Below are 118,366 nucleotides of genomic sequence, written 5' to 3'. Positions count from 1 at the left end.
AAACATTAAGCAGTACAAAAGTCCACCCTGGGCCCTCCCATCCTCTCACAGGTCCACAGGTGGTGGGATGATCCAGAAATCCTGGAGCCCTGGAAAGGCCCCTGGTCAGTCCTTGGGGACAATGGGCAGCTATAGAAGAAGACCCTGCTTGAGTGCAGTATTTGATGTCTGGGGGATTCTCAGGGGAAGGCCACTTCAAACTCAAAAATGAGGTCCCCACATTTCTTGGGCATTTGGGGGAGGGGGAGCCCTTCTCCAGGCACTTTTTGCTGCATGCCAGGCCTGATGATAGCTTTGACCATGACGGGGATGGTCCTGCTGGCTAGAGTTGGGGTAGATGCAGAGGCTGGTTTTGGAAAAGGCAAGGAAGTAGGTAGGGCTTAGAGCCTGGGGTGAAGCTTAAGGACCTGACTTGCCCACAATTCATCCAGGGCCTTGACTTGGGAGGACCAGGAACAGATGGAAAGTGGGAGGAAAAGCAGGGGATGGGTGACCTGAAAAAGAACTTCTACCTCTCAAAAGCATAAGCTTTATAGTTGATATGAATTTGTCCATTTAATGTGGTGTAAGAAACTTGGGAGCAGGGCTGACAGCTGTGGGGACGTCTGTCAATGGAGTCTAAAGACCACACTTGGAGCAGTGAGGAGCTAGATCATCCCCAACGACCCCTGTGGTCTGATAGTCCCTATGAGGTTGAGAGCCCAAAGCCTGAGATGTAGGACAGGACCTGATTCTGACTAGATGCCCTAAAATATTTTGGAGTTCAGTGTTTGGCCAGGTTATTTCCTGTGGACCACAGAGCCTTAAGGAAAAGGAAGTTGATGCCCAGATCTCTTTCAGGCTTTCAGCTTCAGGATCCGCTCACCTTGATCCTTCTCCATAGCCCGTCTCTCATCCTCACCTGCACCTCACTTCCTGAAGAGATGAATCTTTCTGAGTGGCACCCCTCCCTGCCTAAGGATGGTGGGGAGGGGCAGGGCTTGTCTCTAAATAAAGGCAAAGTACAAGGATTTAGGGACTCTCCCAAATCTATGTCTCCCCCTCTTGTTTTTATCTCATTCATTCATTCATTTACTCGTTCATTCGTTTGTTCTTAAACAACGATTTATTAAATACCCTCTGTGTGTGCCTGGTACTCTGGTAGGGCTGGAGTTACAGCAGAGAATAAGACATGGTCTCTGATGTTATGCTGTTTACATTCTAGGTGGGAGGAGAATGGGAGTGACCACTGTAGGTAGATAAATGAATGAGAGCATTTAAAATTGTGAAAAGTAATAAAAGAATAACAAAACGATTCTATATAGAATGTTGGGTGAATGTTGGCTATTACTCTTATCATCCAAAAGTTTGGCCTTTGAGATGAACTTATCCAACTCCTCACTCCACAGATGAGGAAACTGAGGCCCAGAGTTGGCAAGGCATTGGTTTCGAAGGCAAAGTTTCTAGCCCTCTCTCCTCCTGATGGACCCCCTGTCTGCTGGCTGGCTCTGAGGCTGGATCTGCCAATTATTTAGGAAACCAGTAGCTTCAGGGCTCCATCTGGGTTCTGCAATCTCTTCTTGATTGTGAAACAGGAGCATGGTTTGAGGTTGGCACTGAAGTGATGGGGGCTGGGCCTCCATTCCGCTGTCCTCACCGGGACCCATCAGTTGGACTGGCTGGCCCCCAGCACTGAGTCCAGCGCTTACTCAGCAATGACAGGGCTAGCGTCCATTGTTTGGGCTTTTTACAGATCTTATTTATTAACTCATGTTCCCTCTTCCTTGAAGACACCGAGCATCAGCACTTTAAGAAAAAAATCTCCTTCTAAGTCATCTGTACTCCCCATTCACCCACCAAGCAGGCAAGTAGCGAGCTCCTTGTGTGTCTAGAAAAGAGTGAAGAGGTCCTGGGTGCCCACTCATCTGGGAGGCAGTAGGGCACATTCTCAGGCTGGAAACAAAACTGGCTTCTGATTCCTTTACAGCATCTGTCTCCACCCTTCCTTTCCTGAAACCCAGTGCAAATCATCCTCTGACCCTGACAAACCACTCAGCATAGCTGATGTGTCGCAAATCTTGTCAGCAGCTGGAATCAGACCAGTTTCATGGGCTCAAGCCTGTTAGCACTTGCTGACCTGAAGCCCTGCTTATTCTGTTTGCCAAATAGTGTTTTATTTGATCTTTGCTTATTTAATAGTTAGAGCATCTACTGTGTATTAAACCCCATGCAAAGTGGTGAGAATGAAGCCTTTTTGGCCCTTATGTTTTAGTGTAGAAAAGGGACAAACAAGAAATGATGGTAGAGGGGGAGGGTAGAGCTCAAGTGGTAGAGCGCATGTTTAGCATGCATGAAGTCCTGGGTTCAAGCCCCAATACTTCCCCCAAGGATAAATAAATAAACCTAATTACCTCCCCCACCAAAAAAGAAAAAAGAAATGATGGTAAAGTACAGCAAAGTGTTGATGTAGAAAATGTCGAATACTCTAGGAACTAGAATAAAGCAAAAGGACCTGAGCAAAACTCTTCCCTTAAAAAGTGACATTTACATGGAGACCTAAGAAAGGTAGGAGAGAACCAGTAAAAGAGAGGGAACGTGGGGAGCTCCAGGCAGAGGCAACAACACAGAAAAGACCTGGAGGTAAGAGGCAACCGCATGTTGGAAGAACTGAGGAAAAGTCCAGTACAGCTGGGGTAGAGAGAAGAAAAGTGTGGCAAAAGATGAAGAAGCAGCTGGATTTGGAGGATACTGTCTGAAGTGCTAAGGAATTTGGACTTCAACCCGAGGGCAAGAGGAATCAGCCTGGTGAAGAACAACATCTTTCAAAACATAGGCTTCCTGGGAACACATCAACCAAGGGCGCTAAAAAGGCTGATGGTGAAAAGACGGGCAAGCACTGTTTTTATCCTTGTCTTCATGATCTTTGTACTGAGGCTCAGACCTCCTCTGAAAGCAGCCGGTATCATGAAGGCCCAGCCCCATGCTGCACCGTGCTCCCCCAGCCTCCCACCCCGCTGTCCACGGAGCCAGTACTCCTGATTCTGGTGTGGCACTGGCCTCCTAAGACCCTTGGCTCTGTGGAGCCACAGAGACCACCACGGAGAGACTGTCAAAGACCCTTGTTTAACAGGTGGACCAACTGAGGCCCAGAGAAGGAAAGTAATTTGTCTGTGCCCCACAGCAAGCCTCGGGTTCTGGCTCCTTCTTGTCACCCCCCAGAGAAAATGAACACCAGGGCTGGGACTAGGGTGGGGCAAGTCAGGCACATGGGGTGCAAAATTTGAGGAGGCGCTCACCCTCAGGTGCCAGCTCTGCCCTCGCCTCACCCTAGCCCTGGCTCTGCTGGACATCCTTCAAGGGCAGGGATTGTTACTGCCGGAAAACGCTTTGACATCTCTCACGGTGTTGACATGATGTTCGGTCACTATTTTGAGGGTCACTAGATGCCTACTGATGCTAATGAATAATGGATTCCTGACAAACTGATATGCATACAGGTGTTTGTATCTTTTGGTAAATATGACCTTCAAATGACAACAAAATAAAGTCAAGAGGGCCCAAGAATGGAGACCAGAGACCTGGATTCTAGTCTCCTCTCTGCCACTGATTTGCTTTGGGAACTTGGGTGAATTGTTCCCCATCGCTAGGCTTCAGTGAAATGAAGTGGTTGAATGAATAATATTTATTGAGCACATATTCTGTGTCAGCCACTATTCAAATATTTCCAAGTTTTAACTCATTTAAAGAATTCCTGGCCTTCAAGACTCCCTTTACTTCAACGGGCTGTGGTTTGAGGTAAGGGAGGCATCACAGAGAATGTGGGACTTGAGAGAGAACTTCCAAATTCCCACGGAGACAATACTCCCTTAAATCATAGTAAAAGCATGTTATCTCAAGGTACTTCTTCATCAGAAGACAGAGAATCACCTTTGGAACATGTCTGAAGACAGACAAGAGATTCTAATGCAGTGATTCTGAACGGGGCCTGGGAATCTGTATGAAAAGCTTCTCAGGTGACTCTGATGGTCAGATTTGGGAAGCAATGATCCCAGCGCATTCCCCTGTCTGTGGACAGAAACTTACATAGACAGCCCAGACCTAGAGCTGCCTTACTTGATCATCAGCATCTCCAGGCAGAGAAATGAATTCATTGGTTGACTAATGCTGCAAATATTAAGCACCTGTTGTGTTCTAGGCCCTGTGCCAGCTGGTGATTATGGTCCCTACTCCCAGAGGTTTCCTGGTCTAGGTCTGACACTTATTTTAGAAGGAAGTCATCAAGCCAGAACAAGAAGGGCCTTAGAGATCAACCAACGCCATCATTACACAGTGAGGGAAAGTGAGGCCCAGAGAGGGGGAGCAACATGTTCAAGACTACACAGGGAGCAAATGTATTTTCTGCTCCCAAACCAGGTGAGGAGTCCCAGTGTTCTTCCCCGGGCGAGGCTGCACCCAAAGTCCCAGGGCACTTACTCTTCGCTTCTTAAGCACTAAACCTACCTAGAGTAAATTTTCCTGGAAGTCTCACTTCAAATCTTGCTGACACTTTAAGTCCTCAGCATCCCTTCAACCAGAATGGAGGCGGGAGGGAGCAGGGAACCCCATGGGGTGGGTGTTCCATCAGTTTTCTTGGTTTAAAGCTCTTTCCCTGGCTGTGCTGGAGGACATTGTGCCAGCCTCTCCCTGCACTTTATAGAGTCGAAGGAAGAGGGGGCCGCCTCACGGGTTCATTGGGACCTGGCTCCCATCTCTCTTCCCAGACTTGCTTATGTCACTGCAGCTCGGGGGCTGGGGAGGGGCAGAAGCGGAGGGTAAGTAGTGCCCGCCCCTGAAATGCCAGCCGCTCTGCGATTGGCTACAAGGACTCGGGCCCGGCCGCGGATTGGTCATCGCTGAGGGCTTGAAAGGTGGCTGAGAACGGCCGACACCTCAGACGGACGGTGACCTGGGATCAGACAGCGTCTCCGGCGAGCCCGAGACGCGCCCCCAGCCCGCCATGGCCCGGCTCTTCCGGGCATCCTGCCTTCTCTCCCTGCTCCTGGCCGGCTTCGTCCCGCCGAGCCGGGGACAGGAGAAGTTGAAGGTGAGTGAGCCTTGGGGTGGGGGACTGGTGAACTAACCTAGCCCGCAGGTGTCCATCTCTCAGTGAGTGGCCAGGCACCCCTCTTCCCGGGCTCCCCTCCAGAAGGGTGACACCTAGGTGCGTGAGACGCCTTTAACTCCCGTTGCCTCCCTCTGTGGCGCACCCGGACCTTCCTCAGACTCTTCGTATTTCCATCTGTCGGAGACCTGGGTGTGCCGGGGGGGCAGAATGAATTGGGGAGGAAGGTCCTTCTCCACCGAGTTCACGCTTTCTTCCCCACAGCTACCTCAGGGTCGCCTTTCTGCATCCACGCCACCGTCTGTTTCTGGATACTCCCGTCCAGTGGGGCCTGAAGGGGGTGGGGGCACAGAAAAAGGCCTGCAGACTCCAGGTCTGGGTTGGCTGCGGAGGTTTCCATGGGGACTGGCAGGCAAGATGCAAGGGAAGGACAACGCAGCTGAGTGGTCCTCGTCTAACCGAAGCAGAAATACGGGTGGAAATGCCCACTTGGATTCTGGGACACTGGCAGGAGAGGCAGAGGTCTGTGACAGAAAGAGCTCTGAGCTGGCAGCGCAGAACACCCACGATGCTCACTAGTTCCCTAAGCCTGTCTGAGTGTCAGTTCCCCCATCTGCAGGGGGTGGGAGGACAGGACACAATGCAGCTGATGATGGCAGAGGGGATGCACAGAGAAGCAGCAAAACCCAGATGCCGTTCTCAGAAGGCTTTCCTGTTTGGGGCAGCCTCCCGACCCACCACCCACTGCCCATATTGGCCTGAGCACACCTGGTAGTTATGGAAAGTGGGGGCTGACAGCTCAATAGGAGGGGCAGAGTTCTCCTGAGCCCTAGTCTCCCTCCAGCAGAGTGTGTGCCCCTGAGCTAGAGCGGGTATACTGAGCCAGGAGCAGGGGTGACCCAGCATGCTGATCTCCTGGACAAATATGCCAAGGTGGGCCATGCAGGCTTCTCCTCTTCCCCAGGTGGGGAGGCAGAAGCCAGGCACAGAATACACCCAAAGAGAGAGATTTTTGTCTCCAGCTTCCCAACACACACATGCACATGCACCACGCTTATATTAGCTCAAGAAGCAGCTTTGAGTTTTGTGTTTCTCAAATCTTCCAGGTTCTCATTCTAAGATCTTAGACTCCATGATTTTGTTTCCAAATCCTATCTACTGCACAGGAAACCCATTCCAAATGCAAGGTTCCTTCTGTCTGTTTCTATCCTCCATCCTGTCCTCAGCCTAAATTCCATTCAGTCTGCCCCTCCTTGAAGTCAGCCTAGAGACTGGATGGTTATGAGGCCACTTCCTTCAAGCCTCTGGCTTTGTATCCAGTCCTGTTCATTATTTCCAACTCAGAAGGCATCTTCCAGCTCAGGGATGGCAGTGAGTTTCAAGAAGTAGGGGTAGACCATAGGCAGGCCAGTTATCGTGGAGTCAGTCCTGTAACCTCAGTTTTGGGAGATGTGGAGAAGGGAAGATTGGGCCCTGCTTCAAAAAGGCTGGCGGTAAGAACATGGATCCCATGAATAACTCATCATCATTGTGTGTTCTCTGTAGAACTCTGGGGAGGAACAGATGGATTCAGAGAAAACAGAATGGGTATAGTCTAGAAAAGCCTTAAAGTGAGGTATGATCCTATCAGTTGCAACCAGTAGGACCTGCTAGCTAATGTCAGCCTGGGCATGCCCATGTCTCCTCTCAGGTCCTCAGAGAGTCGAAATGTCATAGCCCTGGGTTCTAGGACTCAACCCCTTATCCCCAACTCCAGCAACGTGGGGTGGGGCAAGGGGCAGGTGGAGAATGGGATGGACAAAGGGTAACAGCCCCAGAGGGATGTTTGTCTCCTCTCAATTCAAAGGGAGGGGCTGGGAGACAAAAGGAATCCTTTCCTTGCTGCGTCTGCTCTCCAGTCCAGCTTAAGGCTGCCCGGCCTCCCTGTCCTTCCTCTACAAAAGGACTTTGCGGAGGCTAGAGAGAGTAACAACTGCTGACGTGCATGGGATCCTAGTAACTGCTGGTTTCTAGGTGACTAAACCAGGCAGAGAGAATCATGGAACCACAGGCTGACAGTCAGCTGAGGAGCCCTTAAGACAGCACTGAATCTGACGCCATCTCACAGTGGAGGAAACAGAGCCCCAAAGAGGGCACAGGAGTGGTCACACAGGATCAGAGACCCAGAACTCAGGGCTCCTGCCCCTAGTCTAGCTCTCCTTTCACACCTTCACGTTGATGGGAGTGGTAGGGTGGGTGAGGAGAAAGAGAGGGCCAGCAACTCAAGCCGGGGTCCTGGCTGGGTCCCCACTCCCACTTTTAAGCCATCAGAACTCACCTATCTTGTCCAATTGTGGGAGGACTGAGGCACCCTCGCTGCCTGTCCCTTCCTCCCCCTCTGGCCTCCTGGTTAAGGTGCAACGGCTCTGGGACTCCATGGGCCCAGGAGAGGGAAGCGGACTCCCATAAGGACTGGGCTGTAAGCTCTGTGGTGAACGCAGGCCATGGCTTCCCCCACCTTGGGTACCCTCTGACCCACCCCGGTCTGAACTCACAGCACTGGCCCCAGTAGAAAGTGTGGAGGCTTTGTCACACATCTCCTCCTGGAGACACCCTGCCCAGAGCATCATCGTCTTCATACTGGCTGAGGAACATCAAAGAGGATCACCTCTCCTCTTCACAACAAGGTAGGGACGTCAGGACCCTTTACCCTGGCCTCAGGCAGAATCCTCACTATCCCTTAATGGGGGGATTTGTTTCCAGGAGGCTTTCAAGACAGTTTTGATCTGTTAGCAAATTCTCACAGCCATTTTGGGAGGCAGGTGATATTATCCTCACCTGTCAGCAGATGGAGGCGCAGAGAATGACTGCCCAGGGCCACACAGCCAGCAGAGGCTCAAATCTAATGAGAGGAGATTCCCCTGACCCTCCACCCCCGCCACTCCCCCCGAAACTGCTCAGAAGCTGATCGTCCTGCTGTTTACAAGCTTCCGAGCTCCCATTACTTGAGCAACCTCTTGGCTTTTTTCTCCCCATTTCACAGTTTTCGGGTAAGGCAGAGTGGAGGGGGTGGAGAGGCACGCAAAAGGCCTTGCTTTCTGGCTGCTAGACGTCTGTGGCCAGCTGGGGTGTGTTGGTTGTGTCCCGGCTGTTTGTATGTGGAGGTGGAACTGATCCCTGCCGCCAGGGCCAAGGAGGCTCAGGGGCTGGAGGAATGTTGAGCTTAGGGCTCAGGCCTGCTTCCAGCATCCACCACAAGTCACGGGGCATGGAGTATTACTCACGTAAAGCAGGGACTACGTACCTGAGCCAAGAGGAGAGCTTGCGGCTGTCAGCGAATGGCCTTGTTGAGGGAGCCCAGCCTCTTCTAGCTCAACAGGGCTGCAGCATCTTTAAGACAGAGGCTGCTTTTCTACACCCTCCTGGGGCCCCGCCCTGCCAGCCTGCTTCATGCTTCACGCTTCACGTAGTTGGGCCCAGGTGTCCTGCCTTGATGACAGGATTTCCAGACTTGATGGGAAGAAAGGGCGTGAATTTGCTTCTCTAATTCCAACCACCTGTCTCTGCCTCTCCTGGGCTATGCTGCTAGTTTGCACTCGATTTGTTCACTGTTTTTATACCAGTCATCGGATGGCAGGGCCAGAAAGGACCTTAGAGATCCTCTGATACAGGGCTGGCAAGCTTTTTCCTTCCTCATCACAACCGACCCACCTGCTGATTGTGGTACTGATGCCATGAGACCCTTTCAAGAGTAGACCCAGATTTTTGGAGTCTGTACCAAAAATGGTAGAGACAAGGCAGAGGTTGAGTAGGGGCAAAGGCAGTATCCCGCCTGCTAGCAGTAATCCATCCCCTCCTCTTCCACTGAGAGGGAAGCTGTCCAGCCATCGTGGAGAATAGCTGGTCCCGTTCAAGGTTCTCACTTTATAAATGAGAAAACTTAGACCCAGAGAAGAGCAAGGGTTAGCCAAGACCACACAGGAACTTAGTGGCAGAGCTGGACGTGGAATCCAGGTCCCCTAACACGCAGTCCATTGTACACCATCCGGACAAGTTCTGGAGCAGCAGTTAGGCAAAGAAGAGGCATCATGGTCATCGTCACAATTACTCACCTACCAGGAACACCTGCTGGGCACTGGGGCTTCACCGTGACCAACAGCAAATCCTCACGGCAGGCCTCGCCCGGGTCCTGGCCCCAGTCCTGGCCCTGGTCCTACTTCCCTATTTTACACCAACAGCCTCAGCTTTCCAGTCCTCCAGATTTGGAACCTCTGAATCACCACTCTCCATACTGCTGCTTCCTCCTTTCGGTTCGGTTCTTCCTCACAATGCTCTAGTTCAGGCTCCCATCATCACCTGCCTGCGTCATTGCAACAGCCCCCCAGGCAGTCTCCACCAGCCCATCCAAGAACACAACCACCAGCATCACGGTCGTCTCCCTCAGAACCTGCCTGCTGAACGTTGATTAATTGATGTGTAGCCCAGAAGTATAATGGCCGTAGTGAGTAATTCTCCAAGTTTCCATAGCACTCACCAGCTTATTAAGTGCTTTCAAAATTATTATCTTATACGAGCAATTAGGAGACCTCAGTGCTAGTCCAGCTCTAATTCTTGGAGTGGTCTTGCGCGAGTCAAGACCGTTTGGGCAAGTCAGTTTCACCTCTCCCTGTTATCCTGAAAACTGGCGTCCAAGTTCCCTTCCCGCTCTGACCGCTCCCTGGCTTCTGCTCCAGACGGACTGCCACACTGGAGCGAGCGGCACCATCTACGAGTACGGAGCCCTCACCATCGATGGGGAGGAGTACATCCCCTTTAAGAAGTACGCTGGCAAATACATCCTCTTTGTCAACGTGGCCAGCTACTGAGGCCTGACAAGCCAGTACATTGGTAAGAGCCCATCCCTCCTCCCCTGCTTTATTTGGGGCTGCTTCTGCCAGTTGGGTACATTCCAATCACAGGAGCTTTTCTGGTGCAAGGCGGAAGGGGTAAGGTGATCATGAGATTCCAAACCCTGTATCCCAGTTCCGCTGTGTTCCACGGTTCTGTGAAAATGATTATATAAGCCTGAAGTCTGATCGCCTTCAAACGTGTACTAGAAGATTCTCAGTTACCCTTCATCCCTGGGCACCTCAACAGCCCTAAAAGCAGAGGGATGGGGGAGACTGGGTTTGTGCCTTAAGCGTCCTTTCACTGGAGTAAGAAATAATAGCGTTAGCTTGCTGAGAATTTCTCACCTGCCCTCGGCCCCATCTGCCTTAGTGCTTCTCTTGGACCCTGGAAAGCAGGCCTAGATAGAAACCAAAAACCAAGGGTCCAAAGCACTCCCTTCATTTTGTTTTCTCTTCTCCCCCTGCCTCCCGCCCCAGCAGGGGCCTGAGAGTATGTGTGTTCGTGGCAGAACCGGGCATTTCCCCCAGGTTTCACGATCCCTAGTATCCTCACTCCTTTCTCCCTAGCTGGGGCAGAGTTAAAAGCCTGAGGGAATAGCCAAGCCAAAGGCACCTGACAGCACCCACAAGAAAGTGCTTTGGGGCTGAGCACAGTCTGCTAGTGGGGGTGGGGGGCAGGCAAAGGCAGTCTGACCCAGAATGTTGAGAATCGCAGGCAAAGTGATCTGGGGAGCTGGGCACGACCTCCCTGGGATTCCTGAATTCTGAGTAGAGGAGGGTTGTGAGGGCCCACTCCACCCCACCCTGGGGAAGTTGTCTGGTTCCTGCTCCAGGAAACTCAATCCTGAGAGGCCTGAAGGAGCCCTCAGCCTGCGGGCCCACGGGGTGGACCTTGGCCGTGGGTGGGCGACTGACTACTGACGAGGAAGCGTATTGCTGTTTACCCCCAACCTCCAGCCCAGCCACGTTGGAACCGGGAGGTTGGGACTTGAGTCCCAGCATTGCCACACTCACTGGGGGATCTTGGGCAAGTCTCTTCCCGTCAGGCCTCAGTGATGTCATCTGTACAGTGGGTGAACAGGTGGAGTGGTACACGGCAGGCAGGGCTCCGTGCCAGGCTACCCCCTCATCTCTGCTCTCTCCCTCCCTGGCCCAGAACTGAATGCACTACAGGAAGAGCTGGGGCCATTTGGTCTGGTCATTCTGGGCTTCCCCTGCAACCAATTCGGAAAACAGGAACCAGGAGAGAACTCGGAGATCCTACCCAGTCTCAAGTGAGTGCTCGCTCGGTGTCTGGAGAAGGCTCCGCTAGCACATCCCACCCTGCCCCCCAGCCCAGGCTCTGGGCATCTCTTGCACTGACCCCTACTCATGATGGACACCACCAAGAACTACTGTCCCCTTCCAGGAACCCCGATTAGTGGAATGAGTGGAAGAGGGACAGGAGAGGGACAGGGACAGGGATGACTGGTTGTGACTGCATGACCAGGGTCAGGGAGGACAGTGCGGGCCAGGGGTGACTGAGACAGTACCAAACTGGAAAAAGACTGCAGACCCACATTATGCCTCTGCCCACTCAATATTCATCAGCTCCCACTGCCCACTATAGAGCAAAATTCACAGATTCCCAACACCCCCCACCCTGTTCTAGCCCTTCCTCTCGTTTCTGAGCCCTGTGCCCATCTTCCTGGGACCCACATAAGAACATTCCTTGTAGGTATGTCCGACCAGGTGGGGGTTTCGTTCCGAACTTCCAACTCTTTGAGAAAGGGGATGTGAACGGGGAGAAAGAGCAGAAGTTCTACACATTCCTGAAGGTGAGTTCACAGCCAGCTCTGTAGGAGCCTCTCTGCCCGGCGGATGCTGGCTCTGGACGGGGCTGCAGCTGCTCCTGGCTCCAGCCCATGTAGGCAAGGGCCGTGCCAACCTCCTCTGCTCCTGGGCTCCTGGGGAATTTCTTGGCATCTGATTGTTATTCCAGCTAGAAAGCTTTGCAGATCTTAGGGTCTCACCAGCCCGTTTTACAGGTGGGCCCCAAAAGGGACAAGCTTAGGGTCTCACAATCTGCTAGAGCCAGGGCTGGGATTCAGTTTTCTAACTCTGAAACTGGTGTTCTTTCCCAGTGCCAGGCTGTTCCCCTACCCACAAAAAGGCCTAGGGAGGCAGTGGGAGGGGCCCCAAGCAGGGCTAAGGTTACTCTCATGCCCGCTCCAGAACTCCTGTCCTCCTACCTCGGAGCTCCTGGGCTCACCTGGCCGCCTCTTCTGGGAACCCATGAAGGTCCACGACATCCGCTGGAACTTTGAGAAGTTCCTGGTGGGGCCAGACGGTATACCCATCATGCGCTGGTACCACCGGACCACGGTCAACACTGTCAAGATGGACATCCTGGCCTACATGCGGCGGCGGGCGTTCCTGGAGGCCAAGGGGAAGTAACTGAGGCCCACCCCAACCTATGTCCACCGTGCAGGGGCTGGGGAGGACCCTGTGCAGGAAGGAATCCACTTCTCCAACCACACCACACTCCCACTCTAGACCCTGTTACACAAAGCCCCAGCCTGACACGAACGTGCGCATACGATTGTGTCTGTACTGCTGTGCACGTGGGTGTCTGCATTCTATGCCTATGGGTGTGTGTGACCGTGTGTGCACACATGTGAGTGTACAGCCATATGTGTTGACCTGCACGAATATCCAGGAATGTGTACTGTCTGTGTGCCCACAGCTGTATGCCGTGGAGAGTACCAGAGAATAACTCCCTTTTCTCTCCGGCTCTCTGTTCCAATGATACCAATTCACTTTCAGCTGAGCCCAAAGGAAAAAACCAGCTCTAGATTCAATTGTTCTGCTCCTACCTAAACGTCAACCCTTGGCGCCAGCATCCCCCACTGCCTCTAAACACCAACACTGAAGTGCCTGGAAGCTTCTGGGTCTGCCACACTGCCCAACCTCCCTCCTCTCCTTCCTGAGGGCCCTCCCAAGCCCCCTACCCACCCCACAGTGTTCCCTGAGAGTGGCCAAGGCAGCTGTGAGAGCGAGGACCACGTTCGCCAGGTCAGAGGCGGCATCTGAATGAAGGAGGGGCCCGAAGCCCTAGTGGGCGGGCCTCCCTTGAGCCTGTCTGAAGGGCCAGCCCTTAGTGCATTCAGGCTGAAGCCCCCGGGCAGGGATGCCACCCCCGCTCCTTCGGAGGACGTGCCCTCTCCCCTCACCCTGACCCACTGGCGTTAGACTCATCCCTGTGTGCCTAGTAAAGGCCTTTCTGCAGCAGCTCAGCCTCCTGTGGTGCTTCCTCAAGCGGCTGCGCCAGTGAGGGCGGGAGGCAGGGAGGAGAAGAGAAAACAAAATGAAGGCAGTGCTTTGGACCCTTGCTTTTTGGTTTCTACCTAGGCCTGCTCTGCTTCCTCGGTCAGCATTTGGAGTTTATAAGACCAGTCCACGTCTCCTCTCATCCCACCATTCTCTAAGGCAGCTAGGGCTGAGATGTGGTGGTTTCGTTTGACAGATGAGGAAACTGAGGCTCAGAGAAGGGCCAGGCCTTGTCCAAGGTCTCCTGACAAGTGAGGGGAAGGACCGAATATAAATCCAGGTTGCCTGACTCCCAGGCCCTGGACGCCCAGCGCTCATGGCGGCTCTGAGCAGGGCCCCAGGAGACATCTGCCAAGAGTAATGGTGATGCTCTCAGGGGGTCTGGGAGGAACAGAGCACTGAGGGAGGCAACAGGAAAGCCACACTGGTTGACTGGGAGGGGAACATTAGCCAGGGCATCAAAGAACACCAGTCACAAAATGTTGATCTTCAACTTGGATTTATGTCCAAGATTCGTGCAAACAGTTGCCCAGGGATCAAGAGCCACCCCAATCCAGGCCTCCGGGACCACAGGCCTCCAGCTACAGGCCGAGGGCCTGGCAGCTTCAGGCTGGGGTTGTTGGCAGATGTGGCTGGGATGACCTTCATCCCGGGCTGCAGTGGCACTGGTGAGGCTGCCATGGGCGGGGGCCCAGCAGCAGGATGACTCGTGGTTTTCTTCTGCTCCTGGAGGCAAACCTGCTCTTCCCGCAGCCCCTCGGAGTAGAGAGGGTATGCATGGGGCAGGTCCTGCTACAGCAGAGCTTGAAGCAAAAATAAAACACATGAATTGAATGTGGTCCCCAGAGGGGCTGCTGAAACACTTCTGGGGAAGTTTTGAAACGAAGGGGTCTTGATTGCACCCCACTAAAGACTGACATCCCCCGGCAGCTCCTGCAGAGGATGGCAGGCCAAGGCCACATGACGCTTCTCTCCACTCAGTGGCAGAGTAGTGAGTTTTTCCCGATCACTCCAAAGGAGAGGCCCGGACGGATGCCTTCTGGATGGAGCCTCCCCAGTCTGGAAACAGTTCGGGTTGGGGCCAGAGCACAAGTTGGCCATCCATCTCAGCCTCCTGGAGGCTCTGGCCACACAGAGCACGTGGCCTCTAGTTTTTCGGTAGTCTGAAGTCAGCTGGCTCTGTAAGACGAAGGTGGAGCCAAGTGACGTAATCTGGTCTCACTGAGGCCCCTCGCGGTCATTTTTGGTAGACTCTAAATAAACAAAAATTTTGAGGACTTAAAGATGATGTGGTGCAGTAGGTTTCAAAGTCCTGTGGAAACCAACAGAGTAAGAGTGGAGAAAAACAGGGTTGTTGGGTGTGTGCCAGGCCCTGGGCGAAGTGCCATAGGTACGTTTGCCATTCAATCCTTGCCCTGGCCCCAGGAAGCAGGCAGACCGTCATCTCTTTATGGGGGAGGGAACAGGGACACAGAGAGTTTTAAAGAACTTGCCTGAAGCCCCAGGTCTAGGAAGTGCTGGAGCCTAGTCAGTCGGTTCTGGACCCCGAAGCGGAGTAGTTCTAGGGAGGGGACAGCCCTGCCCATCTGGCCACCCTGTGTCCTCATCAAAGCAGCCTCCGAGGGGCGCCACAGAACCTCCAGGACTTTGCGAGGAACCATTAGAAAAATGACTGATCAACCCAACACAGCCTTCCAACCACTGGCTCCTCCAAACCACGCTCCCTCCAAGTCGCCCTGCAGCCTCTGCTCACACCCCTCCTGCGGCAGGCGCTCCACCTCCTGGCAGAGCTGGCTCCATTTCTGCACAGCTTTCAAAACTCCTCTTTCTGCTGAGATGGACTTGGCCTCCCTATCGCCTAGCCGCTAGACGCAATCCTGTTCCCAGAAGCCCCACAGGCCAGGCAGTGCCTTCTGCCCCACAAGAGCCTCGCAGAAAGTGAACAGAGCGACTAAGGGCCCGGGGTCCTTTCATGACTAGCGAACAGACCTCCAGTCCCCAACTGTTTATGGCGGATACCATGACCAAAGGGAGCTTTTTAAAATGCAAATTTAACCTGTCATGCCACTCTGATTTTAAAATACCCAAGGCCTGCACATCCTCTTTAGGATAACGACCAGCCTTCTGTCGTGGCCTGCAAGGCCCTCACGGCCGGGACCCGCCGACCTCCCTGACCTCCTCGCCTTGCCCCTATCTCCTCCCCGACCTTGTTCCCGGCTCCAGCCACACCAACCTTCTCTCCAGCCTCAAGTCGGCCACACTTCCTCACTCCCTCCCACTGAAGCCTTTGCATTTGTCCTTTCTCTGCAAGAACATCCTCTGCTTCTCCTTCACTCATTAATGCTGCTCATTCCGAGGGTCTCAACACAAACGCCAGTGCCTCCAGGCTGGGCCGGGTTCCCCTGCTGTCTGCTCTCACAGAAATCTGCTCTTCCTCCCCCAGGGTGCTTGAGTGCAATTGTACGCCCACTGGTGTGACCTTTACTGTTCATCTCTGTGCTCCTCAGTAGACAGTAAGGTCATAAGGGTGGGGACCGTATCTGCTTCTGCTCTGTCCTGGCCAGCACAGTGCCTGGCAGGTGGACGGTAAACTATAATGAATGAAGGAATGGTTTCAATCCCCTCGCCCTGCAGTCACCATCCCCTTCTGAGAAGACTGCTTCAGAAAGCTGGGCCTATCTTCCAACCAGATCAGGAGGTAGCAACAGCGTCCCCAAACCGGGGCGACCCTGGCAGCTAAGAATGATCTTCCCCGGTGGAAGACAAGACCCAGGGCCAGGGGATCCGGCTCACCTGGCTCTGCAGGCCTGGCTGCGGGCGAGTCCATCACTTGGGAACTCTGATTCCGTATCCCTCCACAGGGCAGCCGCCAGGTGTATTCTGGCTGCAACAAAACCGGCGCTTAGTAATCAAAAACCATACTGGAAAAGTATGGTAGCAGCCACTGTGCAGGAAGAGTGCTAAGCCCACATTAATCAAGTATCACTGAGTCCTTACAACAACCCAGGTTGCCATCCCCACTTTACAGGAAAGGAAGCTGAGGCTCAGAGGGGTTGAGTAACTTGAAGAAGTTTGTCCAGCTAGGCAAGTAGACAAGCTCTGATTTGAGTCCAGGTCTTCATAACCCCGGAGCAGATCGCTTAAGTTCCACACGATACTCCAGTGTTTAAAGAAGATGCGTGGAAGGAATGGCTGTGGGTGAGAAGCTGGGGGAGAGGCCGGACTGGAGGCAGTGGTTGTTGTCCGGGTAAGAGTGGGAAAGCCTGAAGGGGCTGTGGCAGAGGCACCAGAGAGGATGGGATGTGTGACAGCAGCTCGCTGGGGACAGAAATGATAAGCAAGGGGGAAAAAAGCAAAAAAAAAAAAAAAAGAAGAAAAGAGGAAAGGAAAGGAAACTGAGAAGGGAAAAGAGAAGGAGAAGCAAAGGGAGAGAATGGCTGGTGGGGGCCTGGCACCTGGTCACAGGTGGAGGTCACGTGCTCTGGTGCCCTGGGCCTGGCTGGCTGGAGGGAGCCCTCCTTCCTGCCCCGCTCCCTTCCTCGGCCTCTTCTGTCCCACACCAGTGACCCAGAGCAGCCCGGGGCTGGAAGTCCTGCCCCTGCACAGCAGGCCGCACCCCACAGTGCTGTTCAGATGGGCCGGGCCAAGGATGCGCTTTCTGACCCGGCACTTGCCCTTGCCCTTGCCCTCTGGAGTGTGTCCGGGTGGTCTGTGCGTGTCCTGCAGGGAGGGAGGGGCACAGACTCACCAGATGGAAGAGGCGTGAGTTGGGATGTGGGGGCGGGTGCTCCATAGCCGTGGGGGGAGGAGGGTAGCGGATCTGGGACCAGTCCTCAAAGCCGTGGTGCGGCATCATGGGGGGCATGGGCGGGTAGGCATAGGGGTAGGCCCCGCAGAGGTGCTCTGGGTGGGGCTCCACGTGGTAGCGGTCTGCTGAGGTCTGCAAGAAAGACTGACATCTGGTTCTGGGCTGTGACAGGCTGCACAAGCCATCCCCAGTGACACCCATCCGACCTCCCCACCTCTACTTAGAATCTCAGTTCTCTGAAGACTGGCACGTGGGCATAGAAGGCTGGCACATGGCACAGAGCATCAACCATGATGACAGTTAATGCGTCCCGAGCACTTACTCTATACCAAGCACTGTTCTAAAAGCTCTGCCTGCATTACCTCGTTAGTGAGCTGGACACCTGTGCAAACAACACCTCTCCCATCAGACTGTAGCTTCCAGGAGAAGGTAAGACAAGCTAAATGCTGCTTCCTCCCTCAAGCCTCCTCACCTTTGCTTTCCTCTTCTGCTGTCTGAGGGCTTCTTTCGCCTTTTCTTCATCTTTGAAGGCTTTTAGCTGAGAGAAGGCGGGAAGGGGAGAAGACTGTTGGCACAGGCACTTCCTAGCCAGGCCTGGATCCAGGCCTAACCAGCCCCAGGGTTGACCGGCCAATGCACGAGGCCTCCAATCTGGGCTGTCCTGCCTGGCCCAGCCCCGGGAAAGGGCCCGGTGGGGGGGCGGAGTGCAGCCCGCAGGTAAGGCCTGCTCCTTGTACGTGTAGTCTGAACACAGGTCAGGAGGGCTTCCATATTAATACCTTTTGGTTCCAATCTGGGGGAGAGTGGGTGGCTCGGAGTTAATTTCTAAATTTGCCCTTTTAAGGCATCAAAACTGATGATGGAAAATCAGAGCTAGAGGTCAGAGAAAGGAAGAGCCTCTCTGAGGGACAGAGAAATGTGGCAGCAGAGCTGGAAGGAGAATGAGTGAGTGTCCTGACATCCAGTCTCACCAGGGACCTTCCAACCCAGGGCCCCCGCCCCACGAGGACAGCCAGCTGCCCCTTCTGTGATCCAGCTGCTCTCACCTGGGCGTTCGACAGGGTGACCTGGGCCTGCAACTTCTCCACCTGCTTCTTCAGCTCTTCCTTCTCCTCGTTCATGCGCTCCCGGTCGCTGCGCTCCCTCTGGAAGTCCTCCTCAAAGATCTTCACCTGAAGGGGCGGGGAGGAGGGGTGGGGAGGAGGAGCAGCTCTGGGTGAAGGCCCGGAGCCCCAAGCCTCCTGATGGGAGTCAGACATGAGAGCTGGCTTCACCCCATCTCAAAAATCCCTGTGGGGAGGGGAACAGGCGCACCTCCAGCCCCCCACTCTCAACTTAAGACAGTAGTTCTGGGTGCCTCTGTTTTATGTTCTGGGCTTCAACACGGGGCTCTATTGGAAAAAAGGATCCATGGCTTAAAAAAAAAAAAAAGGTTGATAGCCATCAACCAGTCCAATCCTCTCACTCTGCTGAGGCCCACAGTGAGGTGGAGGCCACAGAAACAGGTATGAGCGGAGGACTGGTATCCTGGCTCCGAGAGCAGGGGACCCACACACCTGTCACAAGGCTTGAGGGGTGCCCTGGCACGGGGCCCCGTCTCCGCTTCTGCAGTTTCACTTCTTACTGCAGATCAGGGAGATGCTAACCAGGTTCGAGATGATTTAAAAGGACCCAAAGCATGGCACCAAATAGCACAGAAACACATGAGGGAGCCAAGACCTCTTCCATTTCCTTTCAATCCTCAGTGTCCCTCCAAGGACAAAGCTGCTATGTCTTTGACAGCTTTCTAGTACTTGTTAATTTCCCTTAAATAAAGGGAAAGAAGACTCAAGTTCAGAGTTTTCATCAGGCAAGAGTATCCAGTTAGAGTTTAATAGCACTATTCTGTCTTTACTGCATTTACTGCTTGTAGTTACTTTTTTTTTAATGGAGGTACCGGGGATTGAACCCAGGACCTTGAGCTTGCCAAGCATGAGCTCTACTCTACCACTGTGCTATTACCCTCCCCCGAGTTACTATTTATGACAGATAATAAACAGGTTTTTCCATTTATAGAAGAAATCTGAAGTTCCCTTTCAAATGTATTTATTAAATTTATTTTAAAAATTGTTTTTAAAATACTAGGTAAATAACAGCACAGCTGGAACACAGAGATGGTTAAATCATGAAGGTGGTAGGGAAATGATCTAAATGATGAGAAGGGTAAACCTATAACCAGACAGGGGTCCTGGCCGATGGCCAGAAAGTGGACTACAGATTACAGCTTCCACGTGATTCAAGGCCCATCCTGGGCCCTCAGGAATGCTCCAGCTCCACTGAGCAACACCTCCTGTCTGCCCTCTTCCCCAAGCCTCACCTGCTGTTTCAGCAATTCGTTCTGTGTGACCAGCTCCTGCTTCCTCAGCAGGCCTCCAGCTCCTTCCGGGCTCCCAAATGCTGTTGGTGGAGATGTTGGGGAAGCCTGGATGCTCAGTGCTTCCTCCAGGGCCTGGGATCAGGAAGAGAGGAGATGGACTCATCACCAGAAGCCCCCAGAAGTCAGGCCCCATTGGCAGGGTCATCCTCTGGGCCCCCTTCCTCATAACAACAATAACCACCACTATTTAATAAGTGCTACCTTGTTTGTACACACACCTCATTACATTGAATTCTCTCCATCCATAGTCCTCTAAAGAAAAGATTGTGACCATCGTCCCCATTTTATGGATGTGATAAGTGAGGTTCAGAGACTTCAAGTGATTTGTTCAAAGTCATATAGCAGTAAGTGGCAAAGCATGGATTCAAAGCCAGCATGTGCTCTCAACCAGCAGCCTGAACTGGGGTCTTCATGTGGAAAGGAGAGTGTCCCCCTCTCTGAAAAGGTGTGCCTCAATTCTCAGCATCCAGACCTAGAAAGAACACTAAGTCCTTTGGGGGCAGAAGCTTCAGTCTCCTTGACAACTGCCTGCCCTGAGATTCTTCAGCTTCTGCAACCCATTCCCATCAAGCCAACCCCTCCATCTCCACCTCTTCTGTGGTTAGATTAGAATGGATTTTAATTTTGACTTAATATTTTACCTTTCCAACCCTGAAAATGGCCTGAAACATCACTAAATAACATTTTGAAAATTTAAAAAGCACCCCTATGTTACCATGTTCACAAAATACTTTTCCTTACGTAAACAGTGTGCTCACGTCCTCTTAAAAGTTTTCCATTAACTGGGTTTCTCCTTCAACCCTGTTAACATGGTGCTTGAGAACTCTGGAACACCTCCACAGACCAGCCACCCTCATCATCACCTGGACTTTACTCCCTGGACAGGGGGCTCTGCTGGCCACACGTCAGTGTTGCTCACAGTGCCTCCCTGGACCGTGGGGGAGATAAAGGAAATCCTCCCCAACTTGGACATGGGCCCCACTTGGTCCCTCAACGTCCCCAGAAACACGAGGAAACTGCTGAGCCAAGAGTAAATTCAGGATGCTGTGAGGGGAGGCGATGACTCCATGTTATCCTCCTCCTCCTCCATCTGCCCTGTTTTTTAGATGAGAAGACTGAGGTCCAAGGACAGGGGGAGCCTTGCATTAATCATCCCCACCGGCGTCTGCCCCAGATAAGCCACAGAAACCTGGAGGGCAGCAAACCTGCCTGGGGCATCTCTACAACCAGCACCACGTACAATACTCTGCCTGGATTTACACCCCTAAATCCCCCAGCCTGGGTCAGGTCACTCTTTTCTCTTGAAAACAGGTCCCAAGGCCCCAGACTTAGCATCACCAATGCTTATCAAACACCAAGACCAAACAGAGAGGGTTACACCAGCAGGGCTAGGGACCAGTGAATGCAAATGAGGAGGCAGAGGGGAAAGGTAAGACACACAGGAAGGGAGGAAAAGCTGAACATTGACTCAAAGGAGGAAAAGCTGAGCCTTTGGAGAATGTTTCCTTTTAAAGCCCCTCCTGTCAGCTCGCTTCTTTAACCCCTGCAATGGAAGGTGGGCAGGACTAGCCTGATCCCAACTAGGGTTCAGATGGCAAAACTGAGGCCCAGAGAGGTTTGAGGGGCTATAAGCTGGGACCAGAACCAGCCCCAGCCTGGCCCGGCCTTTCCGCCCTTTGCCTTGGCTCAGAGAAGAGGGTTTCTGCTTTACCGGGGCCCCCCCACACCCACCCAGGCCCTGTCTTCCTGGGTCCCCCTTCTCAAGGGCAGGAACCCCAGCCTGTGCTCATCCATCCCCTTCAGCAAGCTTTTCCTGAGCACATGCCGGGGCGGTGCCCTGGTGAAGACGCACACCTCCCAGTGCTGGACGGGCAGACAGACCATCAAGATACCATCACAAGGAAGTGCTGGAAGGGGTGTGAAAGGAGCTGCTGGTGCTTTAGGCACATGGAACAGGGAGGCAGGGGGACCCAAAGGAGACTCAGTGGGGAGGGAGGCCTCACAGGGGAAGCAGCACTAAAGTGAAACCTGAACAATGAGCAGGCGGCACGTTGGGGGTGAATAGCACATCCAAGGCCTGCAGGGGAGCGAGCACCGGCTCAGCATGCGGGAGTGGGAAGACAGATGGTGAGGACCACGGGGCTGCAACGAGGCTCTCAGCGCCCGCGCCCTGACCCAGGAATCAGCCCTCCTGAGCTGAGGGTCCGGGGACACTGCCATAGGGCGGGCATTGCAGCAGGGCTTGGGGAAGCCTGGCCTCCTCACGGAGCAGGGCCGAGATGCCCACCCTGTTGAGCCGCTGGATCTCCTTCTCCTGGTACTCCCGCTGCCGGGTGAGCGGGCTCAGCTGATCCTGCAGGTACTTGACCTTCTGGCGCAGCTCCTTGGCCTCTGCTGTCAGCTGCTCCTTGTCGGTCTGCAGGGAACACAGGGCTGGTAAGCAGCGGGCCTGGGCTCCTGACTGCCTGCCCCACCCCACACGCAGCCATGCCTCTCCTCGCTCTCATCCCGCAGTCCCCAAGATTTCATGCACAAGGCTCTGGTGAGAGCGGTAATGTCCGCATAGTTCTGTCTTCAAGGAAGAGGCTGCTCAGCTGAGTGAAAGGCCCTGGGTTCCGCCACTGGCTCCTCTCACAGCGAGTTGAGCCCTCAGGCACTGTTACAGCCCTTTCTCGCCTAAGCTCACCTATCTGCCATGGACAAGGGGCTCATAACATGAGTCATGGATGGGCTTCGGGAGGTCCGTGAGCTACCAAACTAAGAGCAAAATTTTGTGCAACTTTCTAGAGAAAAAGCCATACTTTCCACCAGATTAACACAGGGGTCTTCTATGATGCACAGAAAGTGATAAACTGAAGGTCTCCAAAGGTCCTTTCAGCTCTTATGGTCTCTGAGCCCAGAGGAGAAAAGGCCCTCAAAGAAATAAACACAGCATAAGGCAAAAAGGGTTCCTCCACAGAGAAGCAAAGTACCGTGAGGTTACAGAGAGAACACTAAGCTGAAAAGAAACCAGGGCAGGCTTCAAGGTGGAAGCGTTGGCTCCATACCTACTATGGAACAATCAAAGTGCTTCACTGCAAAGAGCCACAGCTGGAATGGCCCTTAGAGGGCATCAAGTCCTAGCCCTTTTCTACAACAGGAAATGAGAGGGGCAGTGACTTACTCAAGCTACACAGTAGCTGGGGCTAGGCAAGAACCCAGGTCTCCTAATTCCGGGGCTCTCTCCCCCCTTGCAAGCCAAAGGAATTGTTTAAAATAGAAGAGGGCAGCACGCTGCACCCCCACATTAAACCGTCTACTTTTGTGTGTACAAGAGATAAGAGGCCGAGAAAGACACACCGAAATGGTACAGTGGTTACCACTGGGGAGGGCCTGGAACTGGGGGATGGAGGTGATGAGGGGAGATGGTCCAGGGAACCTCTCACTGTATCTGTGTCATGTGGACATTTCACACCTATGTATTCACAGCATGTGGACTAGGAGGTGGCCACAGGGGTTTGTTTTCATCCCAGCCCTGCGTGATATTCTGCAAGCTAGCTGGTGAGGTGCTTCCAGCCAGAGATCACTCGGGGCAGACTTGGTCCCATCTTGTGGGAGTCGTTGCTGACTCCCCAGTTAAGAGGCTCTCGGGTCAATGTGGCCTCTGTCACCACGTATCCTTATCCACAGGGCCACACTTTGTCGTGAAACATCCCACCTTTCCCCCAGCTGACAGGGAAGCACTGGTGCCAGGGACTTGTCTCACATCCGGTGTGAGCCCGGGCCCGGCTGACAGGCCAAGGTGTGACTGTGTACTCGTGAGAAAAGACAGGCAGTGTCCTCCCTAACATGCTTCTCCAAGGCACGGGGCGGTCATCAAGGCAGGCTGGGCGATAAGGCCCCTGGGTGTCACATGCTGACGGGAGGGAACTCTGAAATGCGGCCTATGTTGGAAACGGCCATTTCTAAGTCAGGGAAAAGCCCGGCCGATGCCCAGTTCTCATGAAGGAGAAGACATCGTGGCATAAATAAAATCTCCAGAGTCTGGAGGCCAAATGGCTTTTCCTGAAGGGCCTTGGTTGGTGTCAGTTACTCATAAGACAGATCAGATGCTACTTCTTCAGGGGACCTGCCCCTGGGCACCCCCCCAGAATGAATCCAGTCCCCCTTTATGCCCTCTCCCTGATCCCTGTAATTTCTCCTGTGCCATAGTTAACACACTTCTATTCATCCGCTTCTGTAATTAAACATTCCACATCTCTTCCCCCAAGAGAAGGACTGAACTGTCACCGCTGAGTCTCTGTGCCCAGCACAGCGCCGGTGCATGATCTGCTGAACAGTGACTAGGAGAATGACGAAAGGGAGCTTGTCTAGTGCTGGAGCCCAGCACAGCGCCGGTGCATGATCTGCTGAACAGTGACTAGGAGAATGACGAAAGGGAGCTTGTCTAGTGCTGGAGCCCCTCCCCCACAAACAGCAGACCCCACGGGAAACACCCAGAGCACCCACCCCATCAAGTGTAACAGAGTCTGCTGAATCCCTTTTACATTCGTGCTTCCCTCTAGAGTTCCCTAAAGATTGTAATCGAACAAAAAGCTCTTCTGTATGAAAACAAGAAAAAAAGAAAAAAAGAAAAGAATAGCTAATTGAAGCCCCTCAGTTTTCAGATGGGAAACTGAGGCACCGGGAAGGGATGTGCTTTTGCCTTGGGCCACACAGCCCTTGAGCATGAGAGCCAGAGCCGGAAGCCCGGTCCCTGCCTCCCATCCCTGCATGTCGACTCCACTGAGCTCCAGGATGACAGGAGGGGAGAGCAGGCCCCCGGAGCTGAACCTGCAGAGCCAGCAGTCACACTTGCCTCCTCCATTTCAATCTTGGACTTAGCCAGGAGGAGCTTGCGGTCAAAGTCACGCTGCTTCTGCTCCCGCTCAGCCTCCAGGTCAGTCACCTGCTTCTGCAGGTCCGCCAGCTTCTGGCGCAGCTCGATGATCTGGGTTCAGAGGCAGAGAGACAGAGCGTGTGAGGGCCGGGGTGAATGTCCAAGGTTCAATGGCTGCTGTGAGGGAAGCAGCGTGCAGAACGCTGGGGAGGCCCCGAGAGCCCAGCTGAGAAGCAGGGGTCCAGCCTTGAGTTCCCGTCACCCCCACGCTACCTTCTGCTCGTACTGCTGCTTCATGGACCGGAAATGCTGGTCCCACTGCTTGTTCACTTCCAGCAGCTGCGGGGAAGACATTGGGGTGGGCAGGAGGTGAGCAGAGAAGGACCAAAGAGAGCCAACTCCACCCACACCAGCTTCCCAGGTGCATGGAGCGTGTGTGGACGGCGGCTACGCACACTGCCTCCATCCTGCGCTTCTCAAACACCTTCCTCAAAGGGAGTCACTTTTATCAACCACCACATTTTACCACTGCCAGGAAAGGAAGACTAGCACCAAGGCACAGAAGCAGTACACAGTTTTGGTTTAGAATTATGGAACACACACCCATGTACAGGGCAATATGGGACCATGTATTAAAACATCAAGTTCTGCTTCTCTTTAGCCAAATAATTCCACTCTGAAAAACGTAACCAAGAGAAGCACTTGAACAGGTGTGTAAAAAATACGGGCACTGCTGATCATCTCAGCAATGCTTATATTGCAAAAAACAAGAAAACCTAGGGGCCAACGTGAGCATTGGAAATAAGTTAAGGAAATTATAGAATAAACAGAGAAGGGAGGACTGGGGAGCTCTTCAGAAAGTCAAGTGTCTAATACATTGACTCTGCTCTAGGATGACACTAATTATTTGCCATAATCTTGATATAACAGCAATCCTTCAGGGAAGAAGAAAGAACCTAACACATTAAATAGATAAAACAATGGGAAAGGGTATTCCAATTTCAGAAACGTTAATATATGATAAAAAGTATTCAGAATTAAAGGAACAGAGAGTATGTTTGATACATAAATATCCTCAAAGACAGAGTTAATTCTAAGAAAAGAAAGGAAAAGCAATCTGTAATGCAGTAGGTGTGATGTCATTTTTACAAACATTACACACTAGTAAGTACATAGCCAAAATTGAGGCATATGCAATTAACTTTTTCAGCTGTGGTCATCCCCAACCAGTGAGACTCTCGATCTTTATATAATGAGCATTGTATTACTTAAGTAATCGAAAAAAATATCTTAACAGCAATACAAAAATAAAATAAAAATAAAGATGCACATAAACAAAAGATCAATAGAAACTGACTCTCAAATGTGCTGGAGGACCAGGGAGGGCAGAAAGGCCCAGGGACTGGACAAGCACCTGAGCCGTGTGGAGAGGAGGGGCTCAGAGAACAGAGACGACCAGGCCTCCACCCTGGTCCAGAAATACCAGCGCTGGGAGACAGAGGAGGAACAGGCAGGAGATACAAGGGAAGAGCCCCAACTTCTGCAGACTCCCAGCTGATTAGAAGCAGTGCTACAAGTAGGCATGGGCTCTCTCTGTCTGTGACAGTCTCTCCCTGAACCAGCTGTGTGGTGACAGATGAACTCCAGACTCCCCTTTCCTGATGCAGAAACTTGCCTCTTATCACAACCTCTTTCCACCACCCAGGGTTTACCACAGGAGCCTTCCTAAATTACCCCCTCAACAAATTTAGACCATGTCCCAAATGCCTCCTCCTCAGAGTGACTCCTGTAGGCAGGGGGACTGATCAAGAGACAAGAGCCCAGGGCAAGGCAGCATGTCTCAGCTGTGGGCAGATGGCTCAGCGGTCACCATGGCAACCGGTCACAGTGACCTGGAACTAGCTGGAGCCAGGAGGCCAAGGAAGGCCTTTGCCCTGCTGGTCCCAGGAGGCAGGAAGGGTGTTTCCTGACCACCACCACCCCGTCCAGCCACCTACCTCAGTGCGCTGCTGCTCCAGCATCCTCACCTTCTTCTCAGCTGCACCCAAGGCCCCCACCTCTGAGATTTTACCTGCTGTCACACTAGCCTGAGGAGAAGCACAGAGGCGCCTTCAGCAAAGCCTCAAGTAACAATTCTCTCACCCATTCAGTGCTTCTTTAAGGCTGCCCAGCCCTGAGACCCAGCCCTCTGTCTCCTGCCTCTGTACCCTCCCACCCATCAGGACACTGCTACACATCCCAGCCATGACTGAGTGCCTCCAGAAGACATGGAGATCACTATTCCCCACCCCTGATGGCAGGGCCTCCTAGGCTCTTCCCTCCCCCTCCCCCCTCCTCCCGATGGCCACTTCTTTCCCTGCCCAGGCTCTAGCTCTAAGCACTGCCAGCTGCCCTCCCTTTCCACTCCCATCAGCCAAAAATCCTCTGGCCAAGGAGGCCAGTGTTACATGTTTTTTTTTTTTTTTTAACATTTTACAAAATGTTTGCTCTTTAATGTTTTTTTTAAAAAGATACACAAATAAAGATGTGTGTGCACGGGTGATGAGTACATGGATTTCCTGGCTCTGACCTCTCAGAGGACCCAAAGCAACGTCACTGCAATGGCAGTGAGCACAGATCGTGGTTTCTAAATGCCATTCTCCAACTAAAAGAAACAGGGCTCCTTGGAGAAGTGGTCAATTTCAGGGCTGGGGTAGGGAAAATACAGTGAGTAGGAAACACCTTACAGGGCCAGAAAGTAAGGAAGTGCTTGGTCATCAGAATAATATTAAGAAGGAGATGGGCGTGTCACATGGGCAAAGGGGACAACTTGAAAAAGCTTCTTATCACCAAAGCTGGAAAAACGTGAACGAGAAAATAAATTGCGATTATGTTGGATTATAAGCCAAAGAACAAAATAAATATCCTTGAGTCCGTATTAATAGAAAGAAATAGATGAATAAATAAATAAATGGGGGAGAAGTAACAACTCCTCTTTACAGGAGAGTTCCAATGAATAAACAGAGAAGGAATGAGGAAAATACAAAATCGCCATTAGAATAGTTCGTGATAAAAGTCACTGCCGGTGAGATCCCCCAGGGGATGCCAAAATTAGTGTATGGAAACAGAGGACACCTGCAGCCTCCAAGTTTCTCCTCAAAGATAAGTATTTGTTTTAAAAAAGTAAGTATTTGTTCATTACAAAGGGGAGATCGATCCCTTTACTACAGAGAAAACTGACAAGACACTCCTTTAGTCAAACAACCAAGATTAACAGTAAATAGACACAGTGACATCATGTACCCTTGACATGATGCAAGATGTCACTCCCACGGTCTGCTCGTCCAAGTCCATAACATCAGCCTCAGCATGAGGAAACATCAGGTGGTCCCCAGACTGAGGGACATCCCACAAAGTAACTGACCAGTGTAACTCAAAAGCCTCAAGCACGTGAGAGATAAGAACCACTGGGGACTGTCACAGACAGAGGAGGCCAAAGATACACATGACAACTAAATGCAATGGGGGGTCCTGGATTCAATCCTGGTACAGAAAAAGGACATGAGTAAAAACTGGTGAACTCGAACAAAGTCTGTAGCTCCGTTCATAGTCCTGCATCCGTGTTCCTCTCCTGGTTTTGATTAACTGAACCACGGTCATGTAAGATGTTAAGGGGATGGGGATATGGGCACCCTCTGGACTATTTTTGCCTCTCTTCTGTCTAAGTTTAAAGTTATTTCAAAATACAAAGTTTAAAAAATTATTTTTTAAAATAAGAACTGTTGAGGTGAAATGGCAGAACGAAGCTAGCAATCCAGACGTTGAGCACCAGCTCTACCTCCAAGGCCCTGCATGATGGAGGCCAAGACTCACACCTTCTCTGGGCCTCGGCACAAGGAGAAGACCAGTCAGGATGGTCTCTGAAGGCCCCAGCCTCTGACAGTCTGAGGGCCTGACAGCAACTGTCCTAGAGTCACTGCCCACATTCTATGTCCTGCCTTCCCAAACTCCTCCACACTCCTCCGTGGCTTTGGTGGGGCCTGAGTGCAGAACTTGTGGGGCTCAAGTGCCCCCTACAGGCTAGGGTCTGTAAGCACATCACAGAACCAGGGAGTAGGGGGAGAGGGAGGGCTGGGGGGACACCCTCCAGGGACCATTACCTCTTTTAAGGAAAGTGAGAGATGGGCCTGCCCCTAGAAGCCAGCTGCCTCCTGGAGGGGAGCTGTGCTTAGCCTTACTGGAGGAGGAGGAAGAAGGTGTGTCATGCTCCTAGGGACGCATCCCTAACCTCCACGAAAAAGAGGAGTCCGCCGACCTGGCTGCCGGCACCAACTCTGCCATTAAAAGCAATGGCCAATGCTCCCTGTCCACCACATGCCAAGTGTTAGATCTACTTTACAAATGTCACATCGCTGAATCCGCTAATCACCCTCTGGGGTAGGTGTTATTATCTCATTTTACAGAGGAGGAAACTGAGGCCAGAGGGTTTATGCAACTTGTCCAAGACAGATGCACCAACAAGAAGGAGAGCCAGCATTCAACTCATGACACTCCAGGGTATGGGCTTCACCACCGCCCACAATGCACGCCCCCTGTGGGGCCTTCCTCCCTGGCAGGGCGATAAGAGCATCTGGCCTTTCCAAGGAGTCCAGTGAGATGAGCTGATGTTGAGGGCTTTGGGTGAGAGAAGGGGCCTGCCCACAGACTTCCGAGAAGCCAGGGGTGATTAGGAGAGTCGGCAAGTCACTTCCACAAGAGGGCAGGCAAAGCAGGCTCTGAGTTGAGGGGTAAATGGAAGAGGAGAGGGGCTTCACGGGCTGGGATTCAGGAGGCCACTCATCAGCATGTTGCCTACCCACACCCCGTCTGCCTGAGAGCAGGTGGATACAGGAATCTTGATGTGATGTCACAGGCCCTTTCCAAAACTCCTGCCATGGAGCAAGAGTCCCAGTCCTGCCTTCCTGACATGCAGAAGGAGGTCCAAATCAGATAATGGATTTGCAAATTCTAAGTAAACTCTTCATTGCCACATAGTCATGGATAATTAAGTTATTAGGATAATTGTTAGTATTACATAGGTGTGGGGTTTGTTAAAGACGCTGAATCCTGCTGTGCAGCCGTTAAACCTCATTAAAGGGGGAAAGCGTATCAGTGAAAAGGCTGAGATTCAGCTCTGCAAGGGGAAAGGCACAGACTTGGCCAAGGGGACAGCCAGCTCCCTCCTGCTCAGGAACTGGATGTGAGCCAGTGCTGGGAGCAGCCACACAGAGGGGGCAAGTCCGCCAGCCCAAGGCATTAACAGGCCCTGCAAGTTGGCCCACACCCTCCTCCCTGCATGTCAGAGGCCCCAGGGTGCAATCACAGGAGCTTAACAGAGTCCCCTCAGGGGCTTTCTCAACCTAACACCCTAATTCCACTAGGAGAATCAAAGTTAAACTGTTATTTACAGCCACCCTGTACCAGATCTTGACAATCTGGAATGCCCAGATTGCACAAATGACGTGTCTTTATGAGCAATGACCAAAGGAACTGCAGCTACTCAGCCTGGAGAAGAAAAGGCTTGTGGGGGCCACGGAGCCACAGTCCCCAGCGGCCTGGGCGCCTGCCCCAGGGGACAGGATGCTCTGTGTGGCTGATGGCAGAATAAGGGCTGAGGAGTGTAAGACCTAGGGAGGCGGACTGTCAGGCTGACCAGTGAACTGTCAGGCTGACTGACGACCAGAACCTTTTAACAGTGGAAGTGGCTGCAGCAGGAGGAGGTGAGCTCACTGTGGTTAGAGGCTGGGCAGTCGGGGTGCTGAGGAAGGAGCTGCTGACCACATACCTGTGGCTGTGGGGCCACCTCCTTCTTGCCCGCACCTTCCAGCTTTGGTGAGCCTGGCTGCCCGGAGGCACCATCTTTGCCGCTGCTCGTCAACAACTTCTTGAGCTCCAGGTTTTCCTCCCTGGGTTGGAGGCAGACAGAGAGGTCACACTGCTGGCCCTGCGTTGAGGGGGCTGGGGGCCTCGGACCTACTACTCATCTCAGTTGCAGGTGAGTCCTGGGGAGGAAGGCAAGTGCCTGAAACCTGCCCCTTAGGTGCAACCACAAAGGGCATCCTTAAGCCGCTTTGCAGGGCTTCCCTAGAAGCCTCTGATTCTCACCACAGGGTTTCCCCAACTGTGGGATGTCTGAACATGTGAGATCTTCAGGATGCACCCACGCTGCATTAAATAACCCTGGACCACACTCCTTGAAGAAGTGACACCCTTTCCAATGATCCTCAGACTCCCTGTGTAGAGAACGCGAGGCCAAGTCTCAGTTTGGCGCTGCAGGTTTGGAGCACCTCTCTGGTACCTGCTAGTCTCCTGCGTTAACAGAGAAAGCACAGGCTTCAGGCTCGGAGACTTCAGTGGGCAATCAGCCAGAACTAACCACCATCCCTCCATCTTCACTGCATTTGTTGTTGGAGTTATCTTCTATTTACTGCAGGTCATGCTGGTTTTCATTTACTCTAGTGCAAGCTTTCTTTATAATAATTTTAAGTAAAAGCATGATACAAATTAACGTGAATTCTTGAGTAAATAATAGGGTGGGTGATACAAGGCATAAGAAAAACGGTGATGTGGATTCAGGTACGATTGAAATATAGAAACTATTTCTTCGTATTCTATTTGTCAGCTGGGTTCCCACACAATAATAGGAAAACAGAGAAGTAAAGTGGCTTTCCCAAGGTCAAACAGTGGGGACTGGCCCTCTTGCCTCCTAATCATGAGTCTTTTCTCCAGCCCTGGTTTTTGGTGGAGTCATTATGGCTATAAAACTCCAACTGCTTGGCCATCCAGGAGTCAATCAACACATATGGCCTGGAAACCGCACAGTGGTAGTCTCACACAACTCCCTCTGGGCCTCCCTTGGCCTCGGTCTCCCTCTGCACGATGAAGGGTTTGGCCCACACAATCTCAAAGGGCCCTCTGAGCTCTGACAGTCAAGATCAGTGCTTCTCAAGTGCCATCCTGGGCCCACCCACATCATAATCTCGGAGGCCCACTGGAAAATGCAGGTGCCCAGGCTTCTCCGCAGGCTCACTGAACGAGAATCTCAGCACAGAAGGGGCGGGGAGGGCAAACTTGTAATGCCTTCCCAGACCCTCGGTGGTCTTGATGCACAATTAAGACCCGGTAGCCTGGATGAGCAACCCCTGACTGTTCTCAGAAAAACAGCAAGACAGGATGGTGACCGGCAGGGGGCAGCAAAGTCCTGGGCCCTCACTCCAACAGCCAGCCCGCCCGATTAACAGGCTGAGGGCGCAAGTTCCCAAGGATGGAGTGTACCTTGTATAGACCTTCTAAAACTCTCAAGGCACTTTATAAACAGGTACTCTCAAAGGTATTAAAAGAGCCAGAGACAAAACACCAAGGTACCCAAGGAGAAGGAACAAGAGACCTGACATCCAAAGCAGGGCCCTGGGCACAGGCCTCAGAGCTCTCAGCCCAGAAACCAGAGCCGCCCTCTTCCTGCCCATCTGCTCCTCACCCCTTCCTTGAGGAGCCTGGACTCACCGCAGCCTCTCAGCAGCCTGATCCCGCTGTTCCAGGCCCTTGTCCAGCTTGGCCTTCAGGGCCTCATTTTCCTTCCGAAGCTGTTCACACAGGGTCTGCGGGGCAGAGAGGGAGACGGGGGCAAGGTAAGGGAAGGGGTACATCCCAAATCCAGGTTGATACTGGAGGGCAGGGGAGGCATCATAGCTACACCAGGTCCCAACACAGCATCCCCTTTGCATGGCCTCAGCCAATCCCTCTTGGGACAGTGGGAGCCATACCATGAGGCCCATTCAGGCTCCTCTATGCACCGTCTCCGTCAGTAGCTAGCCGTGAGGATGCCTGATCAAGAATCAGCCTAAGGGCCTTCTGGACTCCCAAGGCAAAAAGTATCAACCCTCCTCCTCCTCCTTCACTGCTGTTCCCATAGCCTAAAATGCCCTTCTCCACCAGCCTTCCCCTGGCTGACTTCTACTCCTACTTCAAGTCTCTGCCTAAATGTCACCTCCTCAGAGAAGTCCTCCCTGACTCCTACATCTCAAGTGAGTCAGGTTACCTCCACTATCCTCCACTGTTCTCACCCTTCTCTATACCTGTGATAATTAGAGCTAAAGAACCAGTGGTGGTGCTACTTTCTTAATGCCCACTCCCCACCCACTGCTAGTCCATGAACTCCCAGAGGGCTGGGACCCCCTCACCACTCTCTTATCCTAGGGATTTCTGCCGGATCCCCAGCCCAGGGCCCAGCACAGTTTGTCATTTAACTCCATTGCAGGAAGACTGAATGGCTAAATGGCTAAATGAATAAATGAAACAGGAAAACCTGAGTCCTAGGAGGCCTAAAGCCTAGTGAATTTGGAGAGTGTGCGAGGTTGTCAGATGGCAAGTCGGAAGACAGGGCACTTGGTCAAAACCTCACCAGTTCCTTGGTGTGGCTCAGGGTTCCCTTGCTTCTGAGTCACAGTTCCCTCCCCTACAAAATGGAACACCTGCTCCTTCCCTCCCCCCTTTTAGGAGCTGTGAGGACAAAGAAGACAGGGCGAGTGCAAGTGACTTGTGAGCTGCCAGGCACTTGATAACACCTAAGGACTTGCGTCTGAGTGCAATGAGGTGGGGGGCATGGAAGACAGGGACCAAAGCTACATATTTGACTCTGTTTTAAAGGTAGGCTAAATGCAGGTGAAATAATTTGCAGGAGGTTGTACCACTATTAAGAATCACCACCGGGCTTAAACTCCATCTGGCAGACCCTAAACTGTGCCTCCTTCCCCTGTGATGAAGGAGCAGAGAAGGGAGATGGCAGCCTGTGAGCTGGGCTGGGGGCACAGACAGTCTCCTGCATCTATTTCCCAGGTTCGCCGTGATCGTGTGACTAGTTCTGGCCAATGAAAGGTGAGTGGAAGGGACGAGTGTCACTTCTGGGCTCGGCCATGCACCATCCTCTGGTCTCTTTTTCCCAGAGGCTGCCTCATATTCCAAAGGGCACAGGACAGTGGGCCTCTACGTGAGTGCAGAGCAGAAACAAGCCCCAGCCACACAGACGTGAGGGAAAACTTTTACGTTACGAGTTGTTTGTTTCCACAGCAAAACCGAGCCCCTCCTGCCCAACACAGGGGAGACCTGGGAAGGCTGGATGGAGGAGACAGCCTGGAACTGGTGGGGACTCAGACACGAAGGAAGAGAAAACCACTGTGACTGGCTGCAGTGCCCAGCAGAGGCCTTGTGCCAAACCTGGCCTTGGAAGTGCTGAGTGAACCAAGAAACCAATCAGTGTATGAATGAGGAGGAACCGGATTATTCTGCCTCCACCCACAGGTTGGGCAAATACCCAGGATGCCATGGCCCTGGGCAGGGCCTCCAGGGAACAGAACGCCCTGCTGTGGTCACTACAGGAGGCCAGGACAAGGCCTCACATGCTCTCTGCCCTTCCAGGCTAGAGGGCTATTTCCTCCGAGTCTCTGGGCAAATGTCCTGGGCACAAAGCAGCTGATGGACAGAATTCATCACAAAGGTCATCACTTTCCACCGAAGGGGCTAAGAGAGCTCCTCTGTGAGCTCCTTTGTTCACTCATTCATTCGTTCATTCACCAAATGCACACTCAGCACGTATTAAGTGCCAGACACTGGGGTACAGTGGTGAATACACAGACAAGGTACCTGCCCCTCTTGTGAGCTTACATTCTAGCAGGGAGCACAAGGGGAAAAACACAAAGTAAGTAAACCGCTTAATAAAATAAAATTATGACAAATTATGAGAAGAGCTAAGAAGGAAACAAACGGGAGTCTGGTATAAAAATAACAGGTTGGCAGGACCCCTTTTATGAGGCCTAGTATCAATCCTCATTTCAAAGCTGAAAAGGAGACACTCAGAGTGATCCCATTCCATGCAGTGCACCAGGTTCACCTGCTCAGAGCTCACCTTGGCATCCCGAGCCTCGCCGACTGACAACCGAAGGCTGTCTCCCTCAGCCTGGCCCTCCAGGCTCCAGTCACTACTCCCAGAGTAGCCCCTCATCTGTCTTCCGCCTGGACACCCCTCCTGCTCTTGCCGACCCAGGCCCTTCCCAAGGCTGCACACAGCTAACACCTCCCGCCACCCATCAACTGGTCACTCCAATGTTACAGACATGAGTGAGACCACAGGGCAGTGACTGGCACAGAGGAGGGAGGAAGGCTTCCAGTTACAGCTCTGTCACTAAGGGGACAAGTGCTCAGGGCCTAAGCAGGCCCTCTTGGAGCCTCAGTTTCACCACCTGTGAACCTTTCCCTACTCCCAAGCCCTCGAGGCTCAGATCCCCTGCCCAGGGTGGATGCCCAATCACCACAAAATCACTGACCACTTTTCAAGCACTTACTATGTTCTCGACGCTACTAGGGGCTTCATTTAATACTCACTGCAGTTCCCTGAGGGAGGAAGCTCCAGACCCATGTTACCGATGAGGACATTGAGGGACAGAGAGGATAAGTGACTTGTTTAAGGTCAGAGAGCAACAAAGAGTCACTGCTGGAACCAAGGACCAAATGGCCCAAGGCCTGGCCTGGTCTAGGAAGAAAATCTGACTTCATTCCCATTTTCGTAACAGGGAGGGTTATGGAAGAAAGCTCCCTCTCTTGGGGGAGGCAGGTTACGGGACTTAAGAGCATGGGCTTTGGGACATGACAGATCAAAGTTCAAATCCCAGCTGCACCATCTACTAGCTGGGTGATCTCAGGCAAAAAAAAAAAAAAGTCACCTCTGAGAGCTATGGTGGGGATAATGATGGTCCTACCGCAGGGGTGGGGCAGACATACGAGAGGCCATCCTCTGTCCCCTCTCTCCCCACCTGTATGTGAAGAACAAGAAAGGCCGAGCTGCTGCCGACCTACCCACAGCCAGAGGCTCAGGGGTAAACCCAACCATGAAATTTGCATCGTCCACCCCATTATTTCCCAATTTCCTTCCTCTTCCTCGTCCCTTCCCACAACTTCCTTACCCTGCTCACCATCTTGAACAAGAAGCCCAGGTCGGGCCCCCAACCTCACCCTCAGAAGTCCCCGAGGAACCCTGGACTCCCCAGCAGAGCTGGAGGAAGCGGAAGGGGAACCACACAGCCCAGCGCAGCCCAGGCCACCCTCCCCGGCCCGGCCTCACCTGCAGGATGGAGGTGCGCTGCTCGTTCTTGTGCACCTTGGAGGCCAGCCGGTTGAACTCGAGGGCCATGCGGCTCAGGTGCGTGAAGAGCTGGCTGCGGTCCGGCTCCTCGGCACACACGCTCAGGGTGGTCTCCAGGCGCTGCAGGTGCAGCATCAGGTTGCTGTCCTCGTGGGGCAGGGGGCCCAGGTACTGGGGGGCGGGGAATGCAGACTGCTCTTCAGCACCATCTGAGTAGGTGACACCAGCCATTCCCCCTCCACTTCCCCGTTCCTCATGACTCAGTTTCCCCCCATCCCAGCTCAGCCCGGGGAAATTCTCCAGTTACGCAGGTTCCCTGTCTGGGGCTGAGTCACAGGGCAGGACCTGGGACTCCCAGGCCACTGGCTGGCTTACCAGTCGTGGAGCCACCTGCCTCCCACATTCCAGGCCTCGCCGAGTGCCTGTGGGTAGATCACTTGTCCACTGGGCCTCAGAATCCTCAGTTACTAAATGTCCACGCCCTCTTTCTGCCCTCTGACCACACAGGGTCCTCATGCAGAGAAAGCATGGGGCCCAGGAAAGGGTACCCCTCCACGTGCAGCCCTGCTCCTTTGGCTCAGGGATTGCGGGCCAGGTTAAGAATCCTAGCTCTAGATAGCTCAAAGGACCCCAAACTAGTAGAGAATAGAAGAAAGGAAGCAAACCCTGGGCCAGATAGTCCAGTCAGAATTCATTCTCTCTCTCCCTGTCTCTCTCCTTTCCATCTCTCCTCTTTCTAGAACACTCTCACCATAGACAGTGCCCAAGGTTCCACAGGGGCACCTGAAGCTGATGGCATCGAGCTCAGTTCACCTCCCAGGCATCCGAGGCCCCACCTTACCCTGCAGGAGCCCCCACACCTCCTTGTGCTTCATTCCCACCGTGTCCCATCTGCTCGTCTTTCCCGGCCCTGCCCCTGTTTCAGCTGCTCTGTAGGCCTCCCCTAAACATATATGGGAGCCACAGGAAGTGAGAGCTATGGGGAGCCTCCAGGTTCAGGCTTGGAAACCAATGTACGTGGAGAAGGAACCTGTCCAACGTCGCCCGGTGAGTCAGTCAGGACTGGAACTTGGGCTTCCTGACTCCCTGTCTCATAGTGACTTCCTGCATCTGAACTCTGCAGCAGTGGAAATGCCCTGACAGCCACAGTGGTGTTCAGTGAATGCCTAGATAATATTGTTAGCGCCTTATTCTAACAGATACCGCTGCTTCCTCAATTCTGCCTTCCTTCCCCACTGCCTCTTTCCACGAAGGATCTCAGGTGGCAAATGATGCTCTATTTAAGCCTCATAAATTGCCTCATCCCTCTGACCTCTCTGACTGGCCTATAAGCCCCCAGAGGGCATGGAGGCTGTCTTGTCTTTGCTCAGCACAGGTTACACACATAGTGGGGCTAAGGAGGAACCTATTAATGAGATGAAGTTACTGGCCCAAGGTTATAAGAGTGAAATACTTTCTGAGCAGGGGTCCTCAACCAGCTCTGCAGAGCTCTCAGGGACACAACAGGACAAGGGACTGAGGTTCCCAGGAGACGAAACACAGACCCTTCTAATCCTCAGAGCTGCCTGATGTGGTTGTGAGCCCCTCGTCACTGAAGGTATGCCAGTGCAAGCTGGAGGATCATGTGATGGGGACGACCTTGCATGGGGACTGCACTGATTGCACAGAGGCAATCAGTGAACTAAAGAGCAACGTTTGTGTCCCAAATCCTTGGTGGAATGAGGCAGTGGAGACCGAGGTTAACAGTGAACGGTTAGACCACAAACTGCCTGTATAACAGCCAAAAAAAATCTCAAAGTGAGGAGGGAGGGAGGAGGAGAGAATAGGTCTTTAAGACCATTTTAAGACTTTAAGACTTTTGAAGGTCTTTAAGACCTTTGCAATGGTTCTCCAAAAGACTGCCATTTTAAGAGAGAGCAGGAGGACAGAGCTGGAGTAAAGGCAGCAAGTAGGATAAGGTACAGGATGAGGATGTTGGGTGGACACCCCAGGGCCGGAGGGCTGTGTGTGCGTGTGTGCGCATGTGTGTATGTGCGTGTGTGTGTGCATGTGTGTGTGGAAGTGGAAGGTCTACCCTCCTCCCTGTATGCCCCGAAGGGGAGCCTGGGGGGAACTGGGAGCCTGCACAGAAGGGCCAATCACCTGCTGTAAGCCAGTCTGGGCCTCTCTGACCCTTTCTACTCTGCCCGGGCTAGGAGCCCACAGGCCCAAAGGCTGAGTCATAACATGGAGGTGCCTGGTGCCTGGCAGAAATCAGCGGGGTTGGCAAGGTGCCCAGGATTTCACAATGTTGTCTGCTTGTGCGGCCCATGGGAAAGTCACCAGCCAGGCATTTGCATATGTGAGCAAGAAGCACCCCCCTCAACACGCCGCCCCGCCTGCACTGGCCCCTCATGTATCCCCAGGTGACTCCAAGGTGCCCAGGGGACGAGAGCAGGTCCTACGCCTCTCCCCCGGAGCCAGGTGACTGAAACAGAGAGGAGACGGGGGACATGCCCAGGGACCTGCCGTCTACTCACCGTCGTGTCTCTGGTGCGGCCACTGCTCTCTGGTGGAGAATGCCCCTCGGTGGGGACCACTTCAAATTCAGAGGAGGTGCCCTGTGCAGAAGAAGGGAGCCAAGGGCTGCCTGAGAGAAAAGCACCTCACCCCGCCTCTTGGGTCCTGAGGCTGAGAGCATCGAGGGGCAGACATGGAAGGACAAAATCCCTTATCATGTCCAAGTCCCCTGGACGCCCCTCCGTGTGAGGGCAGCCAGCCCAGGAGAAGCTCAGAGACCGTGAAGTGGGAATCCCGGGAAGTCCGCCCGCAACCCACAGCGTGAGTCGAGGTCACAACCCTCTGTCGCCCGTTTCCTCATCGGTAAAACAGGGATACTGGACTAGCTGACTTCAAATCGCTTTAGCACTTCAGGATCGTATCTTTTTTAATGGCCTTGCACTTTTAAAATGTCTTCCTGAACTCCAGTTTTTCTTAAAGCAACCCATGGAGTGGTCAGAAGGTTGCATCCCCTTTGGACAGAGGAGGAAACTGAGGATATATCATTACTGAATGCAAAAGTAAGGACTGCAAATCCAGCACTCCTGCTGTGGCACCAGGGCTATCGCCTAGGCCCAGGTGTCTCCAACTGGTCACAGACAGCAGTTACCGTGGCCACTGCCACAGTGGTCCCGTGCTAGCCTTCCCAGCCCAGTCCCAGGGATCCCAGAGGAGTGGACTGATCTGTGATAAGTCCCAGAGAGGTGCTGACAAGCCTGAAGAGACTTTTTCAAGACACACCCAAATCCAGAGTGGCTAAGGACTCCAGGCTTTCCCACACCTCCCAGCCACTCCAAGTAGAAGGTACTGGCTGTGCAACCAACAGATGGGCCGATGGTCCCTCTGAACCAGCAACTGGCTCTGGACTTGCTCCTAAACCTAACAAAGGCTAATTCAGCCTTCCCTGGTCCCAGGAAAGGGCAGGGCTGGGAGGAGCTCTGTGCTCAGCCTCTGCTGAGCCTCATGGCCACCAAGAACCCAGCTCTGGATCTCGGCACCACCCTAGAAAGTTTCCCTTTCACCTCTCCCTTTTGCTAGTTGTCTGCGTGACCCTGGAAAATGCTCTTCTCTCTCTGGATCTGATCTGTGGGATGGAGACTCTAAATGATATGACCACCTGGGTCCCCTCCAGTCCTAGGATACCAAGCAAAACTTCTCAAGGCAAATCTGCAGAAGACAGTTGCTGAGCCCCTGCTGAGAATGTGAGTTCCATGTCGCATCTGTCTGCTTTCCTAGCACTGCGCAGTCCATTCATGCAGAACAACATGTAACCTAGCAAATGGGAGGCACTCCTTGTGCATATCAGGGTCCTCCTGGTAAGATTCAACTTCAACCTTCACTTGAAAATGGGGAACCCGAGGCCCCAGACAGACTGAGATCAACTTGCCAATATCACCCAGCAAGTAAGAAGCTAGGTTTCCTGACCCCAGCCCTCTCTCATCATGTTCCTGCCCATGGGACCTTGAAATCCAGGCGACTTTCAGCCATGACTCCAAATACAACTTACACTGGATGGAGGTTTGGGGATTGGCTCTGGCTTGTCGCAGGGGCGTGCAGGGTCAGCGGGAGGTGCTGGGACATCTGCATCCTTTCCTGGAGAATTGAGAAAACGTGGATAAGCAGCAGGGAAAAGAGAAAAGCCCAGATGCCACCTTCTTAAGGATAGCCTTGGCCAGAGGAGTTCTCAGAGTCCAGGAAACTGGGAGGGGGTCCCAGCATGGCCAGGGGGCCTGGGAAAACAACTGGCTCAGGAATGATGGGGCAGAACATGGGCAGAGAGAGTCCATCTTCCCTGGACTTGCTGGGGAAATCCCAAGGTGGTCACTGCTCCTTGCTACCCTGGACCTGCCTCAATGTGACAAGTATGACAATTTACAATTAATGAAATGTTTTTATATTTATCATCTCAGCCAACTCACAGGACAGCTCTGTACTCCATTTTCAGGTAAGGAAACTGAGACATACAAAGGTCACAACCTGCCCATGGTCACACAGCCAGCAAATGAAGAACCAGAACTTGAACTTGGCTCTCCCTCCCTGACCTCCTGCAGTTCTTGCCACAGGGAGCCCCTTGAGGGTAGTTGCACATCTCCCTCTGGGGATGGGCCCAGCACTCACCCGGGACTCAGGAGACATTGCTCAATGACAAGTGGAGGCTGGAAATGCCCACTGCCGGCAGCCCAGCAGACTCTGAGATCATCGCCTTCCTCCATGTGTCCATTCAGCAAATGTAACCAGCAGCCAAAGAGAAGGCAGGCACATCGGCCTGGGCTGAGACCATAAGGTAGAGCCGTACAGCAGGGGGCATGTGAGCCCCATGTGTGGGAACCTTCTCCTCCTGAGTCCCAGACCTTGCTCTGGACTTGGAGACATGCCAGAGGAATGCATGGTGACCACACACAGGACTTTAACCCCTAGCCACAGTCAACGCTTTCCTTTACTAGGTAGCATGTGAAACCTGACATCTGACAGACACTGCAGCAGGCTGATGGGCAAGTCCAGTTCTTCCACGGGCCTCAGCCTCCCCAGTTATAAAATGGAAAGAGGGGGCCAGACCACAGAGCTTTTGACTCAGATGCCAACTCGAGCGACCCAAAGTAGCTTCCTGGAGCATGACGTCTGGCACATAGTAGCTGCTCATTAAAAATTTGCTGAATAAGTGTCCTGGTAAAGATCCTGAGTCCATATTCTGAGTGCAGTGTGTGGTGATCCATTTGTAACATCTGCCAGGGCCGCAGGGGTGCTGAATCACCAGCCACTTTGGGACAAGATTATTTTGGAGTCCCTTGCACATCTGACTTTCTGGGGGATGGTTTAGCCAAAACATGACTGGGAAGATGGCCTGCGGCCTAGGGATGAATGAAGGAGATGTGGATTTCTGACTAAGGAGAGAGTCCACGGTTAAGGGATTAGAGAGGTAGAAGATCAGGGAAGGCAGAGGACAACCTGGGTTCTCTGTGTACCTGTGAGCTCGGCCAGGTGGTCGAAGGAGGCCAAAGAGGGAGACGGCGGTGGGAGCGGCTCACTGTCCTTGACCAGCTCCTCTGCCTTCTGCCGCAGCCTGGACGCTTCCATCTGGGACTCTTCCAAAAGCTCCCCTGGGGGGACAATGGGGAAGGGAGGAGCAAAAGGAATTATTCAGCTCAGTATGCTGGTTCTCCTGCCCTGGGCTCCTAAGCCTGCTTCTGCCTGGCTTCTGATGCTCCAGGCCCTGGGCTTCACTCCCCCATCGCCTTGTGGGCTGAGTGGGGCACACATCATTCTTGCCCACAACCCGAAACTGGCCTGAGAAGGAAGGGGTCTCGCAATCACGAAAAAGGAGCAGAGGGGAGTCTAGAACAAACTCCTGGCCCCTGGCCCCTGCTTCCTTCCTCACTCCCGCCACATCTGGCTGAGGACTCCACAGAGCCAGGGGCTCTCTTAGGCCCACCATCATGGTCCCCGGGGGGCTCCCCACAGCCTACGGCCCACAGTCAGGGGCTGCCTGAAGGGAGGAGACCCTTGTAACATCAACCACCCCTCCGGGCCTCAATTTTCCTTCTCTTACAGGTGGAGACAGGGAAACTCCAGTCCTCCTTCCCCAGTCTGCCATTCTAAGCAGAGACTCGCCAAGCAAGGAAAAAGCATTTGGAAAATTGGGAGCTGTGCTCGCCCCCAAAGATGAATAAGCCCTGAGAAGATGGCAGCAAGGCAAAGGAAGAGTTTAAGGAGTATGGAGGAAAAAGAGACCCCCTCTGGACGAGGAAGTCAGTGAATGCCTCGCCTGGAGGAGGAGAGGGCACCTGAGCTGGCGGCTGATGGACAGGGACTGTTAAGTCATGTGGAGGCCAGCGGGCTTGTTCTAGGCAGTGGTGGCAGACTGAGCAAAAGCCAGGAACAGAGAAATCCAGGGGCCTCCTCCCACCTTGCTTCAAGCCAAGCTCGGCTCCCTGCTCCAACACGTGGGGACCGTTCTCGGGTTGCCCTGGTGATGCCAGCTCTCCCCATTTCTGGCGCTTCTGGAAGACAGACCATTCTACTTCCATGCCCACAAATTGGGCCTTTCAGCTCCCTCTCCCCCACCCCATGCCTCCTTCTCAGTCCCCCAAGGCTTTCTGAGTCTGTCATCATGGTTCTGGGGTGCTAGGGACTTGGGGCTGGGGGTGCAGCCACCATGTACAGAAGTGCATGAAGACACAGCTGTGGACCAGGAGGGAGAGGGATGTCTCGGGCAGAAGCACATGCCAGCTGGCACAGCAGGTTGCAGGGAAGAGGCTTGCAGGGAGAGCACAGAGTGCTTTACCTAACATCTTTATCCCTTGCATTTTTTCCTTCAGTCGGGAATTCTCCTCCACTAGGCGCTCAAAAGCTGCGGATGCCTCTCCCAGAGGCACGCCGCCCCCAGGGTCGTAGATCCGGTATGGTCCTCTCCCTTCCATGAGGGTGGCTCAGCCCCTGCCGTGGTGCCCGCCTGGCTGTAAGGACAACAGCAGTATGTCAGGGGGCTGGCCAAGCCACGGAGGCATCCTAGTCAGTCAAGGCCCCATAACCCAAAAGAGAACACAGCACTTCGGGCTGGTCTGGCCATGGTACAGGAGAGCAAGACAGTCACCTCCTTTGATCTGGACACTCTGCCTTTATTAACACAACCTAAGAATGACATCAGTTTCTTTCAGCAGCTCACTGCATTGCCGGTTCATTTGGAACAGCAGCCAATTGCGAGGTGCCATGGGGAGTACAAGAGAGCCCTGGCCTTGGAGTCAAAAAACTTGAGCTCGTGGCCTGTTGACCGGGTCCAGGAGAGGGACCCTGCATCACTGCACCCCCAGTGTCAAGCACGGTATCAGCTATGACGTGAATACCCAACAAACACTTACCGAATGAATACATGATCTAGCTATTAACTCACTGCGGGATCACGGGCAGTCCCCTCCCCTCTCTGAGGAGGGGAAATGAAAGTCTTACACTAAATCAGTGATCTTTAAAGTGAAATACTTGTGCCCAGAGGGATAAGCAAGTCAATCCAATCCAAAGTTCCATTTATATGTATGTTATCTTTTAAAAAAGAAAGACGAAGAAGAAAACCCCCTGACTAATATTTAATATACGAATTGACACTGTCAACCTCCTCTTTCAGTCTCGTGTCATGTATGGTCTGTCCCTTCCAGTTCTAATGAACAGATGGATTTTCCATCAAACCACCATCTACTTATGCAGCAAGTGCTCTGCACTACTCTGTTCAATTTCCCCTACTTTATTTCATTTGAAACAGCACTGCAAAGTGGTTTCAGAATCCCAGTTCTGTGACTTAGTAGAGAAACTTCCTTCTTGCATTCATTCAAAAATTATTTACTGAGTATCTACTCTGTGCTGGGTACTAGTCTAGGTGCTAGGAAATTATCAGCAAACAAAATAGACAAAAATCCCTCATGGAGCTTACATTCTAGTGGTGGAGGCAGATAAAGTAGATAGAGAGAGATGAACACAGTATTAGGGATGATGAAAACATCTATGGACAAAAATTAAGCAGGGAAATGTGAGGCAGGGACTTTAATTTTCAATGGAGCTGTCAGGAAAGGCCTCACAGAGGAGTTATTTTTAACAGAGACCTGAAGGAGGTGAGGGAACTAGTCATGCAGATATCTAGGGGAATAGATATTTCAGGCAGAGAGAACAGTAAGTGCAAAGGCCCTGAGGCTGAAGAACTGATTCAGCCCCCAGCCCTACCAAGAGCTCATCAACCAGCAAAGATCTCCAAAAGCCCCCACTGGGGACCTCGGAAGGACTTGGAACCCTGAAACCTCCCTCCCAGGATCACCATTTCAGTTACAAGTTCTCAAAGGCCCTTTGATCACCCATACAGTGCTTGCTGAAAGCAAGTGTGAAAAAGAACCAATAATAACAACCACCATTCATTAACCTACACACCAGGCACTGCATTAAACGCTTCAGCTGCATTATCTCAGTGAAGCTGCACAACAACCCTCAGATACGTGCTAAATTATCTTCATTTTATAAGAGAGGCTCAGAGAGGTTAAGTAACTCAGCCGGGATTACACAGCCAGCAAGTAAGGGCCGAAATGCAAATCCAGTTCCACCTGACTAAGGAGGCTGAGCTAAATCCCTGCTATCCTCACACAGCTCCCCAACAAGACTCAGGCCAGAGAGGCAGAATGCAAGTGCAAGCCTGTTTGCAAGGTAACATGACGCTAGGTATCGGGCACCCGCTGGGCTGATTCCCCTGCCCGGTAGCACAGGAGACAACAAAGATTTCGTCTAGAGGGTCTACATTACCCTGGGATGCCGCGGGCCAGAAACGAAAACAAAGTTCTAGTGAGTGGGACCTCTCCCTCAAAGACTGACAAACAAGATAAACACATGCTTCGAGAGGCACCCACGCCCTGCTGAGCCCCACGGAGGCAAAGGACAGTCGCCCACATTCTCAACACGAAAGTCACCAGTCAGCTTAGGGTTGTTTTTAACTTGAAAGGTCAACTTTACACTACAGAGCAATAAAGCACTGATGTATTCACGGAATTGAAATAAAAGATAGTGTGGGTAGGGCACTGGGCACAACGACTGGCATATAGCAAGGAGCTCGAAATGTTAGCAGACGTGGGCGGGGGGGTCCTTCCTCTGTGCTCCCCGTCTCCTCCTGTGCCTCTCCAGCAAGCACTCACCGCCCAGTAAGGCGTGGATATGACTGGTTCGAGCACTGGTGCATTTGACTGAGAACTTCTGGAGGCGGGAGCGTGTTTTCCTCACCTCTGCTGCCAACACAGGCCTGGCACCTGGAGGGTGAGCCAAGACTGAGAGCTGAATGGAGTTTACAAACCGGGAGATGGAGAGCTGGAAGGGGCTATAGCCACTCCCGGGGAAAGTGACAGGAGGTGTCCAAGTTCCTGCTCACCCTACACAGAACTCACAGTTGACGCTATGTGATGATTTGAGTATGTTTTTACTCTACATCTGCTTGCCCAGTAGATTAGAAGCTCCATGAGAGCAGGGGCTGAGTCCATCTGGTCTACCAGGGTATCTTCGGCATGGTCCAGAATAAAGCCCCAATAAACCTCCAAACAGAGCAGAGAGGCTGAAAGAACCACAGGGGCCCTTGACCCTGACTCTGCCTCCTGAGAGGCCAAGTGCAAACATCCTTAATGCCTGACTGAGACCCGCTGACCAGAGGCACCTGATAGCCATATGGTGTAGAATCGGGGCTGGTACCGCCATGCTCCCTCAGAGATGCCCGGAGGTAAGCCCAAGCGACAGAGCAGAATACAGGATACAGGAAATGAAACCCCATCTCCATGTCCTCCACACCGCACGTGCTCTTGCTCAGCACGGGGGAGCCAACGGGGAAGAGGGTTCAGAGGAAGCAGCGGAGGGACAGGCAGGGCTATTCTCCCGACTCCAGCCTTGGCAGGCAGAGCCTGAGGACATGGAGAGAGAACGGGCTGCAGGCAGAGGGAGTCCAGACCCAACAGTCTACTATGAGAAAGTCTCTCTGGAGACGAGAGGAGCCACCCAAGGGAAGGCCTGGACTTCGGAGGAAAGAAACACAAAGAGAGGAACAGGGAGTTTCCAAGTCCTGCTGACCTCATGCCCAGATGGTCAGCGTCAGTTCCTTTCCTGGAGAGGGTTCTCGTTCCCAGGATGACAAAGCTGGATAGGAATCTCCAAGGGCAATGAGGCCAACCCCATTACCAAGCGCTCCCAAGGCTCTCTGAATGAGGGGCTGCATCACTGACCTACCTCCCGGGCTGATGGCACTTCTCCCCCAAGTCACAGACGTCACAGACGGCAAGTGGGTGTGGAGCGGGGAAGAAGGCGCTGAGCGCACCCCCGCACGGGGCAGTACCAGAGCTCAGTGCCTGGGCGTCCTGGGGCATGAGCTCATCTGACTCTCCGTCACAGTCTGAGGGCAGTGGTCAGGGCCGAGAGCATGGAAACCAAGGTCACACAAAATGTAGGATGGAGTTGGACCAGAAGGTCCCAGCTCTCCCTCCAGGTTGCCACTGCCCTCACCCCCCATTTCTGCTCCTGTGCTGCGATCACACCACAAGCAGAGGTCCCACCCATGTTCCTGCCAAGTCTGGCCTGAATTCCACATCCACCTGGGCCTGGTTCCAGCAGCTGCAGATCAGGTGACCTACAAGCAGTGGACACCAACCTGCCTTCCAAAAACAGAACAACCGCTGGGAAGAGGCCACCAGCTCAGACCCTGTTCCAAAACAAGATCTTGGCTCCGTGGGGGTGGGCGTGGGGGTCCCACAGCACACCCTGAGAGGCCTGGGGATGCCTGCTGGAACCAGGAAGGCCCAGTTTGGGGGCAGAAAAGGTATCAGACAGATGGCAGGGCAGGCAGCAACCATAGAGCGTTAAGTAAGGATGGAGGTGATGCTGTTGAAATTGAAGGAGGCGCCAGCAGAAAGAGGAGAAGAAGGTGGTGAGACAGGATGACAGACGAGCAGCTAAGGAGGTGGGGGGGTGTTGGGAGCGTGGCTCAAGTTGCAGCCTCTCCCCAAGAAGAAGAAGGTTGAAAAAGGCCAGATTCAGAATTATATTTACATTTCAACTTCTGTGCTGAAATGCAGCCCATCTGAGACTGTCCTGCGATTAGCCATGTTCTGGTGCCAGGAGTGGGGGCTCTTGGGTCCCCTAGATGATGTAAATTTGCATGGCCAGGAACATCTGCAAAATACCTAGCATTTCCCGAGCATTGTTTCCCCATCGGATTGTCCCAACAGCCTTGGGAGCAAGGCAGGGCTGATATCTGTTGGACAGATGAGGAAACTCAGGCCTACTTGGGAACTTAATCCGTTGGATCTAATGCTGCTGGGCAGTGGCTGCACCCTGGGGTCAGCTAGACCCTGCAACTCTGGGGAGTGATGTTCTCCATGGCCCAGACGGAAAAGCCCGAGTAGATCTCTGATCCTGGGAGTTGTGAGGTCATGATGGCCAGTGGTCTCCTTTTCAGGCAGAGGCAGGGGCCGCCAGGGACGCCGGCGGGTGGGGAATGCAGTGTGGTGAAGGGACAGGGCCTCCGGGAAGAAGGCACAGGACAGAAAGTCAGAGGTCCGAGCCTCTACTCTGATGCCCACTCTCATGGCCATGGACAAGCTGTCCACTCCCTGCACCTCAGTTCTCTCATGGGCACAGGAAGGAGCCTGGACTAGAGAGAAACTGGGTGATGTTTTAAAGCTGGCCTAAGGATCGACAGAGATCCAAGACTTGGGAGCCAGCAGCAAAGCAAGGAAAGACAGAGGACCCAGCACACTGGAGATAATACAGCCTTGCAGTCAAGAAAAAAAGGATCCGGGGTGAAGCAGGTGAGGCAGACAGGGTGCCACACTGATGGGGGCCCGCCTCACATGCTGCACCTGGGGCCTCACCGGTGCCTGCCTCGCCCTGGTCTCAGCTCTGCCCACCCCCGCGGGCTATATGACACTGGACCAGCCCCTCTCCTTTTCTGAGCCTCCGCTGCCTCATCTGCAAAATAGGAATAATAATAGAATCCACTGGATGTCAGATTAAAGACATGAAATGAAACAATATATGTACAGTTGGGAGTCCTCACTTTCTACTTCTTGATTTTTGATCTATTTAACAAAGAAAGGTACGCATTTTGTAATAAAATTTCCAAAACAATAATAATAGTAAACAATAATAATAATAGTACATCACTAAGTTCCCGGAACGTAGTAGGTTCTTACTAAAAGGCTGAGACAGCCCCGTAACTGTGCCCAGCTGACTGGCTGTGGCATCTACTCAATTTCTGGTATCTGCAAACAGCCGTTAAGAAGGGACACTGGGACAACACCACTGGTGAAGCTGTAGCTACGAGAAGCCCACGCTCATGAGAGATTAAGAATCATCTGAGTCTCATTTTTCTCAGTTGTAAATGGGAATATCCAGCAATTCCCCCAAGAGACGACTGGAAGTGAGGCATCAAAAGCACCTCGCAAACTAAAGTAAAAAAAATCTGTCCACATCTGCACTTTGTGATGACCTCCAGTCCTCCCCGCCCATTTCACCATCAGGGTAACTGTGGCTCCTGGTCCACCCACCAAAGGTGCCCTCTCGATGACTGTCAGCAAAGACACAGCACCTACTTTAGAGGGTGTGTACTCAGGAAGCCCGTCCTGGCTGCAGGTCTGGGGTGTAATATGAGGAACCGGAATCGGGGATCTAGTCAAGGTACACCAGGGCAAACATCTTCCACCGCTGGGCCTCAGTTTTCTAAGAGGAGGGGTTGGCAACAATAGCAATAATACAACATAAGGGGGTAGACTGGACAATCTTCAAGGCCCCTTCTAGTTTGAACATTCCAGAACTTGTAATTTATTTTTTATTTTTCATACCAAAGCACATGTTTGGCTTCTTTTGTTTGTTTAAGCAGGGGTGGTAATTGGGTTTGTTCATTTATTTCTGTTTGGAGGAGGTGCTGGGGATTGAACCTGGGATCTCCTGTATGACAAGCATGAGATCTACCAATTGAGCTATATATACCCTCCCCCCAGAACTTGCAATTTATTATCAACAGTTTCTAAAACCCTCTGACCTTGAAAAGGCTACTCTCCCCAGCTCCAATCCCTCCTAACGCCCACGTGGTCCTCCCATAAGCGCTATTACCTCCCCAAGAGTAAGCAGAAACCCCTAGATGATGTCTGCAGTCTTTCCCCAGGTCCCCTCCTCCTCCCTGGCCTGCACCCAGGCTTCAGCTCAGCATGAGGACTGTGTCCTTCAAAGACAGCATGCATCTCCTGTGTCCTTCTTCCTCCCCTCCCCTCCACTGATTCACCCCCAGAGGGAGCCCCATTCCTTCCACTTAGCCTCCAAGACCCAGGCTCCACACCATCAGCCTAGGGATAGTCGGGAGGACCAGGACCATCAGCTGGCTGGAAACGCTGCAAAAGAAGACCAAGGACCAACTAACTAGAGCTGGGAGAGGGCCTAACAGTTACATGCTACCGTATTCCAAGCACTGAGCTGTATCATTACACACATTATTACCTCATTTTCTTCTCACCACACAGAGATAAAAATTATTATCCCTGTTTTCCAGCAAGGAAACCAATTCTCTCAGCTGTATAGCATACTCTCTACTTTTCAGATGAGGAAGCTGACTCAGAGAGGTTAAGTCACTGGTCTAAGGACACACAGCTGGTTAGTGGCAAAACAAAGAATCCAGCCTCCATCTGTGAGACTCCAACACTGATGCCCTTTCCAGTGGCCTTCACTGCCTGAGAGGGACTCAGCTGAGGCTCAGGGGGAGGAAACTCGTCCTACTGTCCCACTACCTGGAACAAGCCCCCAGGTTCCCAGCCCCTGCCTCTATGTGTCTCTACCTTTGCATGCTGTCAGGTACCAGTCTGTCCCTGACTGTCTGAAGTCACCAGGGCTTAGAATCTCGGGAAATTCAGTCCTGTGCTTATCCAGTCCCCGGAGAGTCAAGGGACTCCAGCTGACCACCTTTGGTGACCCAGACCAACTTCCTCCTCAAGGAGTCTTGCTAGGCAGCCAGCATTGACTGTCGCTTGGCTACTCCCAGTTCTGCTCCCACTGGCCCTTACTCCATCATCTGGGGTCCCATAGTTTATGAAACTAGTCCCCTCCTGATGAACATTCAGGACATTTTTTTGCTGTTACAAAGCATGTGGCAGTGCACATCTTTGTCTAGCCCCTGTGTGTAGTGATACAAAGATTCCTAGCTTCTTAAGTAGGGGATTACCGAATCAGTTACCTCTGGCCTTGGAGATAATTGAAACCTCCTCAGACATGCTTTTCTACAAGAGAACTTTGTTCTCGGCCAGCCAGGCATAAAAGCCTGATTGCTGACATCATCTAGAAAGGACATTCTTTACTACGGGAAACCTAACCATAAGAAAAGCAAATGTACACAAGGCTATAGCAATAGAAACATAATTCCTAAAAGGGTGGAGGTGAAAGGTCCTCTGCTGGGTGAGACAGACCACACCTGGGGTGTGGTGTCCAGTTTCAAGACCAGCTACAGATAGGGTAGGGGTGGAGGGTTGGGGGGGTGAGTCGGGAGGGGTCTGGAAGTCAATCCCTATAAGGAACAATGCGGGGAATAAGGGCTGAGCCGCTCCAAGAGAACACTGCAGGTTCCAAATCTCCTCTGAGCTGAAGTGGAGAAGAAGGGCATCTTGTTCCTTATTCTAGGGAATAAAAGCCAAAGATGTCTTGTTTCAACAGCAAAGGCTAGAAACACCCTAATGAAGAGGAAAATGAATAAATCCACCAGGGCCATTTCACATCAGGGAACACTATACAGCTGTGAAAAACAAATGAGCCAGAGCTAGAGATATAAACGAGGATGAATCTCACAAATATTAAGCAAAACAAGCAAGTTGTAGAACAGAGTATGATGACATTTAAATAACGTTTTAAAACATATGAAACAATACTGCATATTACTTAGGGATGCATACATACAATACAACGAATGAGAGATACAAGAGAATAAACTCAGAACGCTTGTTCCCTCTGGAAGGGTGGGGATGATCAGGGAGAAGTTGCAGGTGTATAGAAAATACGTTATTTCTTAAGTAGGGTGGGTGGGTGCCCAACTGTCTGCACATTCCCTTCTATGTCTGAAAGAGTCCCTCAAACTTTCTAAAAGTCAACGCTGCTGTCCTCAGACCCCCGTTCCTCTTTGCAGAGGTCGGGATGGGGGGAGCACCTGCAGAGGCAAAAGTGGAGGGACGGGGGGACCAGGGTTCCTCAGACCACTGACGAGGCTGGCTGTGACAAAGGCGCAGACCGTGGTCTCCGGCCAGCCGAGAGCGGTGTGAGCAGGCTCCAGTGTGGGTGGAGACCAAACCAAGGGCCCCTGACTCATGGGTCACCCCCCTACGCCCGCCCTAAAAATACCAGCTCTGGCCTCTGAGCATGAGTCTCTGGTGGCATGACTCCCACAGCTCCCCCCGCCCTCCCCCCACACACACATCTGTCTGGGCCGCCTGGTCTGTCCACGCTGTAGGTGCTCACGACACAGCGAACAGCCTCTGGGTGAGGTCCTTGGGGAGAGAAGAGTTCAGCCCCGCCTGGGGACGGCCCTCAGACAGACAGACAGCTGCTCCTCAGCCCAGTCATCCGTTCCTATGTTCCTATCGGAAGCGTGACTGTCCCACGCCAGTCATGGGGGAAATACATCCAGAACTTCCTGCAAGTGGCCAGGCTGCAGTGCCTGCCAAGGTTTGTCTCTGCAGGTCGGGGGCTCTGCTCCCCACAGGAGACAGGGTGCTTCTCCCTGCTTCCCTGTGCTTTCCTTCTGGCAACTCTCCGGGGGTCCCAGATACCCTCTCTCCAAAGAGGAACAGGAAAAGGAGGGACAGGCCGGTGCGGGGAGCGGGGGTGCCGCAGCAAGAAGCTGGGAGGGTGGGCACAGAAAGGCCTGGCCCAGCGGGAAGAACTCGGAAACTGCTGGAGCCGGAGAGAGGGCAGCCCAATCACTGGGCTGGAAGAGGATACCCTAAGACACCAGCCAGTGCAACCCCTTCGTTTTGCAGCTGGGACACCAAAGCCAGCAAAGAGGGCCTGCCCAAGGCTGCAGGGACTGTAGTGACACAGAGGGGAGGCAAATTCGGTCCTCTGGGGGCCAGCTGTGAGCTCTTCTTCCACACCTCCTACTGTCCTCCCCACCCCTCCCTCCAAGTGGGCTGGTGAGCACTGAGGGGGAAAAAAGAGGGGGTGAGGAAGGAGGAGGGCCCACAAGAGCAAGCCACCTGTAAGAACACTGGAACGGGCTGCCTACAAGGGCGCGCACTCCCTGACCCTGGGGCGGGGGTCAAGCAGGGGCTGGATGATCACCTGCTGGGGTGCTGGGTGCTGTTGATGAAATCTGGGCCAGATTCCTCTGCAGCCCACCCACATGCACACTTTTCATTATTCCAATTAGGGACAAGACGACATCTAAGACAAAGTAAAGGATGACCCGTCCAGAGAAGGCACAGCCTGGTCCAGAGGTGGCAGAGGGTTAAAGGCAAGCTGTTCCAAAGCATGGAACATCAGACCATCCCCATCATCTACTGAAATCCCTTCAGTACCCTCATGATTAGCATCATTAACCTTAATGATATTCAGCAGCTTTTACTCATTGCTTACCCCTGTGCTGAGTGCTTGACACGCACTGTCTCATTAATTCGTACCACTCTGTTAGTAGCACCTACGTCACAGAATCTTACAGATGAGGGAGCAGACACAGCACCCACCCAGGTGTGCCGGACTTTAAAGCATACGTGCTACACCATGGGTTCTCAAAGAGCAGCTGGCAGCGTCACCGCCACCAGCTGGATCAGATGCTCTGGGGGTGCAACCCTGCAATCTGTTTAACAAGCCTCCCAGGGGATTCTGATGCACTCTTGGGTTTGCAAACCAACTGTTCTAATCACTCCCCAATCTTGCCGACCGACCGGGAACAGCTGACACTTCTCTGCCTGGTAGTCAAGAGCTTAGGGTTTTTCCTAGTGCAGCAGGTCAGCTCCCTCAACCCAGCAGTGCCTTACCCCAAATCCTCTACCTGGCCTACTAAGTTCCAAAAGGGGCTTAGGCCCCAGTCTGCACCTCATCCTCTTGGAGGGCCAGCCTTGAAATCAGCTCCCTCTGGAAGCCCCCTGACCATCTGGCACCCCCAAATTGCTCCACACCCAGGGAGACTCACTGCCGAGCACCTGCTGGCACACAATGCCCTCCAGCTAGTGCCCGTGGCACATTTCTGCCCATTCTATTACAAGTTCCTGGACAGAGCCAGTACCTTATTCCCCTGAGCAACAGACACAAGCGTGACCAAAAATGTTTGCGGACTACTGGAAGGGAAAAAAAATGCAAGGGAGCAATTCCCCCTGACTCTGCCACTACCTCTCTGGGACAAGTGCCTTCCCATCTTTAGGCCTTAGTTTTCTCATCTGTGAAATGCACCATCATCCTGGTTTCTTCTATTCTATTCATTCATTGAACAAACCCAGCAGACCCTGACCCCAGATACTCTTACCTAGTATCAGGGATGCACCTGTGAAGACTAAAGGGGTCCTTGTTCTCACCTTTCTATTCTAGGAACAGAGAAAGCTAACAAACAGGTAAACACTAAAACTTATCATATGCCAGACACTAAGCTCCATACATATACACTTTCTCATTTGCAAATAAGCAAGATTATTGCAAAGCGTGATGAATGTATGAAAAAAATACAATAGTAATATGATAGAAAGTGAAAAAAGGGGCTACTTTGCATAGAAAGGTCAGGGAAGGCCCCTCTGAGGAGGTGACATTTGAGCTGTGACTTGGCAGATAAGGAAGAACCAGCCATGGAAAGAGCTGGGGAAAGACGTTCTGGGCAGAAGGAACAGTACGAAGGCCTCAGGCAAGAATAAGCTTGGCATGTTGGAGGGGGAAGAGAAGCAGACTGCAGTGTTTAAATCGCAGTGAGTGCAGAAGTAAAAGTAGTACCCCGTAGTACCCAGAGAGGGAGGCAGACAGCCGACCTTCCACAACACTGAGGTACTCAAATCAGGTCGGCAGACCCAACTCAGGACATCCGGGCCCCAAGTTATAGGCAGCACTGGGGTAAGGGTATGAGTCAGACCCCACAGCTTCCTGGGGCCCCAAACGACCTGGTGTGGGCATAGGGGCAGGTAGCAACCCTCAGCATGAGCCTTACCTACGGACACTCATGGGTGGGGGAAAACAGGGTCATGTAAGGATGCAGAACACAGGACACTCATGGCTGCAGCCTCCAGAGGGACACAGGATCAAGGGCTTCTGTGAAGCGCCAAGCCTTGATCACATTATTTTCCCAGGACACAGCCAGGATGGTGGAAAGGAAACAAGGCCCAGGGTTCAAGGCTTACTAGACTTGGACAAGTCTTAACCTTTTGGGGGCTCAGGTTTCTCATCTGAAAATTGAGGCTACTAACAACTCCTAGAGTTGGTGAAAAGATGAGATACTAAAATGTAAAGCACTGTGCCTGGCACACGGTAAGTGCTGATAAATATAAGCTACCATATTTAAAATGTTACTATTGCCATTATTGGCTTTTCACGGACTCAGTTCTCTCTGCTGTAAAATAGGGATATTAATACATCACAGGATTGCTATGAGTTTGTGCCAATAAATATTCCAGCCTCTAAATCCAATATTCATTGTCACGAATGAAAAAAAAATTGAGAGTCCCCTTTCCTGACCTCGCATCAGATGCCAAATTCCCCTCTACCATACACCATTGTTTGGAAAATGAGTAAGAGCTGATTAAATTCCATTTTGACAATACTGTGAAATAAAAATGATGCATTAGGAATCTACAGATTTCCCTGCACTGTCATTCTGCAAGGGGGCGTGGACGGATGTTGCTGGTTCTTCTGCATCATCCACAAAAGTCCCCCTGCCCTCAACCAAAACACAATTTCTCACCCAGTCACACAAAATTCCCACCCACTCCCATACACAATGAATGCATAATACAATCACTTTCACATACACACAACCTCACACACTCTTGTAGACGAATGTTATACGGTGGAAAACTCACCCACATATAGAATAACTCCACAACATAAACTCACTACAGCTACCGTGCACATGCACACAAATGTTGTCTCTAACAGCGGACAAAATATGTTCAACAGCACAGCAGGGAGTCTGGAGTCAAACGTGAGTTCACATCCTGACTTTGCAACTCCCTAGCTGTGTGACACCAATCTCCAAGTATCTCGGTTTCCTAAACTGTAAAATGCGGATAGTAAAAGCCGGATAATAATGATCATATTCATTTTGAGTATGGATATGCGACCATTAAATGAGTTTAATATATGTAAGGGGTTTAGACCAGCACTTAGAAAGCGCCCAATAGGAGTTATTTTCCTCTTCATTACATATGCACGCACACTGCTTCCAAAACCGGTCTCCCACACTGTAAACAGACCAACGCCCGCGCACACACCCCCACCTGGCTGGTCTGCACGCTGTGCACAACGCCTGCACGCCGTTCCCAGGCGGGCTCCCCCACGCAGTGCGCACGCGCGCCCACCACCCTCCGCGCGGGTCAGGGATTCCCCGCTCAGCCGGACCCCGCCGCCCCTGGAGGCGCCCCGTGCCCGGGGAACTCGCGTACCAGAGCCCAGGAGCCAAGAAGCCTGGGCCACCTGGCCCGGCCTGATTCTCCCCTCCCCGCCCCGCCCCCCGCCACAGCCAGACACTGCCGAGGCTCGAACGGCCCAGTACCGGACTCGTTCTTCCCGTTCCATCCCTGCTCCGGCCCCGCCGGCTTACCCGAGGGTGGGGGCCCTGGGGGATAATGCCCCGCTCTCCGCGTCCAGCCCCTGGTCCAGGGACGGGGGTAGAGGCCCAGGCAAGGCTCTGGCCCGGCAGCACTCCGCGGGTTCCCGGGCCTGGGCAGGGGGAAGAGGCCTGGGACTAGGAAGTGCCGGGGGCTGGACAGCCCCACCCCTGGGAAAGTCCCAAGTGATTGATAGGCAGCTCGCCCAATCACGCCGCGCCGTCTCGTCGGGCTCGCGGCCGCTGGGGTGGGACGCAAGGAGGTAAACAGCAGCTGCCGGAGGTCCGGGGCTGGAGAGCCCAGGGGTGTGAGGAATGGCCGCCGGGGTCGCGTCCAGCAGGCCGGCCCCTCGGTAGGCTTTGCCTCGGGCGGCGACCTCCCCGGGTCCGGGCAGCCCCTCGCGGCACTCGTTACTCCGGAAACTCCAGGCGCCGGAATGAGGCTGGGGCCACCCTAAAAGCCGGAGTTGCAGAGCAGAGTTGAGCCGCGGAGACCACCCACCCCTTCTCTGGGCCAGGGGCACGCAGGCTAGAGCGCGGGGAGAGGACTTGCCAAAAGCATCTGGAGCTGAGCCAGAGCTAGAGCGCAGGGCCCTAGGGTTCCTTCCACGGCGCTCCTGGACTTAGCAGAGCTCATGGAAATTCTGAACTGAAAGGACCTTCAAAGAATCTTACTGTCACTGCTAACATTTTTTTTGCGTACTTACTGCTCCAGACTTGGTAGACGCTTTGCATGCGCTATTTAATCCACACAGCCACCGTAATGAGATGGTTTTATCATTTTTTACTATAAATAAATTAATATGCAAGGCACAAGGAAGCTAGATGACCTTAGTGAATGGCTGAGCTAAGATTCAAACCTAAGTAGGCAAATCTAGAGCCCATCTCCTACCCTGCCTACTTATATGTGGCCCAGACCATGGAAACACACTGTGGGATCTTCCAGACCAGTAAGGGGCAGGAGCTTGATTTAAGGTTGGGAACACTGGTTTTTTTTGTTTGTTTGTTTGTTTTTTAACCTCACCGTTTTATTTAAAAGAGGTTGAGTTTTTATTTCAAAAACTGGAAAGGCCTAACCTTGGACTAAAGGACAGCTCTTTAAATTGGGTAAATACAGTTTTATGAAAACCTTACTCCAAAAGAGGTATTTCACTGGAACTGTTGAAAATTTAGTCATTGACAGGGCCTCATTCTCAGAAAGGATTTGGGGACCTATTCGACATAGGTCCTCATTTCACAGGAGAAATCTGTCAATCTACTGTGACTATATGAAAAAACACACACATCCCTACCCACGTGTATGCCTAATCCAAGGACTCTCAGGCTTTGTGACATCATGGGATGCCTTCAGTTACTTCAAAGGAGTTATCAAATTCTCAAAACAGTACCAATTCTAGTTCATTTTAATTATGAAAATAAGTACACACATACCCTGATTTTGAAGAGAGGGAGGGAGAAAGGGATTTGAACACCAAAGCAACACTGAGCGTTACCAGTGTGGAAGGTATGGGGAGATTAGAATCTCGGGCTGGTTCTCACCGCAGCTCTCAGGTATCACCTCACCCATCAGGCCCCGCAGTCCAGTTTCCTTCCTGCTCTTGTCCGAAACTCCTAGTTTGCTTCTTCCTAGAATGCTCTCTTTCTAATCCCAACCCAACTCTTCTCATGCCTGAAATATACTTTAAAAAATGAAGTCTCCAACTATTTGCATTTTTTTCCCCAAACTGTTTTAGCTGTGTTTGTAAAGGTCTGATCTTAGAGACTTAGGCAAATAGCTTCATTCCCCAAAGTGCCAGATGACTCCTAGAGGTGGCTTGTTGAACAATGGTCTAGCATGGCATAAAAAGCTCACACAGCCGTCTTTTTGCCTGATTGCCTACTTGTGGATACTTCTTCTTAACAATTACAATGTGTGAGAACACTCATCTCTTCAAAGTCATGACCACACCTACCTGTTCCATCGTTTTCAGTCTGAGTTCAGAGCATTTCATCATGTTATAGAGGCCCTGGAGACCACTGATTACAACCCTCTATTTGACAGATTGGTAGACAGAGTCCTCAGTGTAGTAAAGGACTTCCTCAAGGCGAAGCATATTGAGTGATGCAGCCAGGGTTGGAACCCTGGACCTTGGCTCCCAGTCATATGTGCTCTTTCCACTGCACCATGTTGTCTTTACAATGTCCTGGTTTTTCCTTCTTTCTTACAGAAACTCAACACTCATGATGAACATAGGCTATGGATCTAACTAATGGGGTTCTCACCCTGACTCAACCGCTTACTTCCTGGGTGGCCTCTCTAAGCCTCTGTTCCTGTCTGAAAAATGGAGATAATAATTACCTACCTCTTAGGTGATCATGAAGATAAATGAGATAATGCAAGTAAAGCTCAAAGTTTGGCACACAGTAGGCATTGGAGAAATGGTAGTGGTTTGTAGATGTGGATTGCATGCATTGAGTAGAATTTCACTGTTAAACCCAGGAATTCAGCCTCCCTAGGTTCCATCCCACCATCCACATCCTCTGTGGGACCCTAGACTCTGGGGGCCTGGCAGAGTGGGAAACAGCCCCCCAGAGCCTGGCACCCCTGATACGCCCGTAGCTGGAAGGAGATTTCCAAGCTGAGAAGCTGGGACTGACACTGGAAACTGGGTGACTCAGGCAGCTGGGAAACTTTTGCTCTTCCAGGGTGATGACAAGCACCCCACAAAGCCCTACCTGGGAGGAGAATCAAAAGGCCTGTGTTTTGTTTCATTTTGTTTGGTTTTGAGACACAAAACTTCCCAGTATCTCTTCTACCTTTCCTTCTCTCTCTACCACCTCCACCAAGGCTGCTCGGAAGTCAGACTTAAATCCGCATTTGAGGGAAATGAAAAACATTAACAACACAACCCAAACTCCACGTGTAAATGATTGAGCTCTAAATCCAGTGCCTGAAGAGGAGTGGAGGCTGCATGTGACAAACATCAGAAGGTGGCGTTTGTGGGGTATTTGCCGCGTGCTAGGTCTGCACTTTCACATAATGTATCTCCCAACCCACCTCTGAGGTCAGTACCATCCCCTTCCCCACTTCACACATGAAACTGGGGCTCTGAGGTGTTAGGTGACTTATTCAAGGTCTTAAATAGCACCAGGTCACTGGAACGTGAAGATCCAGGCTCTTAAACTCTTAACCCGCTTAAGCTACATGCTATGGAATCTTGCCAGCTTGGCAAGGCATAGAACTCAAAATGCCAGTCCTTGAAGGGTCCTTAGAAAGGATCAGACCCAGCCTTTTTCTCATGGGGTTGAAGCCACTGACGGCAGGGACTTGCCTGAGGTCTTCCAGCGAGTTTGTGATAGTACTTAAGTCTCCTGCTCCCAGAGCAGTGCTACTGTCACACACCCTAGTGATGGGAAATGGAGCTTCTAAAGCAAACAAGCACATGCCCCACTTGTAGTGAATTAGTCAAGTCGGGTTCTTGGCTGGGGGTGAATGAAACTCTGGGCAAGCAGCTAATGAACTGAGGAAAGAGCAGTCCTGGGTCTGGGTCCCTTCCTCAGATGCAGTCTCACATCCCCATAGCCAGAGGCAATCTCAGGAATGTAAAGGCCTATGGTGGATTCTGGGTGTTTTTTGGTGTTGGGTGTGTGTCTATATGAGAGAGAGATTTCAGTGATAAATGAGAAATGCATGTCAAGTACATGGCGTTGACTGAAATTGTACTAGGTAATCGTATTTGGGGGTAAGAAGTAAATTAGTGAGCAGAGACTATGGTCCCTGCTTCCCACCCTCAGCCCGAGAAGGCATTTTTAATTCCGTCTACCTCCCAATAACTGCATAAGGGGATGGATACCACAGCGGTAAGAAATGTATAACTTTTCAAACTTTTTCAGCACCTTAAGGTGAATTAAACCATTTCATATCCGCAATTTGCCCTACTTCCACAAGGCATGTCATACAAGGGTTAGGATGTGGGCTCTGGAGTCAGACAGCCTGTGCTCAGATCACAGTCCTGCCACTTACCCCTCACGATGCCCCTCCTGGCCTCCTCATTAGTAACATGAAGGTTAGAACTGTGCCCAGTGCACAGGGTAGAAAGAATGAGACACCCGAGAGCCTGGCATCAGTGAGAGGCAGCAATGGCAGTGATCATCCACCCAATGCAGTGGGCAGGGATCAGTAATCTCCTCTTTCCAGTGAGGACCTCAGGGCCCAGAGCTGTGGAGGAACTAGCCCTAGACTTCGCAACACGTCCTCGGAAACACCAGACCTAGAAGGCATTCCTCCTGACTTTTTCTCCAGGGTCTTTCCTGTTTTCCTCTTTCTCCATCCTAGCTGCTTCCCCTGCATCCCTGGGCCTGCCTGTTACTCTGAGCTTTCTATGGCCCCACTGCAGGGGAGGAAAGGGCAAAGTGACACTGGGGGAAATTCCCGGCCCTGGCCTGTAGCATACGTGGCCTGGCCAGGCCCCTCCCACAGCTCTAGGAGCCCAGGCCTCCCCTACTCCAGCTCCTCTCCCTCTGGCCTCCCTGTCTCCAGCTCAGAGTGTCAAGCCGATCTGGGTTTGGACCCAAAGTTGCCTCTTGTCATCCTCTTGGAAGTAGGGAGAGGTCAGTCAGGCCCAGCCCAGCCCCTGAAGGAGGCAGACCCATGGGAACCAGAGCATTTCCTAATCGTGGGAAGCCCTTCAGGGCCCTGAGAGCAGCCCTCCTTCCGCCTCACCCCAAGTTCTCTCCTGTGCTCCCTCTTCCAGGGCCCCTCCCGCTTCCCCTTCCATTCTTCTCCAGCCCAGGAGCCACTGTGACAGTGACTTGGCTTCCATTCCTTGCCCCTCCTAGCCAGGGACTTCCCTGGGCTGGGCCTCTGATGAGCTTTGGAAAATCTGGACTGTTTGTGATCAAAGAGGAGACCGCATCACCACTGTCTGCCAGCCTGTCACCCACTCCAAGTGCCTCAGGCTCTGTCTCTGCTAAAGGCTCAACCACAGAAAGGTCCAGCTGGCCCTGGGAGGAGAGCAGGTGGGAGGGCCCTCCAGAGGTCCTTTTGCCCCAGGGTTAGGGAGGGCCCCAGCCTTCCACTGTGTTCCCAAGGGAGGCAGGGGCAGACTCCCACCTGCTCTCTTCCTGTCTAGCTTTAGATCACTAAAGTGCCCAACACACGCCCACACACTCACCCTCAAAGAGTCACCGACACACATTCACGTAATGACCCAGACACTCACAGACACCCACAGACACACTCACACACAAACACATAAACATGCTCACACATTTTTCGCTCACACGGTCATACACACAGGCACGCCGGGAGATGTAAGGTGTGACACACTCTCACAGAGACACACATCCACACACACACACACACACACATACACACATATCTGCGTTCAAACTCATGAACCTACTCCCTTGTCTTGGGAAAAGGATAAGACAAAAAATAGGTCTTTCTTTTCCTTCTCTTTGGAAAAACTGGCAGCCACCAGAGAGAAAAAGCCTGGCTGAGAAGGCAGCGCAAGGAGAGGAGGGCAGGAAGACAAAATCAGAAGTAGAGGGAGAGAAGCAAGAGGAGAATGAGGCCAGGCAAGGGGTGAGAGAGGCCGGAGCCCAAGCCTGGGGGCAGGGGGCTGGGGCCGGCAGCCCGATCCCAGCTGGCAGCGAGGCGGGAGGCCAGGTAGCTCGTGGCCCAGAGCCTGGAGGGCCTGGTGGCCCTGCAGTCCTGTGCAGTGAGCCCTTCCCTGTCCTGGCTCCCGCCCTGCGCCAGCTCACTCACCTGGGGAAGAGCAGGAGAAGACAGGGTCTGTGCCCCAGCGTGGAGGCTCCTCGGCTGACTGTCTGCAGGAAGGAGGGAGGGAGGGCTGGGCTGACTTTTAGGCAGGAGGGGAATTCCCCCGAGATGGAGGAGCAGGCAGCCCCGCAGACTCAGCTGAGGCCCCATCCCGCCCCCTGGCAGAGCACAGGGCCCTTCTTTGTCAGTTCCCCACCTGTCACTTCCCAGACTGGCTGTCACTTGCTGTGAATTCCAGGGAGGGGAGGGGGCTCCGGGGAAGAGCCGGAAGCCTGACGGTTCTGTGGCTGGACTGGGAACTGACACAAGGGCAGAGGCCACCCGGCCAGCCCACCCTACCCCGCCCCCAGGTTCTCCTGAGGACCTCCATCTCTTCCTTTGCCCAAGCTGGGGGATTCCAGCGCCCAGGGTCCTGAGGAAATCACCAGACACCCAGCCCACATCCTCCTGCCCCCAGTCCTGTCCCATCTGTTTCCACTTAGTTTCTGTGGCTTGTCCATAGGGAAGAGGAAAGCCCACTCCTTCCCTCTGTGCCGGATCTCTTGGATGTAGTGTGGGGCCTCAGGGTCCTATCCACCACGGAGCAGCCCAGCTCGGCACCAACCAGCTAGTGCTCCTGCACCTCACCTCGCCATCCTGAGCCTCAGTGATCCCCAGCTGTAGAGTGGGGATCAGGAGTCCTGCTTTGCCCACCTCCTGCAACAGTGATTAAGACAAAATGATAGTTTACAGACTTCCTTTGTAAACTGTTGGCCACTTTACAAACATAAGGGCTCACTCAGTTCATCATCTGCTGAAAAGATGCCTAGGGAGGGGATGGAGGGGGACCATCTGAATGAGCTGGCCTTTCTCCATCATTCCTGGTTCTGGAGTTTCTTCATTCTTACACAATATTATAGACCACTGAAGACATAGGAATGGGCAAGTCAGATTCACTTCTTGCCCACTCAGAGCTCACAGACTCTGATACTGCCCTGTCCAGCACAGTAGCTATTAGCCACATGTGGCTATTTAAATACAAATTAGTTAAAATTAATAATTCAGTTCCCCAATAGCACCAGCCACAGTTCAAGTACTCAGTAGCCACATGTGGCTACCACATTAGATTGCACATGTATAGAACATTTCCATCATCACAGAAAGTTCTGTTGGATAGCATTGCTCTGGGGGCTGTAGGCAAATTAACTAGGTAGTTACAGTAAAGTGTGGTAGAGATGTATTTTGGCAGGAGAAACACAGGGAGCTATAGGAGCCTGGACAAGGGAGCATCTGGCCAAGATTTGGGACTGGGAAGTCTTTCTAAAGGAAGAGACACCTTAGCTGAGACCCAGAAGTAGCCAAGCAAGAGCATAAGGAAGGGTATTCTCAGCAAGGGGAATAGAATATGCAAAGAGAGAGTATATTCAGAGAACTGAAAATTGTTCACTCTGAGAGGACCATGGAGTTTGAAGCAAGCAAGGGGAAATAACAAAGGTGGAGCTGGAGAAATAAGCAGGATCAGGTATCAAGGGGCCACATCAGCCCTGGGCAGAGCACTGGGAGGCAGTGGACTGGGGGTGAGAGACGGGGAGTCCACTGAATCTGACCCTCCACTGCCTCTGTGTCCCTCAGATTGGGATTGCCCGGGCAATGCTAGAGAGATGTCCTGGCCCCACAGCCTCACTGTACAAGTGTGGAAGTCAAGGCCAGACAGTGGAAATGACTTTCCGAGTGAGTAAATCAAGGAACTTCCTGACTCCTAGTCCAGTGCTCTTTCTCACACCACACTCAGTCCCCCGGTTGGACTGGCTACTTTTTAAATGTTTCAACAGCCACACGTGGCAAGCAGCTACCATACCAAACTGCACAGAAAGTTCTACGGGACTAATGACACCGGTCCTCGCGCTAGACCAGGCGCAAATGACGATACGCTTCCTTGCTCAAAAACCCTTTTCTCTGCAGGGAGTAAAAATATACCTTCTCACACCCACACTGTCAGATGCTGCCATTTCTGCCCTCCTGTACCAAGTTGCAAGGCCTCCCTTGCGCATGTCTCCAACAGATCAGTAACAGGCATTTGGGATGGTGGCAAGACTCAGCACCAGGGAGAGAGATCTAGTCCCTTTCTCCCTTTGTGAAGCCTCTTGGTAGCCTGGCATAAGCCCCCTGAGTCAGCCAGAGCCTTCCGTGAAATTGAGCAATGTCCCTTCCTTTAGGAAATGGAGTTTCAGATTCCCCATCGGTAGAATGTGTAATTCAGCCTTGTTGCTCCTGGATTGCAATATTTCCCCTGTACATGAAAATTTCTCTCCAGAGGCCACAATCGTCATTGATCCTCTGTGAATCCATGAAGCACAGCTTGGACTGGTTCTTGCTCATGGAGTCTTAAATGGCAGAAAGAACTTGAAGGGCTAAGGAGGCTAAAAGAGCTGGAATCTCCAGTTAGAACACTTGGCTTGCGCACCCTGGAGGATTAGCTCTGAGCTTTCCCTGCTGAAATGCTGAGAGCAGTCAGCTTCTCCCACCTTCTCTTCCCCCTCTTCCTTCTTTGAGCCATGGATTCCCTGAAAGTGCCTTCCTTGTTCAGGCCAAGGGATAGACATTAAGGGAAAAGAAGACTGGGTTACCAAAAGACTTGAGTTTGAGTCCTGGCTCTGCTGTGTGGCCCTGGGCAAGTCCCTTCCCCTCTCTGGTCCTCAGCTTCCCCTTCCATAATGTGAAGGAATCAGGATAGATGATCATTAAGGGACCTTCCATACTGACACTGTAAGGAAATCCAAAAGTTCAGAGCATCTCAGTCTGAGAAATCAAAGTAAGCCAAGATGGTCAGGAAATAATAACACTAATAGTAATTCTTAAAATTAACATGTACCAAGCATTGGACTAAGTGCTCTTAAATGCATTATTTTATGCCTTCCTTATCAGGACCTTATGATATCGGTACCGCTATTCTATAGATGAGGAAATTTTATAGAGGAGGCTTATAGTGGTTTAAGCCAATGGCTACAGAGAGTCATGGCTGGAGTTCAAACTCAGGTAATAAATGTCTTCAGAGTTCACTTGGGGGAGATGAGACCTATGCTGAACTTCAAAAGCTGGGTGAAATTGGGATACACATAGGGTAAATCTCACAGCCCCACTCCTTTGCTACTTAATTACCCAACTGCACCCTCCGAGCCTGACATCTCTGGTCTTGTTGATATTGTGTGACCAGCACTGAGCCAATCACAATGTGCTCTCAAAGGCCCTTTCTGACAGTTGGTTCTGATGCAGGTGGTCCCAGGACATCGCTCTTTCCCTTTTTGTACTAGGGAAGGTGACTTCTCAGTACCAGGGTAGAGACCATGAGGACAACAGATCTTAGCATCTGGATAGGAGGGAGCTCTATTCCACTTTTTGTGGGTCCCAGGACATCATACATGGTGAATGTGAAAGGAAAAATTAAAACTCAAACCAGCTCACTTCAAGTAGAGGAGATACATATAATTCTGTCAACATCTTAAAATGAAATTCAGGAACGCATTTTGCAAAATTGTGCTTTCCAAGGAAACAGATACAGAATGGTATGTTGCAAGATTCTTGTCAAAGGAAAAAGATCCAAGGACACATGTTGCAAGACTGCTGCTAAAGGAAGTGGCTTCTTGGCCTATCAGCCCTGGAACAAAGCTTCTTCAGACCCACCCCTTGACTGGACAGGAGAGACTAAAGTCCAGGGAGGGGAGGGCATGTGCCCAAGAAAGGAAAGGGAGTTGTTGACGAGCCAACATCACAACCCAGGCTTCACCTCCCGCCTGCGGATCTTTCCTCTGTTTCTCAAACTCATCACTTCCGCTTTTGTTCCAGATCCCCAGACCACCCTCCACCCTCCACCCTCACACCCTCTTGGTCAGCATCCAGGATCAAAGGATGGGACTAGATCTGCGAGCCTGGATCTACACCAGCTGGATGACAGGGACCAGAGCCAGCGGGAGGCTGGGGGGAGCCGGAGAGGAAGGAGCAGTGTCTGAGGCCCGACCTCAGAAAGGAAGCCTGGTCACCAGGGGGAATTTCCCGGGTGAGGTCTCATGTCTATGCAAATGATGCACTGCAATTAACCTGGACCCCGCACAGGAGAGGGGCAGGGGGACGGGGCACCCTGGGAGAGGCAGGAGGTGGGGAAGGCAGGTGATAGGAACTTCCTGGGTACCAGGCTTTGTGCTGGGATCTCTGGCTGCTTGATCTCATTTTGTTCCGGGAACACCTTCCTAGGTAGGAAAGTTGAGAGCCTGAAGCCTAGTGGAGAGGAAGGCGCATTTGCCCATAAGAATGAGAAATTCACCCCACAGGGAGACCCAGCCTCACACAGAGGCAATGATGATGATGGATCTGGTGCTACAGCGACTGACCAGGGTGACAGTAAGGGGCCCTGCGTCTGAGAAGCCTGGCAAAGTTTCATTTTAGGTTTCCATCTCACTCACCTGGGGAGTTTTATCCTGGAACAGCAAACAGTTATCGAGAGATAGTTACCCTGACTCCCCGTGGGCAAATCCCAGGGCTCAGGTTTTCCCAGGCCCAATGGTGGGAGGTTGGGGGTGGCAGGTGGTGCTGTTAACCCTTTCACCACCAGCTTCTAGAGCACTCCAAGAAAAGCGAACAGGGCGAGACAGCGGCTTCTGGAGGAAAAGCTCTCTCCCTCCTGCATCTGTATATTTCACTCACCGTGAGCCTCACTGCCTCCCTGGAAGCCTTCTCCAGGGATTCTGCTCCAAAGCAAGGCTGATCCCGCTTCTGCTTCTCCGGGGAGCTGGTCTAGCTTCCCCAGAGCTCAAATCAGGGCAATTAGGCTCAAAGTCTGTCTCTTCCTGTGGAAGAACAGAAGGAGGAACGGACACAGGGCCGGCGGGTCCCAGGTCCCGGGAGCTGTGTGCTGCACACCAAGGCTGTGTGCCAAGAAAAGCGGGAACGTGCACACACCCCAGGGAGTGGGTGTGAAAAGCAAGTTTGAGTACTTGTGTGAGGCCTTTCCTGTGCGGCCAGCAGTGCGTCTGTGGCCAGCAGTCTGTCTTTCTGTTTGTGACCAGTGTATTTGTGGGCCTAATCATTCTTCTTTCTGGCGTCAGCATGTGCTTCTCGTTCTGGGTACTCAGTGTGTGTGTCCCTGTGGGGATGCCAGGTGGTGACTTGGAATTCTGTGTGTGTGGTAAGGAGTGCTTAGGGGCTTTGAGTGGATACCAGATGTGTGGGAAAGTGGGAGTGGAAATGGTTGGCCCTACAAAGGTTGGGATCTCTGTGTCACCCCCCACCCTCCCATCCCCGCCCAGGGCTATCTCCAGGTCAAGGTCCATGGCATCTCAGTGAGGCAGCCGCCAGGGGGTTCTGGCTGCAGCCAGCAGGACAACAGGTGGGGGGGGGGGACCATCCCACAGGGGGAAATGTTTGTTCTGTTAACTGCTGCAACAGCTGGGCCCGGGGGAAGGGCCCATTCCCAGGTGGCTCTGGTTTAGGGCCTCCTCAGTCCTCACCCTGCAGGGAAGTGGGTGGTGAGGTGGCCCGCACCGGGGTCCTCTTCCTGCTCTAAAGCACTTTTCACCTCTCGGTTCCAAGGTGATGACACCTGACTTCACTGTGGCCTCCCTCTCTTGTTCTTCACAGCAGGTCAGGCAGTTTCCTGGGTCCCTTGCTTCCCTGTCTTTCTTCTCTTTTCTCTGTCTCTGCTTCCCCTGCCCTGGCCCACATCCCCATCCCTCCGCATCCGGGGAAGAGCTGCAAGCCTGTCCAATGGTCTCCCGGCCACTGGGCTGGTCTCCTCCTCTGCCGAGGGCCCCAGAGATGGCTTTCTAAAGGACATCTCTGATCATACTACTCCCACTCCTAGCCCATTCAGGGGCTGGCCAGGGCCCCGAGGGTAAAGGCCACACTCCAGCCTGGACTCTCTGTGGCATTCCCAGATGCTGTCCTCACACTGGGTGTGGGGCCCAGGGTCCCCAGGAGCACATGCCACTGCCTCCGCTTCCCACCTCTGTGCCTTTGCTCAAGTTGGCCCTGCCTGGAACTCTCTCCCTCCTTCCATCTTTTACTGTTGAGAGCTTCTCGACCCATTTTTTGAGGTGCCTCTCATGTGCCCCCTTTCCAGGGAGTCTTTTTCAGGCCTCTCTGTGGTTAATCTGTGGCCTCTGCACTTGGTACCCCTTGCTACTTTGTGCTTGAATTTTTCTAATCTTTCCCCCCTTCGCTTTCGAGGGTAGGGAGGGACTCAGTTAATCATCTGAGGCTGTTAAGACTCCCCCTCTCTAAGCCTTCCTCTGCTGGGAAATGGAATCCAGCCTGTTTATTAATAACAAAGAGCTGATATGTATTGAGTCCTTGCTGTGTCCCGGACAGTGTGCTCGCAGATGCACACACATTGCCTTATTTTGTCTTCACAACAACCCTGTGAGATAGAAGCCTTTGTCATCCTCACTTTACAGATGGAGATGTCAAGGCATTGAGAGGCCAGTGACTCACCCCATGCTTGGCTGGGATTCGAATCCAGGGCGGCCTGCCCGCTTCCTTCCCATAGATCTAACTACTGAGTAGAGGGCTCCGTGATAGAACCAGAATTTCCCGCTTGCCTAACACCAGCTGTGAAGTGGGGAAGTGCCCTTAGGAAACCTGAGGTCTGAGGGGAGTGGGGAGGCATGTTGGAGTGGTGATTTACCGCTTCTGGGTTCTGAAATTCGGGTTGGGCAACTTGACACTTCTCCCTCCCGTTTGTTCAGTCAGATTTCTGCCATCAGAGGGAAGAGGAGGATATGTCAGCGGAGACAGCAGAGTAGGAATCAGGAGACGAGGTGTTCGTCACAGATCTAGCCCTTAGTAAACCACGGCCATGGTCCTGCTCTGTGAGCCTCAATTTCCAGATTTATGAAGAGAGTTGGCTGGGATCTAAGACCACTTCCTCTAAGACCACATCCAGTTCAGTAAGTCCGTGATGTGCTGCCTCTATCTTCAGGCCATCCGTGTCACCACTTGGACCCTCAGTTGCCTCGTTGTTAGAATGAGGGTGCTACCCCTGCGCTGCAGCGGAGGATTACCATGGGGGGGAGCGTCTCCTGCGGGATTACTCTGGCGATGACGCATGTTCTCAGCAGAGCCGGGACACGGTATATACATCAGCATGTTTTAAATAGCCCACAGTTCCCACAACGCTCTCCAACAGCAGGAAATGTAACAGTGGCAATTCCCAAATAGTTGCTCTCTGCTTGGGTTTTAAAAGGGCAACCTCTTCCCAACCAGCCACTTTCTTTAGACATGTCCTCGTGGCCCCAAAACCAAGGTGGGTGCATCCCAGTCCAGAGCTGCTGAAAATGGGAGAGGCACAGCTCCAGGCGGGAGGGGAGCAGTGAGGAGCTGGAGGGAGGCTGACTGTGGGCTGAAGCCCTCTCGGAGGGGAGGAATGAACAAAATGGAAGGGCGTACATGGTGTTTATAAAAGCATTGGACCGAAGCCAGGACTGCAGGGTTCCAGTTCTGTCTGCCGCTGAAAGGCTTTATGACCTGCGGCCAGTTGCTTCCTCTCTCGGGAGGTGGCAGTTGTCAGTCTGGCTGAGGGAGGTGAGACTTCCTGAAGCCCCGTCCACACTCAGAGCATCGGGACCATCCTCCGGTCCTCCCTCTTTGAGACAGCGGTGGTCTGGTCTTCCGCTTTCCCTTTCCTTTTAGTTTTAATTTAGTCCCCACCACTTCTCTCAGTTGAACTTTGGCCACAGAAACAACCTCCAGTGTCATCTAATATGGTGTTCTGCAGAGAGCTGGGTGGGAGGGACACTGGAACAGAAGCTCTTAAGGATTAGGACCACGATGGTCTAACTTTTCATATCTTTAGCATCTAGCACGTAGAAGGCATTCAACAAGGGGATGCATGAGTGGATGGATGGATGAATAAATGAATGAATGCGAGGGCTTGGATTCAGAATAGTGGCTAGTCCCTCCTTTGCCACAGCTCCAAGAAAAAAATGTGGTTTGTTCTGCAGGCACCTGGGACTCCGTGGGATTACTGTAATAGCCTCCCAACTGGCCACTTTTCCTTCATGGACTTGCCTTAAATGCATGCTTAGATGTATACCTTCCCCACCCAAGAACCTCCAAAGGCTCACCCTGGGTTATAAGAGAAAATCCTGACATACAAGGTCCTCTATAATTGGATGCAAACTCCCCTTTCTAATCTCATCTCCCTCCTACTACTGACCAAGCCCAGAACACAATACACTTTAAGAATTCAATGCAAACCACATGTTGAGGGATTAGAATGATGTCTTATACATAGTGGCGCTCCCTTTGAACTATCCTCTTTCCTGGTTTCTCGGAATTCTAGAAATTCCTGGTTTTTCCACTTGTATGTTCCCCCTTGGCCTCATGGGGCCTCCCCACTTCTACTGCCTTGGATTCCATCACTTTCCTTTCCATTCCAGCCTATTTTTCCCTCAGGGCATATTTTAAGGCACTTTCGTATGTCTTTGGATGCTTCTGTGATCTGCAGCTGACACATTTTTGAAAACAAAGCTCAAGAAAACATCTCGGGGGCCACCTCCTGGTTCCTACAATCGGGCCTGGCTCAGGGCAGGTGGTGCTGGCAGCTGACTCCAAGCCAGGCAGGCCCCCACTGCAAACTTCCACGGGTCATCTCCCGTACCCCACGAAGGCTGTGAGCTAGGTGGAACTGGTCCTTGTCTTACAGATGAAGAAACTGAGGCTCGGAGAGATGGCACGCTCACGGGCCGTCAGTGGCCAAGGTCTGACTCCACAGCTCTGAACCATGGTGTTAATTTATCTTTGGTAACAGTTAAATCAAGTTGGGCAAATACCCAAACTAGCTTTCAGCTGACCCTCACGGGGTTTGAGCTCACGGCCTGGTGGAGGGAAGGAAGTGGGGAAGACACAAGGTGACTGTCTTACTTTCAGACTTGTTAAGTCAGAGATGAAGAGAAGGCATTTCAAAACTCTTGGGTCCAAGCCCTCACTGTACCAATGGAGATACTGAGGCCCAGTGAGGGCAGTGGCTGGCCCAAGGTCATGCAAGGCCAGACCCAGCACGTTTCCCAACCCCCACCTCATTCTCCGCTCAGCTACTGCAATAAACACACTCTGAATTGCAGGAGAGGGCAGGTCAGCCAGGGCGGGGAGCGCAGCCCTCCAGCCGGCAGGCACCCACGTGCCGTGGTTGCTGGGGAACTTTAGATCTGAGTCTCAAGCAGAAACAGAGCTGGGGCCAGGGAGACGGAGAAACTGCGGCTGATCGCCTGCTTATCACCGATCTTCACCAAGTGGAAACTTTCCACAGGCCTCCCCAGATCACAATCGCATCTGGCGCCCCTGAAGAGTTCAAAAGAGGAAGTGTAGGTTCGGTTGTAATGGATGCAGGGTGCACAGAGAAACATCCAGGCAGCAGAGGGGAGAGAGCAGGCTGGGCCAGGCCTCCCAGGCTGGACCCACGCTCAGACCCCCATTTGGGATTCCCAGAAGGGGTAGGAAGACAGAAGTCCCTCCTGGGCAGGTTAACACCTCGGGGTCTAACGAGGACAATCCAGGCTGCAGGCTCTAGGTCACAAAAACAGATCCCCTTTAGAAATGTATTTATGTGTCTGCATGTCTCTTTTTATTTACAGAGAGAAGACGTGGAAAGGAAATGGTGTGGAGGCACATCCTAGAATGTCAGTGTTAGAAGAGAAAGCCCGGATCGTTTTGTCAAACTCTCTCATTTTGTAGGTAATTAAATAGAGACTCAGGGAGGGAAAGAGATTGGCTCAAGGTCATAAGGCAAGTGTGTGGCGGAGCAAATTTGAACCCAGGTATTTGGACCCAGGGTTCAGGGCTCTAGCAACCAGGACGGAGGCAGCGGAACTGCTGGGAGACACTTACTGTCTCCCTCCTTCCCCCAGGACACTCCACTGGCACCTGCCACCACACCCCACCATGCGAAGCACACACATCACTCACTTCACAGACAAAGGCTCAGTATGTTTTTGAATTTGACAAAGCCCAAACCAGGACAGGGGCTGTGATGAGGCACAGAAGCTAGGAAGGTGTGAGGAGGAAGATGGGGAGCGGAGGCGGACGGGATCAATGGTTACGGTTCTTCAGCCGCTCAGACGTGAGCAAGAGCGACCGTGCTGGGCCCTCAGTGGCTCGCGGGAGCAGCAGCCTTTCCTAAACCCCAGTTGAAGACGAGCGCCCACCCCACCCCCGCCCCCGCCCCATCCCTTCCTTAGTCTCTGGAGCTGGAACGGAGCAGTCAGACTGGGTGGTGGCGGGTGGTGCTGCTGACCGTCGCTCGGCAGAGGTGCCCGCCAGTGCCGGTGGTCCTAGTCCTCGCCTCCACAGATAGCCAGCAAGGCCTTCAGGAAGTCCCCAGAGGTGTCGCCCTGGAAGGGGCAGAGGGAGGGCACGGTGAGTGAAACCATCCTGATGGCCTCAAGTCCCCCTCCTCCCAGCTGCTGTCAGCCTGGGTGTCTCCCTAACACGTAACTGTGGCTCTGTCCCTTCTGTGGCTCCCGTTATCCCTGGGAAAATGTCCAAGCTCTCAGCCTGGCTTCAAGGCCTTTTGTGGTCTGACCTTCGTGAAGCTCTGTGGCTTCATCTGCCCCTTTCCTTCCAGGAGCATCATGGTCATCTTTCTGCCTATAAAAACCATTCCTCCGTCCAGCACGCCCTCTGCACCAGCCCTGCATCCTGTCTGCCATCAGATGCCCCCTCCTCTGTGAGGTGTTCCTGCTCTATTCTTGCCTCAGCCAGAGTGAATTCCCTCCTCCCCTGGCTCCCCTGTACTCTAATACCCTCCCCATTAACACATGTGTTGTAACACGTTCCTTATTTGAAGAAACATCATCGAGCACTTACTAGGTGCCTGGCTTTTGCAGGAATTTATGTGAACATCACTGGGCTTATGACATGTCATAATGTCTGATATACAACAACTGGGGGAACCAGACCTCCTCCCTCTTTTTAGAGGGGCGCCTGCCATTTTTACCATATATTTTTTCAATTTTTTTGTTTTTATAATTTTTGATAAATGATTAAAAAATATATAATCATTATAAATAATTCAAACCAAAGGATTATACAATAAAAGTCTCCCTCCCACCCCGACCCCCTAATTCTCTAAAGAGGTAGCCACTATTACATTTACTTGTATGATTTTCTAGCAGTGAATTTCCATATGCATATACAAATATGTATATGTATATAATATTCCTTCTCTGCACGGCATTCGTATTATTCTGGGCCATAATTTTTCACTTAGAGAAGATCCCAAATCAGCACGTAGAGCCTCCTCACACTTTTTCATGGCTGTATTGTATTCTATCATATAGATGTACCATAATTTATTTAACCAGTTTTGTGTGAAGGACTTCCAATCTTTTGCTACTATAAAAAATGCTGGCATAAATATTCTTACATGTCTTTGAGAACACATGTGGCTATGTCTCGAGGATAAATTCCTATAAGTAGAATTATCAAGTCCAAGGTATATGCATTTAAAATTTTGAGACTGCCAAACTACCCTTTAAAGATGTACTACTAGTTTAACTCAACAAGGAGGTATCACCTCACAGCTGTCAGAATGGCTATTATCAAAACGACAACAAATAACAAGTGCTGGTGAGGATATGGAGAAAAGAGAACCCACGTGCACTCTTGGTGGGAATGTAAATTGGTGTAGCCACTCCGGAAAACAGAATGGAGGTTCCTCAAAAAACTGAAAATAGAACTACCTTATGACTGAGCAATTCCACCCCTGGGTGTTTATTCAAAGAAAACAAAAATACTAATTAGAAAAGATACATGCACCGCTATGTTCACTGCAGCATCATTTACGATAGCCAAGATACGGAAGCAACCCAAGGGCCCATCAATAGATGAATGGATAAAGAAGGTGTGGTATATATGTATAATGGACTATTCTCAGCCATTAAAAATGAATGAAATCTTGCCATTTGCGACAACAAAGAGAGACCTAGAGAGTGTTTTGCTAAGTGAACTAAGTCAGACAGAGAAAGATAAATATTGTATGATTTCATTTATATGGAGAATCTAAGAAACAAAATAAATGAACAAACCTAACAAAACAGAAACAGAGTTATAGATACAGAGAGTAAACAGGTGGTTGCCAGAGGAGAGGAGAGGAGGGAGAGGGGAGGAAAGAAATAGGTGAGGGAGATTAAGAGCTACAAACTTGTAGTTACAAAATAAATAATTCATGGATATGAAATGTACAGTGTGTGGATATAGTCAATAACTGATATCTTTCTTTGGTGACACAGCATAAGTAGACTTATCCTGGTGATCATTTTGAAATGTATAGAAAAAAATCACTATGTTGTGTAACAGGAACTAACATAGCGTTGTAGGTCAACTATACTTCAAAACAAACAAACATACATAGAAACTCAAAGGAACAGAGATCAGATATGTGGTCACCAGAAGTTGAGGGATGGGAGAGGAAGAACAGGATGAAGGTGGTCAAAAGGTATGAACTTCCAGTTGTACGATGAATAAGTACTAGGGGTGTAATGTACAACATGATGACTATAATTAACACTGCTGTATGTTATGAATGAAAGCTCACAGAGTAAATCCTAAGAATTCCCATCACACACGCACAAAATCTATTTCTTTAGTTTTGTGTCTGCGTGAGATGATGGATGTTCACTCACGTGACTGTGATAAGCACTTCATGATGTATAGAAGTCAAATGACCATGCTGGACACCTTAAACTTGTATAGTGCTACATGTCAGTTATATTTCAATAAAACTGGAGAAAAACAATAAATATGTGCTATCAGTTTACATCTCCACCAAGTCTGTGTGAGACTGCCTGTGAGATTTCCCAGCGTCTTGTCAACCACGTACAGCATCAGAGTTTAAGATCTTGACCAGTCTCAAAGCTATAAAATGGGCTTTGTAAATGAAAAAAATCAGACATAAAAGATCACATATTTCATAATTCCATCTATATGAAATAATCAGAAAAGGCAATAGAGACAGAAAGTCACCTGAAGGTGGCCCAGGGCTGGGGGTGTGAATAGGTGAACAGGTATAAAGGATCTTAGTGGGGTGATAAAAACGTTCTAACACTGATTGTGGGGGTGGCTGCACAACTCATTAAATTTACTGAAAATCATTGACTGTATACCCTTAAAACAGGTGAATTTTATAGATGCAAATTTTACTTCAATAAAATCGCTTTTCAAAAGCAAAAAAAATAATAAGGCTCTTGCTTTACTTAGAAATCTTTCGTTACAAACCTTTGATCCATCTGGAATTTATCTTGGTATAAGCAGTGGGCCAGGCCTCCTCTTACTCAGCAGTGTCCTGACTGTTCTAAGAGGTGACTCACTGGGAATGGAAAGGACTTCTAACCTATATTCAGGGATCTCTCACTCACCCTTCCCCCCCTCACCTCTAAGCCCGCCCCTTACCTCAATGGCTTGGTGGAGAGACTTGTCGTATTTCTCAATGAACTCCCGCCGGATGTTGAGCAGGTCAATCTCACTCCGGGAGACCATGATCCTGGTGAGGGTCTTCTCATCCGTGCCAGCACCCTGGTGGTGCCAGGCGAGAGCAAGACACAGGGCAGGAGGAGGAACCAGGTCAGGCAGGAACTCATGGGTGTCCATCTGCCCCCTCCCTTTTCCCTCCAAAACCAATCTTCCACAAACAGTCCTGTCCCAAACTCCCCTGTCCCAAAGACTGGGCAAGAAAGGCAACAACGGCCCCCCAAACTCATGGCCAGTTGGAACCTTCCAATGTGACTTAATTTGGAAAGAGGGTCTTTGCACATGTCATTAGTTTAGGTCACATTGCATTGGATCCAATGACTGGTGTCCGTGTAAGAGGAGGACACGAGGGCACACACAAATAGAAGGCCACGTGAGGACAAAGGCAGAGACCAAGGGATGCATCCAAGCCAAGAAACACGAGGATTCCAGGCGACCACTCGAGCCTGGGACAAAGGCTCCCTCAGAGCCCCCAGAAGGACCCAATCCTGCTGATTCCTTCATTTTGGACTTTCAGCCCCTAGACCCATGAGAGGACACATTTTTGTTGTCACTCAATTCGTGACAGCAGTTCTGGGAAACTACTACAGGGCCCAAGAAGGAGATACAGGACAAAGAACATATGGGCAGCCATGGCCCACCTCTGTCCCCAGGGGGCTTGGAACACCAGCTGAAGGGTCAGAGCCAGCACACAGTGAGGGCTATCATGTTTGGGGACAGCAGGCTGAGAGGGGTCCCAGGGAGCCTGCCTGAGCTCTGTCAACAGCTAGAACTCCACCTGCAGGGCTGGCAGGGTGGCCAGAGTGGCCTGGGTTTTCAGGAAGCCAGGGCTAGTCCCAGAGCTGAGCACTTGCTTCCTTTTGTGATCATCTGTCACAGGAGACACTGTGTCACCGAGGAGGATGTGAGCTCCAAGGGGGCAGAAACTGTCCTACTCAGCCCTGCGTCCCCAGAACAAGTTTCTTAACCTTGGCCTCTGGGGCCAGATCATCCTGTGCTTGGGGATCTGTCCTGTGCACTGCAGGATGCTCAGCACCCCTGCTCTCCACCCACCAGACAGATGCCAGCAGCAACACTCCCCAAGCTGTGACAACCAAGATGCGTCTGAACATCGTCAAATGTTCCCTAGAGAGGTAATGTCACCCCCCACTGAGAACTACTACCCTAGAGCCAGACGTGGAGTGGAGGCTGGTAAATATCAAATGGGTGGAAGCAGCCACAAGCCCTGATCTGGGGGATGGAGCACATCTGTTTGTGGGGGCAGAAACGCTCAAAGGGAAAGGAACAAGCAAGCAGGTTTTCTTACCTTCATGGATTTGTAAAGTTTGTCGGCAAAGAAGAGCGGCTTGTTCTTGACACTCTGAACTGGTAGGAAGAGGAAAGAGATGCAAGGAGATCAGTCAGAGGAGGTGTACCTAGACCATGGGCAGCTGCTGCTGCTACAGAGGTAGGACCCCCTCTCCCCGCACCCTGGGCCAGGGTCACACCCGTGTCCCACGCCTTCACTCCCCCTTCTTGATGCCGCCTCCTCTATCTCATCTCTAGGCCTGGCTCTCGCTGGGTTGCGACTCGCTTCCTGCTACAGTGCTGGCAGCTAACCAAGGCTGGTGGAGGACTCAAAGGGAAGAAACCGCCGGTGAAGCCAAGGCACAGGGCCTCAGACTTCTAAGTGCACCAGAATCAAAGGAGAACGTGTTTAAAACTCAGGTTGTAGGCTCCACCCTAGAGACTCAGATTCAAGAAATGTTTCAAGCAGCAGTTTTCAAAGTATAGTTCCTAGAAGGCACCAGTATCATCAGGGAACTCGGTAGAAAAGCAAAATCTCGTGGCCCACCCTGGGTGTGCTGAATCTGTGACTCTGAAGGTGGGTGACCAACTCACCCCACTTTGCCTGGGACACTGCTGGTTTTAGTACAAACCTGGATGGTGGCCACCCTACTCTGGTGCAGCTTAACACTTGAGAACTACTGAGAAAAACACTCTGCCAGAGAATGAGTGTCTGTCAGTATAACCTAGGGCACTGTGCCAATCCATGGGCTGCACACTCCTCCCTCATTGGAAGCCCCTGTTTACCACCCAGCCCCGTATCAGATACTGCCGGCCTGGCTGTACCAACCCCAGCCCCGGGTTCTCAAGGATGTGGATTTGAGCAGCTGCTGGATTCCCAGGCTACAGAGCTCAAGTAGGGGTGTCTCAGACAGCTTCAGGAGGAGGAATTAGACGCCAGGACCCGGAAGCCAGAATGACTCTGGATGTAAAGTGTCTCTATGAGGAGGGCAGCGGGTGAGGCTGGAGTTGTGGATCCCAAGGGCACAGCCACACAGGTGACAGGCATGTACCCCCACCTGTGGCAAACTCGGGAACCCGTGGGAAAGATCACACCATACACCAACCTTCCCTGCTCCTGCTGTAGCTCCCAAACCAACTCCAAGCTCTTTGGCCTGGAAATCAAAGCTCCTGTTTCCCTCTGTTCTCTCACTGCCTCTGTTCCCCTATTTCCCTAACATTCTATGAATTCTTTTGTGCCTTTGTCCTCCCAGGAAGGAGAAGTTTCCTTCTGCCCTCCACTACTTTACCTCCCCAAATCCACACCTCCAGTTGTGTCACCTCCTCCAAGGAGCCTGCCCTGACTCCACGCCTGGAGCTCGGTCAGTCTAGGTAAGGAACAGACTGGGCAGAAACTTCCATCCATTGCAACCAACCCTGAAAACCTTCCCCAGAACCTGAAGGCCGCCCAACTGCCTCAGAGGACCCCGGGGCCTGCCACAGGATGGAGTGAGGTGGAGTGGGGCGTGTGTGTGTGAGTGCGTGTGTGTACGCATGCGTACAAGCACACATGTACATGTTCCAGGTGGGAGGGGAGAGGACAGAGGGAGGAATACGAGGGCAAGATCTGAATGTGTCTCCACAGACCAGTTATTCTGGGGATTAGTACAAGCATGAGAATTGGGCTCAGGCAGCCTCTGATGTGAGTCTTGTCCCACTACAGACACGTAACCTCTTCGAACCTCAGCCTCCCACTGTGTAAAATAAGCTGATAAAATCAGCTGGTACGGATTCAACCAAAGCCACGTGCAACTGACTTCACACAGGGCCTGGCAGGAAATAATAAAAGGCAACATTTATCAGTGCACTCCATGCGCCAGGAGGCAGTGTTCTAACTGTTTTATGTGTAACTAACTCATTTAAATCTGGATACTATTATTATGTCCATTTTACAGAGAAGGAAACTGAGGCATAGCTTTCTGTGCCCCGCCCAAGGACATAGCTGTACAGCTAGTAAGTGGGAGAGCAGGGATCCTACCTAGATTCACTATGCTACTCTGCCTCCTGGGTATTGCCCCAGGTGGTAAAGATGCATTGAGTGCTAAACAGCAATATCACAACAATTAACAACTGATTCGTCTGTTCTAAAACACCTTTCCCTGCATTTGAAGTCCCTGAAATCAAGACGCATCTTATAATTGACAGCAGTTACGTGAAAACCTTCCACTGACATCTCCAGATAAGATTTTTTTAAAATATGCAACAATGCAATGTATTTTATAGTAAAAAAATAAGATACTGCTGATCACTAATGCTAATCAAAACCAGTTCAACCTCTGCTCATATCTACTCATCCGTTTGTATACATGGAGAAATTGAGATCCAAAAGAAGAAAGACTTTTTCAAAGTCAAGAACCCAAATTATGCAATAAGAGAGTAACCAGAGGGATCTAAGTGCTGGGAGGAGGGAAGGGTGTGTGTGTGTGTGTGTACACACCCTAGTCCTGCAGGACACCGCACCCTACCCAACCCTGCCACCCCCCTCTAGCCACTGCCCTAGAGAGCTATTTCCTCATCCTGCCCCGAGCCTGGAACAAGTCTTCCTGCGACCCCGCCAATCACACATGGGCAGACCCTGAGAAGTGGCAGTGTTTACTTTCCAGTACTAGAGTAGCTTAGGATGCTAGAAAGACCACACTCATCCAGGGAATCTGGCCGTGTTCCCTGTGCCCCCCAGCCCTTTCCCGTGGTCCCCGCCAGTTACCAATGGCCACAAAAGCGTCTCTGACATCCCCAGACATCTCTTTCTTGATGGTGTGCTCCACGTCATAGTTGGTCATCTTGACGAACTCCTGGAAGACTGCCCCCAAGAGAAGCCCCAGAGGTGGGGGGTGAGCTCCAACTCTGAGGTGGGGTGGGTAGATCTCCCCTCCCCCACCCCCAGCTTTACGCAGAGGCTGTGCCCTGGAAAAGTGGAAAGGGGCAACAGGTATGGCCACAGCCCAGGCTTAAATGCTTATTTGGGCAGGAAGGACTATTGTCACAGGAACATTCTGACCTCAAGCCTTCCCTGTATCAAGTCATACACTGCCCCAGAGCTTCAGACAAGTTCCAGGGACCCGGGCTGGGGTAGTAGGAGCATGCGTCCTAGTCACAGCTCTGCCCCAGGCTCAGCCAATGACCTTGGGTGAACCCCTCCCCTTTCTGGGCCTCCCCTTCCTCCCGAGTCAAGGTGGGATAGAGATTAACGTTAAGTAATCACAACGATAAACTGAGGAAGTTACCAGGGGCCAGGCACTGTGCTAAGTGCTTTTTGTGTATTTATTTTTTGTATCCTCACACAGTCATGTAAGGTAGACTTAACGTCCCAACATTGCAGGTAAGGGAATGAAGGCACAGATAGTTAGTAACTTGCCCAGGGTCACACGACTGATAAGTGGGAGAATCGAATCAAGGCAGCCCAGCTCCCAAGACGGTTCTTTTACTTACTGTGCTAAAGCACCTTAGCATGCCAGGCACATGCTTATTAAAATGTCACTGTCTGAGTGGTAAGGCCACTTCACCATCACTTAGTGTCAGGGCCATTGCATGCAGGTGTGCCCTGTGCATGTGGCAGCCTGTGGCTCAAAGACATGTATGTGGTTCTTGTGCCATATTCACTCCTCACTGCCTTGCTCCTGGCAGACATCGCCAAAGATTCATGACACAGAATCTTCGAATCCTTCTCAACACAGCATTCTAGGCAGCCACTACCAACCCACTGCAGTTGGCTTTAGAGGCAAAAGCCGCCTGATCCCTTCTCCCAGGCACCCCACGTGCTTCCTAAGGAGGTGAGGGAGTTGGCCCGAGGCCGAATGACGTGTTAGCAGTAGAGCCAGGACCAGGCACCGGGGGTCCTACATCCCCAGGGGCCACAATACTCCCTTGCTGGGGTAAGGAGTGGGCGAGTGGGCAATTAGCCACTCTTGTTAAGACTTGGGGATCTTCCTGCTGCCTTGGGAAAGGAGGGGGAGTCAGGCCTCACCTCTCCGGAGGTGCTGATAGCTACGCGTGCACAGGATCATCATGAACCGTGTCTCCAGGGAAGACTTGTCGCCACTGGAAGTGTCTGCTATTTCCTGCAGACCAAGGGTGGGGACAAGGATTTAGGAGGGAAGACACAAGAAAGCCGTAGTCATTATTTACTTTCACGTCTGCCTGGGCCGAGGGCAGTTAGAAGCTGGGCTAACCCAGCTATACAAGGAGGCTGACCTTGGCCCCTGCCTCAGCCCCCCACCCCCTCCAGTTCCCAGGGACCCTGTGGACTCACCCCCAGGAGCTGAGCACAGGGGACTCCCACCCTGGCCTCACGGACTGGGCCCAGGGGAAGGGCAAACAGGCACTGGGCACGGGAGTTCTCCTTCGGTCTTTAAACCCCTCTGAAAGCCCCTCTGGGGAAGTGTGTCTGTGCACATGTGCAAGGAAAAATGGCCTGGCCAGCGTTTCCCCCAGCGTGGTGAGCAGGCAAACATAATTAACATATATTTACACACCACATATGTATGTTTCCGCAATGGTCTTCTGGCCAGCTACCAGTCCTAGTCACATAGATACTAAATGTCCTTTAAAATAACTCATTTGGGGTTAAACTGCGTATTTTGCACAAGTCATATAGAGGGTGAGTGGTGAAGTTTGGGAAACACTCGCCTGGCCCATTTTTTACCCAGCAGGGTTCTCTGGAAGCCCTGAAAGGGAGAGAGAGAACCTGGGGGGGACGCCCCCAAATCACTGCCTGACTCTGCCGGCTCAGCCCCGCCCAGAGGCACAGCCAGACTCAGACTTCACTCAGGCAGTGAGCATCCGTGCAGAACAGGGCACTCACCAGTATCTCAGCAGCCACCTGAGAGCAGGGAGGAGAGAGGAGAGAGGGGAAGGCACGAGTCAGAGGAGGCCTGGAGACGGGGTCTCTGGGGGCCCTGGGGTACAGGCAACGGAGCCTGGCTCAGGGTACAGAGGTCCCACCATGGGGGACAGGGACAGGGCTGGAGCTCAAAATGGGAACAGGTCTGGGTTTTAATGGTGAAAGTGTCTACGGGAGGGGTAAGAAGAGGACCCAGGAGAGAGCGCTCACATCCAGCAACCTAGGGAGACCCCTCAGGGCCGCCTAGAAGTTGGATGTGAGACGTGCCGAGTTCCCTGCACCCTTTACCATGTTCAGAGCTGCAGGGTCCTCAGGAGACCTGTCACGGACCCCCTTGTGTTACAGACGGGAGACAGGAAAGCTGAGGCCTGGAGGGGATGGGACATGCAGCCAATCAGGGGGGGAAGTGCCAGCTGTTCAAGACATCTCACAAGGGTGGATTTTCATCACCACATTATGCCGAGCACAGAACTCTGAGGTTAGAACACTATTTTGTTAGGCAAATAGCTGTGACTTGGAGGGCCCAGGGATAAAACATAGCCAGCCCTGCGCACACCGACTGAGTCCCGCCTTTGCCTCTTTCCCTGAAATTCTGCCGAACGCTTTGTTCTATTGGGCAGATCGAAACCATCCTTTTTATAAACTTCTCAATAAGTGAATGCTTTAGAAATCTCTTTTTCCTTATATAAATTAGTGTCTATTAAAATTCAAAATGCACTTGCCACTTGATCAAACTATGTTGCTAAGAATTTCCCTTACAAATAAACTGGCGAAAGTCTTCCAAGATATACTACAGGGCGTTCACTGTGTCATTCTTTGTAATAGAGAAAACACTTGCTAAACAGGTTATGGTTCATCTTGTAATGGAAATCCACACAACTAGTAAAAAGAATTAGACTGGGTTACAGGGCTCATAAGGAGAGAGTTTCCATTTAAATTAAGCAGAAAAGTCAAGCACAGCATGTTGTATACAACAGTGCTCCTTCTAGAAAAAAAAGGTAACTGCACACTTGCTCTTATACACTTACTGGGAAGTTGTGCGAGAGGGACAGGCAACATACTGGTGGCAGTGGGCACCTTTAAGGAGAAGGACTCGGGGGAAGAGCTTTTGCATTTTATTTTTTCTGAAATTTTAAGTTACATTATTTTTATTTTTTGTTTTGAAGCCCAGTAGGCATTATCAGGGCTACTAGGATTATGGGATGCTTCTGTTTCTTATTTATACTTTTCCATATTAAAAACAACCTGGTTGAACCTTGAGGATATTATGCTAAGTGAAATAGGCCAGTTAGAAAAGGACAAATACTACACGATTGCACCTATGGGTGATACCCAGAGCAGTCAGCTTCCTAGAGGCAGAAAGCAGAATGGTGGCTGCTGGGGGCTGGGGCTGGGGGGACGGGAAGGGGTAGTTACTGTTTAATGGGCATAGACTTTCAGTTTGCAAGATAACGACTTTAGTGGATGGATGGTGGAGACAGTTGCACAACAGCATAAATGTACTTAATGCCAATGACCTGTACGCTACAAAAAGGTTAAGATGGTAAATTTTATGATGTGTATTTTACCACCATTTTTCTTGTTATGCTAAAAAGTCTAGTATTATTATTTAAAAAGAAGATGTTTTTAAAAATTAAACAAAAAAAAAGATTTTTCACTTATTTGGATCAGAGAACCCCCAGATATATTTGTTATTTTCAAAGCATCTTTAAGACCATAGTATTTGTAATATGAAAAGTGAGTGGGTTACTACAATAATTTTCCAGATGTTCAACTCAAAGCTTTCCTTTACTAGCTTTGCTACTTCGTGCCAAAATTAATCAGGGCAGTTTCTCCAAAAGTTAAACATAGCGTTATCATCTGACCCAGCAATTCTACTCCCAGATATATACCCAAGAGAAATGAAAACATATGTGTATATAAAAACTTGTACACAAATGTTTATAGCAGCATTATTCATAATAGCCAAAACGCAGAAACAACCCAAATGTCTGTTAGTTGATGAATGGATTTTTTTTTAAAGTGATAGATCCATACAATGAAATATGATTTAGCAATGGAAAGGAATGAAGTACTGATATATGCTATGATATGGACGAACTTTGAAAACATTACATTAAGTGAAAGAAACCAGTCACAAAAGGCTACATATTATAAGGTTCCATTTATATGAAATGTCCAGAATAGGCAAATCTGTAGAGGCAAAAAGTAGACTTGTGGTTGCCTAAGGCTGGGGGGGGGGTTGGGACGAAACAAGAGGGAACTACAATATGTACGGGTTTCTTCTTGGGGTGGTGAAATGTTCTAAAATTATCGTGGTGATGGTTGCACAAGACTGTGAAGACACTAACAACCACTGAACTGTATACTTTAAGTAGGTCAACAGTATGGATATGAATTATATTTCAGTAAAGCCGTTATGTTAATAAATAATCTGGCAATTGAAATATCTATAAATGGTCACAATTCTTCATTTCACTCTGGGTCTATAATAATGAGATCACCTATGTTATTTATTACTCACACTGGGACACTGAGAGTGAAAGGGAAGCTATTTATAAGTACTGTGGGACAACAGGTGAACACTGAACATATATATGTCACCTGTTCACAACAGACCCAGACTTCTAAGAGCTTGAGGGTGTTTAGATGCCGGAATGAGAGTATGGGAAGGAGGAGGTGTAAGACCAGCAAACACGCACGGCCAAGCACTAATGTGCAGTATTCTTTTAGGGGGGAACTCAGTTCTGCACATTGAATGTCTTCAATTTTTGTAAACATTCTCCTCCAGCATTCTCAATTCACCTCTAGAAATTTATTCTAAGGCAAAAAAAAAAAAATAATCATGAATGTGATAAGACTTTGCTACTAGGGAGAGGGCTGGTTAAATAAAAGTTTGGTAGATTTCTAAATGAAATAGTATTTAGCCATTAAATGATGCTGTTGATTTTTTAAAATGATATGTAACCGTATCCACTGAATACTCATTTTTACCTGTCACAAATCAGAAATCCATTTTTATATATGTAAATAAGACAACTAGAATGATATACTCTAAGATAGTACCAATAATTACAACTAGTAGGTTAAGGGTTTTTTGTGGGGGGGTGCTTGTCTATTTTCTAAAGTTTCTACAAAATATGTATTATTGAGAAATAAAATATTTCTAATAAGAAAATGAGTCCACACTAAAATCAGGGTCTTAGTATCTGTGAATCTGGAGAAGCAGCCGAGTTGGGCAGGGCGCGGCTTTGCTCCCTTGGTTGACTCCACCCAGGTTCTCTCTGCCCTTCTCTCCAGAAAAGCAGCCACTAGCGAGGCCCACCATTGCCCCCTGCTGGCAGCAACTAGAAGCATCGCCTTATAGGTAGACCAGGCACCAGGCAGAATTCCCTGGAGGGTGAATTTCAGGGTGCAGGACGGATTTGGGGTGAGCTCTAAGGAAGAAGCCAGGTTCAAAGACCCTCAACAGCACAATGGGGCCGCTCATAGTAGCACTTAAAAAATATCTGTCGAATGAGTGAATGAAATGCGACCTCAGCAAGCCACTCCAGGGGGCTGTGTTCCCAGGCCAGACTCCATAAACATAACTATAACGCATCTGCAGCACCTTATCTGAATGGAATCCTGCAGTTTCCGACAACCATATGTCAAACCAGGGGCAGGACAACCAGACACCAGCAGCTACCTTGTTTGGAAGCCACAGAGAAATTAGCCTACTGGGTCCTGGAGGATATTAAATGGTATTAAGTATGGCCTGGGTTCAAATCACACCATGACCATGTGGGAACCTTACCCTTGGATAGGTAAGGAGCTTCATTTTCCTGAAGTAAGAAAAAGGGGGCATATCAAAGTATGAAGTAGCCCCAGCATCATACTCAGTGCTCAGACACTCTAGCAGTTTTGTAGGAGTCAGGTTACAGCAAAGCATCCTTTAGCTCTAATGGTGCTGTAACATTCACTCCCTTCCCAGCAAGCTCCCCGACCTGCTCCCTCTGGGTCAATTCCACCTGGCCCACTGATTTGCTGTGTGACGTCCAGAAGTCATTCACCCTCTCTGGGCCTCCATTTTCCAAATGTAACATGGCCTGGACAATCCGTAAGTCCCTGCTAGCTCTGAGGGTCTAGGGCTCAAGGTCCGCTCTTTGCACAGGAAACGTCAGAAGGATCAGCGCCACCCTCCTAAGTATCTTTCTGAAAGCTCTGGAAAACGTCATCATCTCACTTCTAAGGGTAGAGAGGTGCAAGGGGCCCAGAGTCTAAGTGTCCGCCAGTCAAACCAGCTACGCTCCTGCCAGACACCTTCCCCACTCAGAGACGGCCAGGGCCCCACAAGGACAGATGTCAGCTGGAGTCCCTGGGGAGGGGGCGGGGGGCCGGGGTCTCACCTGCGCATCTTCCCGGGCCCGTTCCCGGTCTTCTCCTCCCTCCTCACGGTTCCCCTGTAGCAGGACAAGGAAGAAAGGTCAGCCCCGAAACACTCAACCTCTCTGTCCCTCAGTAACCATAGGAAAACTTGCTCAGACACTCACCTCTCTGAACCCTCTCCCTCATCTGTAACAGGGGGACAAGGATCCTGCCTCCATAGGGTAGGCAGTCACGAGCATTAACACGACCTCCAGGAAGGCATTTAGCCCAAGGCCCGACTCAGACACAGTGAGCTTGCAATAACTGTGCATTAGCGCCCAGCATCTGGGTTGCAGGAATTCAAGATGGTGACAGAAGCTCCCGGATGATGACACAGGGAAAAGCCACCCACGTGGCTTTGTCCTGTTAGCTGAGGACCAAAAAAGGTCAGGCTGAGGGCTATCACGGAGGGCTGCCTGGAGAAGGTGACACTAAGCCAGCTTTGAAAAGTGAACAAGGGAAAAGGCGTTGCACGAGGCAATAACTCTCTCAGTGGTGAGATTCTGAGGAGGCAGGAGGGCAAGATATCCTCTCTTCTCAGAAGTAGACTCCAAACTCCCTGTCCTTCCCTGCAGCAACCCTTCTCCCACTCCCAGGGCCCCAGAGGGCCAGGCAGGCCCAGGGCCGTGATTCACCCACCGTAGCCAGAGAGATGAGGATCCTCTTAAAGTGGCCTGATGTGTCTGAGCTCAGCGCATCCTCCAGGGACTTGTGATAGTCTGAGACAGAGAAAGGGGTGTGGGCAGCTGCTGGTCAAGGATGTGGGGAAAGGGGGTCCTAGAAGCTCAGACTTAAGCCAGACCAGTGTTGGCTGGGGTGGCGGGAACGAAGGAGTTTGTAGTTGGTTCTTGGGGGCACCTAGCCATCTTGCTGTTGGTTTTGATGGTGAGGTGCCCACCGGTCCATCACCTCCCTGAGCTCCTGTCCCTGCTGAGTCTCACTGCATCTCCCCTTCCCATACAACAACCTCCCTGTCTTCACTCCCTCTCCTACCTTCCCTCCTGCAGGGTAGTTACTAGACCCAAGAGCACGGCTCTGATCACGTCACTGCCCTGCTCAGAGATTCTATCATTTTAAAGCGGCTTACAAAGGAAAGAGCTTAAATGTTTCTGACTGACACTAAGGTGTTCCAGAATAATACGGGATCCCTTGTTAAAAAAATTACTTAGAATTTCAAGATGGCTATAGCACAGAATGCAACCAGGCATGGGGCTTGGCCAGCGTGGGCCCTGTGTGACCACACAGGCCGCGCGCCCACGAAGCCGCCCTCCCTCTTCAGCAGCCCAGATGCTCTCTCCCTCACTCCCAGCCAAACCCCAGGCCTTTGCCCTGCTGGGACTCTGTCTGGGGCACCCTTACCCCAGATACACACCCAAGGGGCTTATCAAAGCCTCGTGGCCTGGGAGAAGGGAGAGGGGCAGGGCTGTGGGGTGAGGTCAGGAGCCGGGGGCCCGGCTCTTCTTGCACTGTCCCCAACACTCACCCTCCTTATAGGCCTCGTTGATGGCCCGGATTTCTGCATTGGTCCGAGTGGCTAGGATTTCGATGAGAGCCTGTTCGTCTGTGCCGGCTCCCTAGAAGATCACGGTACAGAGGATGTGATCCACAGCCCCGATCCCCGTGCAGAGGCCTGAGGGGCCCAGACCAAGGAGACCCCTGCTCCAAGAAACTGCACAGGTGAAAACTCAGGCCAAGCCTTCCTGGATTTTCTCTTTACCCTAGACGTGGCCCCCAGACCAGATCTTGGCACAATCAAGGCTGACCATGCCAGCTTGTCAAGATTTCCAGACCCTCCCATGAGAAATGCTTTGGAATAAAAAATTTTAAAAGAATATATTGTATATGGATATGCATTTATGAAAATGCATATACATATATGTATCTGAGTATAAACACTTATATATATAAATGCATAAAAAGGACAGAGGACACACATCACAAGGTAACAGTGGCTGGGGTCTCTGGGTGGGTGAAGGGTCACGGGTGGTTTCTGTCCCCTTCTTTGCTTTGAGTGTATTTTCCTGGTGAAAAACGTACTTGTCGGAAGAAACAAAGTTCTGGGCTTTGAGGAAAACAACAAGTGATATTTGTTGGATTTAATGGATGCTACGTGGACTGAGGCAGCTTGGGGAACCCATTACTCTAAGGTCCCCACTTTGCGGGAGGGAAGAGAGGCGAACAAGGCCGGTTGACTGATTCATAGATTCATGTATCTGTTAAACACCCGTTACATGCCAGTCTCTGCGAGCTGCTGGGTTAACGACTATAAAAAAAAAAGTAAGACACATTCTCTGTCCTGGGAGGTGACTGCCCAGTGTTCAGCGGTCCGGTCCCTATGTTCTCCGATCTGAAGGAGATCTTCAGTGATCTCTTTATTAAAAGCTGGCATGTGGTGAGGACAGCCTTATCCTCAGTGTCCTGAGACACACGGTCTACCCGATCCTTCTCCTAATTCCATGTTTTTAAGTCATTTACTTTTTTGTGCAGGAACTTTAAAAGGACAACAATCTCAATTTGCTTTGCCCAGGGAACGTCTGTTCTCCTCTTAATCCTTTAGGAGCCAAAAGTTCTAGTGGATTCATGTGGTTGTCAACTCAGCCTCTGGCGTCAGACAGACTTGGTCCAAATTCTAGCTTTGCTACTTTCCAATGCTGTGACTTTGACCAAGAAACTTAAGCCCCAAGGCTCAGTAAAATGGGGACAAAATAGAAGTCTTGCCTGGTGGCTTAACGAGATAAGTAACTGAGCTAACTAACTCAACCCAGGATAGATGTGGGAGGGGCTCTACCAAGGAGTTACAGCCAACCCACCTGGGCTTGGGAGGCACGCCTGCTCCCCCCCAGCACCTGCACAGTCTGGACCCCACGCCCTTGGTGCCCACACCTTACCTCCATGGCCTTCTTCAACTGCTTGGCGTCGTAATGGGCTGGTGGCATCATCAGTCCCAGAATCAGCCTCGCCAGGTCTCCGGAGATCTCAGACTTCAGGTCAGCCATCAAGTCCTGTAAAGGGCAGAGCCAAAGTCATGCCAACATCAGCACTTGCCCACACATGACCTGGGACAGGGAGAAGTGGAAAGAGGAGGCAGGGTTCCCCGTGGATGCAGGGATCGTGGGCGCCTAGGTCTGCCCTGGCTGGTGTTGGGTTCACTGTTCAGGAAGCCAAAGCGGGTGGGAAAAACCCAAGCAGGAAGAAGACCCGCTCTCCTTGGAGGCAGGAGACAGGGAAGCAAAGGGGGCAGGGCCGTTTCCACCCTGGGGAAAACTCGCCAGAAAAACTAGACAACACTAAGGCACAATAATCACTGACACTCAGCCTTGGGGCCTTGAAGCCTCTCTGTGCCAGGGGAACTGTGAGCTGCCGAAAGTGCTGTGTGAAAACAACTCATCCGGGATCTCAGCCCCAAGCGGAGCCAGTCACACAGCTGCTGCTGATCACAAGGAACGTGGGGGGAGGAGATGGGTGTACAGGCAGCCCAAATCCAGCGCTGGACACACTCCAGGAACACGGGGCCACAGGAGGTCCCACTGCCATGAAGGCGCAGGCGCAGAACTGGCTGTGACAGGCCGAGCCCCCCAGAGGAGGAGCATGGATGCAGGGCCGGCGGTCCAGGCGGAGGTCCTTACCCGGCCGAAGTGAGACTTGAAGGCCTGCCGGATCTGCTGCCGCTGGGCGTTGCTGCGGTGCGTGATGATGTTGATGATGGTGTCCTCGTCAGTCCCTGAGTCCCCAAAGCCACAGCTCAGAGGAAGGCCTAGGCCCAGCTTCCCCATCTCCCCCAGGAATGGGCCCCATCCATCCTTTGTCAGGGGAGAGACCGGGCTAGGCAGCCTTGTCCCCAAGCCCCTGCAGGAGCCTTGCTTCTGGCCCAAGCCACTAACTTCCCCTGGATTCCTTTCTGTACTTCCTTCTGTCATGTCACAGGTTGAGAAAAAAGACCCCTGGGGGAGCAGAGACAACTGGGTTGAGTGTCAGGGCCTCTGAGTTCTAGTCCTGGCTCTGAAAATGGCTGTCCCCTTGGGCAAGCCCCCTCCTCTTTCTGGGACTCGATTTCCACACCTGTATCATGAAGAGCTGGGGGGTTATTAAGGAATTCTTCCAACCCGACAACCTAAGTCCCCTTGGGAACCCTATGTCCTTTCTCTGCAACTCCTGGACAGCCCCTCTAACCACAGCAGGTTGACTCCGGAAGGCACTCCCTGCCCCTCAGGCTAATGCTGTCAGCTTCAGACCTGGCACAGGACTCGATGTGTCAAGAGCATTTTTAGCCCTGTCACCTTACAGTCCCAGATGTGCTTGGTAGATATTATTATTCCCATGAGACAAATGAAAATGAGGCCTGGAAGGTAAAGGACTTGACCCAAGGCCCCCTGGGAGGTGCTGTTAGACAGAGCGGGGAGCGGGAAGCGGGGAGAGCAATGGAAGTCAAACCCCAGATGCTCTGTCCCTGCTGGCCTTCCTGAGGACAGCCATCCACCCACAGGTGGGTCTTCTCACCAGGGACAAATAGAGGCCTGGAAGTGGGTGACCAGCAGGGGGCGCTCCCACCGCCCCCGAGAATTTGAGATCTTAAGATTCAGGGTCCACATTCCTTATTTTATGCATGGGGATACTGAGACCCAGGTGAGTTAAGGGACTTGCCCAAAGTCACACAGTGAGTCAGCAGCAAAGCCCAAGCAAAACCCCAGGCCTTATCAGCCAGTCTTTCCTCTACACCAGGACAATGCTCTTGAGAGCCTGGGAGCACACTGGTCTCCAGGAAGGGCTGGTGCCAACTTCCTTACAAACCCCCTCACTCCCCTCCTCCTACACTCAGGGAGTTGGAGGCTCCAGGAGGGTGGAGACTCAAGGCAAATAAAAGTCCTCGTCATCCTGCAGACCCCAGTCTGAGGCCTCAGCTCTTGCCCCTGTCGGGCCCACTGCCAGAGCTGCTGCCCCACAGGCCAGCCCGGCCCCTTTCATGGGCCCCTTACCAAGCCCCTTCATGGCCTTCCGCAATGCTTTGGCATCTGCATCGGGGTTGAAGTCCCTGGCTGGGTGCACGGTTCCTTTCAGCTGCAAGAAGCAGAAGATGACTCAGCAAGTGTCTGGGGGCCCCCCAGGGGGCCAGGCCAAGAGAGGAGCATGCGAGGGAGAGGGGGCTGTCCCCATGAGCCCCAAACCAAGCAGCTTGGGGGGAAAGAGGCGGGGGTGAAGGCACAGCAGACAGACCCCTGCCTAGAGCTGAGAGAGAGAGAGAGAGCGCCACGGGCCCAGGCCTGGGAGCAAGGCAAGCATTGTCAAGGGAAGAGTGGCCGGGCTCCTGCCCCAGGAGTCAGCTCTCACCTGGCTCCACTGGCTCCCAGCCCCTCAGACCCCTGCCCTGTCCCCAAGGCCCTCCTGCCTCTCAAAGAAACACTCTCCCTGAAAAGGCAACTGAAATGTTCTCAAATACCAGAACAGAGCTGCCCAAATTTCAGTCACTCCTGAATGATCTTCATAAAGTTTTCCATATTGTGTGCACTTTATGCTGTTTTCTAATATTTTAACTTGATTCAGCTAATTCTACTTTTTTTCTATTTTACTTGAATGCATTCATTTTGAAGTGCATTTGAATACTCCGAAAGGGCAAGGAGTTTTGTCCTGTTCTTTGATATTTCCCAAGTGCCCACAGCAGTGCCCGACACGGGAGTAAGCACTCAAAAAATATTTATTCAATGAATTAATGAATGAAAACAACTTTCTTTCACTATCATGAATAGAAAGTTGGTGGCATGCACCATAACAGACAATAATCCATGAAAATAAATGTCATAAAACCAAAAAAAAAAAACCCCATATTTTAAAATATCATCAAATTTAACAGACACCACTGCTAGCCAGAAGCTCTAAACTTGAAGCTAGCTCTCTCAGCTCTTTGTGAAACAGGAAAACCAGCGACTGTGGCAGGGATGTGGCACCAAACTAAGCCTCCTTCTTTGACATAAGCAGCAAGGTTGATGGAACCCCCGAGGAGTAGCTTTCTCTCTGTGTGAGGTTCAGTGTTACCTAATGCCATGGATGTCCCCCCGCCAAAAACTCAATTCATTTCTCATATGATTTAAGACGGTCTGCAATGACAGCCCTTGCCTTGTGATTTGGGAAGCGCTGTCCTAGAGCATCCTGGAGGCCATCCAGGCTGGCACGTCTAACTCCCTCAGTTTAGAGCTGGAGTCTGGCCAAAGGCGGCACAGCGAGTCAGTGACACAGCCCGAGGTACCGGACATTTTTGTAGGGGCCAAGTACTATTCGTCCCTGGACTGATTTGCCCTGAGTACGTCTGTGAAACTTTCATTCTTGCCCTTTGTGGACCCTGGGCCTGAGGCTGGTCAGGGGGACCCAGAATCCTCCAGTGCACCCAGAGGTGCCCATCTGTTCTCAGCTTCCATGCCTCCAAACCCAGGATGGGATGGGCCCCTGCAAAGAACCAACCCAGGTCTCCATTCAGCAAGGCCTGTTAGTAGTTAGTGGGCCAGAACCCTTCCCAGCGTGTTAGAGGTTAATGCAGAATCGGATGCCGACACCAGAGTGCCCGCCCACCCATCCATCACTCCACGGAGAACAGGAAGCTTCAAGACGAGAGACTCAGTGTCTCAGGTTGGCCACCAGGGGGCAGCTGGGTGCCAACCAGAGCAGCAGCAAGGTGCGAGCAGAAGAGTGGAAGCTTGTAGTCAAGAGGTCAAGCAGGAGGTGGGGAGGGTCTGACCTCTACTCGGGCCACTGCACTAAGCTCCCACATCTGATAGGCCACCTGCGCTGCCTCCGGGAAGAACTGGCCAGCAGCACTGGAATGGAGGGGTTACGGAGAGGACAGGAGGGAAGGTCATCGTGGGCCACGCCACACCAACACACACCCACATACGCACACACACCAACACACACTTGACGTAAATCCATCTGGCTTTATCTTCTCTCCAGCTTGAGCCTCCCCCATTCACCAGAGCCCTCCCTCCATTTCCGAGGAACGCCCACCCTCTGCAATGCTGGCTCTGGCCAGCGGTCTTCCTGACCCCAGGTCCCATGCAGGAGAGGATTTCTCCAATCCTTCCACCTCCCCTTTCTTCCTTACGATTTGAGCGACTTCCATCCCAGTCTCCCCTCTCAAACATGCCCAAGACCAGCTTATGGCCATGCTGTCTCCCCTTGTCTTCCTGCAAAGCACCTGGGTGTTTTAGTCCCTAAGGAACTCTCTGCTGAGCTGAGCCAGCCCCAGGCACCTACCAAAGGCAAACAGGAGGCTCTCCTATCTCCTACTTCACTGGATCCTTACAAGCCTCAGAGAAGGGAAATCAGGGTATCTGAAATTTCCTTCCTAGCACACACACCTGGTCAAGTCATACCCCAGTTTAATCCCCCAATGGCTCTCTGCTGCACTTAGGCGAGGTTCATATGCCAGGAAGGGGCCCCAGGCCCTGTACCTCTTGGCCTCGTCTCTCCCTGCACGCTACAAAAGTGTGACCTCAGTCACGTGCATGAGCCAGGCTGTGCCTTTTCATCTCTAGGCCTTCTTTGCAGCCCAAACACTCTCCCTCCAGGCCCCGCCTTCACCTCCTCCTCGCCTCAGCCTCATTATCTTTGGGAGCCTCCCCCGAGTCTGGCATAGCGCACCTGCGTGTGCTTTCAGAGGCACGTGTACCTTCCCTGGTTACAGGGCTGCCCCGTATGCACGCCCTGGTCTGTGCGCCTTTCTAGACTGCGGGCTTCATCATGACTTCCCCACAACGCCTGCACTCGGGGAGCACTTCATACAGGCAGGCTGAATAAACGAGTAGCCAGAGCAGCCATCTGTATTTTATCCATTTACCGGGTGAGAAAAAGTGAGAAGCAGCTATGCAGTAAGTAGCAGGGCTTAGACCCTCATATTCTGATTCCTGGTCCACACCCCCGGACTGATTTCCAAATTCACAAGAGCAGGCGTCTCCACATAAGGGAGACCATACTCCCGCTCACATACACGCACACTCACACTTTCACCTGCGCTGCTCCTGCCTCTGAGGAACCCCCAAGCCCATCCAGTCCATCCACCCATTCAGCAGGATTAGACCAGGAGAATCCGGCCCCGCTACACCTGAGGCCACTCCCCACCCCCCAGGGCCAAGCGGCCACTTACTCATCGTCTCCCCCACACAGCTTCAGCAGAGCCTTCTTGTACTCGCCAGAGGTGTCATTCTGGGGAGACAGAGAGAGAGAAAGGTTACCACGTCTCGCCCAGCGCCGAGATTCTCAGACAAGGAGGGAAGGCTCTGAATAGCCCCAAATAGGGGGGAGGCTGACCACGTATTCACAGCAGCCCTGACTCTCCCCTTGTCTAGAGGTGACTGAGACCAAACAGTGGTGTGCCGGTAACTATTTAACAACTGGCTCTTTGGGAATAAAAGGAAGAAAGAGAGAGAGAAAGAAGAAAAGCAAGCCAGCCAACAGCCTGGATTTGTAGCACCTGCCAATCTCCATGGTGTAAAACTTTCAATGGACAATTCCAAGCTACCAACATCTCACTGAATGTGGAATTAAGAAGAGATGCTTTCCCAAGCCAGTGCGAGCTGGCCCCAGCACACCCCTGCCACCAGATAATCCCCAGCCCAGTCCTCCGAAGGGAAACAGTCCATGAAAACAGGGCTCTATGACCAAAAACCTGATAAATGCCAAAACCAAGCAAGCAAATGTGCATTTCACAGACGTGCCGCATTCTCTGTCCCTCTTGGAGCTTTGTAATGGACATGACCTAGTCGAGGCTGTGAGAAGTTCTGAGCTGAAGAAACTGACTTATCGTTGCTTATTCTAGTTCTTTCCAAGCACTTTCCCATGGGACATTTTTGCTTGTAATGCCTATAAAACTCCTCTTTAGAAACACACTTTGGGGAGCACAGCGGGAACTCAGAAAGCGTTATCCCAGTCACCCAAAACAAGGAGCAACAACGCAGCTCTACGTCTGTCTCTGACCAAGCCGCATCGGCTGGAGCGCCCAGAGTCATCGCCCAGCCCAGGGCCAACGGGTCCCAAGCGGACCCGTGGTCTTCAATGCCTCCCGCTGCCTCCGGGAGACTGAACTCTCACTGCCCTAGGGATGGAGTCCTCGTCTGGGATCCAGCTTCGTGCTAGTCATGACCCAGCCCTGCCTTCTTCTCAAGAGGCACCTCTTGTCTTACCAGGACCCTGGACCCTCGCTTCTCTGTTAAGTTGCCTTAAATTCCCTGAAGGTGCCACAGGCAGGGGCTCCTGGAATTCCCAAGAGACTCCCAGCATTCCAGGCCAGCGCCTTCTCTCCTGGAAGGTTCCCCAGCCCTCTCTGCACCCCCGTGAGCGCCTCACCTTGATCATGCTGTACAGGGACTTCTCATACTTGGTCCGGAAGATCTCCCGGATGTCCAGCATGTCCAGCTCACTGCGGGAGACCATGATGCGGATCAGAGTGTTGTCCCGGGTCCCCAGGCCCTGGAAGACAAGCAGGTTTGCGGGACAGGGAGTTGAGAGGAGGCTGGAATACTGACAGTCCCCAGCTCAGTTGCAAATACAATTTTTGTAATAAAATGTTAAAGCTAAGAACAAAAGAGGCAGAGCGTTGCCAAACCCTCTGAAGCTCCCTGTGGGGCCCTCCCGCTCTCATCTCCTTCCTCCCCGCTCAAGTCATTCCCATCCTTGACTTCCTTTATAATTTTACCTAACTTTGTAACTCTAAGCAATATATCGTTTAGATTTGCACATTTTGGAACTTTGTAAATATACCACAATGCATTTATTTTTCTATGCTACTCCTGAAGGATGTTGGGTTGTTTCTAGTTTTTTCATAATATGGACAATGGTGCTAGGAATGTTCCTTTGAACACATCATACAGACATCTCTATAGGGACGATGTCCAGCGCACACTGGCACTGGAAGACAGGGAGTGGGTTACATGCAGTCCGCTCGACCTTGTGGGATGGCCACGCAGGGACTTCGGGCCTACGACCTCTGGCAGCAAAGAACTGCATTCGTTTACCCCAGGGTGCTCTGAAACATCGTGAGTTCCTGGGTGTCGTGTGTGTCGAGCCCTGGGAAGCACTCGACACCCAGAGTGGAATCACTGGGTCCCAGGGATGAACATCACGAATCTTAGCAGACAACGCTAATAATTTTTTACTTACTTACGTACACTATATATAAACATTCTGGTTAATTAGTATTTTTTAAGTGCATGGGCTTCCAACCCACCTGGCTGGCTGTCACTGCACGCTCTGATCAACCATGAGGTCAGGGCAGGTATCTGGGTGGGAAGGTGTGTGACCAGGCAGCCTCCCAGGCTCTCGAGCTCACCAGGGACAAAGTCCCCTCACCCTGTCCTGTGGCCAATCCCTTGAGGGCTCCTTTTGGCTAATGGACCCCAAGAATTTGCCAAAGAGTCCCGGCAGGCCTGTGGGGGTGGGCCGAGCCCCCTCCCCCCACCTCATTCACATCAACCCCACCACGCACCTTCATGGCCTTGAACAGCCTTTCAGCAAAGTACTCGGGGGTGCTCCGGATGCACTTCACTGAGAACAGGGAGGAAGACGTAGTTACTCCGGCTGCCTTGGAAGGACGACGGGGTGGCCTGAACCCTTCTTTATTCCCATTCCTTGGGGGCCACCGAGTTCAAACCCGGCAAGAATCTTAATTCCTGATAACCCGCAGGCCAGAGCACCCCAGACCCACCCACTTTTTTCCTTAAATATTTATTTCCTTTAAAAAAATAAGCAGAATAACTAAAAGGAAAACAAGGAATTTCTTTGTAATTATGCATTAATTTAATCATCCTTAAATGTGGCTTCTAAAGCTATCTTCATTATCTACCGTTTCAGCTATAAGAGCCTTTTTCCTTAAGTCCCTGAATGATTCTCTATAAGATCCTATTATTCAATCTATCCTTATTTATTTCCGGTACTTTCCCATTCCTTGTCCTCCTCCAGAGCAAATTTAGTTGCTATTTTTTTCAGACCCACCCACTTTAATCACAAACCCAGCGGCTAGATAAATCAGAAAGGGGGCCTATTGTAATGCAGCAGGGCGCTGCAAAGACCCACTTCATCTTCCTAGACCTTTAGGGTTTCACAGGGAACTGGGCCCAGGAAGCATCTGGGGTGGGGCTGGGAAAGCTGTTTCTCTAGATTCTGCTCCGACAGAAAGACACTGGCTGAACCTCTGGATCCTGCTGGCAGAGCAGGCCAGGACCTGGCTACTTGAAATAGTCTTGGTGGGGGACAGTTCTGGGCTTGAAGATGAGGGCTGGGCCACAGCTCTCCCCTCAAAGCACAGACACACAGTCTACCCCCAGGCTCAGACACACTGACTCCTGGAATGTCTGGCTTGAGGGCAAACAATCTGGTTTTCCCCCTCCCATCCCCCTACCATGCAATCCCCCTTTACCCATTCTCAGCCCCTTATTCCTGGGCCAGAATCCCTGAATCCCTCGAAGGCCCTGGGAATGCAACGTCGGGACGTACCCACAGCCAGCATCAGCTTCTCAAAGTCCCCGGACAGCTCCCCTCGGATGCTGGCTTCGATCGGCTTCCCTGTGGTCTTCAGATACTCATCAAACACTGGGCCAGACAGAGAGACAGGGGTGTTGAGATGCCCTCGTAACACTGGAAGGAACGGGGACTGCAGAAGGGGAGGCACAGTGGCCAGGAACGGAGTGCCACCCGGAAGGCAGGGTTGGCACCTAGGAGGTGGCAGGGAGGCCGTGCGCGTCACAGCCACTGCGCAGTCATGCTGCGCCTGCCGAGGGGCTGTGTGTGCCTCCCACTCCAACGTGAAGACGGGACCGGTGCTGAGATGGAAGGGCCGAACACCCTGTGAATGCCTCCACTCAGGGACTAAACAAACCCCTGCCTTATAACATCAAGACCAGTGCTTGGGTTGAAGATGAAGCAGCTATCACGCTTCATTAGCAGAAAAGGAAAAGAGAGAGGAATGCTTGGCCCAACCCCAAGGGGGCAGCTATAGGTCTTCTCTGGAGCTTACCCAACCGAAGATGCTGCTTGCTGCGATTTCCCAAAATGTAAATGAACTGGGCTTCATCTGTTCCCCATTTCAGTTCCCCTGCCTCGTACAGGTCCTGAAGGGGAAGAAGTGGGACTTAACTAGAAGAGGAAACCTCAGGAGACAGAACTCACAGGCCCAGCCATTCCCAACTGCTGCCGGTTCCCTGAACATGCCAGTAACTGGTAGCCTCAGGACCTTTGCATACACCTTTATTGCCTTCTCCCTTTCTGTCTGGGGAAACTCCTATTCAACCTTTAGTGCCTTGATTAAATGTCCCATTTGTTCTCAGAGCACTTCCTGATGCCCCTAGGCAGAGTTCTCTTTCCCTCCCTCCCTCTTCTAGGCTTCTACAGCTTTCTATTTCTTTATGGCTTTGATCCACTGTGTATTATAGTGTTTCTATGCTTGGCTCCCCACTATATTCCCCCAAACAACAGGAATTATGTCTTACATTCTCTGTATCTACTCCTGCCGTGTTACTGGCACATAGTGGGGGCTCAACACACCTGGAAGGTATGGTATATCCACAGAGAAGGCATTTGTGTGATTAATATATGCCTATTTCTCCCAGTACCGTCTTTGCTCAATAGTAATTCCCCAATGCTCGGCAGAGTGCCCAGCACAAAGTCATTGTTCAATAAATATTTACTAACTGAATGATTTAATGAACAAATGACAAAAGCTCCAAAATACATCTCATCAATTTTACATATGTCGTGTACCTTTGAAAGATAATGTAAGCCCCTTCTCCAACAAAGCACCGTATAAATGATGGCCGTGAGTCAGTTATTTCTGGTACCTGATGAGAACTACTTCGCCTCCAGCCCTTCCCCAGACACCCAACCTCTCCCCTCTCTCAGGGCTCCCTTGCTGTGCCTCGGGACCTCCATCGTGCTTGTTTACCTGGACGTCCTGTTGCACCAAGTCCTCGCTCACTACATCGTCCTCCTCCCTGGTTCCCTGGGCGGAGAGACAAGGGACATGTGGTTCAGATGCCAGAGCCAGGGGAAAGCCTGGGTGCTAGTAGTAGAGACAAGGGAGACTGGGAAAGCCGTGGTAGCCCGGAAGCATCCAGGAGGAGTGACTTTCAGCTGCTACTGGATCAAGACTGCAGCATCTATTCTGCAGGGAACCATAGGGTCCCTCCCACTGGCTCCTCCCTTCATCCTTGGAGCCTGGACCAAACAGGGGAGTCCTGAGAATAACCAAGGTCTTTCCAGGTGTCCCGATCCCAAAGGACCCAGAGCCTTGTACTGAGAACATCTCTAAGGTCAGGACTCCTGCCATAAGTTCTGGCATGGCCCACGAAGCCCCCTACAATATAAGAGATAAAAAAGTATGCATATCTGCATTCTCTTAGGGGCTCCTGTACCTTAACTCAAAGAATTCACCAGTGAGAACTGGGCCCTGGGATCTGAACTCACAAACTGTGAAGGCACCAAATCCTACTACTGGTGTTCCTGTCACTCCACCCACACCCGATGCCCCACTGATAGAGGCGAATCCCAGGGGGCCAGGCGCCAGCCGTCCTGGGCTCCTAGGCTACCTGGACAGAAGAGGTCAAGCCTATGCTTATCTCCTCTTCCCCAGGATGTGCTTTCCAGGATCTCAACCCGCCCCCCCCCCCCCCCCGGCTCTCTTTGGGACTGAGCCTAAGGTCACAGAGCCGGCACGCTTACGGTCCCCGCTAAGGTGTTAGATATTGAGGAGGCCACATCCTGACTCCGAGATACGGGCTGAAACTCCTGTCTGGAACATGTGCTTCGAAAATGGGGGCAAAGGTCACACTTTCCCACTCCTGAAGTTTCTCCTGATCACTCCCCGGCTGCTTAATGTGGAATGTGGATTGTTACGGTGACGGGAGGAAGAGGACTGGGAGCAGCTGCTGGCACATGTGTGTGGCGGGAGGTGAAGGGAGTGAAAGAATACATAAATTAAGACGTGGCCTAATTCATACATAAACCTTTCTAAAGGTTTGGTCCTTGGAGCAGGGCTTGAGACACCTCAGTGCCTGTTCCCATGAGGCCCGCAGTCACAGAGGCTCCTGCGGGGCCGGGCAGATAGAGGGGAACTGGCAGGGTGGGAGGTGTGCTCCAGGCCACTGCAGAAGGGAGGCCTGCTCTTGCCAGAACTTTCAATTATTCAAAAGAATCCAGAGATCAGGTTTTCGAACAAAATCTCCCTCGTTTTAAATGTTAGCCACAAACTCAGTGTTTCTTTAAAAAACACATTGTGGGGAAAATGAACAACGGAAAAAAAAACCCAACTTGGCAAGTGGAATCCAGCCGTGGACACCAGTGTGCAGCCTCTTTGGCTTTTTTCTACGTCCTCCTTGGGTGGGAGGGAGCAGCAGGGCTCGGCTGCAGGAGATGGAAGGCAGGCAGCCCCAGAAATGCCACGGCCCTGCTGGCGCCCCTGCTGGTGTCCTCAGGTACAGGTAGTGGCTGGGGAAGCCATGGCAGGAGGGAGGCTGGAGAGGAGGGGGAAGGGGTGCATGTGGAGAAAGAGGACACAGGAAAGGATATTCCTGGGCACAGAGAGACAGGGTGTGTGGAAGGAAACGCAGTCACCTGCTGGTGCAAACCATGGGGGACAGAAGAGACCCTGGATGCTCAGACTCTACACCCAGGTAAGCCAGAGAGAAACCATCTCAAGTTTGAAGATAATCAAATGGGCAGAGAGGGAGGGACAGCCACAATGAGGACTTTACTCCCGAGAAGCCACCCTTGTCTAGGGAAACAGGGAGAAGGTGTCCACAGCCTTCAGTAACCCAGCAGAGAGCTTGGGGATGGGTGGACCAACCTGCAGCAGGACCACGAGCATCTTCCGGAAGTGGCCGGAGGTGTCCCCAATGACGTCAGCTTCCAGGTCTCGCTCATAGGCTGCAGGGAAGGAACACAACCTTAGTCTCATCCCCAGGACACCCCAGGGACCCAGGAGAATGGTCCCTGCTGCCCCTAAAATGATCAGGTATTTGTTACAAATCCCGAAACCCAGTCCCCAGGATGGCCATGGCATGACCCAGGGTGTATTTTCACAGTTCTTTGTACTGAACTGGAATCTGCCCACTGCTCTCTATGCCCACCTATGCCGTCTGACTCCGGACACGGCCATCACTCACGTGGACAGTGCCTACAGCCTTCTGACTGTTCTCTCTGCTTCTCCAGTCCACAGCAACAAGAGTGACCGTCTTAAAGCCCATAGTGATCACGGGCTCCCCTGCGTCCAGCGGGACTTGGAATACACATCTCTTTCTCCTGGTCTGCAAGGCCCCGTGCGACCCCGCCTCACCCTCATTGCTCTCGCCTCACACCGCACACCAGGCTCACTGTGCCCTAGTGCATCTGGACTTGCCGTTCCCTCTCCTGCCTGGGTCTTCTCCCCACTCTTTATACAGCTGGCTCCTTCTCATTTCCTTCCAAGACAGGCTTCCCCGATCACCTGTCTGAATCACATCCTCCCCAGTTAAAGCCTGATGTTTGTTTTTTCATCTGTTTCCTTCATAACTCTTCACCACAACGTGTCATCATCATGTTTCTTTATTTGCCTCTTTAATTGTCTATATCCCCCGTTACCTCATTAATCTAGAAGCTCTCAGAGGCAGGGACTACACAGGGACCATCGTATCCTGAGAACCTAGCACACTGCCCAGCACAGAGCTGGAACTTACTGGATGGACAGATGGATGGAAGGACAGATCAGAGGGAAGAAGGAAAGATGGATGGATAGAGTCTTAAGATCCCTACTCTTGCAATCACCCTCATACAGTATGTGAAAAACCTGCATGGCCCCTCCCACCCATCTTACCATCTTTGTACGCTGCCACCAGCTGGTGGATCTGCTCATTGGTCCGGGAAGCCAAGATCTCAATGAGGCACTTCTCATCGGTACCAATGCCCTGAGAGAAAAGAAGGGCCATGTGAGTCAAGGGCTGGGATGGGAGGCCACCTGCCGCGAGGTGAGAACCTGGGGTGGCCAAGCTAGGAAATCCCCAGCACACAGGGGGCTCCGAACAGAGCTCTCAGGCACCGATCTGGAGCTGCTGCCCAGAGAATCAAAAGACATGGGTTCTAGGTTCGCATCTGCCTGCAGGTTGCTTTGTAACCTTTCATAAAAAACTGTATCTTTCTGGGCCTCAGTTTTCACATCTGTAAAATGGAGATGACACTAGTTGCTCTGCTGAACTCACATGAAGATTGAGAAGGTAATCATCTCTGACACTGCTAATTTATTAGTTTGTGAAACAAATTCATGTTTAATAGCTCATCTGAGGCAAGGGTCATAGCACTTTAGAAACTGTAAAGTGCTCAGTACACTCAAAGGCTTTTGATCTCTCCCAGCTTTGTAGGGAGCAACTCTCCAACTCCACCAGACTGAGCTGGCTGCTCATATCCTGAACACACCCCCACCCCAACTCCTGCCATCTCCTCTCCAATCTGCAATGACCTGCCCACTCTAACCAACCAAATTCTCTCCAGCCTTTGGGCCCAGAGCCATCCTCTCATCTTCTGTGACGCCCTTTCCAGCCACCCTAGCCCAGGGAGTGCTCTCCTAAATTCCTTTAGGATGCCCTTGGCCCTTGGGTGTTGGATACAATCTGTTTCCACATCCCTGAATCCTGCTTCCTCAGGACTGTCAGCTGCTGGGGGGAGCAGGTGTGAGCCCCACATAGACGTCTGTCCCACCTCTGTCCATCTGGAGGAGACTGCACGCCTCTGGGATGGGATGCGGGCAAGCTGCCTCATGAGGCAGGGCCCACGTGCCAGGGGTGTGTAGGGCTCACTGAAGACCTGCTGTAGAGGCTGAAATCTCCCCATGAACCACTCCCCAACCCCAAACACACATGCAGACCCACACCTCTTACCGAGATGGCATCTTTCATTTCTTTGGCATCACCATAAGCAGGTGGCCTCATCAGACCCACAATCAGTCGTTCAAACTTCCCCGTCAGCTCATACTTCAAGTCAGCAATGAGGTCCTGGTGGGGGGAGCAGGGGGGAGGAGATGGAGGAGGATGGGGAAGAGCAGTTATAATGATAAGAATTACATTTAACAAGCACTTACTCTGTACAGGCACTGGGCTAAGTAATCTCATTTAATCATCACTCCTGGAGGTACGCATTAACATCACCCTTAAGACATGGGTTTAGAGATGCCAGGTAACTTGCCCAAAGACATGCAGCTTGCAAACGGCAGGACCAAGTGCACAGCACTGTGCCTCCTCCTCACCGTTGTTTACTTGTTTATTGTGCATCTCTTGCACCATCTGTGAGTCTGCAGAGTTGACACCCACCCGTGTATTATTCACCTGTGTAGCCCTAAGACCTAGCAGAGCGCCCAGCATGTAGCCGGTGCTCTAGATGTTATCTGTGGCTCAGTGGTCCCTGCCTGACTGAGAGAAGGAAAAAGGAAGGCAGAAGTGAAGGCACAGAGGCTGACCTGGGGTAAAATTTCCAAGAAAGGCCCCGGATGAACACACAGGTGAATGCAATCACTCCCCCGTCCCCATCCCACAACCCTCTGGTTGCCATGGTTACCTTGCCATAGAGGGACTTGTAGTTCTGGCAGATCTCCTGCCTCTGCCTGTTGCTCCGGGAAGTGATCAGCTCCAATATGGCCTCCTTGTCACTGCCTAGAAGAGGGGAGGCACCTGTCACCCCCTCCCAATCTGCCTCCAGGAAGCCCGCCAAGGCTGCTCCCTACAGTCCTCATCAGCCTTCTGTGCATGTGAGGCAGCGGCGTGGGAGGGGAGGCTCTATGGGGATCTGACAAGCCCCGGCTGAGGGGTTCCTAGCACATGTGTAGTATCTGAGCTCGCAGGGCCCATGAATCAGCTCCTCATCACGTGAGTAAGAAAAACGAGGCACAGAGAGGGGCCAGGACTCACCCAAGGTCTCCCAATGGGCCTGGCTTAGGAAAAGCCAGGTGTCCTAACACACAGGATGGGGTTCTTTCAGTGACAAGGAAAACAAAAGAGAATAATAAGCAGCAAGTTCAAGGCAGTGGTTACCCCTGGGAGCAACGGCAGGATGATGTTATCAGGAGGGAGACCAACCACAGAGGTTTCAACTCTATGAGCAAGCAAGTGCTACTTCTTAAGATGGACGGCAGGTCTACAGGTGAAGCTTCTACTGCTCTTTAGATCTTTTTTTATTGGTCTGGAATAGTTCATTTTAAGATTATGAAAAATAATAAAAGAGGAGACCAAAGAATGAGTGAGTATGTGTCACCATCTCATCCCCCACGACCGAAAGGGCTCTGGGCTGCGCCCACATGTGGGGACACCCCCGAGCCCCAGTGAATCCTGCTCCGCAGGCCCCACCCCCGGCGCCGGCACCCACCGAAGCCCTTCATGGCGTTGTACAGAGTCTCGGCATCCTGGCTGGGGTCAAAGTCAGGGAAGTCATGAATGGAGCCTCGGTACTTGGCACCCTGCAGAGAGAAGAGCACAGGTGGGCTGCTGACCTGGCCCCGAACTCACGGGGCTCTCAGCCCCAATCCCAGCTCACGCCCCCAGCCCTGCCCGGAGGCTGAGTCCATGCTGAGCGCCCGGCCCCTAACATGCAGCGCTGACCACAGGAAGCCCGGGCAGGTATCCGGAGGACTCTCCCTGGACCTCCTGCCCGCACCTGCCCCAAGGATGGTGCCGCTTCCCCGCGGGAGGGTGGCTCAGCCAAGCCCATGGTTCTGCACCGCTTTCCGAGGACTCAGGAGAGACAGAGGCCAAACTGAGCACAAGGGGTGGAAATGGTTCCTGCAAGAGTAACAACTCTCACCTCCCCCCCACCCCAGCACAAAGCCCTTTCACCTCCATGAAATGCGACTATTTTACCATCTTGTAGAAGCACTTAAGATGATCTCTATCATAGAAATAAAGAAACCAAGCCCCACAAAGGGACGCGTCTTGCTGGGGTCACACAGAACCCAGATCTCTGGCCTGTTCCCCTTTGCTCTCCAGCTCCAGAAACCTTGCAGCTGCCGGCTTCCGAGGGTGGAGTCTCAGCCTGGAGGCGGGAGTTGCGACGGGACCAGAGCCACCCTCAGAATCAACGCCCAGACAAGGTGCTGCCCCTCTGGGGCCAGTAAACTGAGCCGTGAACTGGCATCTGAGGACAAGCTGGCTGGGTCCTTGAGGTGAAGGCGGGGAGAGGCAGAGCCAGAGAATCTTAGACATTGAACCTGAATGCACAATGGGCTGGTTCACAGAGAAGTCAGATGTCGGTCAGCCTCATGGCCCCGAGAAGCATGGGGCCCAGGAGAGCTGAGGATGCTGGAGCCCAAGGCACTGAGCACACAGTACAGTGACAGGGCACTTAGCCTGTGCCAGGCCTGGTGCAAAGGGCTGAAGACTCAGGAACAAAGAGGACCTGAGCCTGACTTTCATGAGCTTCTGACCCAGTGAAGGGGAGAGACTAGCATACAAATTAGCATAGAGCGTGTAATAAATACCCCACGTAACAGGCAAAGTAACATGGGAAAACAGTGGTGGGTGATTCCAGCTGGATGAGGGAACCAGGGAAGGCCTCACGGAAGGGGTGGGATGGCGCACATCACCGTGCCGTAAAGGAGTAAGAAGTGCAAGGGTGAAATGAGTCTCCGGCCATCTCCTACGTCTCCCAGGGCCCGCACTGCACGCTCCGTGGTTTACATCCGCCACTGCTGGCTCCTCCTAGGTATGCACGCGTGGGTGCCTCGTTGCTATTTAAAGTTCTAACAGGGCGGGTGACCAGAAAGGGACATGGCCCTCTTCCCGCCACCAGTGAATCCCCTGCAACCTGATCACACGCCTGGGCAGAGAAGGAAAGAGTAACACAAGCCAAATACTTGGACCAGAAAACAGATCCTCCCTTTAGAAAGCTCCATGAGTGTGTGTCTTGTTCACTGCTGCGTTCCCAGCACCGAGCTCGGGACAGTGAGACATGCACTCACTGTCTGTTTCCTGGGTGGACAGGTGCATGGGTGGAGACGAGACTATGAATACCCTGAGCGTATCAAAGAAGACTTCCTGGAGGGGAAGTCTAAGCTGAGCCCTAAGGTAACAGTTGGTAAGAGTAACAGCTGGCCCAGTGGGTGGGAGAGGGAAGGAAAGGGCTTCAGACAGAGCACACAGCATGGCCAAGGCCTGGAGCCAAGAGCAAGCAAGAACATTCAGGGAAGCCAGCCCAGATTCCCCAGGGCTCACCCAGATGCCCAAAGTCACCCAAAGTCGCCAAGTTCGTGGGATTGTAAGTGGTCAGGAGGGCAGGAGGAGCGGAGGAGAAGATGAAAGCGTAGCCCCAGGAGGAAGGGCAGAGGTCCCAGCAGCAAGCTGACACCCTCCCCTCGCTGCTTCTCCTTCCCCTCCCCTCTCCTCACCCAGTGCAGGGGTGGAGGCAGGGTTTGGGAAGAAGCTGCAGCTGAAAGAAGATAAGGCAGAGCCATGCTGGAGGAAAGGAAGTCTAACTGCTGACACAATGCTCGATCAAAACGTTTCCTTAGCAGCTTGGCCAGCAGCAAGGCAGCCTCCCCACTACGTGGGTCTTAGCACAACGATAATAAAATCTTCTAGGAGGCTACCTGCCAGACTAGTTATCCCAGGATCACAGGCACAGGAGGAGGGGGTGCAGGGGGCCTCAGCACTGGTCACATTTAGAGATGTAGAGACAGTCCTTGAAATCACCCAGGTTTCCCAACATCGGTCAGTGTCACACCAAATCAGTGAATTTTGCACCTCCAAGCACCACCTGTGCAGCTGTCCCCACTTCTCCTCACCCCGTCTGCTTGCCACTCCCCTGGCAGACAGGTTCCTGGCCTCAAGTACCAGTGATGGAGGGGAGGGGTGAGCAGAGAAGGGACTTTCCGCCCTGAAATATTCAGCAGGTCCAGATGCCAGCTGGTGAGCAGCCTGGACCCCGGGGCTCCGAGGTCTTGGGCCCCACCCAGGCCGCTGCTAGAGCAGGAGTCCTGAGGCGTCTTGGGAGCTGAAGCGACATGACCCAGAGAGATGGCTGCCTGGCCAGGACTCTACCAAAGAGCTGCCTCTACCTGGCCAGACCCAGGTCTCATCTCTGCCACTCCTGGAGTTCCAGGCACCAGCACCTGCCCCCCTTGCCCTGTACCTAAAGTGTTCTGATGCCCATCCTCACGTTCAAACCCAGAACATCCCTGTGAAACAGAGGCCGCAGAGCCATGCTTCCAGCCCATCCTATGACACCGCACCATTTCTTTACATCTTTGGGCCTCCAGTTACCCCCTTCTGGAGGGAAAGATAGGGAAAATAACACAGTTACCACCGTAGAAGTAGGTGGAGGGTGATCTGGCCCAGAGAAACGAGGGAGCGACTTGTTCTGTTCGTGTGTGTGTGTGTGTGTGTTTGGAAGAGGACACATTATGAGCAGAAGTGGGAAGCTAATGACTGGGAGCATTCATCACAAACTTCACCTCAGGGGAAGGAAGACCTTTCTCACACTTCTCTAGCACAGCCCGACTGGTGATAGTTTGACTTATAATTTTTCAACTTTATGATGGAGCAAGAGCAATACATATTTAGCAGAAGCCGTTCTTCCAGTTTTGAAATTTGACCTTTTCCTGGGCTAGCGATCCGCGGTGCAATCCTCTCCCAGGACACTAGGCAGGGGCAGTGAGGGGCAGGGGCAGTGAGGTGCAGCTCCCGGTCAACCACGTAATCGTGAGGGTGAACAGCCGATACACTGACAGCCATTCTGTACCCATACAACCACTCTGTTTTTCATGCACGATGGCAGGCTACCGTAGTGTTCTAAGCACATTTAAGGAAAGTGAAGCTGAGCTATGCTGTTCAGTAGGTGAGGTCTATTAAATACATTTTGACTTAATGATGTTTTCTTAACTGGTTTATGGGGACGTAACCCCCATTGTAAGTCGAGGAAGATCTGTATTGTCTTCAGTATCCTCCTCCCTACTCCAACCCTTGCACTCCAAGCATCCAGACTGCTTTTACTGCCCTGAACACACTACGTTTTCTCTCCTCTGGCACTCTGTTCCAGCATCCCCTCTACCTAGCCCACTCTCAGCCCTCTTGCTCTTCCCGGAGTCACTCACTCCAGGCAGCTTTCCCTGTTCCCTCAACCTGTGTGCCCCCAGGGCTCCTTTACTGGCCCAACCAGAACATCAGCACTGGGAATGGGGGGGATCCAATACAACCAACTCAGCCTTACGGACAAGGGACCCCCTAAAGCCCTGACACCCTGGGACTCTTGCTTTTAGGATATCTACTGGCCCCTGGTCTATGGCAACAAGAAACCACAGGTCAGCCAGGCAGACAGCATGGTCTGCGAGCACTGGAGTGGGAGTCCAGAGGTCTGCACCCTAGGTTCTGGCCACTCTGGTCTCCCAGAGCCTGATCTGTCCACCTGGGTCATGCAGAACCCTGCAATTCGAATGCCTCTCAAGAAGTAGCTTTGGGATGATTACAGATGGGAAATGGGGAGCAGCAAGATTTATGCCTTACTTCTCTGCTCATAAGCACTAGCACTCTCCTCCTGGTCAGAGAGGACACTGGCGCAAAGTACACTCCTCAGAGGCTGATAGGGGGTCGTGGGTAAGACTCATGAGTATGGACCCTGTATCACATAACACACTGTGCGCTTCAGACAGTGTCAATAGATGTCCTTAAGGCTCTTGTTCATAGGGTGTCAAGTCATGAAGATGGGGACAAAGCTTAGTTATCACTGTGCTCAACCACCTCGTAATGGAAACTGGGACCCCAGAGAAGGTTAAGAACTCACCCAAGATCACACAGCTCCTGTACTATATCTGTGGACAACAGCTGTGCGACTGACGTGAGGGACCAAAGGGGCCAAGTCAGGCGCCCCGTAGTTATAATTTCCCTTTTCAGCTCCATCACTGCAATGACCACGTCTGTTTCTCTAAGGCCAGACAACAGGGATCACTCTCACCTGGCACAGAATGACAGCTCTGACCAAGGACAGAACCTAATCCTGGCCACACATAGGAGTAAAAGCTCCGATACACCTCAAGTTCTACAGCCCAGCAAAGTGCTCACAGAGCATGAAAGCTGTGGGGTGGGGGGTGGGGTCTCCCAAGTTGGGAAACTTAATCCCAAATGCATGTGACGGGGAACATTTTTGCCTCCAGAGCAGAGAGGACCCTCTACTGCTTCTGCCTGTTCAGTATCCATCTCCCTTCCTGGGGCAACCACTCTTCAGCCATGCAGTTCTGGTGGGACCAACTCCACTGCCTGGATCCAAATTACCCAGGCCCAGTCAGTGAAACCAAACCCAGGACTTTTCCTGGAATCATTTGGAATAAATTATGTTGTTTTCTGTAGGCTGCCCAAGAAACAGAATGGAAGCCTGGAGATTCTGGTGGCTAGCATGATAAATGAATAAAGCCCAATTGCCCAAGAATAAAGCCACCCAGAGGAAGCCCAGTTCATACAGGCAGAATCCTGACAATATCATGTGGGCCCCTGGATCCAGCCAGACCTGAAGCCCTGGACTTCTCAGTCATGTGCACCAGTACACATCCTTTCTGCTTAGGATGTTGTGTGTTGTTACTGGCCACTTGCATCTGAAAGAGCTGTGACTTGTAACAGGAATGAGCAAAGCCTGAGAACCTCTCCAGCTCCTTTCATACTGAAGGAATCAGGGATCTGTACAGCAGGCCCAGTGACTCTAGGAGGAGCCCAGTCCCAGAGAAGTACTTCAGGAGGGGAGAGGCTCCTTACCTGTGCTGGTTTGGCCATGGTCTCAGGTTCTGCAGCAGCACAAAACACTGTGGAGAAAGGAAAGCCATGAGATTTCCCTGCACTCTGCTCCCCTCCATACTTTCCCCTCAATTCCTTCATCCTTCCTTCCTCCCAAGGGAGAGTCTGCTACCCCTGCTGTTTTCTAGCTGCTGCCAGCCCTTCAGGTTAAATCACATCCAAAGACCTGGCTCAGGGCCAGATTTTTCCGGAGGACAATGGAAGGACTAGCTGGTGTCCAGACGCTCACACCAGGATGGGAAAGGGACTTGGAACTGAGAGGGAGAGAAAGCACGACCACTGACCAGCATGACATTCCTCCAGGCCATGCTTTCCCAGATGCTGTCTCACTTAATCCTCTTAGCAATCCTTCCCAGAATCAGATTCCCCTTTTCTGGAGGAGGAAACAGAGGATGGGAGCTCAGGGGGGTTAAATAATTTGCCCAAGATCATGCAGCTTAAAACTGAATTCAACATCTAGATCCCAGAGTCCACGCCATCTGCACCTGGTGTGCTCTCATCCCAAGTCACCAAGAATGGTTCCAGGTCTGCAGACACGCACTCAAGGGGCTCCAGGTTACCTGTTGCAATTATCTGAAGGGATATGGTTTCTTAAGCAACTACTCTGATTAGGCACTGCTCTAGGAACTGAGGATACAACAGTGAATAAAAGAGACTTTCTAAAACATGAGCTTCTCTGGAGCTTACTCTACAATGAGGAAGAGTAACAAACACATACGACAAAAACTGAGAACAAACGATGAAGCCTGGTTGGGAGAGAATGACAAGGGGCGTGACCCCAGGTGGAGCAGTCAGGGGTCTCATGAACCACGTGGATCCTGGGGGCGGTGCTGTCAAGGAGTTCAGTGTGGCTGATGTGATGGCAGGGAATGGGGAGGGGGCACTGGCAGGATGAGGGGGTTGGGGACCAGTGCTGAAGGCCACTGGAAAGACTGGGTCTTTTTTCTCTGATGGGACAGAGGTCATGGGTCAGGGTGGGGACTGAACAAACAGAGGACACAAGACCTCACTGAAAGAGGTGTCAGGGACAGGGTCTACAGCAAAGGAGTAAGAAACAAAGATATCTTACCTAAAAAGACATGCGAAAAAGGATGTCACTGGTTTGGAAAGGGGAAGAGAAGAGGGAGGGGCTGGGTGACTGAGCGCTTGGGCAGGAAGGCAGAGATGGAAGAGAAAAGATCCTCTCAGGATAAGAGGAGAAAAAGGACCAGTACCTCCCATTCTAGTCCAGATTGCACGCTTTAATCTTTTTTAACCATGTCTATGTATCACTTTTTAAAAGCAGAAATAACAAACTCTGTCAGATTTATATTTAGTAAGACCTACAAGTTGCTGAACTAGAAAAGAGAGTAGAAGCGAGGAAGACACTTAACCTCAGCGCTTCCTAGTTCTTCAAATATCAATCCCCCTACCAAAAAAAAAAAAAAATCTAAGGGGAAATGAGCCCCTGTTGTCCTCAGCACATAATCCTGCTCTCACTCTGGGGCCACTGAAGACCCTGCGACATGGTGGAAGAACACAGGTGTGGAGTCAGGCAGACAGACCTGGATTCAAGTCAGTTTTGTCACTGGTTAGCTATGTGACCTTGGGCATATTGCTCATCTCTGCATTCAAGGTTATCTCAAGTATAAGACCCAGGCTTTCCCTTTCCTGCCTTGGAGGGATGTTGCAGGAGAGGACCTAACTAGGTCAAGGCCAGGCAGAGACATGGTCTCAGCAGGCGGGGGCATTCAGGGTACTAGCAGGAAGCTGTGAGGCGCAGGCTTTGTCGTGTTTGCCTGGTCCCCCAAATCAGTCAGCAGACAGACACGAGATGGGCTGGGAGTGAAGAGCGGACGGCAGCGAGCTCACTGCAGAGCTTGAGGAAACCCTGCTGTTTCCCTGACAACCAGGGGCCCTCGGTAGGAACTGCAGCTCTCCTCAGGAAATGGAAACCCCCCACGGGGCAAGAGGGCACCCACAGCTCCCCCCGGCTCTGGCCAGGAGCCAGCTCTGGGTTTCCTCACGCCTGGGGGCCAGTGTGGGTAAAGCGTGAGGGAGCTCCAAGGCCAGCAGAGAAACAGGGACCTCATGAGGCCCAGAAAGTCAGCTGAAGCCCGTCAACCTGCACTTGCGGCCTGGAAGCATTTTCCTTTGGCCTTGCTGCTGGAAACTTCAGCTGCTGGCGGCAGCCCAGGCCCATCTGGACGGCTCAGAGGAGGAGCCTCCAAGTCTTCGGGAAAATGCTCTGAGCTCTGACAGCAGTTTACGTATGCCTCTTGTGAGTGCACGTCTCGTGTGTACATGGAAAGCAAACTTCTTACAGAACTTGATGTTCTGATTGCAGTTCAGGGGGCTGAGAGCCAACAGCACCCCTCTCTGAGAACGCGGGGAAGCTCTGGAGCGAATCACAGAGGCGCCATCTACCCTGGCTTTCCGAGGGGCTCTGATCCCTCCCAGAGCAATCCAGACCCCACTTCTCAAATTGCCTGAATACATGTTTTATATCCAATGTTTCAGAACCCCAGAGGGCCCTAACGCTCCACTACTCCGAGCCCCTCACTTTCTAGGCGGGGTAAAGGCGTCTCAGAGAGCCAGGCCCCGACCACGGCGACATCCCTGCCTCCCAGCCCCAGGTCATAACAAGCCCCCACACCGCTATTGGCCCTGGCTGCAGTGGGGCGCTAGGAAGAGGTCAAAGGAAAAGACCCAGGCTCTGCTTCCCAACCTTCCCTCTGTAACCTCAGACAAGCCAGATTCCCTCTCTGGTCCTCAGTTCCTTCATCTGCATAATGTGGATAATATCACTCCCCGTTTAGGGAAGCCCAGAGTGGATGTGAGAAGCTTTTGTAGCTATCAGTTAGGGATTCTTACAGCAAAATCACAGAGTATCAGTCCTAGGAGAGTTCGCCCCCAGGCCACAGTACTCCTCCCTATCCCCACCCCACCCTCAATATGCAAGTTTCATCATCTTGGTTGAAATAGCTTCTCAAGGCTGGCAGGTATGGTCGCTCTAGACCAGTGCCTCTCTCCTCCCAGGAACCCTGGATCTCTTCTGACCTGGATTTCTAGGCGGGCTCACCGTGGCTGATCATTCCAGAAACCCATTCAAGGGTAGAGTTCCCTGGTGGCCTTGTGCTGCTGTGGCCACTTCCTACCTCAGACCCTGGGGCTGCAAGCAATCATGATTCCTTCCTCCCCCTTTGGGAGCTCAGGACTGACTCTAGGAGAACGCTCCGGGGTAGAGAATACCAGGGCTGGTGCAAATGCAGTGTTGGGGAAACCCAGAGCGGGACAGAAGGGTCTTTTCCCAGTCCTGCAAAAGGCACGGGCTTGGAGGTCAGATCGAGTCCCAGCTCTGCCCCTCACCAATTTGTGATTTTGTAAGTTACCTAAATGATGAATCTCAATTTCCACATCTGCAAAATGCATATAAAAAATACCTCCCTGTGTACTGAGAAATAAATGAAATAATGGATGAAGAACCCTTAGCACAGGGCCTGGCACACAGGAAAGGCTCAATACATGGTGGCTTTTATTGTCCCAAACATTCACAAGGGAAGCAGCGTGGCATCGTAATAAAGAATGCAGGCTTTGCAGTCATGGCCTGAGTTCAAATCCTGAGGGCTCATCACCTGGGGTGAGTTATCTCATTTCTCTCTGACTCAGTTTCTTCATCTCTGAAATGACAATCTCAAAAAGTTTTTGTGAAAATTCAATGACGTAAAGCAGGTAAAATACTTAGCAGGGCCAGGTACAGATTAAATCCTTAGTGACTTCAGTTACCACCATCACCGTTATCGGAGCCGTGGTCTCCAACGTGGGGTCGTGGGGTACTGGGCACGGAAATCTATGAGATTATTACAACTTTCTACATTTGCTTAAACTGTACTTTTCTGTTCCGTTTTTGATATTTGCTACACATACATAAAGTTAAAGACACCCTATTAGGGGTTCAGGCTGATAAAAGTACACAATCAAGAGTTTGGACTCAATGGGATGAAGCAGAGGAAGGAAAAGAAAGAGGGGGTAAGAAACACCAGTGAAAAAAAAAAAGCATTTCTGTCCTCAAAAGGCAGCCTGTGTGCTTTGGAGGAATGGAGAGCACTTTTGGAGAGGATGGAGGGAATGTTGAATATAAGGGAGTGAGTTCAGATGTGTATGGTGGAGAAGGGTTATAGCTCCAGTGGTAGGGTGCATGCTCAGCACACAAGAGGTCCTGGGTTCAATCCCTGGTACCCACTCCAAGCAGAAACAAATGAAGAAACCTAAATATCGCCCCCCCATAAAATAAACAATACAAGCAGATGTGTATAGGAAGGGCAAATTGAGAGGAAAAAAACACAGTCTGGGAGATTTATGCAAAAAATCACCCAGACCTCGGTGCCCCAGGAGTGAGGGACTGATGTCACTGCTGTGACCATTCAGCTACAATACTCACTTCAATGCAGGCCCTCTGAGCTCAACACTCAAGGCCCCTGATATCCTTGCTATGTATCTGCCCTCCCCTCCCTCCTTTTCACCCACCACCACACCCACCCTCTAACCCCCTAAACCAGGAGTCTCTTTCACCAGCGTTTTCTATCCAGCCTTCTAGCAGCAAAACCGGTGCTTTTTTCAATTCTGGCTTCATTAATACCACCCGGGGAGTTTTTCAAACTTACCAAAGCGTAAGGCCAACCCCCAGAGATTCTGATTCAATGGTTCTGGGATGAGGCCTGGGCTTTGGTAACTTTTAAAAACTTTCCTAGGTGATTCCGCTAACTCTTCTAGGAAACCAGAAGGGACTTCTCCAGGGCTTGGGTCAACTTTCGGTGGATGTATCATTCCTCTGTTAGATGGAGGCTGCTTGTCTCCAAGGTATTGAGGGAAAAAAATCTTTAAATATGCACAATAATTCTTAGAGATACGCTTGTTCTGCCCTATCTGATAAAGATCCAGTGGACTTCCCTTCCCTCCCCCACCTCTGGTGGAAAAACCAGTTTGCCTCCATGTATAGTTCCTTTCACTGTAAAGGCGGCAACTGACTCTCTTCTGAGCTGGTTCTAACAGCTGCCTGAATAGAATAAGTAGAATAAAATGCTTAGTACACGATCATTTTTATATCTGTGTGGGTCATGATTTTACCTGTTCTTGAAAATTACTGTATGTTTCCCTGATGCACCCGCAAGGATTGTTGGGTGAAAGGTATGGGATGGTTTTCATGTTTTCTTTAGTGACTCCCTTGAAAAATCACAAAATAAAAAGAATCATCTGGCCTAGTGGTTTTCAAAGTCATTATACAGCCACGAGAGGAAGTAACTTGAAGGGTTAAGTAACCTGCCCAACTCATGAAGAAAATTAGTGATTAAGCAGGAGCTCATTTTTTAAAAGATATTTATTGAGCGTCTTCTGCATGCCCACCGGCAGGAGTTGGGGGCAGAACAGAAAATGAGACAGACAAGTCTCCCGCCCCCACATAAAGCTGACAGTCTAGCGCAGTGATCTGCAAATTTCTCTGACCCTGTATACCAACAGTAACAAAAGAGAAAAAAAGATCGTTCATCATGATAAACAAAAATATACTTTCTAAGCAGATTAGAAGCACACATAATAAGAGGTCTAACAGCTTCTTCCTGTACCCCAGAAAATCATCTTTAGTGCCTCCCAGGGTGAGTGCACCCCACTTCGGAGGCCCCTGGCCCATAAAATCTAGATCCTTTCCTTTCCCCTATTGGGATGGCTCCTCCCCCAACCCTCAGGGAAACACCCAGGACCAGCTCCTCTGCCCTCCAGGGTCTGCGTTTAATGAAGCCAGAGGAAATGCCATTCCTGGCCCTGGGCCTGGGCACACCCCCCAGCTCTGAGCACTTGGTTTCTTGGAGAGCAGTGTCTTTCCCTCTCCTGATGCAGAAGCATCGATCCTCAGACTGGACAAGGCCCCAGGAGATCATCAGGCCATCCCAGGTTTGGAATTGGACTGGCCTGGGTCTGAATCCCAGCTTGGGTCACTTCTGTCAGAGACAGCAAAGCGAAGGGTCCCCCAGTGCAGAGGGAGGGGCCAGACTGCCCGAGACTGAAGACTGACTTGCTACTTAGGAGCTGTGTAGCCTCGGGCACATACTTAACCTCACAGGATGGGAGCTGAAAATAGCACCTACCTCAGAGAAGTTGTGGTGAGGATGAAAAAAACTTAAGACACACCTAGTGCTTAGAAGATGCCCTGGCATACAGGACACACGATGTCAATGTTAATATTCTTTCTTCCCTCAACTCTTGAGGGCTGCATTTCCACATCTGCAAAATGGGCACGGTAACAGCATCTAACGTATCAAGGGTTCAGCCGAGGCCTGGTAAGTTGGAGGGGTTCAACAAATAATAGAATTTACTATTTCATTATTACTCACCAGGACACTGTTTTGCAGATGAGGAACCTGAAGCTTAGGCCACCTGCCTTTTCAAGTGCCACACCCTTCTGAGATTACAGCAGTAGCTCTTGATTCTCTGGGCAGGGCACTCCGTAGTTTGCAAGGCACTTTTTCATGATGCCATCTTATAGTCCCGTGAGGATGTACATCAACCTCATCCTCATCTTACACATGGGGGGGGGGTGGTCTGAGGCTCGAAGAACCCAAGGACAGGTGTTCCTCCTTAGCCAGTCTCAGTGGGCACTTTTCAACCCCAGGAGGAAAGAGAGTGTGGCTGGATTCCAAATCAAGAAGTTTAAAAAAGATAAAGGCATCTCCACCCAGACTTCCTCTCCTCAGTTGAGAGGGAGGTGGAGGGAACTGCATGCTCAAAATCAGGGTAGAGACCACACCCTGTGCTTTGTCCCCACCCAAGAAGCATCTTGGAGGGGCTAGGTGGGTGAAGCTGGTGACACTACCAGACCTCCCCAGAAAATCCTAGAATGGCACAGTAAGAAGAGCCAGGCAGCCCCATTTTACCAACTCGCATCCCTCTAGAGAGGAAGGCACTAAGGCCCAGAGGGGTAGGATTGTGCCCAGGGCCCCAGCTGGTTAGTGGCAGGGCAGAGGCTGGGACTAGGTGTGGCTAGAGCCTCGTGGCCCAGGACTCCCTCCGGGTGGTGCCGCAGTGCAGATGCTCCAGACGCTGGCAGCCGCCCAGTACTGCAGAGATCCCCGACCCCGTCCCTGAAATAAGCCCAAGAGGCCAGGGCCCCGACTTCCCAGGGGCAGCCCCCTCCTCTGACACTCGCAGTCTGCCCCAGCAACAGCTGTGGCCCTTATCCTGAAACCGCAAATATTTTCTGTATCCCAGCAGCCTGGGCCTCGGGAACAAAGAGAGGAAGGCAAAGGAAGATGGGTGAGTGGCTGTCACAGCTGCAAAGGGGGATGAAGGCCTCGACCCCACCCTACTTCCACAATTCTAAGTCTAAAACAGTTGAATCCTAGAAGCAGCAGCCAGTCTCACACTTTGCTAGAGACCATAACTAAGGCCCAGAGAGGGAAGGCCCCGCCCAAGGACCCTCAGCACGGGGAACTGTAACCCAGCTTTCCACTGACCCCCAGGCCAGTGCCCTTGGCAATGGTGCAGCCTTGCCAGCCAGAAGGACAGGGTCCATGGGAGCTGAGGCTGGGCGGTCATTCACCTCAAAAGGGAGGCCAGGCAGGTCAGGATATCCCATCTGAGGCAGTGAGGCCAGCAATTTAAGGTGTGCTTTGGGCAAGGAGGAGGGAGAAGTGAGGGGAAAGGGCGGACTCAGGGGAAACCAGAGTTTTTTCACTGACCCAGGAGCCATATGTCCAAATTTGGCATTTTCGGGGAAGACCCACCAGGGTTTAGAGAAAAGGAGGGGGAGGGCGGAAGTAACGAGTGGATTGTCCTCACAAAGGACCCCCCTCCCTTCCCTTGCAGGGACTACCAGGGTAGACCGCGCTTCCCAAGCCTTTAATCATTCCTTGCAGCTGGCAAATAAATCAATTTTTACAGCCATTGTTTCCTCTGAGGGGGCTGGGTTTATCAGCTCTGGACTTGGAGCAGGAAATTGAGGCTCAGAGAGGGAAAGCTACTGATTCAAGGTCACACTGCGAGTTGCTGGTGGCGCTGAGATTCGGACTCAGGGTATTTCACTCTTATGCTAGTTTTTGGGGAGTCATCTGAAGCCTCCAAACTTTGGAAAGGCCAAAACTGGGCTGAGGCGTAGCAGGAAGAAGGGTGGGGCCTCTGTCCCACCACAAGGCCCCTGGAGCCCAGCTGGGAGTCTCCCTTAGTGGTCCCAAGAGGACGGAAGGGTCCATCGGGGTCCCGAGGTGTGGACAGCCTGTCCCTCATCAGCATTGCATACAAAGAGCCCTCTCCCAACCACACACACAAGCCGCCTCAGGTGCGGCCGGAGGGTCTGACTCTTTATACCCTCATTCTTCGGCCTCAGCTACACCCTTCCCTGCGGGTCCTTAGACCTCCGTCCAGCTGCCTCCAACCCCGGGCCTTCCACGCCCTTCCAGCCCCGCAAAGCAGGGCCAGGCGCCCTCGGCCCCTCCGCCACACCCTCCGCAGCGCCCGCCCGCCCGCCGACCCCCTCCACGGCCGCAGCCCGCGCGCCGTCCGCCTCCGCGTCTCCGCCTGCGGCGGTGGATTCGCTCCACCGCCCGGCCCCAGACACGCCCTGCCCGCGACCCTCTCGGGCTACCGCGCCCCGGGGGTCCCGGTCCCCGCGGCCCCCACCCCCGCGCCCCTCCCGCTCCGGGGCGCCCCTCCCCGCGGGCGGCGGCAGGGGTAGCTCAGCGATGACGGGGCGATTATTGCTCACCCCCGCGTCCCTGCAGCCCCCCGGGGCGGGCGGTGTCCCACGGGGCGATCTTGTCTACGGCCTCAACCCACTCACCGCGCGGCGGAGGCCTCCTGGCGCAGATGAGCAGACGGACGGACGGGCGGAGGGACGCGCAGACGCGGCGCTCGCTGGGTCGGAGCCCGTTAGCAGAGCAGCAGCAGCCGCAGCGCCGGAGCGGGCTGGGAGGACAGTCCTCGGCTCCGGGGCGGGACACGTGGCGCGCAGGGGCCAATCCGGCTCGCCCCGCCTCCCCTCCCCCCCTTGCCCACCTCCCAGGTTCATTTGCTCCGGGAATCTTAGAATGTCATCAGTCGGGAGGGGCCTCGCCAGGAGAACCGCCATCCGTGCTCAGACCCCAGATCTGAGACCTGGAGAAGCAGGGAGGATTCGGCCAAGGTCAATCGGCCAGTCAGGGCTAGAAGTCAAAGCTCCTGCCTGACTCCCAATTCTGGACACTTTCCTCCAAATTCCTACTGCTCGCCAAAGCTTTGTTGGGAAATAGAACCTTGAGATTTGACCAAATTAAGGCCACTCACTTTATCTGCCTGATGAGATTCCAACCCTCAAGAGCCCATCAGGTCTTAGCCACTTTCCCAAGGAGAGCTTAGAGAAGTTCTGTTTTTTAACCACAATCATACAGCTGGTAAGCCGTGGAGCGGGGATTCGAACCTGAGCCAGGTGACTCCAGGGAGTGCGTTTATTCTAGATTGACTCTGGGGAGTG

At 52.0% G+C, this 118,366-nt stretch overlaps 3 protein-coding genes across 13 annotated transcripts; 1 reads left to right on the top strand and 2 right to left on the bottom strand.

The window, feature by feature from the left end:
• The first annotated feature begins 4,897 nt into the window (after positions 1-4,897).
• Positions 4,898-13,218, top strand: GPX3 (glutathione peroxidase 3). The gene is made up of 5 exons (XM_006204436.4): positions 4,898-5,062; positions 9,793-9,946; positions 11,105-11,222; positions 11,666-11,765; positions 12,163-13,218. Exons 1-5 carry the CDS (start codon positions 4,976-4,978, stop codon positions 12,382-12,384), a joined length of 681 nt encoding a protein of 226 aa, XP_006204498.2. The 5' UTR covers positions 4,898-4,975; the 3' UTR covers positions 12,385-13,218.
• A 521-nt stretch (positions 13,219-13,739) lies between these two features.
• On the bottom strand, positions 13,740-61,112 carry TNIP1 (TNFAIP3 interacting protein 1). Of its 8 annotated transcripts, none has more exons than XM_031671213.2 (18): positions 61,051-61,112; positions 42,312-42,483; positions 40,993-41,127; positions 39,537-39,622; positions 38,011-38,091; positions 35,471-35,662; positions 31,861-31,955; positions 30,143-30,263; positions 26,337-26,426; positions 24,613-24,678; positions 24,319-24,450; positions 21,769-21,897; positions 19,422-19,553; positions 18,112-18,237; positions 17,538-17,603; positions 17,006-17,197; positions 16,051-16,141; positions 13,740-14,510 (listed from the first exon to the last, which is right to left on the bottom strand). In XM_031671213.2, the coding sequence occupies exons 2-18, from the start codon at positions 42,445-42,447 to the stop codon at positions 14,476-14,478; spliced, it is 1,905 nt and encodes a 634-aa protein (XP_031527073.2). In that variant the 5' UTR covers positions 42,448-42,483; positions 61,051-61,112; the 3' UTR covers positions 13,740-14,475. The 8 variants fall into 8 exon arrangements, with proteins under 8 accessions (XP_031527073.2, XP_006204493.2, XP_072810600.1 ...); XM_006204431.4 differs by lacking the exon at positions 61,051-61,112 and adding an exon at positions 55,296-55,433; XM_006204432.4 differs by lacking the exon at positions 61,051-61,112 and adding an exon at positions 55,296-55,433 and having other exon boundaries at positions 14,256-14,436.
• A 9,886-nt stretch (positions 61,113-70,998) lies between these two features.
• On the bottom strand, positions 70,999-117,851 carry ANXA6 (annexin A6). 4 transcript variants are annotated; one of them, XM_072954437.1, is made up of 26 exons: positions 117,698-117,851; positions 108,853-108,899; positions 103,487-103,577; positions 102,683-102,777; positions 102,010-102,123; positions 100,953-101,043; positions 99,948-100,027; positions 98,049-98,105; positions 97,125-97,218; positions 96,605-96,700; positions 95,598-95,656; positions 94,460-94,582; positions 93,261-93,319; positions 91,857-91,935; positions 90,106-90,187; positions 88,759-88,853; positions 88,021-88,134; positions 86,616-86,706; positions 85,772-85,851; positions 85,114-85,167; positions 80,687-80,704; positions 79,850-79,943; positions 78,590-78,685; positions 75,866-75,924; positions 74,482-74,604; positions 70,999-71,423 (listed from the first exon to the last, which is right to left on the bottom strand). In XM_072954437.1, exons 2-26 carry the CDS (start codon positions 108,868-108,870, stop codon positions 71,364-71,366), a joined length of 2,022 nt encoding a protein of 673 aa, XP_072810538.1. In that variant the 5' UTR covers positions 108,871-108,899; positions 117,698-117,851; the 3' UTR covers positions 70,999-71,363. The 4 variants fall into 4 exon arrangements, with proteins under 4 accessions (XP_072810538.1, XP_072810544.1, XP_072810559.1 ...); XM_072954443.1 differs by having other exon boundaries at positions 117,623-117,722; XM_072954458.1 differs by lacking the exon at positions 80,687-80,704.
• Between the last annotated feature and the right edge of the window lie 515 nt (positions 117,852-118,366).

The sequence above is a fragment of the Vicugna pacos genome, chromosome 3 (assembly GCF_048564905.1).
Source record: "Vicugna pacos chromosome 3, VicPac4, whole genome shotgun sequence".
In the NCBI taxonomy this organism is placed as follows: Eukaryota; Metazoa; Chordata; class Mammalia; order Artiodactyla; family Camelidae; genus Vicugna; species Vicugna pacos.
This window is presented reverse-complemented; position numbering and strand designations above follow the sequence as displayed.

Coding starts and splice junctions, on each gene's coding strand:
- TNIP1 (XM_031671213.2), bottom strand. CDS start 42,447: ATGGAAGGGAGAGGACCATACCGGATCTACGACCCTGGGGGCGGCGTG. Junction 35,663..38,010: donor GCCGCACCAGAGACACGACG/GTGAGTAGACGG, acceptor CCCGCCCCCCAG/TACCTGGGCCCCCTGCCCCA. Junction 21,898..24,318: donor CCAAGATTGAAATGGAGGAG/GCAAGTGTGACT, acceptor TGTTCCCTGCAG/ACCGACAAGGAGCAGCTGAC.
- ANXA6 (XM_072954437.1), bottom strand. Junction 100,028..100,952: donor GGTGGCAGCGTACAAAGATG/GTAAGATGGGTG, acceptor CCTTCCCTGCAG/CCTATGAGCGAGACCTGGAA. Junction 90,188..91,856: donor GTGCAGTGGCCCGAGTAGAG/GTCAGACCCTCC, acceptor TGCTTCTTGCAG/CTGAAAGGAACCGTGCACCC.